This window comes from Chironomus tepperi, unplaced genomic scaffold (assembly GCF_022539635.2).
Source record: "Chironomus tepperi strain 1889 unplaced genomic scaffold, CSIRO-AGI_Ctep_v1 contig_89, whole genome shotgun sequence".
Lineage (NCBI taxonomy): Eukaryota > Metazoa > Arthropoda > Insecta > Diptera > Chironomidae > Chironomus > Chironomus tepperi.
Window position 1 is genome coordinate 528,586 of NW_027226211.1, and position 108,660 is coordinate 637,245.

Sequence of the window (108,660 nt, forward strand, 5' to 3'; positions counted from 1 at the left end):
ATTTCTGTGTACAATTAACTTGGGCGGAGTAAGTTGTACAAATGAAGCAATCGATTAAAATTAGCAATGGATTTAAAATTAAAACATTTAAATGGCATTAGAGTTTGTGGTTTTGGAATTGGACAATTATTGTGTAGTTTTATTAAATTTGTTCTGATTAAAGCAGTATTGTTCAACCTTTTTGGCGTCACGGTACATCTTGATGATAAGCGTCGACCGCATATGACATAAGAATCATGGCGAATGTCGATTACTAATAAAATTCGGCGATACACTCGCCGTACATCGGCGTATGTCTAGTGTGGCACTCATTAGTGAATCTAGTGTGGCATATACTCGTATGTCTGGTGTGATATACACTAGTTTGTCTAGTATGGCACATACTATGTCTAATATGACACACATAAGTGTGTCTTATGTTGCACTTATTACTGTGTCTAGAGAAATTAGTGGATTAATTCAATCAAAATGATAAATTTATGGATTTTTAAATATTAATCGATGTCTAACCATTCAGTTGCTACATAATGAAATGTAAGAAAGGATGAGAGATACCTGACTTTGGTTTCCAGCTTCCATATCTCTCTGAAAACTATTTAAGTCTAGAAATTTACAATGAGCACTGCTAATCTTTCCAGAAATTCATCTAAAATGTAAATAAAATTCAAATAACTAAATCTAATTCTTTATATTATTAATTGCAGCATTTCACTAATGGATTTGATCAGCATTTGTAGTTATTACTTTAATACTAAGGCAAATAAAGGTGAGTAAAGAATTCAAATATAGTCATTATGATAAAAATCATAGAAAAATTCATGTTATAATTCTAAATATTCTTGTATAGTCAATTTGAGTCAAACTTGAGTCAAACTTGAGTCAAACATGACATTGACCTATTGGGAAGGATTTCTATGGTCTGGTTTGAATGCGAACAATATTGCGATTAATTACTGAGTAGTACGCAATGTATGTAAACTTAAATGTATCTTGAGTATTAACATGAAAGGAAACGTTTAATCTTCAAATATATGTCAAGCGAGGCTTGCTTATTAGTGACTTTTTATGCTATAATGTAAACAGAGAGGTGTCAGACAAGTGCAAATGGAAAGGTACCTATGTAACTATGCATGCCATAGTAGATCTTTCCTTTAATAAGGCATCACCTAAGCGTAAAAATACCCTTGAACTACGCTCAAGGCTCATCATTCATTGAATTTTTACTTATTTCCTTAGTGCTGGGGCACAGGAAGGCTCATTGCCGCGCTTAGATAATACCTAAAGACAGTTCCATGTTTCGAAACCTTCTCCCAATTGAATATTTTTCATCAATTTCCATTTATAGTCAAATTCTCAAATACAAACAGCAATCAACTCAATTTTGCTATCCAAACTTCCCCAATTATTTTCTCACAAACTTTTTGTTTCTGTTAATTAGCAATCGAAAAATAATCAGATTGTTTTTATTTCTCGTCCGTAAACAATTTTTGCCATGAAATGCGATTAGACCTTCGTCTCCACCTTTTCATCCCTTTCTGAGGGGAGAGAATTGAAGTTCTTTACATGACGATCAGCAGTTAGAAGAAAGGAAAAAAGGCTTAAAAGCTTAATTGATATCAAAAACTGCGAAGGAGCAGACAAAAAAGGGAGAAAAATTAATAAAATTGAGTAAAATTTTCTGGTAATGGACTTTACAGCTATTCTTGATAGAGAACAATTTGAAAATTCTAGGAAGGAACATGAAAGTGATTTAAAAGGACTTGAATAAAAAATTTAAAATTTTAAGCCTTAAAAGCCTTAAAATGACCATCAAAACTTATTATACTCAAATATTTCCAAAAATCCACATCAAAAGCCTAAACCAAATGAACACTTAAAGTAAATGGAAGTTCCAACGAAGGGTCTTTACTCTCAATTTCATGTTCCTTAGAAACATCGTCGAGTACCTTTTATTTAATTTCTTTTTATATCTTTTTTTCTTTTCTTTCCTTTGTCATTTAATGCTAGTGCTCTCAAAATAGCTTTTTTCTTATGTCCTTGCAGTATTTTGTCTTCTTCTTGTTTTGTTGCCTTTGTGTTTGAGTTACAAAGAGATGACAGAAAAAAAATTGTTCTTGGTTAGCAAAAAATAAAAGAGATTTTGGTATTTAAAAGTTGATTAAAGGAGCGCATTTGTTGATTATGTAAGTTGTTGCTGAACTCTGTGCATAGGTATAAGGAGTTGAGGCAGATCCTTACTTGCTGTAATGAAATTTTCATGGAAAAAAAGTGAAATATAGCAAAGCTTTGAACTGGTCTTGTCAACACGCTTCACTTCCCCAACCTAACCATCCTCACTCCCCCTTCATCCCTCTAAAGTTTTAGAATCTTCCCTCCCAAATTTAACCCAATTTTGAAGCGAAAAATACGAAATGTGTACCTTAATAATGCCTAAAATTTTTGGATGTTAAGAACATATATTGCAAAATTTCACGAGACATACCTGAGATTGTAGTTAATAATTTGAATAGAATTGTCTTATATGATTCTATACTGTATATTGATCAGTCATAGATGTCAAATAAGATTGACAAAGGCTTAGTTAAAAGGGTTCTTCCAAAATTGCAAGTCTGCTAACAAACAACTTAGGCCTACAGCCTTAGACAAGTTATAAGTTAAACCAAAAACTGCAGACGTGCTTATCTAAAATGCAGGAAATGCTGGCCTGAGGTTCACTGCCAAATATCAATAATCCTATTGATTAATCAATTAAGGGCCAGAATAAGGACCTAATCAAATCAAAAATTGTATCAATTTGTAAATGGCCAAATAGTTCCATCTGTACCTCAGACCTACTGTTTATAGTGGGATCAGAACCAATCCTTTGATGACGTTATTATGAGCTTTTGTCTCTAGTCTACAAAAGGAGGCTGTGATCCACGCTTTACAGCAAAAAGGACAGGTGAAAAAGGTTCTCCTGCAAAGTCTCGAACCAATAATCGATTAGTCAGTATCACAAAATTAGGTCCCGAAGGACGAAACCATTTAACCGACAAGCCACCTCGAACTCGAAAAACCAAGATAAAAACCACAGAAATAGGATTTTCAATAAAATACGGCAGTACACTATTGTACCGCGGCACCCAGTTTGAACATCACTATCCTCAACATAATAACAAAAAAAATTGACAAACAGACAAAAATCCAAAATGGATTCAAAATTTATCCACAAAAGAAAAAGCAATCCATAAAGAAACGAAAAGATGAGAATGACCCAATTTTCTTAATCTTACTGCTGCTCTCTTTTGTCCATAGTCTGAATTATTTTAAGTAAGTAAAGAGAAAGTTTCTGTCATCGATTCACAATCTTGTGAGTACGTGACTAGATCATAATATTGTTGTGAATACGAAAAAAAAATATATAAAAATAGCAGATCCAACACTAACTTTTACGTTGTGCTTTATATCATATCATGTATGATATGTCTTGTAATTTTAGAACTTTTTTTTGTACACGTGTCGATATTGTTTGCTTATATTTAATAAGGATCATAGCAGACGGTAAAGGACAGGAAAGGAATTTTCATTTTTTTGGGGGTCCTGGGTAATACGTGTTGAATAGTCTGGATATAATTGCCAATAAATATTTATATTGGATGTCCACCCGTCAACTTGTTACATCCTCAATTTTCGTCTATGAATTAACAAATAATTTGCACAGTTTAGCAGCCTAATTGCTTGTGACTATAAACACACCATTGCTAAAATTGTCTTTCATCTTGTCTTAAAATAAGTATCTCCCTCGACCATCCTGTAACAAACAAAAATGTTCCAATTATGTCATTAATGAGATTTCACCTTCGGCAATACATGACAAGATGATGAAGAAGCTGTAAAGAGAATGAAATCCCTCATGGCATGTTCTTTTGTTTTCCTGGAAATGACAAAATTTGTTATGTAGCAAAAAAAATATCTCTTGTTACTTTATTCATACAGTACATTAATCATTTTAAGTCTATAGACATTTTATCATCATCTTAAAGCTTCTTTTTGATTTCGTTTCTATCCCGACCAATGGGATAATTTTTTAGTACTTCCAAAAATCCAAAAATATTTATCCCGATCTATGGGACAATTTTTTAGTACTTCCAAAAATCCAAAAATATTTATCCCGACCAATGGGATAATTTTTTTAGTACTTCCAAAAATCCAAAAATATTTATCCCGACCAATGGGATAATTTTTTAGTACTTCCAAAAATCCAAAAATATTTATCCCGACCAATGGGATAATTTTTTAGTACTTCCAAAAATCCAAAAATATTTATCCCGACCAATGGGATAATTTTTTAGTACTTCCAAAAATCCAAAAATATTTATCCCGACCAATGGGATAATTTTTTAGTACTTCCAAAAATCCAAAAATATTTATCCCGACCAATGGAATAATTTTTTAGTACTTCCAAAAATTCAAAAATATTCATCCCGTCCAATGGGATAATTTTTTAGTACAACTTGCTACACAAATTGAAAACCATGGAGCTGCTAAATAAATTCGAAAAATATTAAAACATTGTGATACATTTTATATTCGTGGAAGCTTTTAAACGAGCTGTAAAATTATCAAACACTTGAATGCTTTGAAGTTCATTCTGAGTAGTGATTTTTAAGAAAGCTGTTAAAATATGTTCATATTTGATAAATAATTCTTAGTATTTTTCTTTGTCTTATTTCTTTTTGATAAAATACCAGAACAGAGTGGGGAATTGTTTATAAATGACGTCTGTTATAGGATGCAGCGTTGGGCATCTTCATATATTTCAAAAAGAATTCTTTTAAAATTATAGAAAAAATTAATAATTTTGATCAATTTTGTGGTGAATTTGTTAGGGATCGTTAAGTTATTATATAATGCTCTCAAGCAGAGGTGGGAAAACTGTGAGCTGCGGTACACTTGACCATTTATGGTTTTCCAAAGTCTGCATGACCCAGGGTATATCAACGCAACGTTACTAGCCAGAATTTGAATTCCATGAATATGCAAATCGAGTAAGTGTGACTGGAACAGTGAGAAAACACTCAAACCCAACTAGACCTCTACTGGAATCAAACCTTTAAGTCGATTGCTTGACTTCCTAACCCACTAGACCGTTGGCGTTTTTTCCATGAAATGCCATGACTCATATGCTCTTAAAAGAGAGGAGGATAATGCAAAATTCACGTTCCCTAATAAAGAACCGACCCCTTGATGGTATGTAATAATCAAAAGCATTTGGTCATCCATTACAATTCGACCCCCAAACCACCTCCTCCTCTGCATACACCTCTGCCAAAAGCTCATCACTCACGACCCACCCCTAATAAAAAAACAATCAAATTTATACCCAAACATAAAGCTTGTTAATTTTCAATTGCCTACTCAATATTTTCCCCAATATCTCATTTTTACATTAAGCCTTAACTCAAAAGCACTTTAATTGAATATACAGCCTATACTGTTTCCACTCTAACAGAATAGACTCTTTAAATCCTTTCATTCCAAAAAGAGCACACATGCTCTCAAAATTGCCAGACATTAATGTTGATCACAAAAATTGTTTTAGCTCCGGTTATTACTACATTATGTATTTGCTCTTATCACTAACATAGGAAAATGGAAAATGTTGAGTGAAAAATACAATTTTCATCTTTTTATTTTCACTTTTTTCAAATCTAAATTGCGGTTCGTTATGCTCGCAGTATAGTGAATGTGTAATGTGGAACAAGAAGAACAATGAATCTTTATTCGATGGCGTATGTACATACATACATGTATGTGGAATAGTAATAACAAAAAAAGCAAAATTTTTGGTCGGGAAATGGAGGGGAATAGAGGAGAAGGGAGAGGGAGCTTTAAAGTAGACGATGATAAAGTCATGATGTGGAAGGTTTGTAGACATAGTTGGTCCTTATTTACTTACTTGGATGGTCATACAGATCAACTGTGATCCATGGTCTTCCTCATAGACGTAGCTGGTATTTCGGTCTTATAACCAGAAAGGCACATGGAGAAGAAATGGCCGAAAATCAAGTCCTTGACCAACTTGAATCTTGTCAAAGACCAGATTCGATTAAACCCGGGTTTAGGCATCAGATTTGGATTTTTGGTCACTTCTACGTCGTGTACCTACCGTGTAAATTATTAAAAATCTGAGCAGGACAACAGGAACCAAAAAAACAGCTTTTAAAAATTTTAAGTCACCAAAAAGCTACGATAAAAGAGCTCGTGGACTTCCAAAGACCTCTTGGAAGGAAGCTGTCGATAGAGATAGTTCTGCGTTTGGTATCGGAAATTAGCAAGTGGAAGCCAGCGATAGAGCCAACTTCAGACGACTCATGTGGGTGGTCATGGATCACAACTGATCTGTACGATTAGCGAAGTAAGTAAGTAAGTGAGTAAGTAAGTCACCAAAAAATTCATCCAATTACAAACCATTCCCAAAAAGTTCCTAGTCCTTGACCATCGCATCCTGCAGAGTGAACAGCATTTAAAAAATTGAGTTTATTGCACATAACATGACATCGCTATTGATGCCATTCTCAATATATTCTTTTTTGTGTCTACCCCAATATTCAACCTTTTGTTTACTTTCATTTAGATTCCTTTTTTGGTTGCGGCTTGTTATTGTTAACATGTAATACTTCAGCAGCAACACAAAAGGAATCCTCGTTGTTTGTGTCTAACAAAAGAAGGCGATGAAAAAGCACCGCTTAAAGTTTCTTTGGGCACAATAATGAACAAGAAATTTCACACATTTATGCTTCATTATGCTTTCTCTTTTTTTTGTACCTTCATTGTGTTTGCTCATTTTGCTTCTGTTGATTTATGAATAAATTCATCGTCGTTTTGTCTGCGATTCTTTGGGTAAAAATTTTCTTCTTAAATCCCTTCTTTTTTTTGTAAAAATAAATAAAACTCGCTGAATGAAAAGAGAAGCTTTCTCAAGCTGTATTGAATTGTCGTTGAGATATATCAAAAAATTGGAATCCACAAAAGAGTAATGTGATATATGTAGACTGTGAACAAAATATAAATTCAAGTGATTTTGTACTTTAACGGCAATCTTCTTATATGAAAAGGATAAGATATTCTTTTTAGTGGATTTTAAATTGTTTGGAATTGTTAGGAATCGTTAAAGGCATTTAAGTGTCTTACTGGTCAAAAAGGTAAGGTTCTTGGCTCAAATTTGGGATAGTAACCCAAGAGTCTTGGGTTTAAATCGAGTCATAACCAAATTCGTCCTTTTTTGGAAGTTTAGACACTTTGAAAGCTTAATGTATGTGATCAAGGCATTATTGTGCCTCTGGGGACAATTGAATTAAGGAATGGGTCAAAGAAATTGAGGAATTTGAGGAACAAGAGCTAAAAAATTTGCCATTAGATTGGAATATTGTCAGAATGGACCTCAACCTGGGCTTGAGCTAATTTTGTCAGATGACTAGAAATCACGAGGAAGACCAAAGAACTCATGGAAAGAATCTGTCTGTAAAAACAGTAATGTGCATGGTAGTGGAAATTTGCAAGTTGCAAACAGCAACAGAGCTAGTTTTAGACATCATCTATGTGACCCGGAAAGCACATGCGGTATAAAAGACTGAAAATCAGAATTTAGAACAATGTTACTCTGGTATGGAGCCGGCTTATCTATATACATACTTACTGCGCTGGCCGTACTGATCAGTTGTGATTCATGACTTCAGATATCACCTAAAACCAGCTCTATCGCTGACTACCGTTTGCCAATTTCCGACTTCGAGCCTAGGTTATTTGAAAATGCCTTTCATCTGACTCTATTGCTAGCCACATCACAAAGCCTGCACAAATTCTCTGCTCTATTTCAAATTCACAGTGACAAAGCCTTACATGTCTTCACAAAAAAAATGCTTTTCATTCTGTCTCTTTTACTTTAAAATAAGAAAAATATTTATATACGTATGTGAGCCTGTAACAACAGAATAAATGTCGTCTCACAACATGAAATGATCTCATTTTATTTACATTCTTCTTTTTTCTTGCATTCTCGTCGGTGAAAAATCCTTTCCTTTATTTTTCCATTCTTTTTCAACATTCGGTAGATGGAGAAAGACGTTGGCGTCTTGCATCATTTGAAGCATTTTCAAGGCAACGAGATGTGTTATTCTTATTATTTTTCAAGCATTTATTTACGTTTTTCTTCATGCTCCTACGTTGATGAACTTGCGGAAGTACTTTTGAGAATTCTTTTTTAATGAGCTTTATGTTGTCATTATTGCTAGATTTTCTTTCAAAAAATACAGTTTTGTTGATGGCTGTTTGAATGAATTAATATCTATGGAGATTGTTTATTTGATATTATTTTTAGTGGGTATTGGGGTTCTGTGGTTGGGGTTCTTTTGTGGATGGCAATAACAAAATAAATAAATGTTTTTAGTGCCATTTGACTGACGTGAATGCAGAGTTTGCAGGACTTTGGAGTCCGGACTCCAAATGTCCAAAAAGTCCGGTCTTTTTAGAGTCGGACTACACTTTTTTTTGGAGTCCGGGCTCCAGTGAAGACGCCTCCACATTGGAGCTTGGATGCAATTTTGTAAGTCATTGTGGTTTTTGAGCTAACCCAAATAGCACAAGTCGGTTAATTGATCCCGATTCCAATATCACACTTTAGTTGCTCAAGCGGTTGATATGACATCAGTGGTCTAAATGGTAGAGTATTGGCCTTTCGTACACAAAGATCCTGATTCAATCTCAGGTCATGTTTAATTTTTGAAGCTCTTTTTCCATCTCATCGTTCTAGGTACTTCTAGTTTTTCGGGAATCGGGAATCGGGAATGACCTTCGGGAAAGAACGTCTGATTTCGGGAATCGGGAATTCCCGGGAAAAATCCCGTTTTTGGAAACCCAAGGTACAGCAGATTGTCAGTCGCAGTGCCTCCAGCTCGTAAGACTAGGCCTTACAAACATTAAATTTACTCTGGCGTGTTAGTGTCGGACTTGATTTAAATTCATAATCACGTCGACATCAAGCTTTACTTCTCAGGAAAGCTCATCATGATTTCTTAATTCTCAGACCCCAGTCTTATTAAATAATTCATAATGATACTCTTGAGTTCTTTAATTCTTGGAATAATTCTTTCATGTTTCGCATAAAAAAGTTGTTGACTTTTTTATAAGCACCGCTGTTTTATAAAAACAGGAAATGTCTTTTGAGATTTCCCAAAACTTAGCGTTAAAAATTTTCATTAATTTTTCAGTCACTTGTTTGAAGATTTTTTTCTTTCATCTTGTGCAGTCACGTATAAATTATCAGAAATTTTTGTGAATTAAAGACATCCAGCTTGACAAAATTGTCATTGCATCTTTATACTAAACCTTATAACAAGATATTCTGTTAATTAATTAAAGTGCTCGACACTTGTCTTGTCAAAATCTACAACATTTTTGCATGCTTTCTCACTAATTATTGCATTACTAGTCGTGTCTATTAAGAACACTCCTTTCACTCGTCTAGTCGACAGATTATCTTCTTTATGTACGTAAATTATGGTAATTTTAAGTAGATTTCTGTATTTTTTAAAGCTGACAAAAGTGGTGCTTGTTGAAATTGAGAGATTTTTGGAACAGATCTGATTTTATCTTGAATAAGAAGAGCTTGAATTCGACTTGAACTTTATGTGAAGTCGTGTCGACTTGAGTTGACTTTTTCATACAAAATCCGAGTCGATTTCAAGCTCTGCGAAAAATACAACATATGTTGCTATGTTCAAGACCCAAAGCTACCCTAATGACCCCATAGCTCCTGATTCTGATCCATACCTACCATGAAAATTGCCATCAACCATAACGTACCGCTCGGGCATATATTTCACTTTAATAACAAATTTCCCTTTAAGAATAAGAACAAACTTCCAAAGATATCTAAAAGTGCGGATAAGCAGCAAACTGAAGTTTTTGCTTTTCTTTCATGCACACTTTAGTACCTTTCTGAAAATAGCCTCAAGGGTAATAACAGAATTTTAATGACTTTTTTCAACTAATCTAAACAGTTCAACACGTCAGCTGACCGTTTTTTTTTATAACTTAAAACGACCTTTAACTTGGGGGCATCGTGAGTTCAACTGATGATGATTTTCATGACCGATTGATGTACTTTTTAAGGGGTTGTTTGTAATGGTTTAAGGGAAAGGAAGTTGAAGTTGTTGTTGTAATTTGAAAAGGGAATAGACATTTTGCAAGGTCAGGGGCGTATTTATTACCACAACCACCTCTAGAAGCTGTGCCTAGAACAGAGAAACTGAAATTTGGTTACACGAGTCTAAGATCTGGTCAAGCATCGAACCCGTTGGGGTCGGTTAGCCGAACCTTTAAACGCTACACCACCGCTATGTATTTCGGAGGGTTTTTCATGGATGTCCTTTTTGTATTATATAGAATGACCGCTAAATAGAGTGTAGACAAATAGGAGGCACAATGCAGCTGTCCGCGTTTTTCGCCGTAAATAATGCGATCAGGTCAAATTTACATCTTACATTGAATACGAGTACATATATTACTATGATCTTGCCGGTAGGTTGCCGGTAGTGTGCCGATAGGTATCAGAGCAAACATGGTGTGCTGTTCGGGAAGCCTTTTTAACTTGAAAATAATCATTTGACACACATTTGGGTATCTTTTACATAAAAAAGTTACGAGAATAATGATACATTAGGTAACAAAAGAGATCGGCACGCAGCCCGAGGACAGTTAAACTGATCTTATCAGTTCTATGCTTAAGTAAAAATTAAGCAAAATTCACATATTTCCTCTCTTTTTTCATATTTTATCATTTATTTTATTTTGAAAATTATTTTTTAAAATGCTTTAAATTATGCTGAATTTCAATCAAATCAGGCAAATTGATTTTAAATTTAATTTTGACATCCATAAATTTTATTGAAATTAAAGGAGGCTTGAATATCTCATTCATTTTGGATATAAACTAATATATGTTGTAGAAATAGAAGCAATTCTATTTTTGAAAAATTTGATTGAATTTTTATGTATAATCGTTGGTAAATTGAGGGATTCTTCCAAAAATAGTGGATTTGACCTCAAAATTAAGCCAAATTCACCAGCAAGTTTAAGTCATGTCTGACAATGTTGCCAAGCCCTCGCCTTACCAAACCCAACTTCCAGGAAAGTAAATCTCGCAAGTCTCTAAAGCTATCAATCACGATGAAAAAATTCTTCTTCTTCATAAAATCAATAATAATTTCCATCTTCACAACAAGATTTTTCACAAATTTTTCAATAATAAAATTACAATAAAAAGAAAGCAGACTAAGTGTTCCATTTTTTTGTGCAGCACATCACAATTTAATATTTTTACGAGTCAACAATGCGCGAATGGTGAATCTGCGACACATTCACATAAGATTGTTTTACATGCAAAATAACATTTCTGTTATCACCATCAAAACTGATTCTTCTTCTTCTTTTTCGACAATACTCTTTTTTCCCATAGCGTATCGTACAGCAGTCTTCCTTGATGTCGTACTCGTATATACATATTTTCACACTGTTCTTCGTCAGCAATAAAAATCAAATTTTTAAACAGCGCGTCGTGCAAAATTTAAAAGGAAGAAAAAAGTTTCTGGGTGGGAAATTAAATTCGAGGGGCAATTTTTGGAAGTGGAAATGCTGGTGATATTGAGGTTGAATGACTGACTGGGATGACTGTCTGTTTGATGAGGATTTGGATCGTTTGTGATATTTGAGGGACTGCATAAAGTAATATGCAGTCATTTTCAAGTTCTAACAAACTTGCTTGCTTATTTTGCTGTCCATAGAGATTAACTGTGATCCATGGCCACATGGCCTCATGGTGGCATCCCTCAGATACCACCTGAAACTGAGGGATACCACCTGAAACTGGCCATATTGCTAGCAATATCACTCAGATGAGTGTTTGAGCCTTGATGGGAATTCCTTCATATTAAATTACTTCATATGATCGATACACACCAATTGTGGACACACGCAAACATGCTCAACTAGTGAATTTAAGGAGAGCATGCTCTCTACCTATTTGGGTACTGCTTGCCATTTAAGTGTCAATATTAAGTATCCTGCTCTTCAAACCTTTTCCACTTATGTCTATTCGCAAATCACCTTCTAAAAACAGCGTCACATCCACCAACAAACTCACCTGTATCCCAACTTTCTCCTCACTTCCTCTTTACAATTCACAAGGGGGAAGTATCGCAAGATGCTCGATTTTTATTTTTATGAGATACAGTCGTTTAATTTAATGTCACACATGCAGATACAGCACAGCAAACTTGAAATCTCATGACAATGAAAATAAAAAATACGTAAAAATCTGCAGGTTCATTAAAATCGATTTAAAATTTTGTTCCTTACTTCTTCATTTATTCATCGATCGATTGGAAATAAAAATTTTATGTATCAAAATCGATTTTGACCTTCGGAATGAAAATATCATATTTTTTGTGTGCCTATAAAAGGCAAAAAATTTATTTTAAGACTTGCGAAAGGACAAGGAAGCTTCATTAATATTCAATCCATGAGACATAGAGGGGATGGAAAAATTGTGTGTAGCAGTCAGTCATGCATGAAAATATTCAAGATGTTGAGATTAAGAAAATTGGAAATAGTTTTGAACAAACCCTCAATAAGGTTGTGTGACGTAATCAAATTATTAATGGTAAACAAACTTTAACCTGCGATGGTTGAGTGGACTATTGGATGTATTTAGGGGCAAGGTGGGGCACCCATGGTCAAAATTTGAATTGACCAAGGGACAGACACTCTAATGTACAGTATAGTACAGTATAGTGCAGTATAGTACAGTATAGTACAGTATAGTACAGTATAGTACAGTATAGTACAGTATAGTACAGTATAGTACAGTATAGTACAGTATAGTAAAGTATAGTACAGTATAGTACAGTATAGTACAGTATAGTACAGTATAGTACAGTATAGTACAGTATAGATCAGTACAGTACAGTATAGTACCGTCCTAAATTCCTTAAAATTGAATTCATCTTCCTCATCATGAAACTTTCCATTAACTGCAATAGAGCAGGCACAATTCAATTACTCTCCGTCCCCCACATCCACATTTATATACTCAAATGTTTCAAGAACTATCGTGTTGTGATGGAATTATGCTCATACACAAAGCAGAGGGGTTAGTCGCAGTACACATTTTACTTCACATTACTGACGAGTGTCTGTGGTTCTAACGTGATTTGAATTTAAAATTGTATATTTTTCCTTTCTTTTTTTATATGGATGGTAGAAAGACATGGCATATTTGAACATCGTGTAACTATAGCTTCAACCATTCGACCTAATTTTCCATACAAATAAATTTCATTCTTCATGAATTGAGGTATACTCTCATCGTCGGTGCTCTGATCGTCGAAAAAGTATTTTCTGTGATTTGATTGTTGACATATGGAGAGAATTTAGGGCACATTTGGGCGGGTATCTAAATGTATTTTGGGGGACGGAAGTTAAATTTAGATTGTGTGAATTGGATTTATTATTATTTGGCATGTTCTGCATTTATGGATTGATTTATGGATATGATTTGTTGGGAATTTTGAGTTTGGTGGATTTAATTGTCAAGGTATGGCATGGCAGGTGATTAGGCTGTTTTTTAAGGTATAAATCTGATATTCAAAGTAGGTTTGAAGTAAATCATTAAAATTTTAGTCTTTAAAAGTTCATGGGATTGCTGTATAAGCAACAATGCAACGATGCTTGGAATTAGAAACTGGCAGGAGCTATCTAAACACAAATCCAGCTTCCGATGAACTCTAAATGCGGCAATGGGTCCTCGTACGCCTTCATCTACGGAGTAAGGAAGTAGTAAAAGCAATTTGGAGGCTGTGAGCTTTGCTGTTAACAGATGACGTTTAATTAATATTTGATCACACGATAGCTATGTAGTGTTAAAGCTTTCATGCTTCAATAGCCTCAAATTCCGTTCCTACCTAGGTAAATGGCACTGATGATACTTACCCTTCTTGCTAGAGTGATTTGCAGCTAATTGGAAACCGAAACTACCCGGGAAGTCTCGGTCTCGATCTCGGAATCGAAAACTCTTACCACTGTGAGTTGTGATTGCAGTTTCGGATGTGCCATGGAACTTTTTCTAGTGCTGAGGTACCCAGGAAGTCTCGGTCTCGGTTCTTTAATCGGAAATCCTTACCATCGCGCAGTCTAAGATTTTGGATGTGTAATGGAAATTTCTCGCTATCTAAGTTGTCCCGTAGCACAAAATAGGTTATGCACCACTGATCTAGAGGTCCTACATGCATCACAATTATCCATCACCTCCCCTCATCACACCATAAGCTTTAATTCAACCTTAAAGACGACCTCAATGATGATATGAATTTTTTACTTTTTTGACTCGTCAGCGCCAAAAAGTAAATCCAATGCCATAATTCACTTTGTACATTCGACAATCTCAATTGTATGCGTATATGAATAAATAAAAGCCTCGTACATTTTTCGAAGGATATGAAAATGAGATGAGAGATTTCATGAAATATTAATGCCATAGATTGAGGCGTATTTAAATTTTTGTTCACTTCCATTTCTGGCTTTATCAACGAGACATGAGTGGAAAAAAAGTAAAAAAAAATCATCATTTTTCTTGTTTTCAACAACAATTCTCACTTTGTTGAACATCAATAAGTTAACGAGGCTCTTTTTTCTCTTTCTCGGTTGTGTTCTTTCCGATGCCTTAAGTTGCTGGCTTTTTACTCTCATCCCACGGTGTACTACTAAATAAATATTTTCCTTTTCTTTTCTCATTTCAAGTGATTTTTTTCTTTCTTTTTTCCACAATTTTGTGTGAGTTGTTGTTGTGTTTCTGCAGCCCGAGCTGGTTGGTTTGTTTTGGTTATGCGGATGGACACTCAGGGACTAAGGTTAGACCATAGCCTCGGTTTCGAGAATTTGTCGAGACTGAGATTCCGGGAAACCATAGTCAAATCACTTGGCTCTTGGATTTACAACATCTCCATCACTCTCTACTAGCTCGTGACCGTCAAATTATTGAGACCGAGAATGAGCCGAGACCAAGACAGAGACTGAGGCCGGACTAGTCGGTATTGGTGCATCGGTCTCGATATTAGATCAGGGAGGATCCCCTTTCAGAACAAAATTCTTCAATTTGCATGGATTTTCCAAGCTAAAAATCCCAAAATTCCTCCCAAATCTTCACCTGACACCACAAATCATCGCTCTCAGTTCCTCCATGTTTCAACGATCGCTAACGATCCCCCACAATACTTTCATTACCCTCAACTGTAACACAATAATAATAATTTCATAAATTCCTATCCATGCTTTACAATATCCTAATTCCCACCAACCGTCATGCTAATTTCATCATCACAGCATGCACCACTCGGTAGCTAAAAGATACATCCCTAACACAGTATAGAACATTTGCATAAGAAAGATTTATTTATGTGTAATGTATACATTTACAGTCACACATCTAAACGTTATTGCTGATGTGTCGCAGCAACTGAAAGTACTGTGAATTGTCTCGTTGTGCCTTTTTTCATTCCTAAAGAAAAAGGAAGACGAGGAAGAGGCTGTATGTGTAAATCAATTTTTGAATGTGGGAAGAACGAATGATGTTATGTGCGGTGATGAATAATAAATTAAGCCAAGCCTCTAAACTGAGTGGAAATATTATGGCAATGAGATCCCTCCTTTTTCAGCTTTTGATCAAATAAAGGGGAGAGCTTGTGCATTGAAAAAAAGTCTCATTTGATAATAATTTGTCACTCAATTACTCTATAATAGTCATGCTGTAGATTTCATTTTCTTTGTTTGCTATAAGAAAGAATCTTATGCGATGCATGAATGGATTTTGTATCTGAAATTAATTTTTTTAGAAATGAGGATCGAAGAGCTTTTGAAAATCTTGAAGAAACAGCACTTAGTTGAATGAGCGAGAATATTGGAGTTTAAGGAAAATATATGAATTGGGAAAGTAAGGAAATTGAATGAGTTTTATGGATAGAGCGCATTTTGAACCCGAAAGACACATTACTTACTTATTTCGCAGGCAGTACCTCAAAGACACATTGAGAATTAAGAAACACTGAGTTGCGCAGTGAGAATTCAAAAGTGCTAGACAATAGAGTCTACAAAGAGATTCAAGATGGGCATAAGAAAGTCACAATGACTTCAACAGAGATCCGAATTTAGGGTATCTGTCGCTCGGGTTTCCTGAATTTCTTCCAAAAATTGAAATCAGGGGTGTATTTAATTTTGCTGTGAAGGGGGAAAGATGGGGTCAGAAGTGGAGCAGATGGGGAGGGAGTGATGCACCAACGATGCACCTTCTGCCACCAACCCTCTGTCACCTTGAAGGATCTTCAAATTTAAAGCAGTTACGCACCTAAGAATCATTTCCCTGCCAGACATCCAGACAAACCACATCAAATAAGAATCCCTTTAAAAATCTCACTCAAAACCAAAGTGTTGCATTAAAGATAGAAAAAAAGCACTGAAAAAGTTTTTCCTGCTTCGCTTCTTTTCCTCATCTTCATTCTGTGTGTAAATCTTTGCGGTTGTACAATAATCAAATTCTCATTCCATTTTTTTTTTCTTCTCATTCATTTCTGTTAAACTATCTGTCTGATCTTCTTACTTCTCTGTTTCTTGAATAACCACACAGATAAAATGAAACTTGTAAATAACCACAAAAGCTTGTCAGTTCCATTAATTATGAAATGAGTGTACTTGTAAGTTCTTGAAACTTTTATTTTTGTTTGTTACAAGAATAAGTGGATGTAAAATGAATATTTGATGAGCTTCAATTTTTCCATCGATACTGACTTCAATTGATTAAATCTTAACATGCAATATCCCATCCATAAATAAATCACTTCCGATATAAATTATAATTTTGCTTATTTTAAAGAAAAAGACACACAAAAAAGTTCATTCTGCATTTGTATGTACAGCACTTGATGTAAAAGTTTCACTAGTTATCGTTTCTGAAAGCAATTGAGTTCAATAGTATTATGTAGTTTATAGGAACAATAGTTAGTTATTTGAAAGATATAAGAACTGTGCCATTTTTATTGCTACAAAAATGGCAAAGTTTTGTGGATGAAATGAATAATGGGATTTGTATGAGGATGATGGGATTCGTTGAGGGAATTAAGACTGAATTTTGAGACAAAATTCCTTAAGATTGTGATATTTAATGGAAAATTACATTTATAGTTAGGATTATGATTACTTGACTAACCACGAGAGGTGTCAGAGCATAGTGGATCGAGTCATGCATAGTAGGCTCCAGAGCGTAGTGGATCGAGTCATACATAGTAGGCTCCAGAATATTGTGGATCCAGTCATGCATAGTAGGCTCCTGAGCATAGTGGATCGAGTCATACATAGTAGGCTCCAGAGCATAGTGGATCAAGTCTTACATAGTAGGCTCCAGAGCATAGTAGATCGAGTCATGCATAGTAGGCTCCAGAGCATAGTGGATCGAGTCATGCATAGTAGGCTCCAGAGCATAGTGGATCGAGTCATACATAGTAGGCTCCAGAGCTTAGTGGATCGAGTCATGCATAGTAGGCTCCAGAGCATAGTGGATCGATTCATGCATAGGAGGCTCAATCAACTCACTTGCTTCGTCCCTGATATTAATCAATTGTGAGCGATGGCCTCCCTAAGATGACTTCTAAATCTGGCTCTATAGCTGGCTTCCTTCTACCAATTCCCAATCCTGACTGCAATACTATCATTATCTACAGCTTCCTACCTAGCAAAGCTCGTTAACCCAAACATAAACTTGCTTAAAACTTCTTTTCATTCGCATGCTTTGCGGTTCTTTCCGAGAATTTTTTCAGCATATCTTGCACATTTTCTCATTCAAATCTCAAACATATATTCCTACGACTAATGCAGTCATAATAATCATATGTTGCTGGAAAGCATAATAAACTTTCTCATATTAATGCAGAACTACAGCAACATTTGCCTCAATCCAAATATCAAGTAGAACTTCAAAGAAATCTTCAAACAATCAAAGATATTTCCTATCACATGCACAACAAATAAAGCGAATCTACTTAAAAGTTTTCTATGAACCTGCATTTTGTGTGTCAAAAACCACAAACATACCCTCCAGTACAATTGTTACGATTATGATGGAATTTGTGCTCATTTCTTTAATGAGAAATGAATAGTTTTATGCAGTTTGTGAATTTTATTTATCATTGCTGTTTAAAGGCATTGGGATTGCTGGGGATGAATACTTAATAAGGATGTGAATCCTATCACTGATTTAGGGATATTTTATAAAAGGCAAATAATATTTTCATGCTACAGATACAACACTTTGCTACCTAAATGCGGTCTTTTTGTCTGTTAGGGATTTCAGACATTGAATTAAGGTATAATTAAGGAGGAGTCTTTGGGTCTTAGAGCAAACCATGGAGCCAGCCTTAGAGTCAGCATAAGAGACAGCCTTAGAGTCAGTCTTAAAGCCTACATTAAAATCAACTTCAGAGTCAGCTTTAGAATCAACCTTAGAGTCAGCTTTAGAGTCAGCCTTAGAGTCAACCTTAGAGTCAGCCTCAGAGTCAGACTTAGAATCAGTCTTAGAGTCAATCTTAGAATCAGCCTTAGATCTTACCTTAGAGTCAGCCTAAGACGCCACCTTAGAGTTGGTCTTAAAGCCAGCCTTAGACCCAAACTTAGACCCATCCTTAGAATCAGTGTTAGATCCAACCTTATACCCACTCTTAGAGCTAACCTTAGAGCCAGCCTCAGAAGTCATCTAAAGACAACCATGCATCAACATTGGTCCTTTTGGCCAATAAATTAACCCTTGTCCATCAAAATTATTGTCTCTAAAATTCACCTCAGCCATAATCCCCATCAGCATCCCACCCCTCGTACCAAAATTGTTTACGATAACTTTTAGCAAAGACATAGAAAATGAGTTAAAACTTGTTCATTCCTCATCATAAAATAAAATGTATAAAAAAAAACTGAAAATTTTCTCTCACTATTCATACTTATAACAATAATTCATAATGGAAATAATAAAGAAACAACTCAAAATTACCCATTTTATATATATTTTTTAAATGTACGACGAAGAATAAAAGCGGAAAGAAGTTTTAAATTGAAAAAAAGGTTTTGCTCTTGTTTCGTACCCGAGGCGTTGGATATTTTTTTTATGAGTTTTTAAATTATTTGCTTCCATTGATATAAAACAATTCAGACCTCATTTTTGTGAATTAAATGAATAACAAGTGAATGCCTTAATTATGAACAGTTATTTCATTGAGGGAAGTTTTCTTATACAGCAGGAAGTAAAATTTTTAATGGTTTTTTTGCGCATTTGTCACAGATTTTTGGATGTTAATGGTATTATAGTCGGATATTAATTAACTGGGTATTTACATTGAGATGTCTACTTCAGTTAATTAATTTAAAATAAATTAACAATTTTGAAAGACAGCACATGGTGCCAAAAAAGTCATAAATGTGGCATGAGGACAATATCGTGTCGACTTAGTGATAGTTGCACTCGAAATTTAGTTTAATTCCATCCTGATGCCAGCCTGATGCTGAATTTTCATACAATTACTCAGTTATTCATCGACTTAATAAGTTAATTTCCGTCAAACAGGCATAGAGTATATTTTCATGCTTCAGAAATACCCCTAAGGTACCTAAAAGTTGTATTTTTGCCTGTTAGGGTTCTAAAAGGAACTCATAATGCAGACAATTGATTGATTTGCATAGTTTCAGGCAGTACTGAAAATCAACTCAGATTTTGTATGAAAAAGTCGACTAGGGTTGCCTCGATTCCATGCAAAATTAATCGTCGACCTTTGGTTATACTTACTTCCTTGGTTGATGCACACGAGGGTCTAGTACCGCTTGTATAAATTCTAAAGATTAGGACCTGGACGAATGTCTCAGTCTTGTTCAAATCATACAAATTGCAATTCAAGAACATCATTTCATCCTCAATTTTGAGTCAAATTGACAGTTAAAATCGAGTAATTTCCTCCTTAATCACTCAAAATTCCTCATCTGATTTCAGTTTACTTGTATAAAGTTTTCCAATGCCAAAAGCATTTTCACAAAATAGTTCAACAATTTCAGTTAATCTGAAAATTTACACCGACATAAACTCAAAAATACCATAAACTTTATTAATCCTTCATGACTGCCATGTTACCAGACTATAATTTAGAGTACTTTACACAAAAAAATTTCCACTAAAACCTCATTTCTGATGCTAAAAATGAACATCAACAGCTTAAGGGCATCAAAATTCAGAAAAGTTTTATTTCGACTGTTTGTAAAAAGCAAAAACCCATCCACTTCATTCGGTAATTACCAATGCTAATAATATTAAAATAAAGCAAAAAAAAATGAGAGCAATTGAGGTCGTCGAAAGTGTTAAAAACGAATAGCTTATTACTCCTTCGAGGCTAAATGCCGACCGACACAAATTGAAGACTTCGCCTCCGTTTGGCAGCCCTATTGACACCATTTGGACTTCATATAGAGGCAATTTCCATTTGGTATTAGTAAAAGAGGTTAAGTGGAAGCTCCGTGGCGGACCCTTCTTCATTTATGTCGCTCGGGTTCATATATACAGTTAGTTGAATTGAAATGGGTATAAAATAAAATAAATTGTAAAGAATTGTAATTGTGTCATGAGAAAAAAACATTTGTCGTTGTCATAAATATAAAAGACGAATGGAAAGTCTTCGTTTTTGGTCTGTGGACTCGATAAAAAAAGGAAACGATTCTGATGGAAGTTTTAAAAGCCTTAAAAATCATGAAATAAAAATGGAAATTATCTGAGACATTTAAATTGATCTCGAAATGATCACAAGGACATACATAGTCCTTAACTTACTTACTTACTGCCTGGAACCATGCTATGACTTGGAGTCTATGACTTTCCATCTGATTCTATTGCTTAGAGTAGGCTAAGCAATACTATAGCATACAATAGATGCAACTGTCAACGGAGGCGGACCTCCATTAAAGCCTGCCATCTCTGTTCATGATAATGTTAATTCTGGTCATGTTAATGCTGGTCATGTTAATGCCAACTCAGGTCATGATATGAATGTCATGATGTCATGCCACTGCCATAAGCATCTTAAAGCCATTAATAACTACATCAGTTCCACAATATATCTTCACTCATGAAAAAATCCAGAAAACCAACTCTGTCTCCCTCACATCCATTTTATAGACACAAACACATAAAAGGACTGAAAATAAAAAAAAAACTTACAAAGAAGCAAAAATTTTATGCAAATATTTTCGAATAGCAAAATCATAAAATGATTGCGTGAGCTTTTTACATATCTAATGGCATGCCACATTGCAATGCTAACGCCCTTCCCGCATTAAAAATGTTTCAACTGACAGAAATGAATGTGAGTGAGATTGTATTTAATATGAATAATTTTCTTCTTTTTTTTGCTTCATAGAAATTCAAAACGTACAGACAATATATTAAATATTGTATACGCACATGCCGTTCGTGCAGTTTTGAGAGGTTGACGCTTGTGAGCTTGTCTGGGGGTCTTTTTGTCCTGTATGACCTAGATTTCTGACTCTAAAAATACAGTTATGAGGCTCCAGCAGGACACATTGACGTAATTATAAAGTTTGTCATACAATCAGTGCTTTAGCGACTGTATTGTGGCACTCGGAAATATTGAGTTTAAATATTTAAGTCCAGCAACATTAATTATCATAAAATGCGCCTTAACACTAATTCATGTGTCACTGCTGAAATTCGTCCTTCTTCTCATTATTCACAAGCGCGAACATGTTTTTCACAAAACTCTTCGTAAGTAGCGAGACATACATGCATAAATGCTGAAAAATAAAATGTTTATTGAATGAATGGGAAAGTTTTTGATGCTTCCTGACAGTGAGAAGCTTCCTGTGACGTGTATTCATGGTGGGGAGGGAATCAGGAGTGGGATGCGGAGAGGTTTGACCTCTCAAGTGGTCATACTACTAAGGTTCTCGTATAAAAATCATAGTTTCGTACTTCAGGACCTAAATATTGCGATCGGTCGTGAGTTTGTTCTTTTTAGAATCATATGCAGTGATTACATGACCCACAGCCTTCCTTTGTAGGCATAAAACAATTAAGTGTTCATCAAAGGAGTGATTTTGATCTCGCTATAAGCTGAAGCTGAAACGCCTTAGCGCTGCTGTGGTTGAGCTGAATATAGAGCTGAATAGCTTTTACTAAACTTTTCGCAGCATATCAGCGATGTCTCTATGATAAAGTATTAGTGTTGGCAACCTGTGTACCGCGGCACCATGGTGAGCTGTAAAAAATGAATGTTTGCCCATAACTGCAGTAGATTAACATACCAAGAACATGATTAACTCTGAATTTAGACGATTTAAGGGAGTTATACATAAGAATTCAAATTTGTACATTTTAATTATTGAAAATCAAGTCCTTAAATTCCAGCAGACAAATTGACACACCTTCATAATCACCACAAAACTGATTCAACCTTAAAAAGCAGCAAATTGATAGAAAAACAAATAAATTTTAGAGATTTAGAATATTTAATTTAGTTTAAGTTTTTTGGCGAAGTGAATGCGGTTTAAACATCAACAATGGCTGTAGAAACCGGAATATAATAAACAAAACTGTATTCCATACATGTGTATTTGGCAGCATAGTTGAAAGGAAATAGAAATAAATACAAGAATACAACAACAATGTTAGTATAAAAAAATTGGGTGGTGGCTTTTTTGAAGCAGAAGGCAATGAAAGCTCTTTCTGTTATGATTCTATGGCACGTGAGTGACATCATTTGCATAGCATAACATTTGTTTTCCATTATGTGAATTTTTTTTTTGGAATGGGTTTTTATATTCACACCGTTTTAATGTACTTACTTACGTACTGGAACCATGCTCTGACTTGGAGCTTAGGTTGCTATAAAAGACCTTCTATTGACTCTAATGCTGGCCCAATCACAAAGCTTGTTCAAGTTTGTGAAGCCTAGGCGATGTGTAACCTAGGGTACTACAAATGGTTTAAAATCTGACTCTATTGCTGGCCGAATCACAAAGCTTGTACAAATTTTCAGTTTTTACATCTAACTGGGATTCTTTCATTACCGTCCTAAGCCATGTCACCAGCCTCGTTCCACCAGGGAGCCTTTTTCCTTGTGAATTCCAACTTAAGGCAGGATATCGACCTAAAGTCTCTCTATCTCCCAGCTTCAACACTATTCTGCCTTCAAAATATATAAAAAAAAAATAATCATTAGCTTTTCAGACCTTAAGGTCCATAGCTGCGCTTTTATATGCGTTTCATGAGTATTGACAGTTTAACATGTGAGGACTCGCCAGATCATCGTTCAAACCTAGACCCAGAGTGTGGCCGTCTCAAATTCGAATTCTTCGACATTTGATTGTCGAATTGTTTTTGAGAAAGCCACACTCTGCCTAGACCTATAGTTATCTTGACAGTGGAATCCGAACCACTTATTTGATGACATTACTGCCTGCAGCCTTCAAAAGGAGGCTGTGAGCCGCCGTTAAAAATTCAAAAAGTCAAAAATTGATATTTCGGTTAATGTACAGGATTATAGAACGAATTTAAAGATGACTAGCTTCTAGTCTGTGTCTAACTTGTTAAGTATCTCCTTCTTAGACAGTCATTATGACAGCAGACTTGTTAGATGTTCAATAAACCTGGAAAAATTTGAAAAATATTAAAATCTTAAGGGCCTTAAGCTATTTACTAACTTACTTATTGTAACTAGTAACTAAGACGCCATATCAGAAATTTTTGGTGTCAATAATAGAGATTAAGCAGAGCCTTAAATGCTCTGTGACAGCGCTTTCTTCATTTGTGTCCCTCAGACAGTCCAATTGTAATCCATGACCTCCCAAAATCACATCCAACTAACATCAAAAATGCGCTTATTTTGCCAAAAAAAGTCTTAACCTCGACCTTCAAGTCGCTTACCTTTCTGTGTGTAGTATTTTGTTGCTTTCGTCACTGCCAAAAATAAATAAAAGCATAATCGAAAAACATCTAAAAAATTCATAAGCAAAGCATAACAAAAAAAAAATTCTGCAGCACACAAAAATATTATTTTTGACATTATTATTCAGCATAAAAGACTTGAAAGAAAAAGAAGTTAAGAATCCATTTGGCTTTATATTTTTGTGTGTGTTATGGTTGCTCCCTTTTTAGTCAGCGTGTGCAGCACACAAATTTTATGACAAATTCAATATTTGCTCATTTATTGAATAAAATATTATTTACAGTTACTGTCGTGAGCTCATGCAAGAGAGCTCAAATCCAATGCAATAAAATGTGTATGTGTGTGTCGTTCCACCCTCGACATTTGAGCAGCTATAGAGGAACTTAAAAAAAGCTGCCATTTGTCATTGAGAGCTTTAGTGGATTCATACACATACGTAAGTCTCGACCGGCTCTACATATCTCATTTCATCATAAATCATAGCGAGAAGTTATGGTAATGCGGTTTAACTTGCTACTTCCTTGTGTGTATGATGTATAGGTATGTAGACAGAAATTTCTTTCCTACTTTTTCTTCTTCTATAGCTTCACATATTTCACTTAAGTTTATACATTTTTTTACCTTTTTAAGGTCGTTTGCTGTGTCTTGTAGGTTGGGGAATTTTTAGATGCGGTTTGTGCATCTTTTAGGTATTGATTTGGTCGTACTTGAGGGGTTCTTTGATAAATGTCTAAATATCTCAGGTTTAGGTTAAGGATTTATTTTTTAATGCCAATGTCTAGGACAGTCTTTATGTTTCGTAGTCATGGGATGCTTTATAGCTATGGATGGGATTACTAGGCCTCACGCTCAAACTTAACGTGCTCCGTTAATACCGCACCACTTGGGAGGCTTGGCTTGGCATAGTTAGGAATGCACCCCTAAGAGTTGAAATTAGGTACTTGGATAAGATAGGCTGAAGGACGTTAAACACCTGCATTGCGCGTTACTACGTAAGATAGAGTTGTCTACAGACATTCTCTATAAGCGGCATATGGGCCCCATGCGCTCTATTGCTGGCTTCCATCTGTCAATTACCAATACCAAAATGCCTTTAATTTGACAAGTCTTAAAAAAGCGCTCACACTTTCCACATCCTTCCAAAAACTTTTCCCATCCACACGTATCGAAATATACATGTTGAGTTACTACTTTTTATACTTAGCAGTCATAAAAATAGTTCCTAAGAAGAAATTTATTGATAGAACCTGCTCACTTTACTTTCTTTTTTGTTTCCATCATCATGGCTCTTTTTCCATTTGTGTCGCTGTGATGCTAATGAATAAATTTTCTCTCTTTTTCATGTAGTTCAGGATGAAAAATAAAATATTGAAAGGAAGCAGAAATTAAAAGTTTTTCTTGTTCTTGTGTTGCTTTTGTTTGAAATGTCTGTAATGCTTTATGAGTTCGTCTTTATTCCTTATGGCACTGAAATCTGAAATGGAAATTTAATGGCAACGGAAATGAGATTGAGAAGTTTTTTATTTTGCACTTTTTGTGCTGCCTGAAAAATACTTTGTTTTGTTGTGCGAAACTTGAGATTTTAATTTATTAAAATAAAAAAATTTGTGAGTTTTGTCTATTAAGTCAATGGTTCTGAAACTTTTAAGCAGTCGATCAACTAAAAATTTGATCTAAATAATGGCTGTAGGAATGATGACATTTTTGAAATAAATTCGAGCCACATCTAAGCATTCTCTATGACATACCCCAGTAACCAGTAGACAGTCTACGTCTAACTTTTAGCTAGTCATAAAGTGTCGCTAAGCTAGCTGCTAGCTGGCTGCAGCGTCTAACTTTTCAGCGTCCTTGTTATACCATGTAGACAGTACTGTTTAACTAGCTTTTAACTAGATATTTTGATAGTTAATAGCTAGCTATTTAGATAGTTACTAGCTAGATATTTTGATACCTAATAGTTAGCTATTTAGCTAGTTTATAGCTAGCTATTTAGACAGTTTATAGCTAGCTATTTAGTCAGCTTATAACTAGCTATTCAGACAGTTTATAGCTAGCTATTAAGACAGTTTATAGCTAGCTATTTAGTCAGCTTATAACTAGCTATTCAGACAGTTTATAGCTAGCTATTTAGACAGTTTGTAGCTAGCTATTTAGGCAGTTTGTAGCTAGCTATTTAGACAATTTGTAGCTAGCTATTTAGATAGGTTATAGCTAGTTAATGAGATAGGTTATAGCTAGTTTATAGCTTGCTAAATTATTAAATTTATGACTCGTATATAGCCTGTAAAAAAGGTTTTCAAAAATACCAAAAATTGTTCGGATTATAAAATTTTATTTATTATTCGGTATTTATTTGGCAAATGGTATAGAATAGGTGCTGAAATACGTGATAAACTGCGTATAAATATGATCAATATGAAAAGAGAAGAGAAGTATGAAATAAGATTAAATATTATAGATAAAAATCATTAAGAATAAAGAATTAGTGTTGCAAACTCAATGATTAAATACTCACTCCTAAACGTTGATGCCCGTCAAATGCCAGATGATCAGCCTATAATACAAAAAAAAATCCACAAAATTTAATTAATTTTTGTTAAATTTTTTTAACACGTTTTTTTATAAATTTGAGTTTTCTAATTTTTTTTTAATGTTTAAGATATAAATTTATACTTACTTCTTGTTGTTATATAATTTATCCTTTTTTACTATCGATTGCCTCTTTATTTTGTTATGATTTCACACTATTTACTTAATTTTATTAATAATTAATCACTCGTTTCACTGTTTGTAAAAAAATAACACAGCTATCTGAAAAGCGACTTGCTTTAAGCTGGCTATAAAATAGCTAGCTGAAACGCGACTAGCTTTAAATTGGCAATTAAACAGCTAGCTGAAACGCGACTATCTTTAATCTGGCTATAAAACAGCTATCTGAAAAGCGACTTGCTTTAAGCTGGCTATAAAACAGCTAGCTGAAACGCGACAAGCTTTTAGCTGGATATAATACAGCTAGCTGAAACGCGACTAGCTTTTAGCTGGATATAATACAGCTAGCTGAAACGCGACTAGCTTTTAGCTGGATATAATACAGCTAGCTGAAACGCGACTAGCTTTTAGCTGGATATACAACAGCTAGCTGAAAAGCGACTAGCTTTAAGCTGGCTATTAAACAGTTAGCTAAAATTCAGACAGTTAATAGCTAGCGTTTAGCTAGTTTATTTACAGACATACTGTCTGAAATTCAGAACATTCTACGTTTGGTTACTGGGGATACTGGTGTTGTGAAACCCACAACTGGATTTGTGTGTTTCCAAACATTTTGAGACGATTGTGAGACATAATTTAAGTAGGTATAGTTATGCTATAATACGGTGAAATAGCATCAGTGGCCTAAATGGTACAGCGTTGACATTACGTGCCGATGATGTTGGATTCAATCCCCGGTGTCTTATTTTCGAATATTTTTTTTTTCCATTTTAAAAGTCCAAGGACGTACTTATGTCCGGTGCAAGCGTTCACCCAGAGGTCAAAATTTGACTTCGATTTTATATGAAAAAGTCCACTCGACTTCAAAGAAAATTTGAGTCGACTTCAAGCCCTGGGTACAACTGGTGTAGCAACATGGCATACCTGTACTGCATATATGGTATATCATGTTGTACCTATCGCATCGTACCGCTATTAGAGAAATCAATCCCTAAGAATTGTCACAATCCTGAGATTTTGTCGATGTCAAGACTCCAAGGATGTTTCACAGTTCCAGAGCCAACTAACCACCTTGACATAATTTAATAGGATTTTAAACTCAACAAAATTAAATTTTTCACTTTAAAAACTTTAAAGCATCACAGCTTCAAAAACAAGACAAAAACTGCAAAAAAACGTTAAAAACTTTCTTAAGAACTGCGGAAAATGAGAATAAATGAAAGGACAGAAGGGATTGAAGATAACAAGGAAGAAAAAAAAATGCAAACGACCCAAATACATTAGCCAAATTAGAAAAAAAACTGAAATTTCATTAACGTATTATACTTATAATGTTATGCCTCATAATGAGGAATTATTTGACTTCTTTTAGTTTTTTGTTGCTTGTCATAGACGGCCTGGATATGAATCGGATGGGAACTTATTAGGAATTTTAAAAATTCAACGATTTCCTTTAATCTCTCGATTATTATAGATTGACAGTTCCGATTCCTTTTGGGTGAATGAATATTATGGATATTTGGACTTGCTTGATATTTTAAGGGATATTTTGGATTGTAAATAATTATTTGGGGGCAGGAAGGTAAGGAATATTCAGGTAGAGCAATATTAGGCAACCTTTTTTTGTGCCACGGCACATTTTGACGGTAAGCTACGACCGAAACCAAAAAAGCATCCGGTTAATGTCATTTCTCAATAAATGTATGTGTGTCGCGACACACAGGTTGATCACCTGGGCAATGATCCGTAAATCCGTCAAGGAACTTTAAAGGCCATTTTTTGGCATTATTTGAGGAAGGCCATAGATCTGTATGGCCAGCGAAGTAAGTAAGTTAACCTAATTTAAATTGGAAGCCGCAATATTTTTGGCAGCCATACAAACGCCTTCTTCGTTTGTGTTGCTCGGGTACATGGACATTTTCGGCAGTAAAAAAATACGCAAAAAGCTCAAAAATTTACAGAAATAAATCAAACTTTGTAATTGACATCATTTATGATCGTCCCCACAAAACTGTAGTCCTGGAATAATATACTTAATAATTTGATTATATCCCAACCTCATACAAAACCACTACTGTCCATATTTCCAGCATAAAGTACCTCAACAAAAAAGAATTCCCATCTCTAAAATTAATTTTTAATTATGATAAAAAAGTATAACAGAATGGATATAAAAGGATATGAATTCAAACTATTGTTATGGAAATTCAATTATGGCTTCTTTTTTTAACTCCCTTTGATGTTGTAGTGTCTCTTGACTCGGGCGATGTCAGAAAAAAAAAATAAAAGTTTTTTCAACTATTGTGGAAAGTTCAAAAGGAAATTACGAGATGTTTGGATAGAGCATAAAGTTGCTCGTAATAAGCTTATTAAATTGATGTAAAAAATACTGTTGAATGAAAAAAATGATTAAAGTTTAAAGCCTTGTAAGCTCTTGTAAACTTACATAAGTATAAGCTTTGCGTTATATGCGTTTCAGGGGTAATTACAGATTAATGAATGATCTGGTGGGCAAACAAGCCGTACTCAAATTTAGGGCTACGGTTTTGTAGCAAAGCTCGATGTGGACCCGAATTATGTAATTGACTTGAGTCGACTTAGAGCTCTCTAAGCTTCCGTAGAAAAGAGAAATTTTGACATGGGATAGGATCGAACCGATGACCTTCGAGTTACCACATTGATTATGAGCCAGACTCCTTACTTATTCCACCAACAAGACACTTAGCTTCTTCAGTTTATAGTGGAATCAGAAGCACTACTTTGCTGTCATTGTAGGATCTAGCTTTCACTGCATATGGCTCGAAAATGGACAGATGAGAAAGTTTCTCCTGCCGAGTCTTGAACTCATGTCCACAAAGTTGGTATTACGATAATTATCCGTATCAGGGATGGTCTAGGACGGTCAGGGATCCTTTCTGAATGAATTCTCATTTATCGCAAAAAATTGCGATGCATAATATTAATCCACTAAATTAATGAGCTTGATCAAATCATCAAATAATAAAAATTCAACCTAACTTCACTTTTAGCAGTAGAAGCTCCTTTAAGTCTTTAGGTTTTTAGGTATTTAGGTCTTTCGATTCAATTTCACATGACATATTACTTCGCAAATTACGCAAGTTCCAACTTCCACAATTCTTCTATAACCTTATCAGTTCTTATTTTGATTCACGTTCCCAAGTAGTCCGCTCACAAGACACTCTTAGCGATTCATTATTGATTCTTTTCGGCACACCACAAGGTGCAGTCATCTCTGGCTTACTATTTAATATATATATTAATAGTGTTGTAAGACTAAATCTTAACTCATCAATTTTTATCTATTGTGACGATGTCTCCCTAGTCACGTCAGCAATAGAACCATCAATTCTCCAATCACATATCCAGAATGATCTAAATGAAATCTCCAAGTGGCTCAAATTCCATTTCCTTACCCCAAACGCCAAAAAGACAAATTTCTTACTTTTCCACAACAGGAAACGTAATGAGTACTTCACCGAAAATGCCCTATATCTATCGCTAAATGGAATTCAAATTGAACGTGTAGAAAACTTGAGAATCTTAGGACTGTACTTAAATGAGACCTTGAACTTCGCTTCGCACTTCCAAATGATTCAGTCAAAAATTATCCCCTTCATATTCGCACTGAAACGAATCCGCCATCTAATATCTGATAAAACCGCTCTGAGTATGTATTTCGCCTATGTCCAAAGTAGAACTTCCTACATGAACATAATATATTATGCAGCACCAAAGTATCTTATCCAAGCCCTCGAGATACTACAGCGAAAAGCTTTAAGAATTGTCCTAAAAAAAGACTGGTACTCCAGTAAAACTGATTTATATTCAATAAATTGTCTACCTATCTCAAAGCTCTGTGAGCTATCATCACTTACTCTATTGCATAAAATAATTAACAATACTTGTAAAAACAATGTCACGATCAGGAACATGAGTCACATCCACAATTTTAATACGAGAAATCGGTCGAACTTCTCTGTCCCTACCACCAATACCCAACTAGGCAAAATGGTATTAGAGCATCCAACTTCTACATCCGTTCTCTTATAAGTTACAATTCCATCCCAAACACTATCAAAAATGCCAGATCAATTAGTTCATTTAAATTAAAACTCAAAGAATTTTTGTACGAATCAATTTCGAATGACCTCCAATAGTAATGAGCAACTATGATACAAAGCAGCAAAATGTTTACACTTAAGAAAGAAAATATAAAACAGCAGCAATGCTTATATATAAAATGAATCAAAAAAAAAGGTCTTTAGGTCTTTAGGTCTTTTTATCTTTAGGTATTTAGGTCTTTAGGTCTTTGGGTCTGATCTATGGTGCTGAGTCATGGAACATGACCACAGCTGACGAAAATGCAATAGGCGCTTTTGAGAGAAAGGTGCTTAGATCAATATTTGGACCAAAAAGAGTGGGTGACCTTTTCCGGAGCAGGAGCAATGAAGAATTGTATCGGCTTTTCCATGAAGCTGATATTGTGAGACGCATTAAAGTGAATAGACTTAGGTGGGCTGGACACGTTATCAGAAGGCCTGTTGATGCTCCATTGGTAAAGGTATTTAAATCCAACTTTTTAGATGGCAAGAGATCGCGTGGCAGACCAAAGAACTCATGGAAGGAAGCTGTCGATAGAGATAGTGTCACACTTGGAATTGGAAATTGGCAAGCGGTAGCCAGCGATAGAGCCAGCTTCAGGAACCGACTGAGGGAGGCCATGGATCACACTTGATCTGTACGGCCAGCGAAGTAAGTAAGTAAGTAAGGTCTTTGGGTCTCTCGGAGGTTTCTAAAACTGGTTCTATCGCTGACTGCCCAATTATAGATCGCTTGCAATCAGCAATACTTTAACCAAACATGAATTTTTCTCCACCCCAGCATAACCCTGTCATAAAATTATCAAAATTAATCAATCTAATTTTTACTTCCCATTTCCAATATTTTCAGATCAAAAAAGCTGCATCTTTTATCATCAAATAAATCGATATCAAATCTGTGTCGATTTATCAGCCTAATTTTTTTTTATATTTTGATTTTCGCATCCCAAATCCGGACAGACGTCAAAATAGCTCGGCATAAAAATTGAGGGTGGTAATACATAACATATACAACAAAACCAACAAAAATTAGTGTGAGATGCGACGTCGTAAGCGCACGGAATTCTTCAAATTATGTGGTTTATGTTTGACGACAATAATCATCAATTTTTTATCATTAATGTGTACATTAAATCAGGCTACAGCCCTAGAATTAGAAGAGCGTATGGAAATAGTAAGAAAAGTATTACGAGAAGTGCCTTTAATAGACGGGTAAGTACAACAACTTTTTGTTCTGTTTGTGATGTGAAAAAAAGAATAAATCAAATACAGCATTAAATTATGGTCGTTTACATGGGTCACTAAACATTTAAGTCATGTATGTATGAAGGCATCACACAAGCACACTTTATATGTGTATCTAAATGACTGACTGTGTACACTTACATGTGTTGCGGCATGAAAAAGGAACAGAAAAGCAGCAGCAGAAGCAAACAAAAATATTTTTATAGCTGCTTCTACATTGTTACATGAGTTTTTAGCATAACTTTTTATTTCACTATGCTGTGTTATGGGTTCAGACATTTTGGATTATATTGAAGCTTTTAATGGAATTATTTTGAAATATAAAAACTGTTAAGGATGAAGTTTAGAGAGCTTTGATACAATATTGTTTGCATATGTTGATAGTGCATGTTGATTGTGGATTGTAAGGTTGTTGAAAGCAGAATTTAATAGTTTTTGAAAAAATGTCAGGAAAAAGTCTCAATCAGGAACATTCTGTGCTTGAACATTCCTGGACTAACTCACATAGATCAACCACAGTTTTAACTTTTTTGATTGAATTTCGTTGTCAGCAGAAAGTTTATTAACTTTTTTGCAACAAAGTCAGAAGCAGGGATTGAATTTTTTTACGGAATAATTAATTTTCTATGGAAAAATGGACTTGATGAGATTCCGAGCTACACAAATGAGGACCATAGCAGCCATATAAGACCATGGCAGCAATATAAGACCATGACAGCCATATAGACCATGACAGCCATATGAGACCATGCCAGCCATATAAGACCATGTCAGCCTTATAAGGCCATGGCAGCCATATAAGACCATGACAGCCATATAAGACCATGACAGCCATATAAGACCATGGCAGCCATATAAGACTATGACAGCCATATACGACCATTGCAACCATTAAAGACCATGACAGCCATATTAGACCATGACAGCAATATAAGGCCATGACAGCCATATAAGACCATGACAGCCATATAAGATCATGACAGCCATATCAACTGATCTTGTTCTACACCACACAAATGCGCTTTATTCAATCCATTTCCCACCATACCCAACCTTTCCAATTGACTTTTATGGATACTTCGAAGAAGAGAGAAAAATCAGTCAAGTCGATGCATGTTACAGACCCTCAACAAAAGCGACACAAAAAAAAATGTCTAAACACACAGTCAGACATTCACAACAACAACAAACAAAAAAAAGACTGTTGACAATCAGAACGAAGAAAGGAAGAGGAAAAAAAATTTAAATCATGGGTTGGCTTAACTCAATCACTGCGATTTTCATGCTTATGTGCTCTCCGCATTTTTCACATGAGAGGATTTTTTTTTTCTGTTGCCGTTTCTTTTCTTCCCTAAATTTCAAAATTGACTCTTTTTTTTTGAGGTCGATGAATGCGGCAAGTGAATCTTGTGGAAGGAAGGAAGAATGAGAGAAATGAAGTAAATTTTTATTATGCTTACAGAATTATTTTTTTGATGGAAATGGGAAAGTTTGGAAGGAAGTGAATTTAAAGCGCATTTTTTGAGTGTTTTTAAGTTGGCAGTTTTTGGGATATTTGATGTAGATAGGGCTGTGTTCAGGATTTTGAGTGTCAACTTACTCCATTTTTTTTGGAAAAGTTCTTCAATTCCATTTTAAAGACGTTTTTAGAACTCATAGAGTCTTTCCAAATATGGTTTGATGATCAATATGGCTTTAGTCAGCCTCGCTCATGTATATTGAGCTGTTTCTGAATCCAACCATCCCCAGATGGAGCATGTTCATGAGTACGCTCACATGAGCTTTCACGATTATATCAATTAATCCCCTCCATGTTGCATTCCTGATTACGTCCCGTCAATCCGCAAAAGCAGGTTGGTCCTAACGAATCAGGTTAAGTTTGATCGCGAAGCCAAGCGAGCCCACCCTCATTAAACATCCTATAGCAGACGAAACGCAAATAAAAACATTCGACGGTTTTGCCAAAGCAGGTTTCACCAAGTCAGTCAACCTTCAAACAACAAATATTCCCACCAAGTCAGTCAACCTAGCCCCCAAAACTCATCCAATATTCCATTCCAAAAAAAAGCATCAATAAAAAAAAGAAACAGCAACTAAAGGAAAAGTAAGGTAGACGAGAATGGATGAATGTCTGTTGTTGATTTACCAGAATGAAAAGAAGCATTGATGCTGAAATACTTACTTACTTACCAACTTATTAACTTTGCAATGAAATAAAGAAATAATAAAGAAAATTCGACAAAATATAAAAAAAGTACGATAAGGAAAATTGATATTGATTAAGGAAAAGGATTATGAGATTGAGATGTGAAATTTTCTTTTATTTGAGACACGAGGATTTACAGTTGCTCAATGCTACTTCAGTTAAATTAAATTTTAAGGTTGACAGAAACAAATCGAGAAAACTATTGAAAAAAATACAAATTTTATTTAATCGAAATGTCTTCAAATGCAGCAGTAGAAGGAGCAACGAAAGCATATCTAAAAGCTTTTGCTGAATTTCTCTCAAGTCTTGAGATTATCAGGATTTTTTCAAAATGTTCAACAATTTTTTATTGTCAAAAAAACTTTTGGGGAAAACAGCTTGTGCTGGGTCAAGATGTAAATGCTCAATGCCATTATTTTGGGCTTTTTTATGAATCATGCCCGATTGAGACAGTCTATTGAGACTTTTTCGTCAAAATTCAAACTCAGAGCTCGAAGACTCAAACCCGTTTGGACGGTATCGTAAGAATTAGGTACCGAAATACTCAAAAATTCCGTCTTCGAGCCACCTCGACTCACCTGTTCTGATCAAAACACCTGCAATAATGATCACAAGTTTGACAGCTTGACCAACATGATGACATGGAATGCAAAATCTAGAAGTAGCAAAGAGGATGTGCAGTTAAGAGTCTTTGTCTCCACAACGAAATTGAACCCCTAACCCTGCCAACCTTATTTCATCAACCTTTAAACTTCTTCAATATTTTCTTCATAAACCTCCACATGAATCCACCAAAATCTTTATTGAATTTGCCATTTACCTTCGATCTGGTAATCTGTTTTCCACACAAATAGCAACCAAACATCAGAATATGTAAACAATTCCAAACCTCAGTGTGATCCTTAAATCACTTTCGTTTACAGCGATCAGAAAATATGTTTTTTTTTATCCATGAGTTACAGATACACTCGTGTCTGTATAGAATACAGTGTAATATAGAAGATAGAAAGGAAGAAAATCAAATCCTTTCTTAGAAAAAAGCTTTTGCTAGAGTGAGATTTGATGGGGGATAAAAATTTGACTCGTCAGCATGTGAATGTGTTTAAGAATAGAAAGTTTTTTTTTGCATGAACTTTAATAGGATATGAAGGAAAAGCTGTGTGAATGATGGATAAGGATGAATTTATTGATTTTTTTTGGTTGTGGATGGAGTTTTTGAGAAATTTGAGGAAATTAGAGTATAGAATTGATGGCTTTGCATTCAGGAATGTGAAATGAAGCTATTTAAAGTCATGTACTGTTGAAATATTGTCCACATGACAGCCATGTAGACAATATTTAAGGCAATTGCTTGGTTGAAGTTTGGAAACTGCTACAAATCGTATTGTCCGTTTGTCTGTCGTGTATACAACAATTTCGTTGATGCTGGTCAGAAAATGACCTGGAAACTTAATTTTTGGACTTATTGACAAGTGTTCAAAGCCTGACTTCTAAATTCTGATTTGTCAAATTCTTCTGATTATCTCCTTGACCTAGAATACCCAAATCAATGAAACCAGCTTCAAATGTTGCTCCAATTACTTCCCATAACTCAAATAGAATGTCAGCAAACTTGAAAACATCATCTGAACATAAATAAAGATCCTAAGATTCGAACTTCGATCGCTGACTCAATAAGTCAACACCAATAAGCTTCAATTCCACTATTCCAGTATAAACCCAACAAAACATCAACTCCATATCATAAATTTCAATCCTAAGTACAAAAAACTGCTAAGTAACTTCCTCAAACTTCTCAAATCACTTCCTCAAAACAACAACAACAACGATAACAACAAAAAAATATCATAACAAAAAAGCAAAATTCCCATTTAAGATCAAAATGTTAATCCAAGCATTGTGAGAATGTAATGTGGAAGTCATAATAATAACTTTATGTCGCTCGAGTAATGTCAATACGAGCAAAATTCAAAAACGGGGAAAAAGAACAAAAAAATGTTAAATTTTCATAAAACTGATTGCGTCGGAATGTGAAAACATCATAGGATATAAAAATGCGTAAAGACAAGAACAACACTATGAACAAGGACGTTATTTACAAATAATTAAATTCATAAGAAACAGAAGAAATAGGATTCAAAAGAAATGTGGAAATATGAAGCAGAGTAAGGAGGCATGAATGGAAGTCATGGTTTGGTGTAATTCAGGTGCCTAGTCTTTTTGCTGAGCAGTAATTGTGAGATGTTGTTGGATTGTTTTCATGATAATCACTAGCAAATTTATATTTTTTCCAAAAATGAGGTCAACCCATATCCCTGCCTCCTCCGTCCCAAACACCACCTGATCCATCTCAAACACCATCTGATCCGTCTCAAGCATCACTTGATCCATCTTAAGCACCACTTGATCTGTCTCAAGCACATCCTTTCACGCCCCAAGCATTCCTTCCACGTCTCAATTATAACTTCCCTCGTACCAAGCATAGCCTCTCCTGTCCCAATCACAACCTCCACCGTCCCAAGAATGGTTTCCCTTGTCCCGTACAAAAACCGTACAATTTCTTGATAACTTGTAAGACCTTGGAAAAACCCTACACATTATTAAGACATTGTACGGTTTTTGACATTAACCTGACGAAGTTGCCTGTTTTGCAGCGTTGACCTGGTTTACGCACTTAGTCCCTTTGGATATACTAATTTGCTTTAAATTTCATAATATTAATCATAAAACATGACAAATTCCTTCCTAAATTAGATCTGCTTCTTCCTCAATTAAATCACTTATTTCTGAAAATAGCCACAAATCCATCCATCATATTAAAAATGAATTATAATCACTCTAAGTCCACCCACAGTTGATTCAAACTAATTAAATCGTTACTGATATCCATTTAATGTTCCATTCAATTTACTTTTAGGGTAGATGTATCAAATTGCACGTGAATTCTTATTTATTTCACCAAAAAAATGTATATAAAGCTCATTAGCATTATGTTTCAACTTAATGGCAGCACATAAAAGTCGCAGTAACAAAATAAGGCAATTTCAATAAATCAAGTATGACTTTCTTTTCGTCTATAACTTCAAAATTTAAACATAAAAATTGCTTATGCTTAGTATTTTCATTGATCCATACATAATCTGGTAAAGTATGCAATAACATCACATAAAAATCACATCCATTCTCATAATTCATATTTCTTTTATGGGAATTTATACAATACTAAGCTATGAAGAGACTTAAAACTACATAAATTTATTTTTTGCTGGCAATTGTATTTACTTGGATGTCACACCCTGGTGGGGATGTTGTGAATTCTGAATTTTGTAGTGATGTGTTCCTACCCCTTAAAGGCAGAAATATCTTAAATATACTAGATAAGGATGCTCGTGAGCATTGCTATCAGCTATCACTCTGTGCTCTGCAATCACTCAGTTCTTGAGAGCACGTCCTTTGTCTGCTAAGGTACATGACACGAAGAACTTGAGGTTCAGCGATTCTGACCAAATACTAAAATGGGCAGAAATCTGTTGTAGTTTTGCCCGGGATGCTCCTGTACTTTTCTCAATTTCTGCTGTGTCCCGACAAAGCCTTAACATGTCCCGATTTTTAAAGAATCGAGAATTCCATACAATTTTTGGAATTTTGGATAAACCCTAAAACTGCCAAACTAAGAAATGTCCCGATTTTTTCCAAAAGTGTCCCGATATTTTGAGAAAATCCTCTGACCTTACCAAATGCCCCTAATTTCTTAACCCGTCAAATTCTTCGATTTTCTAGGGTTTTTCCAGGGGTTTTCATAAAAGAAATACCGAAAACCTTTTAAATTTTGGCAATTCACACAAATAATTTCTTTTTTGCTTCCTACCTTGGAGTCGGTTTTTAAGAACTAAGGCCTCAAGGTTTCAATTCTGACTATTCTACTCTGTACCTGTTAATGAAATTTAAATATCAAGCATCCAATTTCGATTGCTAAAGACTTTGATCGATCCGTCATTATGCTGACGATAATACATAAGTGTGTTCATATTGCACCGTATCTGAGAGTACAAATATGCAATATTTTATAACTAGTTGATGGCAAGTCAATGACCAGTTTTAACGTATTTTTGTCCACTCAGGATAGTAATGCTGTTTTTGGTCCACTTTGACGTCGTACAGTACAATTTGTCGCAATATGCCACTCGAGATATTGAATTCAGTAATTCAAGCTATACAAGAACATCAATGTCATATTTGAATGTATTACTTACTTTTTGGAACCATGTTCCAACTTGGAGCCTTAGTTGCTACCAAAATCACAAAGCATTCTCAAATTTTCAGTTTTGACATTTAACTGGCATTCCTTCATTTCCGTCTTACGTCTTATGTTGCTTATTTAAATGTATTGGTAATACCAAGGTGATACCAATCGATGCTTTACTGATCCCCCAGCATTGTCACTCCTTAATATAATTTGCCCAAACCAATTCCTAATCATAAATCCAATAACTCATTCCCACCAAAAAACCCTGACAAAATTACCACAAATACCTCACTTATTCTTCCTTTTCAAGTACTTAACCCTCCCGAAATATGTACACAAAACATTTTAGGAAAAAAGCTAAAAACATCAGTATTAGGAAGTTAAAAGTAAAGTGCTAAAGAAAATAAATAAACCAATAAATTTCTTTTCACTTCCTTTTTTTTCATCCCTCGTACCTTCATCGAGACAAATTATTCTCATTTTATGACTTTTTCTTCTTGCTTTTCCTCTATTAAACATTCTCACTTCCCTTACGCTCCGTTGATGCTGTATTTGAATGTCTTCTTTTTTTTCACTTATTGCCTTCCTGTGTTGTTGTCTACTTATGCACAGCCTCACTTGCTAATGATATTTTCAATTTTTTCTCTCTTTTACAGTCACAACGACTTGCCATGGAATATAAGAAAATTTTCAAAAAATCAACTTCGAGAATTTCGTTTTGGCGAGGATCTACGCTTAATATCGCCATGGTCGACGAGTCCATGGTCACACACAGACTTGCGGCGACTAAAAGAGGGCATGGTATCAGCTCAAGTAAGTATTATGATTTGAGGATGAAGAAGCAAAAAAACATTCATTACAAATTAAAATTTATCGCCTATGGAATGTCGTTAATGTTTCCGGTCTATCTCCTCCAATCCAGTGTGCTCTACATTGTTGAGTTGGAGCTTTTGTGTAGTTCATGCAATGGGTGGTGAGTTATGGGTGGAAATTATCAAAATGTTGGGGTAGTCTTGAGAGTTTGAAGCTAGGGAGTAGCTGGAGAGGGGTTTTGGGGTCAATTACTTCCTTCTTATTGATTGTGACTTTTTGCGTCGACAGAAGTTCTGCAGAAATTCTGCGTAAGTTCTGTCGACGCAAAAAGTCACTCCTCTTCTTATTTACTTCGCTGGCCGTACAGATCCAGCTGGATCTCTCGCTGGGTGTCATTTGATAATGTCAAGTGCTATACTGTCTCTATCCACAGATTAAAAGCTCTTTCTCTACATCCCTGGCTTAAAGGGTAGTATTTTGAGCTTAATTATAGACGATTGATAGCCAGGGATGTCAGATGGAAGGTCTTTTGTGATAACTCCAAGTCGGAGCATGGTTCCAGTAATTAAGTAAGATAGCCCCTGGTGTAGACAGAATGCTGACTGTTGATCTTTTGATCAATAGACATTGCAGCATTTAGCATTGTCGCAGGACAGGCAGCTATTGATTCAGTTGGACCCTCAATTCAAGCTAAGCTACTATCTTAGGTAGCTTGAAGCTACTATGTCTACTACAACAGAGCAGAAGCTATTTGGTATTGTTCTTAAGTAGCTATTTCCAGCTAAGCTCAACTTAGCTGCTTAGCTGCTTAGGTAGCTTGAAGCTAAATATAAGTGGAACTTAGCACTCTTCATTACTCCTGAGGTGTCAATACAGCCTCAGACCCTAAAACTATACTCAAAAGCCTCTCCATCAGCTTCAAGTTCCCATCCCAGTGATCTCCCCCCATCGTCCATAAATAGAGCACGAGATGGGATATAAAAATGAGACATTCAGATATCATTATGCAATAAAAATAAGAAGGAAATGTGCTTTTTTGCGCGCTACAGCGACAATGAATGTTATTCTTTTTTTTTTTGCTGATGTTGTTGATGCTGATGAGTAGAAGAAGAATGGCTCACCCTTGCTTATGTTATTGGAATATTCTAGCAGTAAAAATCGCATTCTTACTTCCTCTGTTCGTCTGAAATTGAATGTCTTTCCATAAAAGAGATATGTACAATAATAATAATAATAAAAAAACTGCTATTGAGCGATATCATGCAGCGCGGAGAGGCACTTATCAATGTGTTGTGCTTCTCTCGTCTACTCAATATTTATGGACCACTTTCGATCATTTCCTTTATCCATATGATGTGTATTAGGGGTTATAAGCTGTTTTATATTTATACATATCGGGTAGTGGAACCTCCAATGTGATATATGATATATCAATTTTTTTGTACCCACTTCTCCCATTATTCACTTCTGCTTCCTATGCGCAATATTTGAAATGATTTTTTTTTTCTTTGTTTTGTATTGAATGTCACATCAGTTCCTGTATAGCATTAACAGCATAAATATTGTATGAAATAAATGGAAGATTCATCATATAATAGCCATCAATAAATGATCAGCATTTCTACTCTCGTGTCTCCCATTCATACATATATTTATTCATTTTTCGTTATAGTTGAAATTCACATTTGATGATGTGTGGATGGAATGGGATTCCTTGAGGGAAATTTTTGTAGGTTTTATGAATTTTTGGGTTTGAAACCTTCTTACTGGCATAGATTCTGCTGAGAATTGTCTTGTTGTTTCTGATTGAATCTAGTTATCAATTCTAAATCCTTAGATGCACAACATAGCCGCTAGAGCATCGTCTAGATGACAATATGATAGCTAGAGTATATGAGGTGCTCATATGGCAACGCGACAGATGTTTAAGTCCAATTTTATTAATAAAAGATGAAATTTGCTGCAGCATGCCTGTCAGAGGGACTCCTAAAGGTCAGATTCTCTCCAATATAAGCCAAAAAGTGGGCGGAGTCGAACTAGGCTCTGGTTAATTTAGATTATGTTGGGTATGTTGGGATGTGTAACCGTCTCGAGAGATTAGGAGCGTTGTTGGCATTAGTGCATGAGCTTCGAAACTCTCAGTGCAATATAACAGCATATTGGAAAAGCCTTGAACCTTAATTTTCAGCAATCTGGGTATGAGATTGATAATTACTCACTATTTTAAGACGTTGCACTTTGGAGGTCAAATTAAGATACTAGGCCTTCAGGATTACTCACTTACGGTTTTAAACTAAGATTTTAGTTGATCGAGTCAAAAGCTTCCCAAAAACTTCTATTCCATTTCCAATTATGAGGAATCCTAACACAAATTCCCCCCAAAAATCACCCAAAGGGTCATCACTCACAAACCCAACAATGTCTGCCTCATATTCATCATAAAGTATTTCATAAATAATTTGACTTTGTGAGTCGCATCAAACAATTGCCATCATTTTATTCTTTTTTTCATTTTTTTCGTGTATGTTCTTTCCGGAAGGCAATAGAAAACACATCAAAAAGCGATACAATCTCATTTTAGTTATTTTTATAAGAGACAATTTTTTGCAGTATTCAGCATATATGAATATTATGACAGAAGGCTGATGATGAGGATAGAAAGTGAGGGAGGGGAAGTCAAATAGCGAGAAATTAGAATTGGGAGGCTAGATATTGAGGTTAGGCTGTATTTGGGGTCAGAATTTTGAATTTAGTGATGCTTTGGGATATTTATGAGGAACCAGTCAACTAAACCACACAATTTCTGTTGTACTCATCCATATTCTTGCAAGTATTCAAGTTAAGAGTCAAAATCCCAAAAATGCGCCTTCTACACCATCACCCAAAATTGATTTCCTTACTTGTTCCAAAAAGTAATAAGCGCATCCAAATTAAAAACACTATAATGAATCAATCAAACTTTTATGATGACTCATTTTTCACTGTATAAAGTTCATTCATTGATGATATCACAGCTAAATGAGCTTTTGTGACAGTTCCGATGATATTTGAATGAAAAAGTAATTAAAAGCTTTATTTTATCTATTGCACAACAAATGACAATGTTGATAAATATTGGCATTTTTAAAATCCCCTCTGGGAAATCAATTTTTGTGAGACAAACTCGGCACAATTAAAAAATATTCCAATAAAAAGCTTTTAAGGAAGCTCATCGACAACGATTGTTAATACAAATAGTTTTTATAGTCATTTTTTATTGACTTTATTCAAAAACTTTATGTCTGAATATAAAACAGATATGATGATGATGATGTTTTGATACATTTATAGACATTGTCTCTGCTTTTGTTATTGTGATTGTTTTGAGGCAAAGTGGCTAACTCATCTCTCTGTGGGGAAAATATTATGGATAGATATGGATAGATGTTGGAAAAATATTAGTTTTTTCAGGGGATGGAATGTCAAAAGTTGGAATTGAAATTATGCTTGAATGACCTTATGAGCTGGAGGAACTACGATTAACAATCTAGTGTACCACATCCTTTCGACCAACTGTTTATATTGGGATTCAAACACTTGCAAGCTCTGTACATTGCAAAGACACGAGTCCGTCATAAGATCTGATGTATCTTGCAATGGACCCTAATACAAATACTAATATATCCTTGTAAACCTAGCACTGGAGACACATTATGTATCCAAAGACCTCAAAACTGCATTCAACACATGAACACATGAACCGTAGTTCGTAACTTACTTTGTTACTTAATTAAATAGCTGGCCATACAGATCAACTGTGATTATGCTTTCTCGATACCGGGTCCAGGACCGGGAGTCCCGGAAAATCCCGGAAAATCCCGGAAAATTCCGGAAAATTCCCCCACCGGTCCCAATTTTGGGAAAACAAAACTACGGCCTCCCGATCAGATGACTTCTAAAGCTGACTCTATTGTTAGCTATCGTCAGCAATTTACCAATACCAAATGCAATTCTGTCTCTATCGTCATCTTCTTTCCAATAGTTTTGTGGTCTTCCACGAGCTCTTTTACCATCCACAAAGTCGGATGCTTACAAGATGCTTCATAATTAGAACTGTAAATTGGAAAAAGAGCTTTGAAAATTACAAATTCCCTGAGATTGAACCCAGTATCTTTGGCACGTAAGACCAACACCCTACCATTTAACCCACTGATGCCATTTCACCACTATAAAATTATTTATCATCCCTTGAAATCCATCCACAAAAACCACAAGAAGAAATTAACTCAGAAAGTCATCAACATTTTTATGACTTCATAAAATTTTAGTTTAATTAATTTTCTCATCATCGGTCTTTAGTGCCATAATAATTCACATATATTCCCACACCTTGACAACAAGAAGCAATCAAAATTCTCACAAAAAACTGCTCAGAAACTACCAAAAAACAAGTTTCCAATAGGACGATAGCAAGAAAATATGGAAAGTCAATAAAGAAATTCAAATAGTTTAAGACTAGAAATGTAAGGAACAAAAAAAAAATCAGCAGATTTCATTTTATCGACTAACAGACTTGCCTTTTTCTCCATGATCGTAAAATTTTGTCATTATGGCTCATTTTATGCCATAAAATAAAATATTCATTTTGAATACCTTACTCTGGTGTCTTCTACATGAATGTGAGTGTGACTATGTTAGTCTTGTATTCTATTCAGATATTTATGCATGTATGTCCAACTGTCGATGGAAAATGGAACAAAAAAGTGTATGAAAGGAGACTCAGAATCAGAATTGCAAAACAGGCAAGAGTTGCAAAACAGGCAAGACTTACAAAACAGTCTGTGCAAAACAAGTGCCTGTGACAGGCCAAAACCGTACAAATTTATACGGTTTTTGCCTGTCACAGGTACTTGTTTTGCAACTCTGAAACAGACATCTGTGACTGGTAAAAACCGTTCAGTTTCTCGATAATTTGTATGGATTTGTAAGAAAAACCATACAAATTATTAAGAATTTGTATGGTTTTTGCCTGTACCAGATGTCTGTTTAGCAACTCTTAGTCAGAATAAAGCGGAAAAAGTCATTTTATAAAATAAATTTCCTGCAATGAAAAATGAGTTTGGGATTTAGATGTGAAGTTTTGGATGTTAGGAGCGCAATATTGAATTTTAAGGAGATCTTGGCATTTACATCAGCAAATTAGAACAGGGTTTGATCACCCCTAAACCTCGATCCTTCTAAATACGGCCCAGTCTATTAGCAATTAAATATTGAGCCTCAGTTTTCTGTTTTAAGGATTAATGTGGCTTTAATGAGAACTTTGACCAAAAAGGGAAGAACTGATGCTAATCCTCCGTCGGCCTTCTTTCTTTTGAATACGCCCTTCGTTTGCAATGACCAGTTTAACAGTCTGGTTACCGGTAAAGAGTATAAAGATAATCTTATAGACAAGAATGGCAGAATATCGATCAATTTATCCAGCTAGTCCGACAAAAACGGTCTGGTTACCGGTAAAGAGCATAAAGAGACTTTAATAGACAGAGAAGGCAGGTTGGCAATCAAAAAATCCAGCCAGTCCGACCAAACACTTAATATCCAACATTTCACCCATACCCACCATCAAATCGATCTACCCAAACTGCGGTATAAAGTCCAATAAAAAGTGAGAACACATAGAAAATGGAAACAATTTTTATTTTACTATTGTCTCTCATCTATCTATACACAGAAAGGAAAATCCATTAAGATCAAAGTGCTTCGATTTCCTTCCAGTACTCGAGGGTGGAAAAAGAGAATAAGTCGGTCGGGAAATTCAATAACATTATTGTCATTTCATAAAATCTCATCGTATTCTATTAAATTCCATTTTTTTCCACTTCCATTACAGTTTTGGTCTGCCTATGCACCATGTTCATCACAACATCTCGATGCTGTACAGCTAACATTAGAACAAATAGATTTAATTCGACGATTAGTTCTTCTATATCCACAACATATGTCACTCGTAACAACAGCTGATGCCATTGAAGAGAGTCATAGAAAAGGACGATTAGCTAGTCTAATAGGTATTGAAGGTGGACATAGTATAGGAACATCATTATCTGTTTTAAGAATGTTTTATGCGCTCGGTGCACGATATTTGACGCTAACGCACACATGTAATACACCATGGGCTGGTAAGTAACATTTTTTTTATGGATATAATAATTTCTAATTTTTTATTGTGTCTGACTTGGACGTTAATGAACTTGGACATGAAGTTTTGTTGAAATGGAACTTTAAAAGGGTTGATTAAGTGTGATGTCAATCATAAATTTGTATTATGGATGTCGTGGCGAAGGAAAAGTGTTGAAATTAGAGTAATACAGAACTATCTTAATCAGGAGCCTGTTTTTAGAGCTTAAAGCAAGCTTAAAGTCATCAAAAATAGATTTAAAGACGCTAAGACAGTTATGTCGAACCAAAACAGCGAAGTGAGGCATTGTTCATGGAACCGACCGATATTCGGTCAGATTTGAGATAAATTTCGGTCCCAAGAGCCTCAATTGTCGTAGAAGCTGCTCAACTGCACCAGAAAACAACCAAGCCATTGTGCTAGAACACTGATGAGCAACCTGTGTGCCGTGGTACGTTAGTAACTGCCAAAAACCGAATCCTATTAATGGTAACAGTGGTAGCTTACCACCAGGGTGTGCCGTGGAATAGAAGGTTGACCATCACTGCTCTAGAACATCCAAGCAGTGTCTCGTAGCTTCATGGGCCAACCTTAAACCATCCCACTAAATAGCTTACCACACTAGCTTACCACCAGGGTGAACTGTGGCACAAAGAAGACCGCTTACCTCAACTCTTGAACATCCAAGTACCGTCTCATAGCTTCATAGATCGAACCTTCAACCATCCCACTATCAATCGGACATAACAAATGAATGACCCACAAAATACACACGAAAAATAAGTTATTGTACTCTCAAACTTCTCATCATATCGTGCTCTAATAGTTATAATATCACAAATAGTTGCCACATAAATGATAATGGCTATACCAACCGTCAAAATACACAAACACAAAACCCCAAAGCGAAAGAAGCTTTAACAGTAACTTTAATTTTTGAGCATGAAAAAAAAGTAGTTTTGGAAAAGTTTTGCGTTCATTCTTCAACTTTTGCTTACCTTATCTCGAGTTTTGTAGCTTTTTTTCTACTGTGAGTGAGCAAACAGAAAGTTTACGAGCAAGTCAGGGCATTGGAATGAAAAAATAGAATATGAATTTTTGGAGTTACTTAGCTGATGAGGATTAAAGGAGCTTTGAAATTTGTTCAAATGAAAGTTTTTTTCAATGACTTTTTAAGTCGATAATTGGGGTTGACTGTTGGTTTGGAAAATTTTTGGTTGGAATTTATCTCAAAATATCTTCAATTTTACAACCAATTCTAATGTCAATTCCATTGACAAAAAGTTTTTCGATTGTGTAATCCACACCAACATACCCTTCAGGTATAAAATTGTTTTATTTTTCTCAGAATTCTACATTCCAGGGGTGGGCAACCTTTTGGTTTTCTCGGCACACCTTAGTGCTGGGGGATTGAGGAAACCGAAGTCTGACTTCGAAGCTGACCAAATGTCAAGTGTACCTTCACGTGGTATTACCACCAAATACACAGCTGGCGACCGAAGCTGTGCCGGGATACGTACTCAAAAGTGTAGATTAAAATCCTACCCAAACCCTCGCTTGAAAGGTGGCAGCCCCACAAACAAGCTACGGATATTGGGCTTACAACTTGCTATCTTTGAATCCAACCTGTACAAAGAAAGCTTAGTGCTAAGTCTTGACCGAAACTGCATTCGGCATACTCATGGTTTATGACATTTCCACTGATCTGTCGCAGCACACAGCTTGCCCATCACTTCCACAAACTCATTTTCATCCTCAATTTAAGGCACACTGAAAAAAATTCTCAATTTAAACTTCCGTAAATTTTCTAAAAATATTTACTTAGTCATTCAATCCGTTTTTCTTTCCTGCCTTCTTACACATTTTTTTGGTAGGAATTCCCACCACTTCTCAGTGCCTCATGAAACAATATACATAATAATAACAACTTTTAATTTTTCAAGTTGACTCTCTCCGGTGTGCGAATGTTGATCTCGATGAAAGTTTCATGATGAAAATTTATGCAAATAAAGAATGATTTTTTTTTAAGGGAAGAAGAATGGAAATGAAAGACAAACTTAAGCGGGCGGGCGAGTCATGGGGAAAATGAGAAAATGATTTTTTTTTTGTGGATGAGCTTGTGATGAAATTTTGTCAGAATTTTCAGGAAGTTCTTGAAATTCGTCAATAGTTTTACATTAAGGCAGTGTTGTATGAACTGTGTGCTGCGGAACTTACTGCAGACTTGTTTCTAATGTGGAACTTAGGTCACAATAGAAGAATTTCCATCTGACTCTGTTGCTGTGGATCTGTCACCTAGTTTGACATTCTATCATCACTGCTTTGTGTCAAGTAGCTTTTGGGACCTCATTGTTGCCGTTTCCCTTGAGGATTCTAGCCAATGAACATGTAGTTAACTTTTGGCATTACGGCACATCTTAGTGATAAGCCTTGATCAAAATTAGACATGGCATACGATTGTTGGCATTGCAAAATAAATTTAGTGACACACAATTTGAACAGCACTGCTTTTAGGGTGCTGAAATGAGGTATCTAGATTGGTATATCTCAAGTTCAAGCTCTGAATCAAAAGTTTCAAATTAGCAAGATAACCAAGCAGGAATACTGCAACTTATGATTCCCAGGACAACCCTCAACTATCAATGCTATACAGCCCAAAACCCAAAATTTTTTCTAACAAAATCCCCCATAAGGATACCGGCAATTTCATTCAGTTCAAAATAAATATTATCGTACAGCAAATATACTCGAGTTAAATTATTGAGGGGGGCGAAAGAGAAATTACTTTTTTATACCCATTCAATTAAACAATGTAAATTACTCTTCCTTTAAAAAGAATTTGCACACGAGCGAACACTAAATGGCATTGAGTTTCAGGTTGAATTTTGACTTACAATTATGTAAAAAATGTGGATGTTAAGGTTGTTAAAGATAAGGACGGGATGAGTTAAGATGAATTTTTGAGGAAAGGGTTAAAGGATGGAGATCTGGTGCTGTAAAAGGTTTGGAGGAAAGCTTGAACTGGAAAGATCGTTGATTGGTTGAGATGATGTCATGATAGTTGTATAGCAAGGCATCTTGGGGTCCAGGGGAAATGGTGCACTTCTCCAACTTTTCCTTGCCTTTATCCATATTTTTCCTCCCGTGTTCTACCTTGCCCTTCATTTTCGACCATATCCCATCATTCCCCATCATTCCCCACCATTCCTTATGCTTCCCCACCTTCCCCACTGCGTCATATTGTAGCTTTGTCAATATAACTACAAACTTCGCATCACAAGACATCCATACGACCATTTAACATACTTATTAAATTAACATCTCAAAATTCCATCAATTTTGAATCATATTCTCAAAAAATCAATTTTCAACAGTCATTGCCTTCATCCACAACTTCAAAATACCCTTTCAACCCTGAAAACTTCATTAACTTCTTACTTCCAATCAACAAACCATTCATGTCACACAATCCCATGACCCCAATTCTCATGTTCTTCATCTTTTTTTTTCCAATTACAGATTGCTGTAAAGTCGATGAGCCAGGACAAGTGCCGCATATTGGAGGACTTTCACATTTTGGAACGGTAAGAAGAACTAGTGCACATCGAATGTGACAATTTAATTCCACATGTATTTCGAGTAGAAAAAAAAAATATTGGGATGAACTTCAATTTATTTCTAATTACAGCTCGTCGTTGCCGAAATGAATCGACTTGGGATGATTGTCGATTTGTCTCATGTATCTGTACCAACGATGCTTGATGCTCTTGCAACATCGAAAGCTCCAATTATCTTTTCACATTCTTCAGCGCACGCTATTTGTAATTCATCGAGAAATGTGCCAGATCATGTGCTGAAACGAATTGTAAGGACTTTTTTGGTTTGGTCGTAACTTATTAGGGTGGTCAGGGTTGGATAATTTAGGAATCTTGAAAGATTCATGAAATTTGAGACTATTTTGGGTAAACTTGCCCGAGTGGCTAGCTGCCTAATTTCATTTTGCCGTTAAATTTGCCAGCTGTGTCTTCAAGCTACCTCAACAAGGATGGAGCCGGCTTTAGACTTACTCTCCGAGTGGCAACGGACCCACGTACGTCCGAGCCAAGAAAGTAAGAAGTTAGTACGTATAGTTAGTCCCTAGCAGACAATGACTCTTGAGTAAACTCGGTCAAAATAATTGAGCATACTAAATTTTGTGAACATACGCAAGTGTGAGCATACGCATGCTTCTTGTCTGTTCGGGACTGTTTATGAAGTTAGATCAGTTCACCTAAGGACGCACCCAGAATGGCTGTCAACTTCAATTCTTTGACCAAAGACGATCTAATCAAGCAACAGAAGACTCAAAACTTAATCTATATTAGCACAATAGGGTCCATTAGTTGGGTCCATCCCGTATATCGTGACATACTGGTGTGTCTTGATAAATTTCAGGTGTGTCGCCAATGCCTGAAGAGTTGCCCATCACTGACATAGCCACTAGTTTGCTCCTACATCACCATGTTGACTGTAAAGTATTTATGTGCTCTAAAAACACCACGATGACTGATTCCGGTTCAATTTTACAGCAGAACATGAAGTTTGTCACACAGTGCCACTCAAAATAAGTTCCAACTCCGACCACCTTAATAATACTTGCTGTATCACATCTTATCCATTAAAAATTTTCTCAACAATTTAACTTTTTTTCTTCTCCTTTCGTCCACATCCTAAATTCAATCCATTAAATCAACAAACTTAAAACTCATCAAGGCTGTAAATCAAGGTCTTGTTATGGTTGCATTCTATCCACACTTCATTAGTTGCGGTGAGAAGGCTACACTTAAAGATGTTGTTGGTAAGTTTCATTCCATTTGTTAAATTTACATTCAATTGAGAGAATAAAAAATAAGGAAATAAGGAAGGAACTGAAAAGAGTCAATTATAAAGTTTCTTTAATGATGACCTGAATTTGTCATTTATGATTCCTTTAAGTTAGGGTGGCCAGAGGATTTTTGTAAAATATCCGGACACTTTTGGAAGAAATCGGGACATTTTGGGGGTTTTGTCGGGACAGAGCAGTACAGCAGCGTCCCGGCAAAAATACAGCAGATGGCCGCCCGACTTTAAATGGATGCTGAAAGGAAAATGACAAACTTTATTTCAAAAATGTCATTCAACTTTTTCCTTCTTTGTTGTTGTTGCTGTTCTTCTTTGGGTATGAGGAAATGCTGTTGTGGTGGCTGGCAAGTCGAAAATAATTTTTGATCAGCATACATAGCAACCTCATCTCTGTCATCCTGATGAGCACGATGAATATCACAATAGATAAACTTTCTGCAGACACCATCCACAGCCAATATGTCAGATTCCGTAACATCACTAATGAAAATGCACACATGAAACTTTTCTAATTGACTAATCACAACTTCCAACTTAGCCAGCTATAATACTTCCAACATTTTATTGCATTGTTTCCTCTTTTTCAATTTTACTGGATGTTGTGCTTAATTGAAACTAACACATAATTGTGTGTAGATGTTGTACATACCCAAGAAACTATTATGCACACGTGTTAAAGCCATTATATCTATTGCCTTCAAACCACTAAGAAAATTAAATTATTTTTTTCCTTCTTCCTGTTTGTTTCATAAATGTTTTTAAATGTTATCAGTTGTGAGGAAGTGCTGGAGGAAATAGGGAAGAATAGAAAGGGGAGAACTTCAAGGGATGGGAATTTGGGAAGCTTTTTGAACATTTATTAGAGAGCTTTTTGAACATTTCTTAAAGAGCTTTTTGAACATTTCTTAGAGAGCTTTTTGAACATTTCTCAAAGAGCTTTTTGAACATTTCTAAAAGAGCTTTTTGAACATTTCTAAAAGAGCTTTTTGAACATTTTTTTAAAGAGCTTTTTGAACATTTCTAAATGAGCTTTTAGAACATTTCTTAAAGAGCTTTTTGAACATTCCTTAGAGAACTTTTTGAACATTTCCTAAAGAGCTTTTTGAACATTTCTTAAAGAGCTTTTTGAACATTTCTGAAAGAGCTTTAATGATTTTAGCTAGGCCATAATAAACATATGTGCATATTAAGTGCGAAGACCCCCTTAATTGTAAATTACCACTCATTTTCAACCATTTCCCCAAGCATTCAACCCTTAACACACACATATAAACCAATATAATGGAAAATAGTTTTCTCAAGCTCTGCATTGTAATTGTCGCAACCAAAAAATACAGAAAGAACTAGAAAGTGATATAAAATAAAAGTTTTTTATCCACTTGTGTTTGCTTTTTGTAAGTGTCGGTAAAAATGTTTATTGTTTCATTTATTGTGAAATGTGCTAGTTTTTATCGTAATTACCTATGTTCATTAATGGTTTGGAAGGGAAGTGGAAATTGCTTGATAGCTTTGCTAGTTTTATTACGACACACAAAGGATATGGGGAGAAATTTTTATGATGAGGGTAATAAATAATAGAATTTTGGTGGGGGTTATGAATATTTTTTATTAGTTTTTTGCACTATTTTTGGGGAATTTTGATGAAATTTGGTTCAAAATGTGTGCTTGACGTTTTGAATTTGGGAATTGAACTTGAGTTATTGACGATATTTGAACAATTGTCATCATTATGGCCTGCAACTGAGCATAGTTCAGCTCCCTTGCTGGCCGTCTTGAATTCAAGAATCGAACTTGAGTTTTTGATGGAAATCTTAGCAAATTCCATCAATAAAGCCAACAACTCTCTCAATTTCCCTAAATAAAACCAATTAAATTGACGAATTCTTTGACATTGACTCTTAATCAAGACCGTGTCCACCCGAAATCACCCAAAAAATACCAAAAAATCAACCATTTCCAATCCCAAATCACATCATCTCCAAAACTTTCCACAAATTCCAATTAAACAATCTTTAATTGTTCAAAAACTAATCAATTGCGTAATTATTGTAATGAAAAATTCCACGAAAGGTTTTCGTAAAGGGTCGATGATACAGCATCTATCCATTTATAACTAATCTGTACATGAAGTCTTATACTTTTGTTTTAATCCTTAGACAATTTTCTATAGCGCGTGTTGAACTTTGAATATAATCGGATATCAAAGACATTTTTCATTGTTACATCCACAAAAGCCAAGTCAATTTGTCTAAGAGCTATTGAACCTCTCTCAATTTCCAATCAAGCATGTCACAATCATTTGTTTCAATTATAAAAGAACTGAAATTTTATGTAGCAAAAGTTTGAACTCAAAGAGGAATTCTTAGAAGTAAAATTGACAAAAGCTATCGACTTATGTATTATAATTAATTGTTCATGAAAGCTGAAAAACAAAAGGAAACAACTTGTTTTGAAGTTAATTAGAAAATGTTAAGGTAAAGGGCGTTAGCAACGATCAAATGACTTTTTGGGACTTTATAGAATTTCATGAAATTTGATATTTTGTGAAATAATAAGAACTTTATGTTATTTTTTGTCAAGTTTTGTTGTTGTTTTTAATCCTTTGCTAATTTTTGGATCTAATTAGAGTGATAATTAATACAATTCAATGATTATGCATTTGCTCCGAGCTATAGAACATAATTAGACTTCCTTTGTGTTGAATCGAAAGCTATTTGATGAAAAATCAACATTTAAACTTGCCAGGTGGAAGGTCCGAGAGAAAATTAGAATTTTGATCCAAAGTCATTGATGAATTAAGTTAAAATTGAGAGAATTTGTAGATTAAAGCAGAATTAAAGTAGAATATGAAATAATTCAATAGAATTGTCAGTTGTAGGGCAAGAAGAGTGTGGTTGAAGATGAGTGACTTGTCCAAAAGATACAATTTTAGATAGAAATCATAAGGACATACCCCCAAATTACCCAATACAGTTCAATTATTATCTCAAATCTTCATCAAACATCATATCCACAATAAGATCTTCATAATAGAATCAACTAATCATAATAAGATGTTTCAGCTACAAATTATAAATATTCCTCCTACCCCACATCCCCCCAACATCTTCATTTCATTTGTCTAATCAACACAATATATCCAATAATATCCCAGAGGATGCCACACAACAATTTACATTAATTAATAAAACAAAACAAAGCCAAAAACATTGTTGAGACAATCTATGTGACATAATGAGAAAATTAATGAAAAAGATAGTCATATGTGAATAAACTAATATAATAAGGAACAACAAGAGTAAGAGGGAGATATAAAGTGTTGATAATCACGAAAGGAAATGGCTCAAGTTCTTGGTGTCCATTTAAATGAGAAAATTTTATACAACTTGCTTATAATATTAATTATACACGTAGGAGGTAGACATGCACACGCTTTTTGTTGAATTGTCAGTTGTCGAGGAGCTATGTGCTATTCACCATTGTGTACGGAATGTGTGTTTCGATAATAGCTTTCATGCTATGGTGATATGGACAATAATTGGAAAGATTGTAAGAATTGTCAATGTTGTGGGGGATGGAAAGAGATATTATGGTGGAAATCAGCATACTATTGTCAATTTTTTAGGTTAGGTTGTATCTTAAGAGGAGGATATGGAGTGTTGACTACTCAGTCTTGGTGGTTAGACCAGAAAAACTATAGAAAATTGAAGAATCTGATTGATTCTGACTCAATTTTTGACAAATTCTCAAAATTCGCGGAATCTCAGTCTCTATTTCGCTATCAAGAGCCAACAGAAGCCATCAATGCTTACTTAATGTGACCATATTCCTGTGTGGGCCTACCGAAGCCATCTACACTTACTTACTGCAGCCATATTCCTATGTGCGGCTACCGATGCCATCAATACTTACTTAATGCGACGGTATTTCTATGTACGCCTACCTAAGCCATCAATGCTTACATACTGCGACCATATTCCTGTGTGGGCCTGCAGAAGTCATCAATGCTTACTTCATGCGACCATTATCCAATGTGGAGCTTACAACAAAAGGCTTTCCTCCTGACTCTGTTGCTGGCCCTGTCATCTAGTTTGTACAAAATCACTGTCTGCACGTTTAGCTGTCATTCATTCATCACTGTTCTGCCCCTACTGGCTTTTGAAGCTCCTGGTCACCGTTTTCATCAATTCTATCTTCATATTCAGTTATCAAGGAAGACTGTCTTTCGTACCATATTTTCACAATATCCACTCCTAGTTCTTTTGATTGAGTATAATGACCTTATGTTTTGACATCTTTGTGATCATTTTCAGATTTTCTTTCCAACCAATTTTCATAGAAAATCTCTTTCTTCCTTCCAAGACACCAAACAATTGATATAATTAAGAACCTCCATAACAACTTAAGCCATCATCCAAATACCCATAAAAAAAGAATATTAATTTCATAACAAATATAAATTGCATCCCTTTTTTTTCTTACACAACCGCAGTACTAAGTGCCTAATAACCCAAATATGCATGAACATCTTCATCTTACCATCGCAGTCAGCGTACATACACACTCTGAATCGATTATGAGAATTTGCCCATTAAATACTTTCAAGTCTTTTTTTTGCTTTAATTGCCAGCTAGCTATACAATATACAGCCATACACACTCAATTTCTCTTACACTCGAAGTGTTCATTATTTAAATTTTATGACCACATTATTTGACTATATTTCATGAGCTTAACTAGGGAAAAAGAGAGCACAAAAAAAGAGAGAGCATTAAGAGAACGGCAGGGATTTTTTTTTTCACAGAATATTTATTGCTTTTGGGGTGATTACCCGTTAAGTATGACGTGAGAATGTTTTGGATGAAAGTTTAAATGGACAGAGGACTATAAAGTTTTTTTTTGTGTAAGAGATAGTTATGGAGATGTGATGGTGTCTTTATGGCTGTTATGGTAGTTAAAATACTAAGTAGTAAAAAATGGGGTTGTTCACTTGTTACAAAAAAGGTCTTAAGGGGGCGGATGATGAATATAAAAGTTGGCTTTGAATTACGAGAGAGAGAGGAGATGGAGAGGAGAAGGCGAAAAATGGAAATGACAGGGGGAGGACATGGAGAGGACAGGAAGAGGACAGGAAGAGGACAGGGAGAGGACAGGGAGAGGAGGGAAAGGCAGAGGGAGTTAAAAAGGAAGGGAGGAGAGAGAACTTGAGAAATGAAGGGTTTGATGGATCAAAACGTCGATTTTCCACATTAGGCAATAAATGACCATACTTACTTACTTTGCTGGTCGCACAGATTAATTGCGATCAATGACCTCCCATAAATGTCATCTAAAACTGGCTTCTAACGCTGACTTCTACTAGCCAATTTCCAATTCCAAGTGCAACACTATCTCTATCATCATTTTCCTTACAAAAGAGTAGTTCTTTGGTCTTCTACGAGCTTAAAAAGTGAACGATCAAAGAAGTATATTAATTTTTATAAGGTAGTGAAGATCAATATCGCATGAAGGGGTTGAATGATTGCTGAGAAGTGCGATGAATACAGTGAAGATCAGTCAAGCAAGAAAGGGGGTTAGATGAAAGCTGAGCGTTGGGGAAGGGTGGAGCGAAGATCAGTCGATCATGAAGGGGGATTAGATGGAAGCTAAGCGTTGAGGAAGAGTGGAATGTAGATCAGTTGGGCAAGAATAGAAGTTGGATGAGTGCTGAGAATTTGATTGGGTGGAATGGAGATCAGTTAGACAAGAAGGGGGGTTGGATGGGTGCTGAGAGGTGCTGAGAGGTGGAAAAGGTAGAGTGAAGATCAGTCGAGCAAGATAGGGGTGCTGAAAGGTATAGAGGGATGAGGGGTGTCAATTTAAGTTATTCCTCCACCTTTTTCTAGCTTTGAGTACGATTAGTGTCACCATGTTACATTTTAATGTCTATAGAACTAGAAAAACTACATGACCATTTTAAATTCCATTCCCTTTAAAGCCTGTGCATCAACTCAAAGCAGACAAATTCTAAAATCGCATAAAAAATTATAAAACTAACCTAAAAAAATTCGCATAGAATACTTCTATATATAAGTAATATGTTGAGTGGGGGCCACTTGAATAAATTAAGATTTTTATCGTGCGGAGAAGAAAACAACATCAACGACCACCACAACCGCTACTCAAATGAAATAAAAAAAATACAAAAAAAGAAGAATAATTCAATGAATAGCCGAAAATGGGAGAAAATTTCACTGCAGATGTTCTTTTATTCTTTATATTCTCATGAACTGTAAATTATTTACAATTTTCTTTTTACTAATGGACTTCCTGCACTTTTTTTTTGTGTGCATCTTCACTTTACAGCTCACATAAATCACATAAGGGATGTTGCTGGGATAGATCACGTAGGTAAGTCATGACTTATGGTACTTTAATTAAAATATTTTCTTTAATTTTTCTAAGTGGAACTAACTTTATATTTAATTTTTCCTGCTTACTAATTGGATACATTACAGGAATTGGAGCAGGTATGTAACTTTGTTGTTGTGGGCTTCTAAAAATACATCCGTAGAAGCTTTAATATTTATGAAATGAAATACATCAAAATTCACTAAAATATTCCAATTTACTTGTTCCATTAATAGGCTACGATGGAGTAAATTTGTGAGTATCTAAAAATACTTTATGTAAGTCAGAGGTGGGCAACCTTTGTGACGCGGCACAAAGATTCTTGAAAATGCCATGAGCAGGGCTATAAGCTGTGTTATTTGCGGTTACGGTTAAGACTTACTATCAAGGTGTGCCGTGGCACACAGGTCATCCACCACTGCCATGCACCCCCATGACACCACACTATACCAAAAAGCACACACATATAAAGTCATAAAATATTCCTTAAATCTTAATTACACGATACAGTCACAAGATTTACGACATGAAAAATCTTTCCATTAATATCTAATGAAAATCGAATATAAAATTTAAATTTTTCCATTAATTTTTCATTCTATAGAGTACCAAAGGGACTTGAAGACGTGTCTCGATATCCATATCTATTTGCAGAATTGCTAGCCGACGCTGATCGATGGACGGAGGAGGATATAGCAAAATTAGCTGGAAAGAATCTCATACGAGTGTTTCGACAAGTCGAACAAGTAAGATTAAGAATTTATGCATTGACATAAATTTAAATAATTAATGACTTTATAACTTTTTCGTATGTAATTAGGTAAGGGATCAACTAGAAGCTCAGGGAATGTTGCCAATTGATCAAGACATTTCACCAGAAGACATCTTAGGTCGATCATATTGTCGATTTAGTGGTCCGCGAACGTGATGCACAAATATTAAAATAATTTTAATTTAAATCAATTTTTGGAACTTCCACGCTGAGTATGGAAGTTGAAAACTTTTGACAAAAAAAAGACACAAACAAAAAATGTTCATCATTTGTCTCAATTTTACTGAGACGTTTTTTCGAGCCGAAAGTAGACAAATAACGATGTAATTGGATCTTATTTCCATTTGCTTCCTCGGACTTGCTCTTCTTCATCGTCTTCGTGAGACACAAAAAAAAAGTAATAAAAATAAAATGAAATGAAAATTTTTTTTATATCTCCACTGGATCTAGAGTAGCATGAAAAAAATATATAAAAGACAATTTGAGGATTTTTTTTAGTTAAAGTCATGAGGAATTTTTTGTGACCTTGTTTGGAGGGATTTTGAAGAAGGTATGGTGAATTTTATTAGATTTTATTGATTTTTGTATATTTGGCATCAATGACGGAGCAAGGGTTCTTGGTGTCTTATTTGTAGCTTAGTTGAATAGCACAAGTTGGTTAATCGATCCTGCACCCGGCTAGGGTGACTCTTGATTCTACATCCAGCTAGGGAAACTCTCGAACTGGGACCAGGCTGGGGTGTCTTTTGATCCTACACCCAGCCAAAAAACTCTCGATTCGACACAAAGCTTAGGTGACTCTCGATCAAACACTCTGCCAAGAGCTCCGACATCCAGCCAGGGTGACTTCAAATCCGACACCCATCCGGGGAAGCTCTCGATTCGACCCCGGCCCAGATGACTCTCGATCCGCCACACAGCCAGTTTGACTGTCGATTCGACATCCAGGTGAGGTGACGCTCGATCCTGCAACAGACTGGAGCAAGGTGTCAGACTTAAATCAAACCAGGCACCAAGTCAGATTTCACTTTAGTCTAGATTCTATTTTAAAATTCAAAATACGCTCAAAAATCATTAAATCTATCAATTTTCATTACAACTTACCCCACTTACCACCTTCAAACCCTTCCAAAACCCCCTACAAAAAATTCACCAAAATAGAATCACCGTTAAAAATTATTGTTCTTATAACTCTGTGACCTAATTACTAAATATTTTTCTTCTAATTATTTTCTTTCGTCTTCTTGAGTTCCTCTTACTCTCATTTTCCTCACTTCCAAATAGCCATAAGAATCATCACAAAAGGGGATAATAAGAGGATATAGAAAAAAAAAAGTTTTTTGTTAATTAAAACCGATTGCATCATGTGAATGAAATCACGACCGAGAGTAGAGGAAGGAATAAAGAAGAGGAAATTAAAAATCTATTAGGTCAGAGAAATAAGAGAATTGGAAAAAGAATTTTGTTGTTGTTGTGGATGATGATGCGGTGCTGGTTGTTTTGATTTGATAGTTGGTTGATGGTTTGGGGAGGGAGTTTGGGAGTCTGCATGATGTTGGGGATTGATTCTGAATTTTAAAGGAGTTTAGAATGTTTTGACGGATATTTAGCGTTTCAGAGAACTGCATGGCAAGCAATGCCGGGTGGGCCAATTGACGTAATGTCAAGTTAATCCCTAGCTGGCAAAGTGTATGCCCTTCCATTCCTGTAATGACCATTTAACAGTATATCATTGGGTGTGCAGTAGTAAAGGAAACACAGAAGATTTAGAGCTTACATAAGCCACTTTGTCGTGTAGTCAATAACCCTCGATAGCTCAGTGGTAGAAGCATGTGACTGGAAATCGTAGGACGTGGGTTTGAGTCCCACTGAAGATCCATCATTCAGAAATGTGTTTTTTTCTGTTAGATCAACAGTTTCTCTGGCAAACAAAATATTAAATATACTTGATTAGCATGATAGTGAGCTTGTCTTTTAGTCTAGAGACCACGCATTCAACCTGCTTAAGCTTAAAATCTACATTTGTGCTAGATGAGCAAGATCAAAATTTCAGTGATCAAACCCTAACATTCTAAGTCGGCGCCTGAGTGTTCCATAACTCTATTTTCAGCTTGTTTCCATGAGTTCTTTGGTCGACTGCGCGACCTCTTGCTATCTAAAAAGTCAGACTAAAATAAGAATACTTCCTTAAATTCCAACTTAATTCCAAATGTGTCAAATCCAAATTGATCACCAAAACAGTCCCAAAAGTCACCAACATATTAATCACAATCCCTCCCAAAACAATAACTTAATTAATTGAAATTTATCATCAACCTTTTTAGTTCAATCCTTTCCTCTCACCCAACCAGGTGAACATTTCAACAAAATTAATCGCTTCCAATTTTTAAAAACAAAAATTAATTTTTTTAGAATCGACATGCTAAAAAAATGATAATTTATGGAACAAATTTGTGTCACAAGATATATATTTTTTTCATGCTGAACATATAAAAAAAATCGAATTAAAAACCAATAAATTAATTAATTAATTAAAATCGAAATGTGGAATCGTAAACACACATAAATCAAAAAAAAAAAAGAGTTGATATCAGAGACTTCACAGTCACATAAAAGTGAATATTTTTCGACCAATCGTGTAAATAATAATAAAAAAAAAGGAATAAAATCATGTTGACAAAAAAATTTATTATAAATTATTATTTATGTAGAAAAACATTTCATTCTTTTCGGTGCCCGTGCATTTTTTAAGAGATTGCACAAACATGTCGAATATATTTTTTAATGCTCATTTGTTTAACATGAAAAATAAAGATGAGAAAAAAAAATTTATGAGTTTTGTGCAAATATTTTGTCTTTCAATCTTTTTTTTTTGTTTTTTTGACAAGGGGTGGGCATTCTAATTTTGTAAGGAGGAAATTAGTGATAGCTTGTGAAAAATTGCATGCGGATATCGATGAATTATCATTGAATTCAAAAAAATAATCTGTTAAACCCTTCGGTTCCCCTTGTTTGATATTTCACAAGACCTCAGACCCCCATCATTCTAAAAATGCACGTAAAAAGTGAACAACCCTTTCAATCAGACCAAGTATCCCCAAAACACCAATTATGCTTCAACACAAGAATTCCAGGTACAGGTTTTGATGTCAAATTCTCTGAATGTTCAAAAAGACACATTTGATTTTCAGATCAATATTGATTTGATGACTGTTTAGTGTCCGAGATAAAATGAAATCAAAGTTGTAAGCAACTTTAAATTAAGGAATCGGCCAGAAACTTGAATTTCAGCAAAAATGCAGGTTTTTTAAGATTAGCGAATAGATTACGAATAGAATGTTGACAGAAAGGATCTAATAGTTTCACAAATAGAAGATCAAATAGACACATGCAGTATGTAGATGCATGGAGTAATGATTATCGTTGACACCTTGGATAAAATTGCATTCATTTGAACTTGAATTTTAACAGTCAGACATTCAGATAGAAACTAGCAGAACTAGAATTCGACTCAAATTTTATATAAAGTCCAGTCGACTTTTCCACATAAAAATGAGTCGACCTTGAGAAATTTGAGCTTTTTGTAACATCCAGATTTACTCAGATTCTATTTGGGTATTCAAACTTCTGAGCTAGACAGCATTTAGTCTTACAATCAACCTGTTTGCATTCTGTTGATGTATTGCAAATTTTGGAATCGAAGATAATAGATTGTAAGTCTTAATATTCCTATCATAATTATAGAACTGCCAACCTTCAGACAGTGATTGAATAAGCTTTTAATCTACCATTTCAAGTCCTTATCCCGGAGTCAAACTTAAGCTACCAAATGACATTCAATCTCAAAAATGAAATACCAACCGTTAATCTCTTACTAATTACTGCCCACCCCTTGTCAAATATATTTTTTTCATAAATTTTCATATTATATCATAAATTAATTCCATTCTCATTTTTTTCACTCACTCTTTATTTTTTAAAACAAAGCAGCAGCAAAAAAAAAGCTTCCAATTCCACAGAGAGATAGCGAGAACAGGAATAAAATATATAAAAAAAGAATATTTTTGTGTATTTTAATAAAATATATATAAAAAGTGCCATGCAATGAATGAGAACGACATGCCGAAATGAAATTTTAATTTCATAAAATTGATATAAATGATGATGACGATGGTGCTCGCACATACTCACATTCATGATAAAGACAAAAAAATTGTATAATGAATTAATGTGAAATTTTTTATATTTTCGTGAAATTAATTACTCGTTTGATTCTCACCCACTCGCATATAAACGCAGAATTGAGTGTTTTTTAAAGTGGTTTGATTCCTGTGAACAAAAAATTGTTGTTTCATCAGTATGGGAGGATGGATTGCTTGTTAAGACTGTTAGCAGGGTATTTTGTCCTCTTTAGTTGTCACCATTAAAGTAAGGAAAACTATCTACTCTAAATCGGGACTGAGACCAAAACCGAGACCAAGATCAACATTAAGACTAAGATAAGAGAATTTTCCAGAAGCAAATTAAAACCTGTGAATCCGTAAGAATTAAAAAATGAATCTAACTGAAATTCTCATGATTTGGAACTTTCGGACTAATTGATTCAAATGCTGAACAAATACTTGAGACTTCTTAAGACTTTAAGGGGGAAAATTCCCTTGTATATGGATCCCAAAACCTTTAGAGATGAGATGTCAGAATTAGGATTTAGTGAACTGCGTCCTAACTAAGCCTAAGTGGTTTTTCTTCACTGCAAAGTGGGCCACAAATTATTGGAGTCGACCAATCTCGAGATCGAGTTCAGGAGTTAAGTCTTATGATCGATTTTGTGCTCGGGAAGGAAGCTCGGTATCATAACCCTCACTTATAAGATGCCCAAAAACTTAAAATGACATTTCTACATAAACATCAATTGTGATCTAGAAAGTCCTTTAGATTGCGCCTCAAAACTCTTTAATCATCAATTTGAAACACAATTATATTCTAGCAAACTAACAACCAATTTCCGATTAAGAAAAATTGGAAAAATTCACAAAACCCCGTGATTTACAGTATAGAAATTGATAGGATAACAGTAGATCAAAAGAATCTCTACATCACAAGCCATCTCCTCCCACTCTTAATCCAAAAAAATTCCCATAACACAGCACCATATCAATCACAATTTCTATCAATTTTCAATTCAATCTCTTTTTTTTTTCATAAATTTATCTGCATTTTTCATCAAATTCATTTCCCCACAATTCCACATCTAAAATGATATAAAGTGTTGATATTAAAAAAATGAAATCAGTTTTTTTGCCTACCAACCAAAAAAAAAAAAAAAATGAAAAACTGAGCATGGATAACGATTATATATTATATTTTATGAAAAAAAATCTCATTCATGAATAAAAGAATTCCATTTTTGTGCTTTGTGCTGGCACTAAAAAAAATATCAAAAAAAAAAAAAAAAACTGAGAGAAATAAATGAAAAGTAAATATTAGTTGTTACAATGACATAACATTTGAAAACATCATTTATTCTGTGTTGAACGGAAATAAAGCAGCATGACACACAAAAAAAAACGTTAAAATCATCACAATTTTTATTGGTTATTCCCTTCGAGCAAATATTTTATCGAGAATATTGTTATGTTTCAAAATTCTTTTTTTTTATATTTATATATATACATACATATTTATTATTATATTCTCACAGCTCCGCTTGATTCGCGATTTGTGTGAATGAGCGAAATATGGAATAAAAGGAGAATGCAAAAAAGAAAGAGAAAATTTGTAGATGGAGGATGTTTTGTGACAGAGTTGATGGTTTGGTGTGTAAAAAATGAAGTGTTAAGTCCGATGCAAGGTTCTATTTAGAAGGGATTTAAGAGTCAATCCTCCTATTTCTGAAAAAAAAATCTTCATTTTGTTAAATTTTTCGATGAAAAAAAAAATTTAAAAATTGTAAAAATTGCAATTTTTAACGTTCTATGACAGAGGAAGGCAATCTTTTTTGTGCCACGGCACACAATGGTTCGATCAAAACCACCAATGACATGTGGATCATTACCGCGATTATCTATCACTTCTCAATGTATATCAAAAATTGCAAATTTTATGACTTTTGATTTGAAAAAATTGCAAGAATCGCAATTTTTACGTTAGTGTCTGGCCCTTGTTCATAGCCAATTTAAAACTATTTCATAATTTTTTCAAAAATATCCTTCAAAGGTTGTCTAATGAGGATCAAGCTCAAATGATCTCTAAATTGTCTTAATCCATCTGAGAATTTCATATTAGTTCGAAGTCGAGTCATCGGATACCTTTTGTATTCTTACCTAAAAATTGTAGATATTTATAGTCACAATACAGTCGCCAGAGCGTCAATACGTGCGTTGACATCAAGACGTGAGTTTGCCCTCAAAGCTTAGACACTCATTTGAAAATTGTAGAAATTGTTAAATTTACTCAATCTTTCTGTTAATGGAAGTTACAAAATGCATAAAAATTGTACAATTTTCAGATGATTGTCTAAGCTTCAGGTTGCCCTGACGGGTCGGTGATGGCTGATTTAAGATCATTTTCACGTCGAACAATGTAATTTATCCCAGCAACTTAAAGTAAACTCGGATTTTGTATGAAAAAGTCGACTTAAGTTGATTCGATCCCATAAATAATCCAAGTAGACATCAACCTCTGATTTGTCCTCATCGTTCTGTACCGTGCACGACCCTAAAGATTCTTCAAGCATGCGTTTTTGAAAATTGACCCCCTTTCTTGGTACCTACTTAACTTAATGAGCCCATCACCCATCAAATTTACAAAATAATCATCCCATATCCAAAAACATCTTTTATTTCTCTAATATTTATTTTTTTATATATCTGACTGTCACAAGACATCACAAAACTTTAATATGATAACCAAATGATTTTCACATCAAATCTTTCAATATTTTATGTCTTCTACTTACCCACATCCAAACTCGTTATTTTCGTACTTTGTTTGTGACAACTCTGACACTTAATATCAAATCACAAAATTTTTTCTCTCATTCTTCTTTTCATTCCTTTTCAAGACATTAAAGTCCAATAACAGAAGAATAGAGATTCTTCCGGAAGAAGACATGAATAAAAAAAAAAAATAATAATAATATTTTATAGTTATAAGAGTAGAAGAAGAAACTCGTCAAATTTTATTGTGATAAAATAAAATGAAGAGAATTTTTTTTTTTTTTTTGCATATACAAAGCATCACAAAGGAGCAAAAGACGATGGGGTTGCGCTTACTTGGAAATATTAAAATACATTTTATCACGAAAATTATCATCATCGTTTCTTGAATATAAAGGAGACGGAAATTGTTTAAATTCAATATTTTTTAGTGTAAAATGTGAATTATTTGAGGTGAATTTGGTGTCAAAATGTAGGGAGAGGTCGTTGATATTGGACAGATTCAACTAGTCATTGAATAGCGAATCAAACTTTTTTTTTATTACTTCGTTGGTCGAACCGATGAAGTGTGATCCATGGCCTCTCTCAGATGGCATCTGAAGCTGGTTCTATCGCTGGTTACCGCTTGCCAATTACAAACACAAAGTCTGATACTATCTCTATCGAATCTTGAATTAAATATGGTATAAAAACAGCTTTGATGGTTCTGAAATAGTTCTAACATGGTTCTGACATGGTTATGACATAGTTATGACATAGTTATGACATGGTTCCGTTATGGTTCTGTTATAGTTCAGTCATGATTATGTCATGGTTCCTTCATAGCTCTGCCATGGCTCCAAAATGATGCTGAGTAGACAATATGACACATATAGTAGTTATTTTTTAAACCAGAGCTCGAAGTCGATTTGGTTGAAGTCGACTCGAGTCGGCTCAACTCGACTAAAATGTACTCGACTCCAAGTCGACTCGAGATCATTCGGCTTTTTTCTGATCGACTCGAGTCGACTTGACTCGATTTCGAGCTCTGCTTTAAACCTACGGTTGACAAATGACATTTTACCTGGAATATTCCTTAAAATTTGTCATTAATTGACCTTATGTCTATGTAGTTATTGACTTGACATTGATTATTGTTCTCAGAATTCGACCAAATCTTATGCATTATTTCAAGTTGCCCAATCATTTAGCAGGCAAAAGAGATAAGGCGTAAAGAGTAAGCTAAGAGCAACGCTCAAGAGAGCCTTTTAGGGTATCATGATTTCGTCAGAGCACCTTCACATCTAGTCGTTAACATAACGATATATCGATGTCCTAACCACTAAGTAGTGCAGCTCGGATATATTCTAATGACTAAGCTCAACTTTCACAAGATTCAAAAGTCTCTTATTCTTGAAGAGTCCAAACAATGATATGTACAAATGTATAAATTGCACTTGACATTACAAAACAATACCTACAACTCTTGTGGACAGGAAATTTGATCAGACATGACATCTTCTTGAGAATTTTGGACATTACTGCAGAAATATTCTCAACATCAACAACAATATCAATTAAATTAATTGAAAATTTACCTCTTCAAATCTCTCATGTACACAAATTTGCATAACACGACCTCCCCACTCAGCTTAACCCACATCTTAAGTTTATATCAGATCAACTTCCAATGCACCCAAACTTTTCGAATTTACAGTCAAAAGTCTTTGAAATCTGAGTAATCTCAAGAGTATTAGTCAAGCATAAAGCAAATTCATTGACTTTGCAGTTCACCAATTATTCCCTATACAATCGATGCTATTGTAAGCTAAGATTGTTTGTTTTACAAAAAGATCTCTTCATTCGATGAACTATCCATACACAAGAGTGCAAAAAATGTTAGGATGATGTAAAACTGTTGTACTTTAAGTTGAGTCACAGTATATAAATATCCATAAATATTAGAGACATGTCACAAGATGGGGGTAGAACGTGAATTGGGGTTGAGTTGATTGAAAAATTGTTCGAATGGGAATTAAGTTTTTAGTATTGGATGCTTTGTAAATTATAGTTGGAACTTAATGTGTGGGATATTGTTAGAAACTTTAAAACTGCTTTGAGTATATTATTGAGAGATTTTCAACAATTGAGAAAAAGTTTTGAAATAAAGAAACACTTGATGAACTTTAAAGCTTTTTGTAGTACTTAAAAGTGTTTCTTTGTAAGTTAAGGAGAAAGAAGTTGTAAGGTTAAATTTGTAGAAACCTTTAGAAAGTCGACAAGGCTAGGATTGTGCAAGGTAAGATGAGTTTGATTTCGAGATTGATCGATCGAGATCGAGTTCGAGTTCGAGAGATTGATCGATCGAGATCGAGTTCGAGTTCGAGAGATTGATCGATCGAGATCGAGTTCGAGTTCGAGAGATTGATCGATCGAGATCGAGTTCGAGTTCGAGAGATTGATCGATCGAGATCGAGTTCGAGTTCGAGAGATTGATCGATCGAGATCGAGTTCGAGTTCGAGAGATTGATCGATCGAGATCGAGTTCGAGTTCGAGAGATTGATCGATCGAGATCGAGTTCGAGTTCGAGAGATTGATCGATCGAGATCGAGTTTGAGTTCGAGATTGATCGATCGAGATCGAGTTTGAGTTAGAGATTGATCGATCGAGATCGAGTTTGAGTTCGAGATTGATCGATCGAGATCGAGTTTGATCGATCGAGATCGAGTTTGATCGATCGAGATCGAGTTTGAGTTCGAGACCATCCCGTCTAGGGGACGTCTAGATATCTGCGTATATCTTCATCCTCTATGATGCCAAATCTGCAACAACTTAACCATATATTCTAATGCAAATTTGACGATGAGTAGCTAATTCGACTGTTTGAGCCAAAATCCATCCTCAACCCCCTTCATAAAATTTAATATCCAAAAAATTCAAAAATTTCAATCTAAAAACCCCAAAAATTCATCAAAAAAACGTCTATAAAATATTCAATTAAATTCATGCAATTTCCCATCTCACACAAAAAATGACCTCCATAAATCCATAAATTCTGCCATTTCATCACAAGAAAAATTTATTTCCAAAAAAGAAGAAGTCCAAATATAGCGCAATGCAACGGATGAACCAAAAAATAATCGATGAAAAAATAATTTTTCCTTCTCGCCGAGAGAAGGACTTGAGATACTCGAAAAAAGGGGGAAATATTTTTCATTTCATTGCAACAATAATGATGAAAAACATATCAGAAACATGCAACAGAATATGAAAAATTTTCAATTCAATTCCTTTTTAGACGAAATGAAGAAGAAAAATTGTGTAAAAAAAAAATTTTGTAACAAAAAAAAAATGTACTAAATTCTATGGTAAAAGACTATTTTTCATTCTGTCAGCATAAATATAAATTTTCAGTAAATTGAAATTTTTTTTCTCGTACTTCATAGTTTTGAGTTTGAGGTTATTTGGGGGAGTGCTTGGGTTGGGGTGTGGCATTTCCGTATGTAGACGTGATGTATGGTGAGTTTTAAGTCAAATTTAAAGTCTTTAGCAGTAAAGGATGAAGTAAATTTGGACTTTGTATGTAAAAATAGTCATGAGTCATCTTTGGGGTCTGCTTTAGAGCAATTATTCTCAAAAAAAGCTCGGGACACTGTTAGAATGCAACAATTAGTTGGGGTTGCTTATAGCAAATAGGCTCTTCAATTAATGATCTATTTTGCCATTTCAAAGCTTCTATAGAATGCCTGTGTCCTTGATAAATGCAATGATGCTCAAATACGACTTATTTAAATAAAACCATGATTTATTCAACTTCTTAAGTCAACACCCCCTACCCCTCCTCTCAAAAACTTCCTAGCTGCACCCATGACATTAGAGTATCATATACCGTAATTTGAAATAAAATTGACTTACCAAACATCAACTAGATTTACAAACTCATTCAAAGTCCCCAAAAACACCCACCCCCATTCACATAAAACACCCCCAAAAAAAGCTCTCAAATTCACGTCCAATAAAAATTGTGATTTATAAATTTTTCTTTAAAGAAAATTCCAAAAATAAATTTTCAATTTAAAAACTTTTCTCATTTTTTTATCATAATTTTTTTCTCTTTATTTGCTGTTTTCCAACTAAATTTGTCTGAATAAAACGAAAAATTCATAGAAAAATGAAACCGAAAACTAAGCTAAAATAATAAACTAAACAAATAAATAAAGAAAATTGTAAAAAAAAATGGAAATATTTATAGATAAAAATACATAAATGAAAAATGTTAAATATATAAAAAAAAAATGGAAATATTGTAAAAAGACATAAGATGATAAAAAAAAAATATTTGAAATGCATTTAAGACAGAAAAAAAAGTGCAATAAATAAAATGTTTTAATTAAAAAACAGAAGTTTATTCTTTATGTTGTCCTGTCAACAGCACTTTTATGTTCTTTGTTGAACTTCATACTTGATAATAATTTTCTTCTATTTATATTGCAGATTTTAAAGTTTTTCAGATACTCAGTGCTGTTGTGATGCAGGTTATGATGTTATATATGTCTTTTTGTATTGGAATTTCTAGGTATTGAGCATTATTTTGATATTTTGAAGCATTATTGTTGAAATTTATGGTTACATTTATGTTGATTCATGCAGAGTTGGTTTAATAGTCTTTGAAACCAGTTAAAATTGACCGAATTCCAGTAACAAAGGCATGTAATTCCTGGCAGACAGACAAACATGACAGAAAAGACACAGAACGACTCAGAAAGACACAGAAAGACACAGAACGACACAGAATGACACAGAAAGACACAGAAAGACACAGAAAGACACAGAAAGACACAGAACGACACAAGACGACACAAGACGACACAGAACGACACAGAACGACACAGAAAGACACAGAACGACACAGAAAGACACAGAAAGACATAGAACGACACAGAAAGACACAGAACGACACAAGACGACACAAGACGACACAGAAAGACACAGAACGACACAGAAAGACACATAAAGACACAGAACGACACAAGACGACACAGAAAGACACAGAAAGACACAGAAAGACACAGAAAGACACAGAAAGACACAGAAAGACACAGAAAGACACAGAAAGACACAGAAAGACACAGAAAGACACAGAAAGACGCAGAAAGACACAGAAAGACACAGAGCAACACAGAACAACACAGAATAGACACAGAACGACACAGAACGACACAGAAAGACAGACAAGAGCTGAGAGAACTAAAAAGAGAGCCAGCGAAGAATGTAAGGAAGTAAATGTCTTAAAACTCTGCACCTGATTTTTCACTAACCACATCAAACTCATGTCAACCTTTAGTACATCCAACAAACAAGAATAAATAAATAATCTTCAAACCTGCCAACTTTTCCATCAAGTAAAAGAAGTAATTCAAACTATTTTGTACCATTTTTTCCTTTCCTGCATCACACAAAATAATATAAAACTTTTCATTAAATTCTTCAACAAAACTTCCACTCAACTTAAAAACCGTCAACTAAAGATTCCCGCAGCAACAAAAAAAAATAACCAGAACATGAAAGAGATGAGAAATTATCGCTGAAAAACTTTCAGTATAATCTGCAAATAATGATTACTTAAAGTAATTTACTCTTCAAACAAAAAAAAAACTTTAATCTTTTGAGATATAAAATTATTTTCCTCTCATTTCCGAGAATGCCATTCAGTAATGTATGAAAAAAGGAAGAATTAAAAAGATTGTCTCATAATTTTAATGGCAAGCTTTCTCATTTAGTGGAGGTTAGAAATGGTTGATTGAGGTGATCGGTTTGTCTAGTTTGTTGATAAATTAATGATTTTAGCATCGTTGCTATACTTACATACTTCGCATACAGATCAAGTGTGATCCATGGCCTCCCTCAGTCGGCTCCTGAAGCTGGCTCTATCGCTAGCTACCGCTTGCCAATTACCAATTCCAAGTGTGACACTATCTCCATCGACAGATTCTTTCCATGAGTTTCTTGGTATATATAGTCTTATGATTGATTTACAGGGAAAACTAGGGTGCATCCAAACACTCTATAACGGTGCTCTACGATGCTGTAGTGCCCTATGATGCTCTAGTGCCCTATTGCCCTTAAATGCTCTAGGAATCGGTTTCTGAATTAGCTTAAGTAGCCTGCTAGGTAAGAATTCATGGATTGCATGTGTTGACTACCCGAACTAGCAGAAGGTTTCACAGGATAGAGCTGTCTTCAGACATTCCCTACGCGCAGCAATGGGTCCTCGTGCGCCACAGCAAAGGAAGTAAGTAAGTAAGTAAGTAAGCCTACTAGGTGTCCTAAGATCAAGCAAACCTCCTTGGATACAATGCTAGAAACAACAAACGATTTATGTAACCATGAACTCATCTGAACCTCTACCTTAACCTAATCTGACTGCACATGACTTTACAGCATTTCATAACTTATTTTCCATGAGTTAAGGAGCAAAAAAGGCCGAAATTCGCTCTAATCTGAAAGATATATACTTTTGTAGCTTTCTTTGTACAGGTTGGGTTTGGAAATAGCAAGTTGTAAATCTGCAATCCCTAGCTTGTTTGTGGGGCTGCAACCCTACAAGCGAGGGTTTGAGTAGTGTTTTAATCTACTTTTTTATGTACATATCTCGGCACATCTTCGGTCGCCAGCGGTGTGTTTGGTGGTAACAGGGAATACTTTCCTTCCTGTCAATTTACTGTGACAAAATGATCAAAATCGGCTAATTTTGGATTTCGTGGCTGAAAATGACTTCAAAATCTTCATAAATCCGTCATTTTTTCCTAGAGCGCCAAACTCTTGCCTGATTTGCTCAAAAATTCATTCCACATTGCTGTAGAGATCCAATTTGGGCCCGATTTTGAACCATTTCAACATCAGAATCCTTCAAGTATCCAATAGTGTCTACAAAGTTTCCCTAAAGAAGAATGCGCCTTAAATCCCCACCATAATCTCATTCTCACCCTTACTTCCCACTTATTCACTATACTTAAACTTCCAACTACTTGGATGAATGAAAATGACTTAAAACTTGTGATTTACAGAGCACTTTGTAATCAGCACAAATGCATTCTTTGTGAATGTGTACTGGTTAAAAGTTTTCGAAGAGCTTTTTAGTAAACTTTAGCTGTGCACACTACTGCATATATGGCATTTTCAAGGGATTAATTTCAAATGAGTTTGTGGCATTTCACATAATATTTACAAGTTATGCTGTATGTTGATTCTGTTGAATGATGATGATAATGTTGAACTGTGTGAAACAAAGTTAATGATGAATTTTTGAGTGGAATGGAGATGTTTGTACAGAGGATTAATGCATGAGATGTTGTGAATAAGATTGAAATAAAAGAAGATTTTTTGGGAACTAATTTTTTACTTTGTGACAAAGTTGATAAACAAGATGTTGCAATTTAAGCTTGTTTGAGGGTGTTGTTGATGAGTTTTCAGCTATGTTTTTGGATTATGTCTATTTACTTGTTTGTAATTTTATTTTCAGTCTTGCTTTGATTAGTATCAAGGATTGAAAATTATATCAAGTATGTTTTATGCATCTTGTGCAATTATATCTGATAAATTGTCGAATTAGTGACGAATTTATTGCAGCTGTGCACTAATTACCTTTCGCTATCAGAATTACTTGAACAATTGGAATTTTTGGGTTGCCCTAAATAGTCGGCTTTCCAATTGAAAATACGAGTTGACTTCAAGCAGATTCGAGCTCTCTCCAGTCAAGGTCAACCTATGTGCAACGCTAATAGTGTATGACTGCAAGAATAGAGCTCAAAGAAAACTCGATATTGTTTTAGTCCTCAAAATGGAATCAAGTTTGGGATATGTCAGAATTGTCTTCATTTAGATCCTTTCTCAACTAAATGAGGTCATTCACTTATTGCGTAACGGAAAAAAATCGACTTTTTTACTCTTCATGTCCTTCTGCGTAACCACGCATACACTCACCTTTTAAGAGCGTTACGTCGACTCAATTCAACTAGATTTGACATTGCATTGACTAAATTTGAGGTCTAATATACTCATAAATATTATTTCCAAATCAAATTCAAGTCGAGTCGACCTCCAAAAAGTAAATATATTTAAAATGAGTATACTATAGTCGTGTTGTAGCTTACAGAGTGAGACATAACCTTGCTATACTGCTCTTTACTGGAATCCACAAAAGAAGAGGCGTCCTGGTCTTCCAAAACAAAGTTGTATGTGTATGTGACAGGCAAAAACCGTACAAATTCTTGATAATTTATATGTTTTTTCCTAAAAATATTGTACGGTTTTTCTTAAAAAACCATACAAATTATCAAAAATGTCTTCCGTTTTTGCCTGTGACAAGCCCCTGATATGTAACTCTGTTCTAAAAGCAACATGGCATAGGATGTAATGAAGGAATGCCAGTAAGTTGTCAAAACTGAAAATTTGTACAAGCTTTGAAATTCAGCCAGCAATAAAGTCAGATGGAATGCCTTTTGTAGCAACCTAGGCTCTAAGGTTCAAAATAAATCTTCAATAATCCTTCAAATTCTCGACTTTTATTTTAATTCCCACACAAAATTTCGACATCACATCAAATGTGAGCCTGAAATAAAGAAAAAATTCTGAGAAGTTAATCGTGCAATGTACACACCAAAAAACAAAGTTTGTACACACGCAGCTACAATCTCAGCATGAGACAAATTTTTGTTGTTTACATCGTAACATCAAAAGAAGGCACGTGATTGATCTAAAAAGGAATACGAGAATGTCGGATGATATCAATTTATAAAACAAATAATTGTCATCAAAATGCGACATCTACAAAGGGATGTGAAGCCATATAAAGGAATTTACACCTAATCAAATTAAATTTAGTAAGAATTGTCATGGCTACGTCAATCACATAATTAGTGATGAAAATGCTATCCATTAATTCCTCATTATTTTAAACTTAATTTAATTAAAATCATTTCATTTTATGTGTGCTGTATATCCGGATGTGCTTGTGTGGGTGTCACAATCTACCCAAAAAAATTATAACAAATTAATTAACTAAATTAAATCACAAAAAATAAGCTTCATGGCATTTAAAAACAAAAAATCCAATATTTCTCTGTCACATGACCTTTATTGCCATTGCCTCCATGCCTGACTCTGATATTATTTATTCTCATAGATTTTTTTTATATATATTTTATTTTATTCTATATTCCTTTATTTCTAATAATAATTCATGCAACATAAATAACAAAAATACAGTTGCCTTTATGACTGAATTTGATTGAATACGTACAGGCTGATGTTTGTGAAAGCTTAGCTTTGTATTGTTGTGAATGTGATGGCTGAAGACAGGGTGGGTGATTTGGTACGGTGTGTGATTGCTTTTTTTATGGACGGGTATGAGTTTAGTGCTAAATTTTGATGACTTTAGTTTAATAGCAACCTTTTAAGTTTGCAGCAGACCTTGATCGTTACTCTCGACTGCCACTGCCCACGACATACGTCTCATGACATTTTCAATCATTTTTGACGACAAACTAGTGTACCGCGCCACACAGGTCGTCCAGAACTATATGGATTGGCTTAGAGGAAGACAGAACATCGCAATGAGCGACAAGATGCTCTTTCAAGCAGCACAAAAGAAGCAGGCTCCGATAAAGCTTATATATTACTCACAAATGGAACCCACCTTCAAATGAACACCATGTGACAGCCACATGAACACTATCTGACAGCCTTATGAACACCATGTGACAGCCATATGAACACCATGTGACAGCCATATGAACACCATGTGACAGTTAAATGAACACCATGTGACAGTCAAATGAACACCATGTGACAGTCATATCAGCATCATGTGACAGACATATGAACACCATGTGACAGCCATATGAACACCATGTGACAGTCAAATGAACACCATGTGACAGTCATATGAGCACCATGTGACAGTCATATGAACACCATGTGACAGTCATATCAGCATCATGTGACAGACATATGAACACCATTTGACAGACATATGAACACCATGAGACAGCCTTATGAACACCATATGATGCCACATAGCGACTTTAGAATAGATTTAAAAGCTCCATGGTCGAGTTTTCTATATTTTTGTCACACGGATCTGTCGGCAACGTGACAACAGCCTCAATATGTCATTTTTGACTAAATTTGTTTTGTAGCTGCATATTACTCAGTTAAGGGTATATTTGCTTAACTACAATGAACAATGAAACAGCACAAGCACCCTAGTCAACCACCAACCCTGTCATAAATACATACACACCACACTTACGGACATACGATCGATTCACATAAAATACATACATACAATATTCATCGAAATTTATTTATTGAAAGGAAAGCCGCAAGATGTTTTTGGCCCCTCATTCTATACCCCCTCAAACCCCCTCTATCTACCCACATTTTAGTTTCCGGAAAAATAACCAAAATAAATAAAATATTCGAAAAATTCTTTTTGCTGCCTCTTTTTTATATCCAATGAGTTATTTCTCCTTCTGGTTTTTTTTTTTCCCATGCAAACTGAATGTTGGACTATATAAAACAAAGAAGGAATTCTTTTATATTCGATCCTCTTGCTGTGTTTTGAAATGTGTTCATCCTTCATCAGTAGGATGAATCAGCTATTGTGTTGATGTGATATTAAAATGTTGCCACATTTGACATTTATTATGTGCATAATTCTTTGTTGTTGGGGGATTTTTTTTTGGAATGGATGTGTGTTTTGGATGGGCATGTGGATGTTTTGTCTTGGATTGGCTGTGTTGAAAAGGACGCTAGAGTCCATAATATCCCGAAGGAGGTGGTAGAAGGTTTCGAAGGATAGAACTGCATTCAGACATTCCCTCCTCGCGGAAATGGGCTCTAGTGCTCCCCAAGTAAGTATATGGATGTTTAAAGGATGTTAGGTTAGAAGGGTAAGAGTTTGGTGGGGTTCAGATCCTCAAACACATCTTCTAAATGCCCCAATCTTATGGTTAGTGTAGTGATGCACACATGGGTGTATTTAAGATTGTTTGGGGGGTCAAATGGGTTTGTAGTGATCTGAGGGTCTGTTGACACTCTGGAAGCTGATTGACTTCAGTTATATACATACCTCCTTCCCCTATTTGGAGATGTCCTCCTTAAAAAAATTCTTAAAATGATGAAAGCTCTGTCATGGAGCTTTTAAAGCTTTTCTAAAGCCGCTATGTGGCATTCAGAGCTCGAAGTCGATATGGTTGAGTTCTAGTGGCATCGAATGGAGTTCATATGGTTGTTATAACGTGTTCATATGACTGTCACGTGATATGGCTGCTACATGGTGTTCCGATTGTCCTCCCCCTCTTCCAAATTTGTGGCTGCCCCTCTAAATGGACCCCAAAAGACCAAGCATGAAAATATAATTTCTGCTTACTATTCCCCAATTGCCTAGCCTAGGGACCATCATGAGATTATTATTATTTTTCCCATATATTATATTTTATTCTATTCCTATCATTATGTGAAACAGAAGAGACTTGACTCGAGGATATTTACAAAATTTTATTCAAGGGCCAAATTATGACCAATTCCAATATATGCCATGAAATATAACTAATAATGATTCTTATGAATTGAGGCTATTTGAAAAGAGTTGAATAGGATTTTTTTTTCTTTTTCCTAAGGAAATATTTTGTGCAAAATATTATTACAAGTCATTCATAGAATTTCCTGATGAAGCTTGATTTGTTGATTATTGTGAATGGGTGTGTGTGTGTTTTTTTGTTTGGATATAAGAATTGGGTATTGATAATATTGAGATATGATATTAAAAGATATGAACAAACAGAACCTTAAAGGGTGGATGAAGTGAGTAAATTTGATCATTTTATGCTGGCTTTTGTGATCTTTGATTTCTTGTTCTTTTGCAGATTCTATAAAGAAAATTGTTTTATGTGGCACACAACTGTTGTAATCATTTAATATGGCACGCAACTGTTGCATTGACAATAATTTTCTATTGCTCACATATGCCATACTGAGAATAATTAGCTATGGTACAAAACTGCTGCAAGGACAATGATTTAATATAACGCTCAACTGTTGTAATCAATTGATATGGCACGCAACTGTTGCATTGACAATAATTTTTAATGGCTCATATATGTCATACTGAGACTAATGAGGTATGGTATACAACTGTTGCAAGGACAATGATTTTATGTGGCGCGCAACTGTTGTAATAATTCAATATGGCACGCAACTGTTGCATTAAGAATCAACTGTGGTATTTAGAGCAGTTCAATGTGGCTCATAAATGTTGCACAGATAACGCGAGCTTTTTGAGTTATTTAGCGAGTAAATGTTACACACAGATAAGTTGCATATGCCACGCAACTGTTGTACACACAATAGTTTCATATTGAAAGCAAATTTTGCCCAAAGAATATTTTTATGTAGCACGCAACTGTTGCATATAAAATATATTAATGGAGCGTGCTACAATAGTATGAAGCATAGTTATACGTGGTACGCAACTGTTGCGCAGACAACGGTTTTTCATAAATCACCAACTAAAATGATTTACCTTGTTGAATTCATTCCTTTTTCATACTTTATTCCATTTAAAAAACAACATTTTTTATCCTCAATCGAAAAGTCAGTGAAATCACCTCGAAGATGTTTATTCATCTCTGAATATTTTAGTTGCTTGGCAAAGAATTTGACTTGCAACTTAAAAAAAAATTCAATTTTATGCAGAATTTAATTTGAATTTAATTTATGAAGAATTTTTCGTTCTCAGTTTATTAAAAAAACAATTTTTTTATGTGGAAGTATCGACTTTTTTTTGTGAACAAGAAAAGAAGAGCTTAAAGAAAAAGGTGGAATGAAAAATTCCGGTGAAACAGCTTTAAATAATTTTCATTGCTCATAGAGATGGAAAAGTCTAAGAAATTGAATGATTGATGCGCTTTTGTTGATATGAATGAATTGATGGAAAGGTGAATTGAGGCTGATTTTTACTTTTTGGTGTTGCTGACTGAATTTTGGCTTTTGTTAAAGTTCTGAGAGATACCGATGGTTCAGTGGTGGGGAAACTGTGTTTTACGATATAATAGTGTGATGCCGACAATTTTGGAAATGCCATGAACCACAAGGCGGTTTGATCGTGACTTTTCACTAAGGTGTGCTGCGGCACGCAAATGATTGCCCACAACTGCACCAGCAAATGATTAAGCTTATTACCACCTGGAAGTTCAAAACGCTCAATAATGCATCTCACTAGGATATAATGACTTCTTTTGATTCCTGACACAGAGCAACAGTACATAATTGACAAACAATTAAGCCTACTGCCACTTGCAAGTTCTAAATCTTCAATAATGCAGCTCACTTGGATTTTGTGACTTCTATTGTTCTTTAATATAGGGTAACCGTACATCATTAATTCATGATCAAGCCTATTGCTACCTGGAAGTTCAGATATTCCATAATGTAGCTCACTAGGATTTAGTGACTTCTATTGATCCCTGACACATGACAACAGAACACCATTGACTAATGAGCAAGCCTATTGCCACCTGGAAGTTCAAAATGTTCTTTAATGCAGCTCAATTGGATTTTATGACTTATATTGATTCCTGACACTGGACAACTGTACATCATTAACTAATGATCAAACCTATTACCACCTGGAAGTTCATAACCTTCAAAAATGCATCTCACAGTTAAAAATATTGAAAAAGTTTTCAATCCTTGCCAAAAAAAAAAAAGAAAATTCACGTAGCGAGTGAGAGCCAAGCAACACAAGACGGAATCGTTTATGAAACATGAGCTTAGTAATAAATATGAGTTTCAATTTTTTTTTTTTTTTCACATCGCAAATTGAATAAGAGAAGCAACAGAAAGCGAAAAGAAAATAAAAAGCTTTTGCAATAAAGCTTTGAAAAGCGGCGAAGAAAAAAAAAATTTAATAAAAAATACGAGGAAAAGTTCTTACTTTCATCACTACTTCATCCTATATGTGTGTGAATTTTGTATATATATATTGGGAACCACAAAGAAAGCGACTGAATGAAAAGCATAAACAATTTTTTTTTTCTTTCTCTTCCACTTAATTCAAAAGTATATACAAATGTGCTCAAAAATACATCAATCAGTGAATAAAAATGAAGCTGGTTTAGGGGATTTTGGGGGTACTTGGAAATGTATTTGCATAAGAGGATCGGCTTTTTGTGCAAAAAAAGGAAGCTTTTTTGAGGAAGAAACTGAGTTTTTGGTGAAAAATTTAATTTTTTAAAAATTTTTTAGCCGTTATTTTTCTAATATTTTTCAAATCTCAAATTAAAATTTTAGTTGACCGTTAATTTTCAAATATTTCTTAAACAACAAATTCAAATTTTATTTGATCGTTATTTTTCAAATATTTTTAAACCTCAAATTCAAATTTTTATTGACTGTTATTTTTTAAATAGTTTTTAAAATCTCATATTCAAATATCAATTGACCGTTATTTTTCAAATATTCTTTTAATCCTCAAATTCAAATATTAGTTGACCGTTAATTTTCAAATAATTTTGAAACCTCAAATTCAAACTTTATTTGACCGTTATTTTTCAAACTCAAATTTCAAATTTAGTTGAGATTGAATTCAAATTTTGATTATCCGTTAATTTGTCAAATTCATCATTTCACCGGTTTCAAAAGCTCTATACTCTCTATCCCAACAATTTCCTTTCATATTCATTCAACTCATTCTTCAAGTGATATGAAGGATAAAGAATGAGTTTCTTTCTCTCTTCAGAATTTTATTAAATTAAAGCAATACTTTACGGGTTTTTCATATCGATTCACACAATAAAGTTTTGATCGAAATTTTTCATCTCACATGCTGAAATTGATCCCCTTTCATGTTTTCTTTCTTCTGATGTGTATTTCTCATACTTGTCTTAAAGTCATTTCATTTAGATGTATGATCTTGAAGATGAATATTTACATAGTCACACGGAAGATTGGATCAATATGACGTAATATTTTTTGATAGAATTTATGATTTTCTTTGCAGTCTGCTGGAGTAGAAATAAATTTAGATGTTGATATGTTAAAGGTTTGTTGGCATTTGACGTCTATCTGAAAATTGATTTTTGAACGTCTCTTAGTGTCTCAGTGTCTCAGTGTCTCAGTGTCTTTGTGTCTCTGAGTTTCTGTGTCGCAGTGATTCTGTGTCTCAGTGTCTTAGTCTCTTTGTGTCTCTGTGTCTTAGTCTCTTTGTGTCTCTGTGTCTCAGTGTCTCAGTGTCTCAATGTCTCAGTGTCTCTGTGTCTGTGTGTCTCTGTGTCTCAGTGTCTCAGTGTCTCAGTGTCTCAGTGTCTCAGTGTTTCAGTGTCTCAATGTCTCAGTGTCTCAATGTCTCAGTGTCTCTGTGTCTGTGTGTCTCTGTGTCTCAGTGTCTCAGTGTCTTTGTGTCTCAGTGTTTCAGTGTCTTTGTATTATTGTATCATTGTGTCTTTGTGTCGCTATGTCTCTGTGTCTCTGTGTGTCTCTGTGTCTCTGCGTCTTTGTGTCTCATTGTCTCTGTGTCTCTATGTCTCTGTTTCTCACTGTCTCAGTGTCTCTGTGTCTCTAGTCTGTCTGTCCTCTAGTCCCGTTCCTGACAAATTCCCCCGCTCTAAAAAACCAACAAATTGTGCCTCCATTGATATTTCATGATGTATTGAAAGACTTTGTCATATATTTTTCACCATTCATACTTTTGTGTGTAAATTGAGGATTCTCGGAAGATTAAATGATGATGAAATTTGATTAATCAAGCATGAGAAGAATGATGTATTTGACCCTTCGGTGTTTTTATCCATCCGAAAATAGAACTCAACCTTCATCGTTTTTGATTACAACTTATGTTAGACATTGTGTAGTGACACTGAAATGACTGATATATGAGACATTTTCTTGGAAATTCTCTATAGTATTTGCTGCATTGGGGAAATGGGAAAATTTTTTGCTCTTTTGAAAAGCTTTTTAGATTCGGAACAATTCCTGAATTTTAAGAAGGATGAAAATTAAATGGTAGGGAAAATGAATGAAAGAAAAAGGATGACAAAAGGAAGCATGTAGGTGCAAACATTGTAAATTTTCATCAAATATTTGACAAAGGAGTTAATAATTCAGAATTACGTGAACATCTCCTATTGTGTTATCTTATGTGAGGATGAAAATTTTTGGATAATTCAGGAATAACTCAGGCAGAATGTGCTGATTGTTCATTGAAATGTATGGCATATGTAGCATATTCAGATGTGTTGTATTATTGGTTTTTGTTGATTTTTTTCAAGGTCAAAAGAAGCCGTTGTAGACAAAATTCTTTGGAAATCGTTTGGCATGAGACTCAGTTCGTTAGAGAATGTTATTACATTTCAAGTATGAGATGGATCAGTGGTGGGGTATCTATGTTCTGCGGTACATTAGTGTTGTTGCACACAATCTTACAGACTGAACCGTGTCGCGGTTTCGATTGAAGCTTATCACCAAAAAACTTACTTTTTTACTGCAATCATGTTCCTATGTTACAAGGAACTGATGAAGGTTACATCAGAAGGCTTTCCATCTGACTCTGTTGCTGGCTCACTAAGATGTTCCGTGAAAGAAAGTTGTCCATCACTGAATTAGATTCTTAAAGTTTCAGCAAATCTGAATAACGCAAAATTAGATCAGAGCTGTCAGATTGGCAACTAATCTGATCAGAAAGATGCTACACAGAAGCAATATTGACTAAGCTTGGTTTGCTCAGAAGCGGAATCAGAAAGTTTTAACAAAAATTCTGGAAAATTTTGGATATTTTGATTTCGAAGAGGAGACTATTCAAGAGCATATTCAGGCAAGAGGGGTTGTTGGGGGGTCAGCGGCCTCTTAAGAGTTGTTTAACTCACTGTTTGACTTCAATTTTATGACAGTTTGAACAAAATGCTAAATTTATGTTAAGAGAAAGAGAGTCCTTTACAAAATAAGGCATTGGTGAACAACCTGCGTGCCGCGGCACATTAGTGTACCATGAACCATATATCGTGTGTAGTTTCTGTCAAGGCTTGTTTTTTACTGTGTTGAAATGTTCGAAGTGTGTTTCGAAATAAAAGCTTCCCCACCACTGAGATGTGGCGTAAACCCAAAGTGGAACTCCCTTAAAAATGAAGACGATAGTCAAAAAACACATATTTTTCAATTGCCACCATTAAAATTCGATCCCTTAAGTCTCATTCTTTAAAGAATATTCCAATTACATACCTTCAACCGTCTACATTTCCCTTTACTATATTCCAACATTCACTTAATTTGCAGAACATGAACTCAACGCTAAAATTTCCACGACAAAAAACTAACCGAACACATTTTTCTCCCCACAATTCTGAAACAATAAGCGATTATTTCGAGAAATCATCATCACAGACAAAATCCCCCCCTTTTTATCCGCAACACATATGTGCTGTGCTTCTATCTGCTTCACTTATCTTAATTAACCAGTATCTATAGAAAAAATGTTTTCGTACCCGTTAAAAAACCTCAAAATGATCGAACAAATATTTTAATTTATTAAATTACCTTCCTCAATGAATAATCCCCTAATATGTACACGATGATGAGGATATAGGAAGAAGTAGAGTCAACAATATAGGTACGAACAAGAAGTTTGAATGAGGATATGAGAGAATATGTACGAGTGAGTATGTTAAATAAACGACAATGATCCAAACATAGAAATTTTATGCATGCAAAGGAATTGAAAGGAAGACGAAAAAAAAAATTGTATAAATTCTTCATATAACATTCTTCCATCACATAATCTCATGCCATTCAATTTGATACAGCATAAAAGGAGATATAGAGTATAAAAAAAAATGTTCTTGCATCGACAACAAATTTTAATATTTTTTATTTTTTTGCTGAATTTTTATACTTTAATCATGATGATGCTTGAAGGATTTGCATTTTAGGCTGTTTGTCTTTAAGTTTTGTGGTATTTTTGTATTGTTTGCAATGTTATTAACCTAGATGTCTGGGCTTGTTATTATATGTGTTTGTGATTGTTTGAATGTTATTCGATGAACCTCTATATTGATTATGTGGCAGTATTCTTATATAGTCCAAAGAATTCTTGAAAGGAAGCTATCGATAGAGATAGTATTGCGCTATGAGCTAGAGCTATGATGGGCACGGGTAGGATCATTAATGAACCCAAAAGTGGATCATTTTGTGCGCATTCTAAATGAAAATACAGCCCACGGGTGCGTGTTATGTATGAGAAATCTACAAGCTTCAAAAAAAATTCTTATTGTTATGAAGCATACGAATATGCATGACATTGTTTGTTATTGCGTATTATCTTGATGAAAAATATGTGATATGGCGCGTTCAAGAATATTTTGGTGTGTATTATCTAAATACAAAACTTTGGTGAGCGTTATGTACAAAATATTGAATGTCATTGCGCGTTATTTATATAAAAAATGATATGATAAAGCGAATTAAACAACAAATTCACAAAAATTCACATGACCTCATTTCCCAATCATTACCGTACAGATTTTGAAACAAACAGGCTCAATATCATGTACGTGTTATCAGAATTCAAAAAGTTTTGATTGTCGCGTACTATATAGAAGAAATGACTCCACGTTTTCTAAAAGTAAAATAATACATTGGTGCGCATTATCTGAATGTAATTATAAATATGTTGCGTGTTATCTGCTGAAACAAAAATAATATTCTGAATGTTCCCAAACTAATAAAACTTACACTCGACCAACCTGTCTTTGAACACATTGACAACAACATTTCCTAGAACGTCCTCAAATAAACAGTAATCCACAAGAGTACCAACCAACAACTCAATCTTAACGTCAATGCGCCCAAAATTATCTCCAACATGTTATCACTTAAATGTATTTCCATCCTACTTGAAGTCACTCATCTTTACTCATTTTCCCATAGTTATAATTTTTGTGTGTGCATAAACTAGCTTTAATATTGTGCTTACAAGATTTCATCATTGGAAGTTCCTTTAACATTTTTTCTGCCTCACAATGTGGTTTTTTTAAGGATTTCCTCTACAATCTCTTTTATGGAAATATCATGCGCAAAAAATATTTTGTAGACTTTCCAATATGAGAGATTTTCGAGCAACCCTTTCGTTACTTACTTTTTTCATGTGATGTATGCAGTACGTTGAGGAAGGAAAAAAGTAATACTCCTTAGGAATTAATTTTTGAACGAGTGATCAAGGTCAAGGAAAGGGAAAAAAACAAAAGAATACTTTAAGAATTGTATGAATTGATGGAAAGGTATGGAGGGACTACTTGAGACTAGATTGAAAAACATTGAGAGATTGATGAAGATTGAGTCAATTTAAATGTTTATTTTGCATTCAGTTGAAGATATGTTTGTAAGAATCTGAAGATATTTAGTTGATAAACTAACTTACGTGCTATTTTTGAGCTTTTATTGATGGAAAGCATTGATTCCTGGAATATACACCCCAAAAACAACAGGAATCTATTTTAGGTGCCCCTACAAATTGACTAAAAAATAATATTTAGATATTTAGATCTCAAAGAGCCAAAACTTCGCGTTTTATGCGTTCCAGGGCTAATGACAGTTCAAATAATGAATGCTCGCCAAACCATTGCATTTACAGATGGAATTACAGTTTGTAATCTACAAACTTAGGATGTAAACTGAATTTTCTTCCATTGCCGAATTTAGAATTCGTCGAAATCTGTATCTGTCTTTAGATAACTGCAGCCAGTTTCTAATTCCCAGCAATTTTTTATCGTTCCTCACACAGGAATCCCTTGAGCATAATTTGAAAAAGGACATCTGAAAAATTTCCCAAATTTAGTTTTGATTCCACTTGGTCGGTGTGCAATGATTAAGACCCGACGAACGAAGTCACAAGCCCCAGCAATCAAAGAGCGTGTCCTCAAGAGAAGTGTAAGTTGAGAGCAATTCTCACTAGCATGTTCACTTATTATATGTAGGATAAGCAAGCTCTCGTGAGCATGTTCTTTGCTTGCTATAGTAGGCAACTGAGCCACTTCGACTTGCTTATAATGGACTATGTTTTCGATTTTTGGATCCAAAAACGGTATTTTAAGTCACAATTTCTTGTAATTTACTAATAATATGAGCTTATGCTTTCTCGAAATCCTGGGAAATCCCGAGATATCCCGATCCCGATATCGATAGCGAGAAAGCATATGTGAGCCCCAAGTTGACTCAAATCCAGTGTAGAGTTGATAGGAATTTGGGAATTCGGACTCCAAAAGCCCAAAAAGGCGCAGACAAATTAGAGTTCTGCCAACTCAGGAGCTTGGAGAATCCAGCTTGGAAAAATCGACTGAATTCAACTCGACTTCATACAAAAATTCAAGTTGACCACTTGCTCCAGTCTCTACCCGAACATTGAACCAATAAATTTATAAACTAAAATCGATATTAGCTTCGCCCGAGTCCATTGCCAGCACCACATGTGTAAAATATTATCAGAAAAATATTTTTCTCTCTCAATGAAAATTCAACAGCTTCACATACATCCACAACTCTCACTTAAAGTAAATGATTATTGCTATAAATTATAAGCGGATTTTCATTTTCTATTGATTTAATTGCTTCCTCGATGCTGTTATGACTCCGTTGTGTATAATTAATAGCATTTGTTTGTCTATAGATATCTAATTAATAGATTTGTTTGCTTCATAGATTTATAGTGCTTTGTTGTGGATATCGATTTATGTTGAAGTTGAAAATTTATTGAATTTTTTTCCAGCAGCAATATGATTTACTTCTGTTGCTGTAAAACTACCAATAATAAAGCAACATTGTTGCTAAATTTAATTTTAGAAATGCAGACGAGACTGAATTTGAATTGCAAATGATTTTAAATGATATTTCAATGTAACAATAATTAATATTGTCGGTGCTGTCAGTCAAACTTAGTTAAAATTCACCATCACTATCAGGTATTCAATATTCAATATACAGTAATAGATTAAAATATACCACGAAATTATCCAGTCTCATTCAGGATTAGACGTTGTGTTAAAATAATGTAAAAATTTGCTATTTTTATAAATTAAAGCTTGGCTTAATATAATTTCTTGATCATAATGTGAATCTTACTTCCCTAGAAGACAAAGAGCGTGCTCTCAAAAACAGAGTAAGCTGAGCGTTACGCTCATGAATGTTAAGGATATCTCCCTCAGAAGTTGCCTAGAATTGGACCCAATCGCTGGCTACCGCTTGCTGATTTCCAATATCACATGCAATACTGTGTCTATCAGTAGCTTCCATCCAGTATATGAATCAGAGTTGCTAAAATAAGAGTCTGTTAAAGGCACATGCAACAGATCTTACTTACTTCCTACTTACTGGAACCATGCTCCGATTTGGAACCTAGGTTATTACAAAAGGCCTTCCACCCGACTCTTTTGCTTTTGGAACACCAAGCGCGCTTAAATAGGTTTGTGTTTGCAATAGATCTGTCACAGTTTATGTCTGCGAACAGGTACATTGTGAATGTCCCAGAGCTCCAAGTCGACTCAAATTTAAGTTGATTTCGGGAACTCTAGAATATCCTTGTCAAATTGATAGAATTAAATGTAATACCCTGAAAGGGTAATTGATGAGAATCGAACTCACCAACTCTCCGAAAGAGTGATGCTGATAATTAGTCTATTGCTTTTCCACTCGACTACATAAACCTTGCTCTCCCACTGGCAGAATTGCTTATTACTTATGGTTAAGTTCCGCAAATTACACTCTTTTTTGACGCAAATGTTCAAAAAATTACCTTAAAAATTGCATTTTCAACAATCTAGCATTGTAAGCCCGAACAGACAAAGAGCATGCTTTCATAATACAGAAATGCCATCATGGAACTTAAAAGCATTATTTTTGTCTGTTGTAACTGGACATCGGCTAGACAATAACCTGCCATCAACTAATCACAACGTATTTTTGTTAATTCGGGCAAAAAAAAACTGTAAAAATTCCCGAATCTCATCCCTTGATTCCCATCCCACCTACCTTCAATCTAAAAATACCCAACACAATAAAAAGACACAACTTTCCAATCAAAATCAAATACAATGTAAAGTGAAGAGTAAATGTTTGATGCTATAATTTCCAGTAATTGGCTATACGACTTGTCCACATAATTGTCGTAAAAAAAAGCTCACTTACCGATGCTCCTTTTCAATCAAAATTTAATTTGATAAAGTGCCTCTCGATTGCTCTTGAAAATAGAATGTGAATGGGATGAAAATCTTCTCAGACTTGTCCTGACCATTTTATGTTTTACGATCTACTTTCTACCTCAGTGACATACAATGAATGTGTGCACATATAAAAGAATAATCAGAAGCTTGATTTTTTTTGAGGAGATGAACGTGAGTGAATGTGAGTTTCGGATTGAGGAATAAGGGTGGATGTAGGATGATTTGGAGATGATTTTGATGAATTTTAAAGTTTTTTGAGTTTGGGGCAATCACATTTGAGCTTCAAACTGTGAAAATTCTCATTTTTTGACATCAAAATGGGTCAATAACAGCCATCGCAGTGGCATTAGGGCACCTACAAGCCTTGTCGTCAATGGGGTTACATATTAGAGCTCTAGTGATTGTATTGCTACCAGATATCTTGCTTTCTTAATTATATTGATTGGATATACTCAAGAAGACGCTTATTTAGATGAGTATGCTCATTGTCAGTTTAGGTAAGACATGGCTGTGATCAAATAGAATTTTGATGATATGGAATCAGATCTTGAATGGATAAATTCATTTTGTGGCATCCAAATTGGCGAAATCAACCCTTAAAGGCCCTGTCAGAAAGCCATAACGCCTCATTGATGTTGTACCGTCCATATGGACCCTAGTGGCTATATTGTGCTATTCAGGACAACTATAGACAATTCTAACTAATCTATAAACAGACAGAACCTGATTCTTAGCTCATTTGATCATAATTCAGTCTAAAATCCTTAAATCTTCCAATTTTACAACTGGTCAGACAGCATATCCAGTTGACTTCACACAGAAATCTAGAAACCCAGAAACCCAGAAACAGACAACTTGTTATAATTCACATAACCTATAAAAACACTTGGTACAAAAAAACGTCAATTCCACACAAAAAAGGAATCTCCTTAAGGGTCAAAAATCTCCTCACAAAAAAAGGAACATCCAATATAAAATTCATATAAAAGCCACCTGAGAATGGATATGTTGAATGTGATAGCATATCTCATCCAATGATCTTCATTCACCAAAAAAAAAGAAAAGCAGCACAGATATAAAAATTATACAGCTCTTTTATAGAAATTGAATTTATCTGATGTGAATGGCTTTGTCTCTCTTTGTATTTTTGCAGACATTTAAGAGTCATGCACACAATTTTTCTTGAATTTGAAAATTTCATTAGTTGAATGGATTTTTTTTGGGATTTTTGTGGACTGAAAGTTAAAGATTTAGAATGTTTTAGAATGAGAATTTTGGATGATATTACAAAATTTGACAGCCAAGACTTGATCAATGGTGATCAAGAGCTAATCAATGATTAGACACTCCAAAAGGACATTACTGTACATTAAATAGAGCCAGCATCAAAAGCTTGAGGAGCGAAAGATAGAGCTGTCTACAGACGTTCTTTAAACGCCAAGTAAGTAAGTAAGTAAGAAGCTTCAGGAGCCGACTTAGGGAGACCATGGATCACACTTGATTTGTACAGCGAAGTAAGTAAGTACATGAAGCAATCAAGATGAACTTTATTGCAAAAATGGACGAGAATTTCAGAAAAATCAACAAGAACTTCCAAGAAAGTGAAATGAGGTTCAATGAACAGACTGCAAAAATCATGAATGCACTACAGAGGATTTTCGAAGTCTCTAATATGGCACTTAGTAACTCGGATAATACACGTATTGAACAACCAAGAGGCTTCTTTCGCAAAAGCTATAATAGCTATAATAGCTATTCGTATGTCTAAGTTGGAGGTGCTAGAAGTGAAATTAGACGTGAAATAGAAGCTAGTTCATCTTAAAATGCTTATTTATGCTGTATATTCCCAATATATATTTCTTATTCTATAAATTTAATGTTAACAAAGTCTTCAATTAATAAAAATGCCTATTTCAGCTTTAATCCTGCATAATCAATCACACTTACTTACTTACTGGAACTGGATGCACCAACTTGAAGCCTAGGTTGCACCAAAAGCCCTTCCATCTGTCTCTATTGCTGCCCGAATCACAAAACGTTCACAAATTTCCAGTTTTGACATCCATCTGGCACTCCTTCATTACCGTCCTACTTCATGTTGCTAGGTAACCCACCACTGATCCATTCCTTCATACAATTCATATGTGTGTGAATGTTTATCGCCTTTAACGTATATCTACACACAGCAAATAAAAAGCAAGACGTGGAGTAAAAAGTATTGCCATAAAAGTCATCCAAGTAGCTTCTCCTTTTTGTTCCTTCCTACCCACACAACAAGACACAGGTGCTTTTTTATTTTTATCTCTTTCTCATCTCTCGCTATCGCCTCGACTCGTTCCAGTTCGCAAGCGAAAACAATAGAAAACTTTTTGCTGTACTTTCTATTTCACTCTCACTTCCTTGTTAATTTTTGTTTAACATCCATTTCCGACGAAAAAAAAAAAAGAAACTAAAGTTTGTGATTTTGCCGCATATGCTTTTATCTAAAAATGATGTCAATTTATTCGTAAAGTTGTTTTGTTGGATGAAGGAAGAGCAGCAACAAAAAAAAATTATTGTTAAGTTTTTTCTTTGGAAGTTCTTCTTATTATTTTTACCACGAAAGATAAAGGAGGGTGGAGGATGTTTGGTTACTTGGGGGAGCTTTTAGACGCATTTTTTTATGGATTGGAGTTCTATTGGCAACTTTACTAGCTCTTTATTGTTAAAAAGTTCTGGATCAGTGGTGAACAACCTTTTATTTTTTGGGGCACATGTTGATGGTAAGCCTCGACTGAAACCGTACATGATATACGGTTCATGGCATTTTTGGTAGCCCACTATGCGTGCCGCAGCACACAGGTTTCCCATCACTGTTTTAAATTCTTGCAAAAATTATTGAAAAAATGTGGAAATAGTCTCAGTCTATCCTTAAGAATTCGGACATTCATGTTTTACATTCAAACAGCTTGCTATTATTTAAAGAAATTCTCACAATAAAGTTGCTCGTTGTGGCCATGGAGAAATGAGGTTTAGCTGTTGGAGTTGGATTCAAGCAATGGATTTTCAACAGAGAGAAATATCCTTTTATTTAACTGAAAATGACATAATGGTGGAGCTTCTTAAAATGTGCTCGATGTTAGCCTCAAACGGCTTTGAATCAAATAGAATTTTCAACAGGATATCACTGGAAGTGCAGTGGTGTAGTAGTAAGTCCTGTCTGCATTCTGTAGCTTTCTTTGTACATGTTGGGTTCGGATATTGTAGATTGTAAATCTTACCAATCCTATCACGATAGTGGGTCTGCAATCCTTCAGGCATAGTTTGGATAGGCTTTTAATCTATCCATTTAAGTCCATATCCCGGCACAGAGCTCGGTCGCCAGTAATGTTTTTAGTGGTAACAAGGAATACCACGAGATGATATGCACTTGACATTTGGTCAGCTATGAAGTTAGATTTCAGTTTCCACAATTCCTCTCATCGGCTTCCCCAATTCCACATGTAGCAGTAAGAAGGATCCAGAAATGGTACAATTTATACATGGCTATTTGCCATATAGTCGAAATAACCCTTAATAGCTAAATGGTAAAAGCATGCGGATTGAAATCTTGAGACGTGGGTTCGGATCTAACTCCTGGATCCGTTATTCTGAATTATACTTTTTCTGCCAGATCAACATTAGTCATCTTTGAGAAAGCTGTGTGAATCAATGCAACATAGAGTTTAAGTACTACAGACTAGCCCCTCCCTTTTGACACGTCATTTTACAACATCCCCCAATCCCATATTTCTTTTCAGTTTTTTCAACTCAAAAGTATCTTTTTCATGTATAATTTTATTAAAATTTCTCTTTGATTATCATCATCATCGTCGTGTCTTTGTTATCTATTCCATTATCCTCATCCTAGTCGCACTTAGGAGGAAAATAAAAGAAAAATAAAAAAAAAGAAAAAAAGTTAAAATTTTTATGCGGAAAAGTGACTTCATTAACAGTCTTAAGAGGTAGACTAGAAAAAAGTCAATCTTGTCGTATCATTATAATTCAAAAAGCATAAAAATTTTCTCTTTCCGTTAACTTTTCCCGCGTTGTAGCGGCATCAAAATTCATTGGCACCTTTTGAACGTTGATTTCTGTCACTTAGATTAAATGAGATGGAAAAGAGATGGAAGAACTGACCCGAGGTAATAAGTGGGAATGGAAAATATTGTCGATGGTGATTTTAATTGGGGAAATTGAGTCGGGGAGATGCATGCCCTGCTATTCTTCAGGATTATACCGAATTCAACTCCATTCCAGAGTGAGGCTGGCTAAGGAGCATCATTGTTCATCTATTCGACTCCATGCTCCTATATATGTCATTATATCCAATACTACACCTTCATGCTGCGGTTCCCCGGGGTAATCCCCCAATTTCCCTAACTATCCTACATCCCATGTACCCCTCATGACATCCTCAACAGCTCATTTATCTTCCATAAAAATCCAAACAAATTCTAACATCCGAAAATCCTTCCAATCTAAATCATCTACAATCTAATAACTTCCTTCATAAGCCATTGAACTCTCGCCAAATTGAGAAAGTGCCAAGTCATTTTCACATCCTAAAATCACTTCCATTCTCAGTCTGACTAGGAATTTTTTCTTTTACAGCTCCCAAATCATTCATCAAAAAAATAAAATACTTATTAATAGATTTTGTTGTTGTTGCTCGTTTTCAATGTTGAGGCAATCAGGCAAAAGAGGCGAAAAATAAGCAGCATTATTGATTTTTTATGGCTTTCGATAATATAAAAAAGAATATTTTTATGATGATAGTAAAAATCTTGAGTTTATCGCTTTTGTTGTTCGTTTTCTTAACTGTTTGTTGTGTGTTAAAGTGTTTAATAAAGCGATCGAAAATAAGAAGAAGAATTTGTGGGATGAAAAAGAGGGAAAAAATGGTCATAAAGAGCATGAAGAAGACACGCAAACATTCATTTAATTATTATCCGTATTGAAAACTTTTCTAATTTGACCCTTCGAGAATAGTTTTTTTTACTTCACTTTCTCCTCTTTCTTGCTATCCTTTTAATGTGTCTTCTGCTTTACATCTTTTTTGGCACTTATGGTTTGGACAGTCAAAGTCGGATTTTGTATGAGAATGTGTCAACTCAAGTTGCCTTTTCCATACAAAATTTTAGTCGACTTCGAGCTATGCTTTCTCGCTATCTGGATCGGGATCCGGGGATTTCCCGAAAATTTCAATCCCGATCTCGAAAATTTATCGGGACCGGGATTTCGAGAAAGCATACTTCGAGCTCTGTCCCTTCATTATCTTAAAAAATTCCTACACAAGTACATGTAAGTCTATTTTTCCATACAAGATCCGTGTCGACATCTAGCTCTGAATGGGGTATACGTGATGTTAAGCTACTAGAAACTCGAATTGACAGACACAGTAGTGCAATATGTATTGGAAATTGATAATCAGAGAAGTAAATGATAAGGTCAGTTTTAGGTGGCATCTAAGAGAGGTCAGGGATCACAATTGATCATAAAGGTCATGTAAGTAAGTAAGGTACTTGAATAACACAAGTCAGTTAATTGATCTAAAATCCAGCACCATGCCGAAGTCCCTCTGAAATAATTCCTGATTTAAATCAAATGCGGCACTATATCAGATTAACACTGGCTTAGACCCGGAATTTTGATCATTTAACTCAGTAATGGGAAACCTGTTTACCTCGGCACCGCCAAAAAAAGGTTAAAAATGCCTGTTGCCTACAACTGGATTAGGGTCAGCCGTGTGACAATTCATTGGTGCTGCAACAGAACTGCAACTTCGAGCCCACTAGTTCAATTCCAACCAAATTCAACAACTTTTCAACATTAAATGACCAAAAAAATCCTAAAATCACAAAAAATTACTGACTGTCCACCCCTGACAACCCCACACCCTTATTAATGTAAATCTATGTATCAGAATACATCCAAACAGCAATACATTTCCTATTACACAACATTATGTGTATATGCTCACACAACTTTAGCAATAATAACAATTGTGTGTAAAAGTTTGTTCGTCTGTATAATATTAAATTAATTAAATATTGTATGTTATACAATGCATTAGAGCATCATTTCCACACCATAGTTGTTCATCCTCCATCCACCACTCCATATTGAGACAGCTGATGAGCTTTGCTAATGTGCCCATATTATGTATATTGTGCTTTGTTGTTGGAATATGATGGGGAATCATTACTCAGTACAAATTATTATTATTATTTCTTCAACTCATAGCTTAAATTAATTACAATCACGTCTAATAATGATTTATTGTAACTGAAAACGATATTTTTGGGGTGGCAATAAGGAAGACACTGAACTTGTTGGATAATAATTAAATTGAATTTCTTTGCATTCCTGACTGTATAATTTATTGTAGAAAAAAATCAATAATTCATCTCCCCAACCACATGCAGCTAATCAAGAATGTCGCGTAATCTCAGACACATAAAAATTTTCAACAATAACTTTTATCTCCAGAACCAAACACACACGAGAAATTTCATTTTGTCATAAATTTTGCCATCATAATCATCTGACAACCAATAAAAAAAAATGTGAAGAGGGAACAGAAAAGCTCATCATGTGAATGCTCTTGTGAGGAATAGACGCACTTATATGGAGAATACATATGTATATACAGAAAATTAAGTCTTCTTTACATCAGCAATTGAGTTAAATAAGTTTTCAAGGAATGAAAAAAAAATCAGGTTTATTTGATATAAGTCAAGAAATTTAAACTTCATCAAAAAATTCAAACTTTTTCAAAAAACTCAAACTTTATCAAAAAGCTCAAACTTTGTCAAAAAGCTCAAACTTTGTCAAAAAGCTCAAACTTTATCAAAAAGCTCAAACTTTGTCAAACACCTCAAATCTTATCAAAACGCTCAAACTTTGTCAAAAAAGCTCGAACTTTATCAAAAAGCTCAAAATCTGTCAAAAAGCTCAGATTTTACCAAAACGCTCAAACTTTGTCAAAAAGCTTAAACTTTATCAAAACGCTCAAACTTTGTCAAAAAACTCAAACTTTGTCAAAAAGCTCAAGTTTCATCAAAAAGCTCAAGTTTCATCAAAACGTTCAAATTTTATCAAAAAGCTCAAACTTTGTCAAAAAGCTCAAACTTCTCGATTTTTTCAAAAAGCTCCTTTCCATTCAAAAAGTTCAACTTTAAATAGAAAAGGCTATATTTCAATCGAAAGCTCATTTTTTCAAAATACTCAGCTTTATTCAAAAAGCTCAATTTATTTCAAAAAGCTTAACTTAACTTCCAAAACTCTTCATTCTCCCATCTATTTTCTTTCCATCCATAAACATGCGAAAAAGAAGTAAAATAAAAAAAAGTCTTTTTTTATACATCATGATGAAATATTAATACGAAAATGGATAATGTATAAATAAATGAGAGTAGGCAAGAAGAGGAAATGGATGGCTGGGTACATTAAAAAGCAGCAGGAGCAGAAGAGAATCACAACGCACAGCTATAAAGAAGTGTGGGTGGATTAAGAGGACGGCAAAGCGGAAAAATATCAAAGTTAAAGCGAAATCAAACACACTTGGTGCTGTTTTTGCTGTGCTTTATTTCAACGGTTTGTTCATGAAAATGGGAAATTAAAGTTGTTGACCTTTTAGCAGGATATAATGTGCGTAGATATGGTTTTGTGTGATGCTCGAGATTAGGAGAGAAAGATGGGATTTAAGATGATTATGTAATGAGCTTGATGCTGAGAGCAACTGTTCATGGTTGGACATAAGAAGCTTGAAATTTGAGTCTGGAATGAGAAATTTTGTGGAATTTTCAATTTTGGGCATTTTGAAGCTCAAAATTCAAAAGCATTTTCAATGGCTCATAGTGTATCGTGTGCGGTTTCGGTCGAGCTTTATCATAAATGTGCACCGTCAAAAATAGAAGGTTGCCCACCTATGTCTTAAAGCATCTAAGGGGCCGTTCACTTATTACGTTCAAGGGGGTCAATCTTAATAATTCCGAGAATTCCATTGTTCAATTTTGAAAAAAAGTTCGTTATTCTCTAACGTAATAAATGAACGGCCCCTAATGAAAAACACAGAAAAATAAATCATCAAAAATTCATCCAAAATTGACCCTGAAAAACTTAACAATCCCACGCCGTACATTACTAATCCAAAAATAATTAACATCCTTAGTATCAAATTTCCAAATAAATGATTCATTAGCTACCAAAAAATGCATTAATTAAGGATACCAAAAAATTTTATATCCGAAACCCAAATAAGCTCATCTTTCCTGGAAGTAAGATTCAGTCCTTAAAGAATGAGAAAAAAATTTAGCATTCATGAGAGCTGAAAGGAGTTACGTGTATAATACATAATAAGATTAATGAAAATGTGATTTCCCAAAGGATTGCATTTCAACATCAACGTCGATGAAAGTTCATTTTCGTACAGTTTTATTTTTTTTTTTTCACATCCACATCTATAGCAATCTATAAGGAAAAATGTAGCAACCACATAATGTACTAACATAAGTGTATAGAAAGCGAATGAGATGAAAATTGTACATAAATTTTGCACGATCCATTAATTTAAATATTTCGTCATGCTCATTTGAACATTAAAATTATGATGAGGAAAATTGGGATTGAAAATGGTCTTGTGAAATGGAATATTGGAGTAAATGAGAAACTCTGATTCATTATTATGGACTAAATGAGTATTCAACACACATACAAATGAAGTTGGTAAAGTGTTTGTCCTTGAGGGAAGTTTTAGTTTATTCTTTTGGAACTGCATATTCTCTACATAAAATAAAAAAAAAAAACTGACCGAAAATTGACTGAAATGGCCGAAAACTGACGGAACTGGCCGAAAGTAAACTGAACAGGTCGAAAATTTGCTGAACTGATCGAAAGTTGACTAAACTTCCCAAAAGTTAACTGAACTGGCCGAATAATGACTGAACTGGCTGAAAGTTGACTTAACTAATCGAAAGTTGACTGAACTGGCCGAAAAGTGACTGAACTGACCGAAAAGTGACGGAACTGGCTGAAAGTTGAGTAAACTGATCGAAACTTGACTGAACTGGTCGAAAAATGACTGAACTGACCGAAAAGTGACGGAACTGGTCGAAAAGTGACTGAACTGATCAATAGTTGACTGAACTAGCCAAAAAGTGAAAGACTGACCGAAAAGTGAATGAACTGATCGAAAAATGACGGAAATGGCCGAAAAGTAGACTAAACTGACCGAAAAGAAACTGAACTGATCAAAAATGACGGAACTGGCCGAAAAGTAGACTGAACTGACCGAAAAGTAACTGAACTGATCAAAAGTTGAAGGAATTGGCCGAAAAATGATTGAATCGATCGAAAAGTGACTAAACTGATCGAACATTGACTAGACTGAACAATTGTTGAATGAACTGGCCGAAAATTGACTAGACTGATCGAAAAATGACTGAACTGATCAAAAGTTGACTGAATTGGTCGAAAGCTGACTTAATTGGTCGAAAAGTGACTGAACTTGCCGGAGTTGACCGGAATTGACTGCCAGAGTTTTGATTAAAATGTTTGAAAATCGACTGAAATTTACCAAAAAATAATAAAATTCTCTCAAAATCATCACATTCTAACGAAAAATTCGCCATGCTGATCCCTAAAAAAATATTTTTCCATCCATTTTGAGCTCAAAGCATAAAAATGCTTGAAAACTTTAATTTTTCACATCAATGACCCTTAAAAGGCATTTAAAATGAGGAACATGAAATAAAAAAATCCAGCAATAAAATCAAAGTGTTTTCAATAGTTCCATTCATTTTCTTTGTTCCTTTTTGAAATGCAAAAAGCTTCTAACAATTGTAAAAAGTTTTCAATTTCAGGTTATAAGCTTTTGTTATTCATCCCTTCTTTAAATTTTCTTTGAGGCTGTTGTGGCTTTAAAAGTTATGTTAATGAATAGATATGAAAATTTTTTAATCGGAATTTGTTAAGTGAATTGAAATTGACTAGTGCTGGTGAGACAAGGGGTGAGTGTGGTTTGAAGATTGGTATCTTTATTCCGAAATTTTTAGTTTCTCTTTCAATCCATAAGATTACGGTTACGATAGAGTGTGTATTTAAACTGGCCGATAATTAACTGAACTGGACGAAAATCGACTGAACTGGCTGAAATTTTCTTGAAGTGGCCGAAAATTTCTTGAACTGATTGATGACTGGCTTAACTGGCCGAAAATTAAATAATCTGTCCGAAAATGTAATCATTTTGCCAAAAGCGAACTAAAGTGGCCGTAAATCGATTAAATTTACCGAATATTTATTGAACTAGATGACGATTTATTAAACTGGCCGACGATTAGTTAAACTTACCGAAAATGAAATAAACTGGCCGAATATGAAATGGTATGGACGAAAACAAGCTAAACTGATCAAAACACGACTGAACTGACCGAAACTTTATTGATATGGCCGACGAATGATTAAACTGAAAAGAAAAGAAGTAATTTGACCGAAAATGAAATAAAATGGCCGAGCATGAAGTAATTTTTATGAAAATAATATAATTTGCCCGAAAATTGGATGAACTGGCCGAAAATTCAATGAACTGCGAGACGAATGTCTAAACTAGTCGAAAACGAACTAAACTGGTCAAATATTTTATAAAATCATAGAAAAACAAATCAAACAAGGCCAAAAATAAATAAATCCTTTTAAAATCTTCATAAAATCAGCACATCTTAAAGTCCCAATTCAACTTCCTCATAAATTTAACTTTAAAACATTCTCAAGTTTGTCATTAAATATTTATGAGCAACAAAAAAAAATCATCGAAAATTCTAAAAATCACATTTGTGTAAAATAAGAAATTTCCAAATAATTTTACTCCCTCGACATCCATTTTTAAGCAGCACAGAGCATCTTTCATCTAATCACATCACACTCAAACTTCATAAATCGTAAAATTTCACAAGCATTACAAACTCACAAGAGATTTTCATCACGAAAAAAATCATTCAAAAGCATGATGAAAGTTACATTGGACGCACAACTGAAACGGAAGCGTGAAGAAGTGAGAAGAAGAATGAAAAAAAAAATATTTTAAGAGGATTTGTGAGCTAAAATGCGCTCATTTTGAACAGATTTTAACAGCAAACAGTGGATTATTAATGATGACGGAATTTCTTGTTCCTTGTGAGAACTGCAGACTTACTAAAAATTTTGTTGTTGTTGCTATAGTAAACTTAGCAAGACTGTCATGATTTATCGCATGCTGTGTTTTGAGCTTGTTTCATTCTACGTGTACGATAATGTCAAAATTAAAATGTTTGTTGATATTTACATAGAATGTTGGTCGTTAGTGATATTTTCTTTGTATTAAGGGAGTTTTGGGACCTTAAAGGTAGACATTATGGCTTTAATCTGAAATGTTAAGTAAAAATTTAGCGGATGTATCTTCAAAATGGATCCTTTTGACTCTAATGATCTCTGATTAGCAGATTATTCATTATAATTTAGGAAATGTAAATAAGGTATAGGATCTGGACAGTTGCGTCGACAGAGGGGGTCATTGGGGACACGGGTCCCCCATCCGAGAGTTTGTGGCTCCTCCCCTGAATCTAGTCAAAGCTGAGTTAGCATGACTCCGGATGACGGGCTCAACTGAATTTTAATAATGGATTTCAATGACAAAAGAAAGAGGAAGTAGATTTCAAATTAGAGTCCGACCAGAAGCGAAGTTAAGAGGTATTTGGGAGCTCAATCCTCTAACTGTTTCCGATGGTACACAATCTGTGTAAACCACTTCAATAATATTAAACTCCTACTAAATTGTTGCTTTCCAACTGAGTCGGTCACTAGAAACACCCAAAAAGCACCCGAATATGACTAATCTTTCTCTGGAATCGAACCCGGGATGTTAAGGTCATTTAACCGTTACTCTAACTACCAGGGTTCGCCCAGATGCGCAGGTTTGCAGTTTTTACTGTTCAAGATACGCATCCAGATGTGCAGGTCTGCAGTTTTCTGCATCTATCCGCATCTAATTTTGGAAATCCCTACTAACCACTAAGCCACTACTGTTTTTTCAATTTCTCGACTATAACCTTTTAAATTGCCCCTTATTACTGCTTATCAAAGTTAATAACAAATCATATGAACCACCAGCAATAGCCACCGTCGCCAAGACATTTTAAATTGATGAATTAAATAATTCTCAATGAATTTCATCACATTACTACCCCAAGACTTCAAAATCCAATTTCATTCATCATAACATCAATCTCATTTGACCTCCAACCTTCAAAAGTTTGTTTATTTCGTCAAAACATCCAAAATAATATCCAATTTTTCGACAGAAGCAACATGACTGTTCCTCGAAATTGTCTCAACTTTTCCATCAGAAACCGAAAAAAATTTTTTCGATTAGCAATAAGAACTTAGACAACTCAACCAATCAGTTGGATACAAGAAAAAATTCTGGTGAGTTTAAGCAAACAGAAGATAAATTAGGATCAATACTAACTCCTACATGAGTTTTATAATTGAAATTAATGATTTCATTTGAAATGTTCGATGCTCATGCAAGAAGAAGAGTCGAATGAAACTTCTCATTATCATTAACATTTGTATTAACATAATCAATCTAATTAAGGTTTCGTGTGTAGCAACGGATAGATGTCTTAAGTGAACTGAATAGATTGAGTGGGACTGTGATTTATATTTGGATATTTGAATGGTTTTTTCGAGATGATTCTTGAATTTTGATGGTTGTTTGAGGTTGTATTTTATGATTTATGGGTTCAAATCCTGCTGTTTTTCTGATTTTTTTGACAAAATTCTTCAATTTTGTTAGCCGTTTCGTGAAAAAAAATCTTAAAATTTTCTCTTAATCTTTGCATTCAGGCTATGTCCTATTAGAAGGACCATATTTAGGGAGAAAAAAAATCTAAAATTTCCTCTTAATCTTTGTGATTAGCCTGCGTTTCTCTAGCTGGAATATATTCAGGAGCAGGGGTTTAAGGATCAACCTCCTTTGACATTTTTGGAAAGAATTCTTCAATTTACTAAGGTTTATTGCGAAAAAAATCTAAAACAGACCCTTAAATTTTTGAAACCGATATAAAACTCCGACGCTTGCCGTTTATGATTCACTATGAAATAACTGATTCTAGCAGAATGAAGAAAACTCTCTTTACTTGGTCTTGGTAATTGGCGGATGGAAAAAAGCGATAAAGCTAGCTTTAGATACCATCTGACGGTTGATGGTCATGGATCATCAAATCTATTTCGGTAAGGATGACTGTTGGTCCTCTTAATAAGACCACAATTCGGTTGCAATTAAAACCAAATATGGTTGTACCTTCCTCTAAAATTGTCATGATATGCCGATTCACCTTAAAAATCCATGATTTATATTGTAATTTGCCATATGGTTGAATAACTACCGATACCTCAGTGGTACGAGTATGTGGCCGGGCATCATAGGACGTAAGTTCGAGTCTCACTGAGGATTTGAAAATCAACAAAACTTACTTACTTCCTTTCTAAGCCGTACAAATCAATTGTGATCCATGACCTCCCTCAGATGTCGCCTTAAACCAGCTCTACTGCCGGCTAACGTTTGCCAATTTCTGATTCCAAATGCCTTACTATCTCGAAATCAACAAAAATAATTCAAAAATCTTCAAAACTTAACCAAAAAGTTCCCACACCTTGACATTAATTGAATCGAATTAAAAACTTTGCATCCAACTTTCTCCGAAAAAAATCTTTCATCTTGAGTGGATACCATATCAACCATATCAAACATTTCCTCAACATAAATTTTATTTTCCCATTAGATTCATTCTTTCTTTTTTTTGACATAAAACATTTTAATATTAAACGTGATTTCCAGAGGCAAAATAAATTTCATAATTCATAAGGTCGTGATTAATTATTGAATTCATTGAATTATGATGTAAAATCTGTGCTACCATTTTTCCATATCACGAGAAGCCACGCACATACATTTTTGGGTTTATGAAATATTAAAATTATTAGGGGTGAAATATTTCAATTTAATTTTAATTTTAAAATGGTATTTTGTGTAATTTCGGTTGATATTAATTGATAGATGTTGTCGCGTGACTTCATATATTACTATTTTATGTGAATTTACATATTATTTTGTATTTATTTTCATAGATGGGAGATTCGAATTCAATTTGTCTTGATGTTGTGTTTTGTGCGATACGTGTCAATTTGGTTGTTAATGTTTTGTGGCTTTTAAAGTGATTTTGGGTGACAATTTCTTAAATTTTGCGGTTTATGATTTAAATTGTTGATAATTGAGGTTGGAGGACTATGAAAAATACTTTAATTAAGCATTATTTTGACTTAAAGTTGCTCAGTAGACTCTATTGGACTTTCATGGGAATTGTCCATCTCTAGACTTCAAACTTGGATGAACCAAACCCTAACAGGTAGGGTTTCTGATGCCGTTAACAAAAACGGAAAACGGGCCGTTTTTTTTGAAAAATTGAAAACGGAAAACGGCCGTTTTTTAAAAATACCGTTTTTCAGAAACTCTACTAACAAGCCAAAAGTATGCTTTCATGGTAATAAAATACAACTATTGCTCCTTAAAGTGGACTCTTTGCCTGTTAGGATAAACATAGTCTATCATAAAGTTCTATACTTACTTCGATGGCCGTACAGATCAAATGTGATCCATGACCTCCCTCAGATGTCGCCTATTGCTGGTTCTATCGCCGGCAACCGCCTGCCAATTGCTAATAAAATTCTGTAGTACCCAAAAATCCATAGGCTGAAGTCAAATTCAATTAAGAACCAACTGAGTTCTCTATAATATGCTATACTTCACAAGTGCCAGCAGAATAGAATTTCATACAAATTTCAATTGACTCAAGTCGACTTCAACCCAGGCTGAGATACTAAGCGGTATATATATATATATATATATATGAAATACCGCGGTATTTAGCTGTATTTTGAGGTATTTGTATAAATACCGCGACACTACCGCGGAGTTTCTCAGCCTAGACTTCAACTCTGAAAAATCCTCCAAAATCCCAAAAAACATACCAAAATTCACCATCAATCTCGACCATTTTTCCCATCTTAAATCTGAATTGCAAATCTCCTTATTTAAAAGTCTGTCCATCTGTCTAGAATATTTGTCTATTATGTCAAGTGTCTGGTTGTTTATCTTTTAAGTCTTCATGTTGTTAGTTACAATTTCTCATTCAGACAATTTAAGAGTCTGAAGCTAGATATGAAAGTGAAAGCAATTTTTCATTAGAAATGAATTTTTGGATGCTGAATGTATGTAAGGATTGTGCTGAATTTCAATTTTTTAAGGTGTTGTGATGTTGTTGGCTGTTTTTGAGGGTGGATTGATTTAGATCAGCGTTGGTAACCTGTGTGCCGTGGTGCACAAGTGTGCAGTTTAGCTTGAGGCTGACCACGATGATATGCCGCGATAAATCAGTGCCTGCCTACCACTTATTTTGATCAATGACTCCAAAACGTCGTCAAAGTTGAAACAGCAATTACAAAGAACTATTGGAAGTAAGCTATTGATACAGACAGTATTGCACTTGATATCGGTAATTGGCAGACGGAAGCCAGCAATAAAACCCGCTTTAGGCACCATCAGATGGAACCCATGTATCACAATTGATCTGTCCGACCAGTCAAGTAAGTAAGTAGTATGATCCATTTAAGACAACATAAAAGGCTCTATGATGATACATTTAAATCAATTGTTGCTGACTCTCCTCGGTACTGCTACTCAACATCGCAAAAAGCAAGTTCAAGACCATCCAAAAAAAAATCCTTTTGACTTTTCTTTCATCTTTAAATCTAATAAAAAAATCCACACAGAAAAAGTTAATAGGAACGAGCAAAAAAAAAAGAGTTTTACTTTATGCCTTCAAACAAGTGTTTCTGTGGCTTCTAAACCAAAAATCGTGAACAAAAAATTCAGATGTTTTTTTTTTCTCTTTTGAGGGTTATTCGGCATTTTCATTCTTAGAAAAAGAGAAATATATCGGAAAGAAGTCTTAAAGTTCTATAATGTATATTAAGCATATACAGCCGACTTTTTCACGAAAATTTATTCCATTAATATGGAATGGAATTGAGGTAAAAAGTTGTATAAATTTTCTTTTGAGTCTGAAACGGAATTGGAGGAGATTATGGGTATGTGAGGCAGGGGTGGAGGGGAGGTGGGGGCTAGGGGGTTAGGGGTCAAATTTTCACCCCTAAATCCTCAAATTTCTAGGATTTTCCATTAAAAAGAGCTGAAAATCTCAATAAAATTCCTAGGCTTCGCTCTTATTGTGGGGTATGGCTTTAGGAACTTCAGGCTAGAATTTCGTTCTTGAAGCTTCTTTTTAAGACGATTAAAATGGACCAGTGATGGACAACCTTTTATTTTTGGCAACACACCTTGATAGTAAGCCTTGATTATAGCAGCTCACGGCATACAGTTCATGGCATTTCCAACAATTTTTGGTACCATGACACACAGGTTGCCCACCACTGCCATAAATTTTCAATCATTAAAGATGAAATATAGACAAAATTTTCATAAAGACATCAAAATTCAGCAATAGCTTTAACAAACTGCTACCGTTCAGTAAAAAGCCATACAAATAATTTTTAAAATTTTTTAAATTTTTTCCCCCATTAGCAACGCAACAAACAACAGCTAAAGTAATGTACTTTAAAATATTCACATGTGTTTTTTATAGATCAAATGCCATTATCACATCTTATGTCGAGTATTAGAAGGCGAGGAAGTCTTTTAAGGAACCGCACTCGTTAATCGAAATTGAGGCAGTTCTTTTCACTTTTTTTTTTCTTCATTTTTATTCCAAAAAAGAAGCATAAAATATAAATTTTGCGCGATTTCTATATTGTGCTCCGGGGCACAGTCAAAATTGTATTGCTTTATTTCACTTGATATAGCTCTTTCAATACTCTTTTTACTGAGATATTCATGAGGTTGTGTATAGTTATTGACATTGGTTTGTAATATTGCAAAAAGTCAGCAAATTGTGATTTTTTGGCAGAGACCGTTTATTTATCCTGTTCAACACAGAGACCGTTCCAAATATGAACGATGAAATTTTTGAGGGGCATACAATTCGGATGACATGTAGCATATGTGACGAAAGCGACTAAAATGACAAACTTTGAAACCTGAATAGTCCGCAATCCTTAAAATTCTCGGAATTTCTCTTGTTTAAATCAGATTTAACACTCAAGGCCTTTTCCCACTGAGCTCCACCTCCTTCACAGATGTGCTCCACCTCATTCTCCGTTCTGCTCCTCTTCCTTCTCCACTGTACCTCACCCCCATCCCAAGGATGTATTCAGGAGTTTAGAAGTCAATCATACCTCCTCCCTCCCATTTTTGGAATATATCCTTCAATTTGCTATGGTTTTTAGCGAAAAACTCCTAAGCCAACTCCTTTAAATTATGCCGATCCATGAACCCCCTTCAAAAAAATGTCTTGCTACGTCCCTTACCTTAAGCAATACAAGTTGATTTCAGAAATGGTCGGTTGAGTAGACTTTACCATCCCTGGTCTGATTGTGGGGCTGCCATCCTTCAGACAATGAGCATTGGGTAGGCATTTGGATTCAATACTTTATTTAACCTATCCCGGCACATACTTAGCTCGGTTTTCAGCGATTTAATTGACGCTATCAGGGAATACCACGAGAAAGTATGATCTTGACATTTGGTCAGCTTCGGAGTCAGACTTCGGCTTCCCCAGTAAATGTCACGTAAATTCCAAACGTTCCCAAAAAGTTGTAGTCCCCCAAAAATTCAACAAATATTTTCCCACGCTCAATCACCAAACTTACCGTCCCCATCACTCCTAGTAAAAAAGCATATTTCTAATATTGATTTTCCTCTACCCATTTTTCACTTCCTATACTTCATGCTCATATTCTTTAAAGCAATCAACGAATGGCAGTAAATGAAAATAAATTGTTATGTCGTTAAAGTTTGTTTTACCGTTGAGCATTCTCTTCGTCATATTTATTTCGTGTATATCTGTTCTCAGTTTTTTTTTTGTCATTTTTGGCACGTTTTCAGGAGATTAAAAAAAAATGTTTTACTGCCGGATTTAGTCAGATACTCTAATTACTTTGTGAACTTCTTTGTATCGCACTTAGCATAAAATATTGTAGCTGGAATAAAAGCTTTGGGAAGTTCATAAATATGCTTTTAGATGTTGCTGTGGTGCTGTTGTGGTGATTTTGAGGGGAACTTGCTAGTTAGTGGGAATTTTTGGTTAGTGCCCGACAATTTCCTGGATATATTCTGTAAAGGATTTTCAAAATCTTCAATAAAAGCTTCAAAAGCTTTTTGAAAGCTTTCAGCTTTTTTCCAGAATTTTAGTGAAATTCTCCAAAAATCCTGCAAGGACAACAAGCCATTACCCGAGACCAAAGAAGCATACATTCAATGTCAATACGATAATATTCATATTTTTACCAAATATTGATTTTTCAGCCATAAACCCGTACCCGGTTGATGATGAGACGACAAATGAGTGTCGGTGGAAGTAAAAACGTCAATGCTCGACTTGCTTCTTGTTCCTTTACATCATCGATGAATCGATTTGATATTCGTAATGACTTACAGTACAAAAAATCAATAAAAAAGCATATTTTAAGCTTGCCTGTTAATCTTAATAGAATTCAGTTCTATTTTTGTACATTCCATTGTTGATTCAGTCACTTAATGCCCGCCATCACCACAAAGTTAAACATTAACATCGTTTAAAGGATTAGTCGAATTTACTCTAGAATGATTTAATATCCTGACCAGATTATAAAAAAGGATGGAAGACAAATTTGTTTCATTTTATTTGCTTTAGCAATTTCCATGCTTTATGGACGGAGTATCTTAGGGATGACAATGCGATAAATGAGTCTACATTCTTGACCTAAAAAAAAGTCCCCTTTTTTGTACTTGAAAATTAACTTTTGATTCCGTTGACAGATAGAAAGGAAGCAGACATAGACAGGCAAAGAATTACTCTGCATTATCAGCAATGTTGAGAATCTAAAGCAGCAATTGCTCATTCCTTTTATGACATGAATTTTCTACCCAAAAATAGATCAAAGCAACCTCAAATTATTGATGGTCCTTGTCTGTTTTTTGATGAATTTGCCTTTTGTGGCTTGATTTACTATTTGCCTATTTGTGGTTGTGAAATTGGAATTGTAAAAATTTGACCTCATTCCTGATTTTAAAGCTATTTTGAAGAATTTTGTAGTTTTGGTATTGATTTGTGTGTGATTTATGGAATTATTAGATCTTTTTGGAGGGAGGACATGGACGACACTTATGCCATGGATCTGGGTGGAAAGCGAAGTTAGTAAGTAAGAACCATTTGGATGCCGCATGGACAAAGCTTCCAATTGATCAATAATACTGTCTAATCATACCTACTGGATCACGTAAATAATACCTTAAATCAGGGACGTTGCCGGGCGGAGAGGCAGTCGGGGACGCCGGCACAATAGTGGTCTACAGCATAGAGGTTGCCTAACATTCTTATAAGCTTTAAATTGCCAATATCCAAATCATATTTTCAACTTTTCCTATTAAATCTCATCTCAAAAGAACAATCTATTTGCCTAACAATTGCCACACAAACAATGCAAAGCCACACAATTAAAAAGTCTCTAAATCTATAAAATCCATTTGTTTGTGTCTGAATTAAATGCACAAAAGGAGAAAATTGATAAAAAAGGAAGGAAAATTGAAATTGTGACAAAGATTTTGCAATCAATTGCATGGATGTGGTGAGCATACAATGTATATCTTCCTTATTCTTATCAACATTCCATCTCACTTACTCTCATATTTGAGTTTAAAATTATCTTCGAATCTGCCTCAATCGAGTCACAGTTCTGAATCCTAATTTCCTTCAATTCTTTTATTTTTTTGTGCTGTCTCGATTCAATTTCAGTTTTGAAAAATGTTACACACTTTAACATTACTTCCACTACTATATTGCTGATACATTATTCTGGGACTATTTTCTTACTCACACTCTGGATGCTTTAATGCTTTAATCGAATGCTTATGAGAAATTTTTTATTATTTTATCACAATTGAAAAGTTAGGGTAAGTTAGTTGGATGGGGTTTGAGTAATTGGGGATTATAGGGCGCATATTATGATTTTTTTTGGATTATTTTGAGTGCTGTAAAATTTTGTCATTTTAAGTGACTCAATTGCTTGTGGTACACGGCTTGGACAATATAGAGCATTGGCATAGTGAGCTTTCATGGCTCTCTGGGGCACACAACTTGGAAAATACAGTTCTAGAGCAATTCGAGGCATATAGCTTAGGCCATACTGCTCTAGCGCAATGTCGAGGCACACAGCTTGGACAATACTGTTCTAGAGCAATGTCGAGGCACACAGCTTGGACAGCGCTGACCTAGAGCAATGCAGTGAAACACAGCTTGGATAATACTGTTCTAGAGCTACCTTGGGGCACACAACTTAGACAATACTGTTCTAGAGCAATGTCGAGGCATACAGCTTGGACCATACTGTTCTAGAACAATGCCGCGGCACACAGCTGGACAACACAGAGCATATGCATACTGAGCTCTCTTGGCGCTTCGCGGTAAATTTTAGAAAATATCATAAAATTGTGGACAATACTCAAGAGAAGCTAACTTTTCGGGAATGATTAGGGAAAACCCTAGAAAATGTAATAGTTACATCCATTAAGGGCCTTTTCACTACCCTTGGGGGCAGTTCAATCCCCAAAAATCAAGACATTTCTCCCTTGATATCCCCCTTATCAGAGCCTATAATAAAGAATCCTTTAAAGTAGACATGAACTTTTCCACATAAAATCATGTCCAGCCATCCAAAACTACAAAATCACTCAACAAACCCCCAAGTCACACAAAACATCTAAGACAAAAAGTAGCTAATATAGCAAAAAAGCACTCCGGAAAGATGAAAAAAAAGAAAAATTTAATAACTTCAGTTTTGTTACGTGACAAGAAGCTAAAATTCCAATCTCAATTATTAAATGCTCATTTCTTGTCGTATCCATTTTTCCAGCTTTCAGTGTCAAGTGTATGATGATTTTACCTTTCTTTGTTTCATACAACGTAGCAGGTATAAGCTTATGATAAATGTACATAAATAGTCGTATAGCAAATAACATTCAACCTTAATAACATCGAATGTGGAAATTGAGAGCTGTAAAATAGTTGAGTATGAAAGCTTATGAGTGAATATTTGGCAAATAGGTAAGGTGTGTGCATTGAGGGGATTTGGTGAAAATCGGAACACACAAAAAAAAACTCAAGGATGAAGATTTGTGGTTGCAAATTGCATGAACAGAAGCAGCTGTACATTTGTTTAAGAGTTTGTCAATTTATCCTGATATTGGTGGATGGATTTTTTGCCGAAAAGATTGTGGGATTCATTAATGAAACTAAAGCCTTACCCCAGGCAGTTTATGAATGTTTCATATAAAACATCGAATGGATTACTCTTAAGCTTAAAACGTTTGCTGTTTGAAATCAATTTAAACAAGATGGAAATTGAAAATTGTTTGCAATATTGAGAGGATTGGAGGATGCATGTGCACTTTAATTAAAAATACCATCAAATGGAAAGTAAAATTGAACATCAAAGCTAATTTAAAGGATGTTAAGTGCTGTGTTAGGTATGGATATGTCATTCAGATGGGATTATGGTCAATCCATTCACGGTAAGACTTAGATATGCCCAGACAGCATTATCAGAAGTCTGTTACTGTGTGTTGATGCGTTCTTTATCTATCTACTTACTTACAT

General features: G+C 34.7%; 1 protein-coding gene across 1 annotated transcript; it reads left to right on the forward strand.

The window, feature by feature from the left end:
- The first annotated feature begins 700 nt into the window (after nucleotides 1-700).
- Nucleotides 701-68,731, forward strand: LOC139086876 (dipeptidase 1). The gene is made up of 12 exons (XM_070635494.1): nucleotides 701-766; nucleotides 31,755-32,116; nucleotides 39,258-39,414; nucleotides 45,281-45,569; nucleotides 49,088-49,152; nucleotides 49,257-49,433; nucleotides 50,321-50,405; nucleotides 56,795-56,839; nucleotides 56,947-56,958; nucleotides 57,076-57,094; nucleotides 57,444-57,585; nucleotides 57,660-68,731. The coding sequence occupies exons 2-12, from the start codon at nucleotides 31,944-31,946 to the stop codon at nucleotides 57,765-57,767; spliced, it is 1,272 nt and encodes a 423-aa protein (XP_070491595.1). The 5' UTR covers nucleotides 701-766; nucleotides 31,755-31,943; the 3' UTR covers nucleotides 57,768-68,731.
- Nucleotides 68,732-108,660: the final 39,929 nt, after the last annotated feature.

Excerpts from the sequence above, each read along its gene's own strand:
- LOC139086876 (XM_070635494.1), top strand. The coding sequence starts at position 31,944 with ATGCGACGTCGTAAGCGCACGGAATTCTTCAAATTATGTGGTTTATGT. Across the intron at positions 45,570-49,087 it reads ATGTAATACACCATGGGCTG|ATTGCTGTAAAGTCGATGAG; the intron begins GTAAGTAACATT and ends TTCCAATTACAG. Across the intron at positions 49,434-50,320 it reads ATCATGTGCTGAAACGAATT|GCTGTAAATCAAGGTCTTGT; the intron begins GTAAGGACTTTT and ends AAACTCATCAAG.